The 111,653-nt window shown below is 42.6% G+C and overlaps 2 protein-coding genes across 3 annotated transcripts; both read right to left on the minus strand.

Annotated features, from left to right (window-relative positions):
• Positions 1-2,992: 2,992 nt before the first annotated feature.
• Positions 2,993-61,753, minus strand: Slc9a4 (solute carrier family 9 member A4). Of its 2 annotated transcripts, none has more exons than XM_078028738.1 (12): positions 60,919-61,753; positions 54,149-54,612; positions 35,548-35,807; positions 34,036-34,253; positions 30,857-31,059; positions 30,209-30,295; positions 26,983-27,101; positions 24,979-25,140; positions 18,792-18,888; positions 13,824-13,955; positions 13,065-13,152; positions 2,993-9,490 (listed from the first exon to the last, which is right to left on the minus strand). In XM_078028738.1, the coding sequence occupies exons 1-12, from the start codon at positions 61,172-61,174 to the stop codon at positions 9,135-9,137; spliced, it is 2,442 nt and encodes an 813-aa protein (XP_077884864.1). In that variant the 5' UTR covers positions 61,175-61,753; the 3' UTR covers positions 2,993-9,134. The 2 variants fall into 2 exon arrangements, with proteins under 2 accessions (XP_077884864.1, XP_005338548.2); XM_005338491.3 differs by having other exon boundaries at positions 26,983-27,053; positions 60,919-61,751.
• Positions 61,754-79,017: 17,264 nt separating this feature from the next.
• Positions 79,018-107,694, minus strand: Il18rap (interleukin 18 receptor accessory protein). Its single transcript, XM_078029800.1, is given in 10 exon segments — positions 79,018-79,739; positions 80,340-80,513; positions 83,266-83,403; positions 85,731-85,882; positions 87,370-87,493; positions 88,902-88,967; positions 93,697-93,847; positions 106,482-106,665; positions 106,760-107,081; positions 107,533-107,694. Coding segments are annotated over 10 exon segments (1,794 nt in total). The 5' UTR covers positions 107,603-107,694; the 3' UTR covers positions 79,018-79,326.
• Between the last annotated feature and the right edge of the window lie 3,959 nt (positions 107,695-111,653).

Consider the following 111,653-nt stretch of genomic DNA (forward strand, 5'->3'; position numbering starts at 1 on the left):
TTCCTTCATTAATCAATGAGTTCATTTATTGAGTCGAATATGATCTTTTGACAAATGTTCACTGTGTCTTTGAGAGTCATGATTTTGTTTTTATGTTCCATATCTTTCCACGGGATCTAGGCAGTCTGACTCCTACAGCCCATCCCTGATTCTTTGCCTGGCCATACGTTAGTCAGGTTGCTGAATCTTCTCACAGGCCCATCTGTGCACTACCTGGTAAAATCTGTTATAGCAAAGAACCCCTCTAACTGAGCCGAACCTCCTATCCTTGATACCTCATCACCTTTGATGCCTCTTGGATCTCATCCTGTGCTATCCCCCAGGTGGTGTCTGGCCACCAGGTCTGTGTTCAGCAGGAATCCCCCTGACCTCTGAAGCGCCTCTCAGTGATTTGCCATCCACTGACACCCTCCCTGCTCTGGGCTAGTCATTGTCACCTGCCCAGGCTATATTCTGAGTTGAGCCCAATCTCTCTCTCTCCTCCCTCTAACAGCCCACTACAGTGGCCTCTATTCCGACCAGTGTGGTCCTGAGCAAAGTCTTACTTGTCATGTGTTAACCAGTGTCACTGAACAATTTTTTTTTTCTTTCACACCCCTCTGACCACAGACTATCTCAAACCATCACTACGGTTAGAACTGAAATTCACCGTGCACCAAACTCCATGCTAAACTGTGCCCGCTGCTTGGAAGAATTGAACCAGTGGCCCAAGTTTTATAAAGCCACAGTAGCATTCAAACTCAGGTCTCCCTGACTCTGTACTTCAGCTCTCCGTCACTTGTCCTTCCTCCTCAAACTCTTTCCTAATGGGCTTGGTCAGTATCACACAACTCACAGGGGATAGCCCCCGTGCCCCGATCTTTACCTTCCGACTCTGAATTCTTATATCTCACTCTTCTGAAGGAGGAGGCTGCATCATCCCTTGGTGAGATGCACATCTTACTCTAATGCTGGAAGGAAGTTAGACACCTGCAAGTATGGACCCTGAAACAAGAACCCAAGATTTAACCACTGAGCTAAGAGACTCACATCTAAGGACTTCCTGGGACACGTTTTATTCTTTCGAGACAGTTTTCCAGGGCTTTCTTTATAAACGGCATTTGAAGAGTTATAATCTACATGAGAACACAGGGAAATACACACTAAGACTTCCAAAGAATGTCTCAAATGCGGAATCATATTCTGATGTATGAACGTTTCCTGAACTCTTCTGAATACCAGGAAAGGCTTGGTGTTAACTACAATTTACCTTTTCTTCTCTAACAAATTCATCTCGCCGCCTCAAGTCACTGTGGAACTAACCCTCTTGGGAGTTGCACCCAAATAACTTATTTTATGCTCATTCTTCCTGGAAGAATTTAATTACCCAGTAGACCGGGGATGTGGTTTACCTTTCAAACTTTCAATTTCTTTCTTTTAATATTTATCCAGGGAGCTGCCTGAAACTCCACGTGTTGTGGAGTGAAACTGCAGAAATCCCAGCTGCATGGTCTGCATTCAGCACTTGGACTTCAGCTCCAGGGCTGTGGGTGCGGTGCAGCAAGCATTGTTTGCTAAGCCCTGTGTTCCTGGGCTGCTGGTTTTCACCACTGGGTTCCGTGGTGGTTCTGTGACTCTCCCACAGGTGGGCGTGTTCCTGGGCGAGGACGTATCCTTTTGTTACCACCCCCCCTTTAAGAAGATTTCTTTTTGGAAAACAAAACACCGATTCTCCTTTTCTCTTTCTGAATAGCTGTTTAACTTGTGCCTTTGGGACTTCACCCACATCCTCCCTCCCCTCGGTGCACTCAGCCCCCTTAGAGATGGCATAGTCAGATAACAGAGCTGCCTCCCGATCCAGGCCCAGGGCAAGTTCAAATTCAAAACAAGGGCAGCCTTTCTGAGGGAAACAGGACACCAGCAGCGAAACCAGCGTCAGTTTCACCTGCTCTTAGTTACCCAGAAACTCCGGTAAGGAAACAAAATACATGAACCACGGTGAGGCCTGCCTTCCTTTGAGGCTGACCCAGGGCCACGTTGCTGGGGACCCCCTTATTAAAAGTCACAAACTGACTTGATTTCTAACAGTTTTCCATGGCCCAGAGGTAGAATCCAGTGGGAATAAAAATATGGAAACATTAAAAATCAATGGAAGGATATCTCCCGTTCTCCATTCTCTACACTTAATTATAGATGGAGGCTCCTAAATGAATGATTGGCCAGGGCCACCATTAGCTTCAGAGAGACCCCCAACATGAGGTAAAAGCATCAGGAACTTCAGGGGGGGGGCAGTATTAGCATTAGAAAAACAAAGTCTAAAATAGTACCCAATTTAGTGATGTTTAGAGTTCAAATGGTGGTGCCAAGACTATGGATGTGTATTTTCTTAAGTTACTCAGTGTTTTCTTTAGCGTAGCCATGAAGGTACTCCTACAGCCTAGTGGATAGTATGGATGGCCTTGGAGTCCACAGATCTAATGGGTATTGCCATTTAATAGTTGTGTGTCCTTGTTTAAAACCTAGTTCTGAGAGTGGAATTTCTTCATCTGTAAAATGGGTATGATAGTCATAGTAACTATTTCTTAAGATTGTTATGAGAATTACATTTTTAAAGCACATAAAGGGACTTCTTAGTAAAGTGCTGAGAACATTGAAGGACATGGGTTTGGACTGAGCTCCCTCCCACATTAGGCACATGAGACCCAGCCCAAGTGGATTCAGTGACTCATTCTGACACTCCATGTCACCAAGCCGAAACTCAGTTGTTTATCTCACTTCTGGAGAAATCAAGAAAGAGCTGATAGCCAGGTCCCCCGAAAGGCTGGTTTAGCTGGCACAGTAAGCGACCCCCTCTGCTTTCACTTCTATAAGGAAAGTAACTTTGAAATGACCGATCCTCTTTCCTCGGCTCTTTTCTGTCCACAAAGCCACCTCCCCTGCTTAGCTTATTGAACATTTGTTCTATTTTATAGAGTGAAGTGCTGCTGAATACAGAATCACAAATAGAAGCCAATTAAGATCTTCAAATTTGCTTTAATTTTTTTGAGTGTATGTTTTCAATTAGTGATATAGCGCTTACCAGGAACATAAACTCTTTAAAAAAAAAAAAAATAGCACACAAATGCTTCCGGAGGCAAAGCGTTCTCTGTCCCCTCCCACCCTTCCTGTGGGAGTGCTGGTTTACATTTCCACCGTAGGTACCTAACACACTTTGGTGCTCTAGAACGTCCTAGAGTTTGGAGCTTGTCAGGTCAGGGGTTCATTTGGGAACTCAGGAAAAGTTTCTTTGAAAGAGACAGCTGAATGAAATTCAAAAAGAAACTCAATTTCAAAATCAGACCCCCAATATTTGCTGGGTTCTCAACAAAATAAAAATTAATGACTCACAATGTCAATCTTGCTCATGATCTAATAAGCCATATTTTTCAGATTTTCAGAATGACGGCATTCATAGAATTAATTTATTCATAGAATTAATTTATTCCTTTTAAGGCAAAGTTCTCTTTGAGCACAATGGAGCTTGCCTGTTTCTTCCTCCTGGAGAAGAAGAACTCACAAGTAAGAACACTCTCACCATGTGGACCCAAGTCGCTTCTTAAATTCCCAGTTCTACTCAGGGAAGAGGTGCAGGTTGGAAAGTGTCCACCAAGACAGATCTGGTGTCCAAGGTCTTCCTGGGAACGGAGAGAGACATTGTTCCTCAACACCCCGCCTTCCCAATCTGTCTCCTGTCCTTTAAGATGTGATGATTCTGGCGTCTTCAAGTATAAAGCATTTTGAATAGTGGCTGGCATTAGAAAGGACTTGATACGTGTTGTCTATGACTATGTTATTCAAAACTTATTTCAAAGTGTGTCCTAGTGAACACCTTGGCTTGAGGACCATCCATCCCGATTTAAGATCTGCAAGTCTGTGTCTGGAAATGGGCAGTATGGACCCTCTTGGTGTAGTTACAAGGTTTTAGTTATTTTGTGGAATACATGCTAACTTGGAAAAGGTTATGAAAAAGGCAAAGGAAAGTTTGATTTCTAACCAGCCATACTTACTGGAGCACCCCTGGCTTAGCAGCTCATTAGAGTCTCAGAAAGAAAATGCATTTATCAAGCCAATTACTGTGCACAGATGAAAGAGCACAGCCCTTGCTAATTACAGGAGGGACAAGCATTTTTCAGGCATCTCTTTTATTCCCTTTCACTTCTGGCCCCATTAGCAATTAGCAGTGACTGGTGTCCTCCATGGCAGCGGTCTGTCTGCACTGCTGGGTTTCTTCAGGAGGATTTAGAAATAAGATATTTGACAGAGTTTACTCTCAGGAAAGCAAATTGAAAACTACAAGAAATCAACTGGTTTATTTGTGGATAAAATATATTTGCATCAAACTCAGACAACACCAACACACTCACTGACTTTAAGAATTTACCTTGCTTAATTTCTGAGCATTGTAAAGTATACTAGAAACTATTTTTTTTCTATATTGAAAACATTTAAGCACTCATCTCTCTAGTCGATATTTTTAAATCGAGAGAGTCACTTGTTTTGGAGGGGAGTTCTCTTATAGAAAAGAAATTTGAGCTAAGGAATTAAACCCCATTGACATTTTTTCCAAAAAAGAGAAAATTCCCCTTGTGGCCACTGACTATCCATATGATACGTAGATGAAGGGCCTATAAATTCATAGTCTTTTGAAAATAAATCAAGATTAGAATTTTACCCCAGGATAACTGTCTCCCAAACAGGAAAATGCAATAATTTTGAGGTCATGACACAAAAATAAGCAAGATGAGATGAGATTGTGCTTGATTGGAAAATGTGAACTCGTATTCAGATCTTGTCTCTGGTTTTGCTCTTGCTTGATGGGTTCTGGGTGAGGCATGTTCAGATAAAGTTGCATTCTTGTCTTTCATTGCTCTCTATTTCTGTGACATTCTTCCCTTAGTCCCCTTGAGTATCCTCTATTCTTTCAATCAAATTATTTCTCAGATTTCAGTTACTTACAACTCTTCTTTACTTTTTGGGGGGTTGGAGGGGTACTAGGGATTGTTTTTTTTTTTGAAACAGGGTCTTGCAGAGTTTCAAGGCTGACCTTGAACATGCAATCCTCTGGCCTCAGCCTCCCAAGCCACTGGGATAACAGGTATGTGCCACCGCCCTGGGCTATGTACAATTCCGCATGCCATGGAATCAGTAGCTCTTTTGCTTACACAGTTACAACCAAAGTGATCAAACTCTTGCTTTGAAATAAACACTAATCTAAAAAAAAAAATTACAGATCATCTCATTTAATCCTCTAATCATTCCAGGAGGTAGATATAATCATTATTACCTTATTTTATCGACTGGCACATTTCAGCTTAGAGATGATACTTACTTTGCCCAATGGCAGCGAGTACCTGAGGAGGTGGGGAAGAAGTGTTCCAGGACTGCCCTGTCGGCTGAAGCCAACGAGCTCAGCTGAGGACTGGAGCTCCTCCTATGCACCTGCCTTGGTTGTCACCTCAGATCAGAGGGTCATTATCACAGAATTCAGGTGGCGATTCCATCCCTAGCTCTCAGGACCCTTAAGAAGACAGATTTGAAGTAGACACTTTCAGGAGAGAGGGGCAGAAGCACGTCTGGACTCTCACCCTCCACCTGCCGCAGCAGATTCCCTTCAGTGGTCAAAGTTTTCCCTCTAGCAGGTGGATTTGCGACAGGAGGAGTGCCCAAGGCACCACATCAGATTTGAGGAGGATGAATAAGAACATTTAGTGGATCCCTAACATCAGAAAAAGTGGAAAACCTTCAAGGTGAAGTCTGCTGTTCGAGATCAACAAAAAGCAATGGCACTTTGCCCCGCTTTAGAACCCAGTGAAACCCAAGACCTGGCAGGCTAACGCTATGAGTAGGTTTGGGAAAGTTACAAGCCAAACCAAACAAAAACTCATCGAGGGACATGATTTTGGGTGTTGGGCACCTGATCTTTCGAGATTGGAAATAGAAGGGCAATATTTTTGCAGCCACTTGCCGGGAATGTGGACTGTATGGGGGTGGGGTGGGGGCAGAAACCAGCAATTTCACTCCCTCCCTCCATGAGGTGAGAAGGGAATAAGAACGGGTCTTGCTCAACACACAAGAGGAAGTCCCTTTGCTGCACTGCCCTGGATCTGTTGGGAAAAGGCACCACGTGAAACCAAGTGCCTTCCTCGGGCACCTGTCATCAGCAGTGTGGAGAGAGATGAGATCAAACTACTCTGAAACAGTGATGAACTGTCCAGACAAGGAGACCGTTTTCCCTGGGGTCTCCGAGCCTGACCGAGCCATCAGCACCCCTGGGGCCCACACATTGACGCAGAAGCTTCAGAGCTACTTCCCAGGATGGGACAGTTGAGGCAGCCAGCCAGGCTGGGGATAGAAACAGCCCCAGGGAAGGAGCTCATGGTGGATTCTGTTGTTCAAACGCAGTCTGGTTACTTGATCGCTGATTTAGAGCCTACAGTGACCAGAGGATCCAGATAACGGCTGCTGCCCCAGACCACTTCTTGGGAACGTTAGCCAGGTGCCAGGTCCCAGCCAACCCCTTAAAGAAGGAGGTAGACAGACGAAGAATGCGACCATGGATGACTGTTTCCTTTTCCACGTTTCCTTTTACCTTTCATGGTACAGTGGTCTTCCTGCCCTCAATTCCAGAGTCTCAGGCACCTGCATTCCACTGTGCTCCAAACACATGGTGTGGACAATTACAGAAACAAGCGATTCATAGGTTTCGGATAACTATTTTTTTTTTTACAATCCATTATTATAATTGTTCTGTTTATCATTATTGTTCATTTCTTACTTGGCCTACTTTATAGATTAAACTATCCTCTCTCTATATGTACAGAACTAAACAGTCCGTATAGAATGGGGCACTGTCTGCCTTATCAAGGGAGGAACTATTCTACAGAATAAAAGCAAGGCAAGTGTGCATTTCGCGTGTAGAGGTCTTCCTTATCTTGCTACTCTCCAGACTACTTATACACCAAACGTAAGTTTCTCCCTAAGTCTTTGTCTACCAGCCTGGATGGTCTGCCTTTCTCTTCAGTCTCAGTTTGCCTCCTGCCTATGGAAGGTGATTCTTGGCTCCTCAAGGGAGTTTTTCCAAAAGCTTTTACCGATTAAATCTCCCACCACGCCTCTTCTTAATGGCACCTATATCTGAGAGAAATTCAAGAGAGTTTGATGCATTCACTAATCCTTGGGCCTCACTGGTTGCTCTGGGAAATGGGCCCTTAAATTTCTGTTGTCATGCGAGTGGATCCAGTATGAGGGCAGAGACGCGCTCCCCCTCCAAAGAATCAGCTCTACATGCAGCTTTGCAAAGGAGAATCTGATGACTCTTCTCTGCCTCTAGCTCCATCTGTAGTTTCAGGATAATGACTCACTGTTTTTCCTCTCATGAAGAATAAGCTTTTTTTTTTTTCTTTTAAGTTTTCTTGTTGCTTTGATTGCTTGTTTGTTTAAAGAAAAAGAAAAGCACAAAGATCCCTGAGTTTTATTCGTCCTTCTATCCCTTTGGACTGATGACTATCATTTGATAGTGTGCATTTTTGATTCAAATCAGCACATTTTGATAACGGAGAAGCAGCATCCTATTTCAGATTCAGAGGAGAGACAAACAGGCTTAATTGCTATTTCTACCACCGCAGCAGGAACCCGGGGGAATCAATCACAAAAGTAAGTCTGGGGTGGAGCCTCGTGTCCTTGGTTGAGAACAGGGGTCCCCAGGTCATCTTGGACGGCAACACCTTTCCCTTTCCAGGGAAAGCAGACCTTGAACTGCCAACATGTAGCATCTCAGAGCCTCATTTTCCACCCTTCCCAGTTCTGCAGGGTGATCATGAGCACCCCGTGTAGTCATCTACCATGTTGGAGACACCCATAACTGGTAAGAGAAAAAAACGCCAAGAAATAGAAGTCACAACTGATGATAAATGGATGTCGTTAACATGAAGAAACTATGCTCCCTGGACCACTGAGCCATGGGCCACCATGATAAGTATTATTCGTGTCTCTGTACAAACACGATTCACAGATGATGTACATTCTATTGACATATACAAAGGAACAGAGGGCACCTAGGGGTTAGGGGCCCAAAGAAGGTCTAGGGGTCTGGGAGCATTTAATCCTACAGATGCGTAGGATTAAATCAGTTGGCAAAAACAGTAATGGTGGGAGGACATTGAGTTTCCTGTCACACACTGGTCATTTGGCACATTATTCAACACTTTAAAGTGCTTCCTAAATACCAGTGGCCAAACAGAAAAGACGGAAGGAGAAAGGAAGAGGAAGCAAGGAGGAAAGACAAAGTAGTCTGGTAAAAGTGGTGAGCTGAAGTAAGAGACTCAAGGTCAAGGTCAAGTTAAATTGAAGAACAATTCCAAACTCTAGAGCAAAATATCACACCCCACCAATGTATTCCTAATAAATACCCATTGTTCACGTCATTGTTATTAAACTGTTTGCAGCCATTGCGTTTCTAATCTTTGTTTTAAATCATTATTCTAATTATAAAATAGACATATCCATTATTCAAAGGTTAATGTGCATATCCTATACCTATCACTATTACCGAGTAAGTACATCAACACTATAACAAATTTTACCTCTCCTTTGAAATGTAATTATTGTATATTGAATATCAAAATCAAAACAGAATCCCTTCACGTGGGAGAAAGGACAGCTCATTATGGGACCTTGGTCAAGGTGTCCTTATCTGTGAACTCAGGGATTGAGCCAGGAGGCTTCAAAGGCCCCTTTAGTTCTACCTTGATTATAAGGTACACATGCATATAGTTAATTAGATTACTGACCAATCACACTGACATCTCAATATAGAGCATAGATCAAGTAGTCTTCATAGGATGTCCTTAGGAAATTCTTAGAGACCAGTTCCTGGGGTAATGGATTTCTATCACTCTCAACGAATTCATCTGCAACGGACATTGGCCAAAGATATGGCTCAGCTTTCAGGTTTGCTCCCAGTCCTATAAAAAAAAATCTTCTGCTTCCTATAGACATGTGTCCAATAGCTTAAAAAAAAACAAACTCATTAGCTGTCTCCTGAAATCTGAAAACCCCTTCACAGTAAAGGCAAGATGGCCTTGAACATCACAGAAGTGACCTTGTGGACTGTAGAACTATTTTCTTTGGAGCAAAGGACTTTGGGACTCATGGTGTCCCCTGTTGTGTCCCTGCTCAGCTGTCCATCTGGCTCCAGCAGCTGAGGCCGCACCCTCCACCTCCTCTCCAGATTCATATTCCTCATCCACGGCATGGAACAGAGGCCTGGGCCTGACGGCGGCCCTCCTGCCTCTGCCAGCGAGCTCTTCATGGCTGCCGTTCCCTTCGTGACCGAAGTGCAATGCCGTCCCTCCTCTGGGTAAATTCCTCATCGGGATCGTTTCTTGTGTCCGTCGCCTTTCCTGGAGCATCCCTGTCCGAGAAGGTGCGCTGAAAGTGATGGGTGGGAATTCTGAGCCACTCCCATCGTCATCTATGAAAATGGAACAAGGAGGAGGTAGAAGACTTGATCAGAGTTAAGACCTCGCATCCAGGTGACAAAAACTCAGGGCAACCCCACCGGCACTCCTTATTGAAAAACAGCAGAAGAAAATCTCCAGGCATGGTGGCGCGTGCCTGTAATCCCAGCAGCTCGTGAGGCTGAGGCAGGAGGATTGCAAGCTCAAAGCCAGCCTCAGCTGTTTAGTGAAGCCCTAAGCAACTCAGTGAGACCCTGTCTCTAAATAAAAATAAATAAAATTCATAAAAATTTTAAAGGTGGGCCTGGGATTGTGGCTCAGCGCTCAGCGCTCACTTGCTTGCCTAGCAAGTGCGAGGCCCTCAGCACCATATAAAAATAAATAAATAAAATGAAGGTATTAAAAAATTAAAAAAAAAATAAAGGCTGGGGATATATGGCTTGGTGGTTGGGTGCCCCTGGGTTCAATCCCCAGGAGCCTCCCCAAAATAAATAATATATATACACATAACAAAAAATGTACCGTTTTAATCGTTTAGAATAACCATTTTAGCGTACGGCACAACAGCATCGAGAGTCATCATTATTTTGCGTAATCGTCACCACCACTCATCTCCAGAGGTCTTTCACATTCCCGGGTCACAGGTTCCTAGGAGTTTTCAGCAGCCTCAGGACACGCCCGGGGTTTCAAGGTGAGACCTCTCTTCTTAGAAATCCCAGTGAGCCCCAAGGCCAATGGAACTCAGAAGAGTGAGTGGAGCCCCCCACGTCAGCTTGGAGCTGCAGACGTCAGAGCAAGGGATGCCCTGATGCTAGAGGGCACGGGAAGGGCTAGGAAGGGGAGTATTCCCTGAGTCTCCAGCTCGCTGCTGCAGGGACGGCCTCCTAGGGAGCAGTCAGGGCTGAGGTCTCCCTAGCGGGCCTCAGGTTGTCCCCGACCTCCTCCTGCTGCAGAAAGACGGCACGTGTGGAGAGAAGAGGGGGTCCCAGTGGTCAGCCATGCCTCGCTGCCCACTGAGCATGACCTCCGCCTCCCTTGATTGTCATGGTAATTATTAAAAACTTATGAAGCCTAATTGATAAAATTCAAGTCTGCTCCGTAGTCGTCTCTGCTACTAAGAGTCATGTGATACTGATGTCCATCGCATAAGAAATAACTGTAAGGCCTTTTTTATTTTCTATTTAAACAAATTACAAAAATAGCACTGGGTTATTTGCACCATGAAGTTATTTTAAAGTCAATCTATTAAACGCTGTATATTTGGTGCTCTTTTGGTTTTTATGGGTTTGTTTTTGTTTTTTGTTTTTTGTTTTGTTTTTTTTCTACTCTTTGTTTGTGGGATAGCCCTTTGATAATATCAAATAATACTAGGTACTAGAGTGTAGTCTGGGAATAGAAAACCAGATTAGTAAAACAGAATTGAGTGTCCAAAGCTCTCTGCAGGGCTCACGACTTCGGTAAAACAAAGGCCACATGTTATCTTGGAGGAAACGTGGTGCTGAGATTGAAGCAATCTGAAGTATCTCTCTACCTTAGTCCTCACACAAAGTCAATTTCAAATGATTGAACCTTAAATGGTAAAAAATAAGCTATTAATGTTCTCAATGGGAAACAAATGCAGGAATCATTTCCTAGTTTTGTGTATCTGTTTTTTAGAGAGTTCTTCAACTTCATTTAACCCCATCAATCCCCAAGTTTTATAATTCTGTGACTAATTTTATAATTCAACACAATTTGCAAAGGTGCATTCAAATAGATTGAAGATCATAATAGAAAGCATAGATATGTTATTTATTAATTGACATTCTGATTTTAAAATTCTTATTATCGTATAACTGTGTGACATATTTTTAATGATACTAAGTTTTTATGGGGATTCTAAAATCTGGGACAATGGGACAAAAATGGGTTAAAAAAATCAGCAACCAAAGGGGGGAAAATGGACAAAGGCAGACACAGAAAATTTCCCCAAAGAAAGGCAGTCCTCTCCAAAAATATGGAAGATACTTAACCTCGCTAAAGATCAGAGATTCATGTGAAAATTAAATATACCGTATAAAACTTACCCTTTCAGATTTATAGATTGCTCACAAATTTGACACAGCTCAGTGATGATAAAGGTGTTTTGAAAAGACCATTCTCACAGACTGTTGTGATTAGTGAAATAATCGTTTGGGATGATTGTTTAGGTAATGTATGTAATGTACAATTGTAATTGTAATGTGTCAATCAAAAATAAAATAACACAAAAAAATTTAAATGTATTTGATTTTTGACCTCAAAATTTTACTTACAGCAAGGAACTATTGGTTATGTATGTAAAAGTCAATCACAAGTGATATAAAGAGCTTATAATATATCAATGTTTATTAGTTATTAAAAATTAGAAATATCTTAACTGGTTACTAATTAGAAATTAACTGAATAAGCTGTAATGCTTCTAAAAACTATTATTTAGTTATTAAAATGAGTACTAGATTCATAGCTATTGACATGGAAATCTGTCTCCAACACTGTTGAATAAACCAACAATTTATGACATATCAAAGCATGACTAATATTTGATTTTATGTATAATGTGATGCTGTGTTCTTGTAAATTTTTTTAAAATCAGATACGGTTGAGCTAGGGGTCAGGGTGGCATAGAGAGAATAATGGAAGAATGCCAACCACATTGGTTATGGCACTTATATCTGGGTGTTAGGGTTTCAAGTGCTTTCCTCACTATGCATTTTCTATACTGCTTGACTTTTATTTTACAAGAAGCATCTCTTTAAATTAGAGAATTTATCACTTTAAATAATAATTGCATTTACTTCTTAAAGATGTATTCTACAATCCTGCAAACTTAGTTTACTTGAATTTTCAATATGATTTTTCTCTTTCTACATTTTTTATTGATACATTATAGTTGTACATAATGAATGGGATTTGTTGTTACAGATTCATGTACCAATATGATTTTAAGGCTTAATATTTTAGGAAAATCAACATATGTAATAGAGCATATGGTATATATCGTATGTCACCTTTTACTAATAGAAAATCATTTTATTCACATTTTAAGTAGCAACTTGGCTTTTGTTAGAATAATAAGTAGCTTCAATAATTCTAAGAATTCCACTTAAGGGAAATCTTTAATCAGTAAATTTTAAGTTATTTCAGTAAAAATTAAGCAACTTTGGAGAATTCTGCTCATATTTAAACTGTGGGTGAGGCCCACAACTTCAGTAAAATGCATCTTTTAGGTTTCTTTAAAACAGAGGTCAACTACCCTGGGTCTGTATCTGGTCTGCTGTCTCTTTCTGTGGGAACCATGAGCTATAAATCATCGCCAAATTTTTAAATGGCTGGGAAAAAAATGAAACGAAGATAATTGTTCATAAAAAAATTAAAAATGAAGTTAAATTAAAATCTCAGTATCCATAAACAAATTATGAATTTTATCTATAAAGCAAGTTTTCTTCTTTTTCTTGTCACATAAGTACCCTCATAATATTCATGATTTTGCTTCCTGTTCTGCAAATCCCACCGTATTTACCAACTGACTCTCTACAGGAAAAGAAAGTGGCCATGCATGCAGGTTACCTGAGGACTCGGGAGCTCTTGTGTCCCTCTCTGGTGGCTGCAGGTTGCTGTAAGGAACAGAGAGGTAGCGGATGTTTTTGGTGCCAGCCTGTGGGTAACAAGTAGAAATAAAAAGTGGAATGAGCTTTTGCAATTAAGACCTTCCTAGAGCCAATAAAGCAGAGGACAGACCCACCCTGCAGCACCTGGGTTCCATGACTGGCTTTCCGTCACTTTTGTTTGAAGATAGCAGAGTACTTCCATCTTCTCTATGTAGTTTTTTTCCTTTTTATCCTATAACTGACCACTGTGAACCTCTGCATCTTATTCCCATCAACCCCACTGAGATTAGGATCCATGTTAGGGTCTATTTTAGTCTCAATTCCACCCAGAAATCCTAGAAAGATTGTCTGATGTGGTCTTAGGTGCAGTGGGGATGTGAAGATTAGGCCCCAGGGTCTCAGCAAGAACAAACTCTTCCCTGTGTCCTCCTGGGAGGGCCAGAGGCTCTGGTCCCAAGAGGACCCCTGGCATGCTCAGTATCTGGCCTCTGTGGGGCCTGAGTCTAGACCCTCAGCACAGGGTCCATGTGGCAGTCACTGACTCCTGTGGAGGGCAGTTCACTCCCATAAACCTCATGGGCAGGTGCCTCCGGTCACCTGGACCGAAAGCAGAGGTGGCTTGGTGTCCCTCCCTGGCAGCAAGGTTAGTTTCAGTATCAACGGTGGCTCAACCCAGGAGCTGATTAACATCTGCAGACTAAGGAAGGTCCCCACGCACCGGCTTGGCCCAGGGCAGGCTGTGGCCTTTCCTCATGCTTTCTCTCAAGGTGTTCTGACGTTGGATGAGAATCTCTTTAGCCTGCTTCTCGCTTGTTTGGGGTTTGAGGTTGTATTTGTTGTAGGATGGGGTCTGCAAGAGAGAATGGAAAATCCAACAGGTAAGAACTTCTCCAGTGCAACTTCCGGCCCCAGGAGGCCATGGACACATCACACACCTGAGACAGGTAGAGCAGGTAGGCACAGAGAAGCTTGGCCGAGAATTGCTTCCCTTGCAGGTAAGCAAGCCTGGGCCCTGAGAAAAATCTGTAACCTGTGGTTACTGTCTTGGGGGCAGAGCTTAGACTGCATCCAAGCCTTTCTCAGCTGTTCTAACCTGAGGTACCCTCAGACCTGGCTGCCCCAGGCATGCTTTCTCTCTCTCAGGTTGTGTGGGCATGTGTGTGCATATTTTAATTTTATTTTATCTTATTGTGCTGGGCCAGTGGTTCATAGGCATTTGAATTTCATAGATAAAAAAGATATCAGTACTACTTTAGAAATTTCTAGAAGGTTGCTATTTTTAAAAAGTTTTGCCAATTATGGAAAAATACCCCCCCAAGATCAAATAATTTCTACCAATCACTATTATCATAAATTCAGGAAGGAATAGATCTTTTAACCAAAATCAGTAAGAAAGACATACTCTAAGATAAAGAACAGGGCTGGAGTTGTGGCTGAGAGGGAGAGCGCTCGCCTCGCATGCGTGAGGCACTGGGTTTGATCCTCAGCACCACATAAAAGTAAAATAAAGATATTGTGTTCACCTATAACTAAAAAAAATAAACATTTAAAACAACCACAACAAAAAAGAGCACAGTCCTTCAAATTCAGTCAATTTATCTTCATGATAAATTTCTTCTTTGTTTCTTACCCAAGACCAGGAAATATTTGTCAGGGATCGGAGGCCAACATTGGTGCTTAAACAGATGTTTGCAATACTCACAGCTGAGACTCCTTTTCTCCCTTGCTGCTACCTTGAGGTTCATCAGTGCATGCCCACTTTTGGGGGGGTAGTTGGTGACATACTGTGTGCACTGATAAACCACAAAGTCCTGCTGCATGATAGAATGGGGACTGCAAGTGTTATCTCTAGAGGAATAATCAATTCAATTGCAATAGAGCAGACACTCTCTCATCCAGGGGACACGGAAGGCATAGCCTTTTACCAATGAATTGGAAGCCGGATATGGTAGGGCACGCCTGTAATCCCAGCAGCTAGGGAGGATAAGGCAGTAGGCCTGCAAGTTCAAAGCCAGTCTCAGCAATTTAGCAAGGCCCTAAGCAACTTGGCAAAATGCTATCTCATAATTTAAAAAAAAAAAAAAAGGTGTGGCTGGGGATGTGGCTCAGTGGTTAGCACCCCTGGGTTCAATCTCTTGTATCAAAATGTAAATAAGGATTAGGATCCTGGGCTTTAGAAGGCTTCCAGTCTCTGGAGGAATCAAGTTGACGAGGATATAATGCTGTGTGCCTGTGTAAGTGACCCATGGTTGGGATCACCTGGGATTCATAGAGTACAGGCCACAGGTGCTTGATGAGGCTTGGATGTGACAGGTTCATGGCTCTAGGGCTCTAGGGCATGCATTGAAAGATGAGAGAGTGTTATCCTAGGAGGAAGTTCCAGAAAGAAAGAACACAGGGCCTATGTATGACAAGGGCCATGAACAGACTTGGAGGGAGAAGTAGAGGGGCTACTGGAAAAGAGAAGGAAATGGTTTGTGACCCTGAGAACCAAGTGCATCACTCCAAGGGTAGTGAGAGACGAGACTGCAGGGGTGACAGGGGTGGGACAGGCCACCAAGAGCCTCTCAAGGAGCGGAGACTTGATCCTGCAGACCTTGCGTCCTTTAGGTGGGGTGTACCCACTCCAGGGTACCACCAGGTGATACCCGGGGTGCAGAAAGAAAATACGGATGCCTCCATTTCTGTTGGTTTTTATCTAAAACGTACAAAAGGGATTAAGTCTCACTGGAACTTAATGCATGGGTTTATAGTGGGCCCTCAATTCATCCAGACGGGGATAGTCAAGTTTCCTGCCAAAACAGAAAATAGTGTCCCTAGTGGGGAGAGTTTGGCGACAGTGTCCCCGTGCACGCGTTCTATTGGTTTTCAGTTTCTTATTTGTGTGTTAGTGGATATGCAGCTGGTTGAGTAGACTTGTGGTTTTAATTATCTCTTAACTGGACGAAACCTCACAAAATAGATGATTATCTGTAAGGATTTCCACAGGGCCAGGTACAAACTGAAGGCCAAGGGAACAAGGGGAAAAGTTGACTTTGCTCCTCTCCCTATAGACGCTCTTTATCAGCCACTTTGGATAAGCTAACTAATCTAACAAGAATTTGGCCAAAATATTGAATTGTGATGACAATTGAAAATATGGATTCTTAGCCATCACCTTTAAGAACAGACCTGAACCTAAGAGCATTTTATACACTGAAATATAAAACATAATGATATGGACCCTAACAGAAAAAAGTATTCAAACATTCAGACTCCAAAACATTGAGACAAAGTTCTATAATTTTCCATCCATGCTAAAGTCATACAAACTTGAATTCAGCATCCATGTACTTGTATATATCTTTGTGTGTATACATATGTTCCTACTAGGAATTCCTATGCCCAGACCTAGGAGGAAGCTGCACTTCAACATTTGAACATTGCTCTTCTATTCTGCCTCACCCACCATGAGCCTTGTCTATTTGGTCTTCTGCAGGGATCACAGAATTTCTATGCATATAATATACATGCCAGTTTTTTCCTTCTTCTTCCTCCATTTCTGCCCTCTTGTGAAGCTGATGGTAACTGGTTAAAATCCTAAATTTCCCATTAAACCTTGAGTCCTAAATGAGAGAAAGAGCTCTGTCTTATTCAGTTCAGTGTTCCTAATGCCTGGCCCATTACAGATGTGTCTAAACTTTATCTGCCGTACAGAACAGAGATTGAACAAATGGCTGTGATCCTTTAAAAAAAAAATATGCAGAAACTCTGAAAGTAACCTGACCCCATAGGCCACCCCAGGAACTGCAGATCAACTTTTGATCTGTCCTTAAGTCCAAGGAGGTGCTTCTCTCAGATATTTGGAAGAAGTGTTTTTCAAATTCCATTCCCTTGCATTCCTGAGAGCTTCCTGGGTGGTGGTCCCACTGGGAATTTCCAGAGATCCCTCCACTTCCCTGCTCAGGTAGATTCCATCCTGAACGTGCTAGAGAGACAGACTTCAAACAGGTGTCGGCTGGAGATACAGCCCAGGTCAACCGTGTCTGACGATCACCTAGAGCGAACTCCTGCATTCGTTCTGAAGCTGCCCCCAAATGACTCCTAATTCCCAGGACAGACTCTTCCAAGACCTGGACAGTGAGGAGCACTCCCATCACCAGGCCTGGACCTGTCACCCAGCCTGGAGGACCTCAGAGGGCTGCTACCTATTCTTTATATCCCTCCGCAAAAATGTAGATTTCTTACTAGACAAAGTACAGTTGTCCTGGGTTGCATTTCTACAATGATTTTCCCTTCAAAAGAACAAACTAATAATAATAATGATAATAATAATAATAATAATAATGATAATAAAACCATGTAGAAGAGAAGACTCTCGTGACCCTGGTAAAGCTGGAGTCAGAAAGTAAAGACAAGAAGGAGTGGGATTGGTGAGCCTCACTCACCAAAGTACTGAAAGAGAAGGCCCAAAGCAATCTCCTAGCTGTCACCTCCCTGTTGATCAATTATGTTTTCCTCATTGGATTCCCATGGTGCTCATGTCTAAATCCTGTAAGTGAAAAGCAGTCAGTGCACTCAAATTGGGGGGGGGGGGGGGATAAGGAAGAAAGATGCCACTTCAATTAAAAGGGAGAACTCCGGAGGCCAGATGGAAGAGGAAATTTTAAAAAAGAAGGAAGGGGTCTGTCTGGGATCCTGCCCCAAGTGAAGAGGATGGGTTGGAATTCAGGGTCCCCACTTCCATTTCTCCATCGATTCATCAACGTGCGGGGGAAGCTGGGCACCAGGTATCTGGTGGTGCTTCTATACACCCTTTGGCTCTCACTAGGAGGAAGTTCTTATCTATTGATCTAAGGCAGGACGCGATTGTCTTACTGCAACAGTTTCACTTGGAAAGATCTGAAGGCAGTGGAATTCAAGCAGCTCTCTTGATGGAGACCTATATTCCGTTCCTCAGCTGGGGTGCAGCCTTTCGCTGACACAGCCCCTCGTCATGGAAACGGGAGGCCAGAAGACCTTCACTTTTACTGGCTTGTAAGTCTGAGGTCACGGAAAGAGCATGGGGCAGGAGGTCAGAAGACCTTAGCTCCGAACTTGGATTGGTTTGGGGACCTTTCATAAGTCAGACCATCAACTTCACTCATTTTTGTGCCTTCTACTTGAAAATGAAGAGCTTTGATTTTATGATTTTTTTTTTATTCAATGAAGATTATCATCTATAAAGAAAGACGAAGGCCCTCAGAGTGGACATATGTGGTTATTACGATCCTACCCAAGAATCAGGATGGGCGATTAAGTCTTCAAATTCTGAAGATAAAGTAAAATAACTCTTAAATGGATGATGTCAGCATCCCTGTCATTTAATTCAGCCAAAAGTTCTTAGGACTGCCTCATTCATTGCCCTCAGAAATACTGCTTCTCTGCCCTTGGAGGACAGGGAGACCTGCTGGTTCTGGAAAACTCCAGGCTGCAAGGCTGGGGCAGCCTGACCCCTAGAGACAGCAACTGGGTTTGCATTTCTTTTCATGCTGCAGGTGCCAACTCTGTAGCAGAAACGTGACAATTAACTCTCTGTTCTCCAGACTGAGCAGAGAGAACTTGTTCTAAGTGGCTGCCTTAGAGAGGACATGCGAACAAGAGCGGGTTCCTGAAGGCATGGTTCCCAGGACAGGCAACAGCAACGAGGCAGAGGACTCATACACACCCTTTGTCGAACTTGGTACATGTTGCGAGTCAGGATGTCCCTCATGGACTCCACATCTTCAGGGGAAAGTCTTTTGATTCCTTGTATCCTCTGGGCCCTGGAAACACCATCAGAGAAAGAGGAACATTATTATTCTCCCACCTTGGCAAGAGATACCACATAAACACCAGGGCGCCCCATACAATTGATGGCCCTGAGTTTCAGAACCCCCTTTTACATAAGTTTTTCTATTGGTATTAATCAGTTGATTTGAAATGTCAGAATATATGTCTTGAAGCTTCAAAAAAGAATTCCTCCGCGCTCTTATGTGAGTTTAAGGTGACAACCGGGTAATTTTTCCCCTGCCACTCTGTTACGAATTAACATGTTTGCAACACACAATAAAAATCAGTTAATAGAAAATGATACCGTAAAATGCAATCCAAATGTTTTATAAAATGACTCAAAGTTTGAACCTTTGTTAGTTCTGTATTTAATCTCATTATGGACAGGGTGACAAACATTTCACAGACCCACACCATCCACATGACACATTCTGAGTAGCGCTGACCTGAGAAATATTAAAGCTGCATCGATACATTTGTCTTAGAATCGGACCTTCAGGGATTTTTATCTTGGTTAATGAATACTTCAAGAAACTAGAATCCCATTTAACAAAGGGAATCAAACTCTTCACACCATGAAGGTCAGTCTGCTTTGGGACACTGGGCACTATGAATCCCCGAAAGAGTTTAAAATCCAGGTTATGCCCAGGTTAGCAGTCAATGAGCAACTGTCCTCTGGGGATTTGAAGTCACAACCTTGCTATGGGAAGAATCCTCATGTGACAAGTGTATTTGATTACAATCTACTGGCACTAATTTTTCCAAAACTTTTTATTACATGAGTAGTATGTATTGACTGAAGGAAGGAAGCAAGCAAGCAAAAGAAAGTACGAGCTAGGACTTCCTTTTAATATCACCACCTTCCTTCCTATCTTTCTATGAACCCTAATTGTTACTTGGCTCCATGTTTGCTACTGCTAGCTGCCGCTATAGTAAATACGTAAGGGCACCGATGGCTTTAATATCTGCTTTCATATGTTTCTAGGTTAATTGATCACAGAGATGAGTAATTATTAGTTCCAATCCAGGCCATAGTTAGGCATTTTTTCCCCAAAACATTAGTATCAATGTGGTCATAAATTGTAAGGATATTTAAAAAGTAACATGCAATTGGAAGGAGATTTTAAAGGACTTGGATACCAGACATGACCTCATGCCAGGATTTTATTTAGCCATCCTATCTGTACATTGACTAATGCCCTTTCAAAGAATCATTGAAATCAGAGGTTCCCTATCCTAAGATAGGGAGAAATCTAAAGCTGCAAATGTCACCTCTGTTGATATTCCGTTACCAGCCTTGGTGATCTAAACATTATTATCAGGGCATTTGAACCCTACTGTGTAAATGTCCTTCAAATAAAATTCATCTTGAATTAGGTACACTCACACACCCTCATAATCTGAACACATTCCTTCATTATGGTGGGTGTAACCTATGGCTCAACAGAAACACCAGTTAGCCAAACAGTTCCGTTTTCTATGTTCATAATAAAACAGGCAGATAGGGAAAAAAAAAACAACGATAAAGGAAATGGTAAAGTGGAACTTGATACAGCAATAGAGTCATGCTGGCATTTTGCCCGCTGTGTAATTGGCCACTTTGGGAAGGAGCAGACTTGATTAAGCTCATTCAGGCCGTGGGCTGGGATGAGTAGTCAGGGTGTCTCCAAAGGCAGGTCCTCTCCTGGACTCCACAGTGAGAAGCCGCAGTGGCCAGTGCAGGTGTGGCTAACGTGAGTGGGGTGCTGCCTGGAGGTCTTTTTTGTTTTTCTCTATGACACTTTGTTAATAAAATTATTCCTGAGATGTTCACCTCACAAGCACAGGAAAGACATGATCCTTAGAAAAACTGAGGGAACAAAGATGTCTGGGTCAAAAGATTCAAGTGACAAACTCTAAGACTCTTGACCCTGGAAAATTCACTTATTGTCCATAAAGGAAATACCCATCACCTTAAGTAAAAGTTCTGCGGTAATCTCATGGTTCCTAAAATCAAACTAGGAAAACCTCCATCCAGATGTATTTGAATGCAAGTTTCACTTTCGTGTGTGTGTGTGTGTGTGTGTGTGTGTGTGTGTGTGTGTGTGTGTCTGTCTGTCTGTCTGTCTGTCACCGGGGATTGAACCAAGGACCTCATGCATTCTGAACCAAGTGCTCTACCACTAAGTTACCTCCCCAGCCCAACTAACTCTTTTTTTTTTTTCTCAAATGCCATTGTAATATAAAAGGTAGCTTTAATTCAACTGGAATCTAGAAGATTTTATGTCCATTCCCCAATATGAATTCCCAAAGATCAAATATGATATCCTGATTTGTTTAGAAAAATACATGAACTTTTGATAGTGTAGCCCTGAATTCCATGGGAAGAGTGTGGCTGGAAGCCAACCCACACACCATCAGCTACTCTGTGCACCAGGGTACCTTCAGGTTTTTGGGGTTTTTTTTTTGAGTCATTTTATTGAGACCACCCGGATGACTAGTGTTTAGAATAAACGAAGCGTGGATGAGCAGATGACTTCACTCCCTGTAACATCACGTTCAATTCTGGGAGTGAAATATCACATCAGAATCTACATCCCAGAATTGCCACAAGAATTCAGAAATGGTGCACTCCTTTCAAAGTGGGATCAGTTAAAAAGTTCTTCAACTACAGTGGAACTATTTTATGCTTTAAAAATAGATGACATGTTAAAGTTACTTGGGAGTTTTAAAATATAATACGTTGAGGCCGTAGAGCTGCAGTCCTGTTATGGCAATACATTTATAAATATTTTAATGCCCCTATGATATTAATCAAGATATTTCTAAAGCTTCGACATTTTTAATCATTTTGAGCTTCTATCCTCTAAGAATTTCAAATAGCTTATCACTCATGAGTAAAATAATAATGAAATAATAATGAGAGTATGCATTCTGCCTATTCCATAGAGTAGGTTTGATATTTGAACAGCGGAGCGGCAATGGGGTTTCCCAGATTCAGTGTCATCTGAAGTGTCCTGTGGACAACCCCGGTGGTAACATTCTCCTGAAGGTCACAGAATTTCAAAATCTGAACCTTTTGTAGAACAATTGCTTAAACTTCTAAAGAAAAAAATATATGAGCATTTTGTTGTTATCATCTCATACAGATTACTAAAAAGCGAGCTGAGTACACACTTCTTTTCCTATTATTGTTTGAAGGTTTGTTTATGAAGAAATTAGCTGCTTTGATCTCAGGAGAGGAGTTCCTTTTCGCTTGATGTCCTACAGATTTCTGATGAGATCAAATAAATGCAATTTAAATCTAAACCTGTATTAGATATCAGCTTAAAAAAAAATCCCCTCTCTCACCTCAGTGAATTAGCTAGTTGGGGATAGAGTAGCAGAAGAACATTTCTTACCTGTAAGACTCCCTGACTAATCTGGAATCAATATCTGAAGAATTAATTGAATCGGGGGAATGGGATTGGGAGGCGACTCTAAAGAAAGTTGGTTTAAAATCCCCTTGAAGGTGGGGTGGGGCAGTTGCTTATGGCCAACATCATACGGAGACTCAAAATACATTTTAGCACATGACAGACTGATTCTCATTTGAGATAAGTGCCCCTACATTCCTAGACCAAGTGCTCACATAAATGGAGAGCAAAGCCATAGAGGAAGTTGCTAATGATCTAACTGCCTGGAGCTGTCCAGCCCTCCCCTACCCCTGCATTAACTCCAGTTCATCCTTCAGTGAGCAGGTCACATGCCAGGAGTCCAGCTCGCTCACCTCTCCTCTCACGTACTAGCAGAGCTCCCTATCATTTATGGTTGCACATTGCACAGTTTTTGGAAAAAATAAATGTCATGACCCTGCTAGAGGATGGTGTCCACAAGAGCAGGGTCTCAGTCTGCTTTTACCATGCAAGGTACACAATAGGTGCTTAATAAGCAGCACTGGAGCTAAGGTACCAAGTGTAAGGGGGAACTAATCATTAAGTGAGGTCTGAATGCAATATTGTAGAAAATGCAGGAAAAAAAAATCTTTAATGAATCAAGTATCAACATTTTCAATGAAAACAGGATCAGCATTCCTGATTTTTTTCCTGTTGCCTCCGGCTCCACTCAGGCCCAGTCCAGCTTTGCCAGTAAATATTTGTCAGCACTTTCCCCTTTGAGTATCAGAAGCTTCCTTAAAGCCGTGCAATGAGAAGCACCCACAAAAACAAACAAGCCACAGAAACCATCTCACTCAGGCAGAAAGCTTTCTGTTTATACTGCCATCCTCAGGGAATCTAGTTTAGATTTTTCTCAGGCCATGGTATGAAGGAAATGGTGTTTCTGATTCATTAGCAGGTAAGGGAGGAAGGTGTTGTCTGAGAAATCACACTCAAGCCTCAGTGACAGTGTTGTGGCTAGCTATTTTTAGCTTTCCCCTCCACTTGCTTTTCTAATGTGAGAATGTCGGTGACCTCATGATCAAGTGTTTTTTTACCTGCTGGAGACAGGATAGAGGGGTTAGGGTCCCTTTCCCTAAATATACAAAGTGATCAATTTTTCCAATTCATCGGTCATTCCTTGGAAGAAAACTGAACATCTTCAGGAGGTGAATTAATTCTGTGACACTGAAGGAACTCTCGTTAAAATATCAGAGAGGTAAAGCAGATTTTTAAAATGTCTAGCCAGCGCTTGGGACCGTGGGTTAGCACATGGTCCAAGAGAAAGACCTTGTTTCAAAAAAATCATCCTGTGATGATGGATTTATACGCAGGTAGCACCTCTGCCCACACCGCCTCCACCTCAGCTACCCACGGTCCTTTTTCACCAGGAAGCCAGCCTGTGACCTGCTCCTGCTCCAAGCTGGTCTCACAATCTCACACGGACCTTGGCCTTAGGCACAACTGCCAATGCAGCTTTCTCTTTAGACAGCCAACTGACCAGCACACCTCTTTGCGACCACCACTCAACCCTTTATGGCTTGGATGAATGTCACCCGAAGGCCAGGGTGTTGACAAAAGGAGAGTCCTGAGGACTTCTTTCAAAAGGTCTAGTTGGAGGTTTATAGGTGGTTATTGAGGGTGTAGCCTCAAAGGGGTTTGTGAGACCCCAGTTTCTTCTTTTCTCTGTTCATTGGTTTGCGATGTGAGCGCTCGCTTTCACGTGCACCCTTGCTGTGGTGTGCCACTGTCACCAGAGGCCCAAAGGAATGCAGCCACCAGACCTGGAACTGATTTATGGGAAGGAGAAGAAACACAGTGGTAAGAAGGGCAGATTCAGATGAACGGGGTTTAAAGAATAGAGACTGGTAGTCAAGAGAGAAAAAGAGAAAATCTTATACCACCCATTTCCATTCTATAAATATACTTGCTCCCTCCCAAAGGAAGATATTGTATAAGAAGGCATTTTTAAAAAAATATTCATTTTTCAATTATAGTTGGACACAACACCTTTATTTTATGTATTTATTTTTATGTGGTGCTGAGGGTCGAACCCAGGGCCTAGCACATGCAGGAGAGGGCTCTACCACTGAGCCACAGCCCCAACCCCTAAGGAGGCAATTTTGCTAGAAAGTAATTTTTCTCGAAAAACAAAGTGAAATATATCGACCCTGGACTAAGCCACAACATGCCAAGATTTCAATCTTGGTTTTGTATGATTCGTCCTCACTGCTGTGGTTTGGATCAGTGTCCCAAAAGACCATGTATTAAAGGCTTCATCTACAGACTATGGCGCTATTAAGAGGTTGGCAACCTCTAAGAAGTGAGGTGTTCAGGCCTTTGGGGTCATGGCTTTGAAGGAGATCCTAGAACCCCAACTACTACCTCTTCCTCTCTTTTAAGTCTCTGCCATGAGGTAAACCATTTGGCCATATACTGCTGCCATAATGGGCCATTTCACCACAGGCTCAAAAGGAATTTAGTCCATCATTCATGGACTGAAACCTCCAAAACCTTTTCTCTTTATAAGCAAATTATCACAGGCATTTGTTACAGTAACAGAAAGCTGACTAACACACTCATCTTTTTGCCTCTTCCCTCCAGTATTACCTCTAAAGAGAACCATGAGTTAGTGCTCCCTGGAATTTGGACAATGAAAGTCTGGATCAAAAAACAGATATGTCTTACTGATTGGATATGGAAAAAGCTGTAGAACTCAGAATCCCAGTCTCGACCATCTCAATAGCTTGTTTCATTTCCAGCTTCTTGTACAAAGAAACGATGCTTGATTTTGGCTGGTTCTTTCGGATTAGGATTTTCCGTAAATATCTATGATCAAACTTTTTGAACCTAAAAACGAAAAACAACATTTTGGAAATCTTTAATCTCTATGTGTGGTCTGAGTACAAATTTTTCTTAAACTACTATTTAACTTCATTCTGAAAAAACATCAATGACTGAAATTCATAGCATTTGAACACTTTTTTGTTTTTTCATTCATAGTACTTCTGCATTTTTTATATAAAGAAAGAATGGCCGACTGCCCTGAATACATTGAAAAAATCAACTAAACAAAAAGAAAAGGACAAGCCATAATCAGGGCAAAAAGTATGCATAAGAGGAGAGGGAGAGGCCCAGCCCAGCTGAGCGTCAATTGTAAGAGAAGAAATGAGGGAGCTGAGGCTTTTGAACAAGTGTTCCATTCTAATAGCTCCTAAGAGCAGCTGCTGTGCCTACAGTAATACTGCCCTATTCAGCCAGAACCCAGGAAGGGTAAATGTCCCTGTACTTATAGCAGTTTTGCCCCATTATGTCGCAGATAATTTTGGATCTTGACAATTAAGGGAGAGAAAAAAAAAATCCCACATATGTCCAAACAGTCTGAACGACGGAGACTCTGGAATGGCTAGAGACTGCTGGCCGCTGACTATTGTTAATCACCTCTGTCCAGCCCACTCTGAGTGCCTGTGGTGCCTTTGGAGTGGCCCATTGGTTTGGAGTTGAAATTTTCAACATTTCCCATCAATTCCCATTCAGAGAGTAGTTTTTCTGCTGCTTTATGTTTTTTTTAGAGGGGAGCATATCTGCCCCCGCTGCTGGCTTATTGTCTGGGGATTGTTTCCTGATCTGGGGGGCATCCGTCAAGTCCCTTCCAGGTGTGGCCATCTGACTCCTAAACTTGGGGATCGGTTTGGCTCAGACCACGGCTACTCTGGCTCCAACTGGGTCACCACCCTGACCATACGGTTTTCTGCCCTTTTTCATAAAAGGCCATAGTTCCTGTTAATTCTTCAGTCCACTGTGATCAGCTCCCCGTGAAAGGAAAGTGACCACGACACTCAGAGCGACCTTCACCCCCACTTTCACGACTTGTCTGGCGTTCTTCTGGCTAAGCCCACCTTGACCGTGTACCATTCAACTCCAGGGGCTGCTGTGGCCCACCCCGCCGGCCTCTGTGTCTCTTGATAGGCTCAGCGGTTCCTTCCCACATCCTAGCTCGCTCCTGCTTCCCTTCCAGCCTCCTTGGCCACCTCCTTTCTTTTCCTTACCAACCCCAGATGATCAGGAGTCCTCAGTCTGTCTTCCGTCAGCATCCCCTCTTTATATGCTTAAAATAACCTCACCCATGCTCACGGCTTTAGCTACCAGTGACCCACAACTTACAGCCCTAATCTCTAGCCGCGCTATTTCTTCTTCTGACTAAATCTCCAGAAAAAAAGAATGAGATCGTAAGTGTGAGGTCTGGCAGAGGAGAGGGAATTTGGCGGTTTTTAAGAATCATTATGTAGGAAGGACCCTGAAAGATCTTCCATTGAGATGTCCACCACCATGGAGGAATCTCTGCCCCAGGATCCCTAAATGGTTCACCAAACTCCCTTCCTACAGCCTCCTGAAGCCAGTCATTCCGTGCTTCAGCTGCTTTTATCCTGGGGGATCTTGTCCTTGTTTTAAACTTAAACATGACTTTTCTAATTTCCACTCATAGGTAGTGGTACTCGTTCTCTCTGATGCAACCTCAACCAGGTTTACAGCCTCTTCCACTAGAAGGCTGTAGGCATGACATGTCTGGGATTTCCAAGGGCTTCTTGCATGGTATGGCTCCCGGGACCTTTAGCTTCCTGGTCCTCTTTGAAAGTCCCCAGGAACGCCACGAGCATGCTTTGTTAGGTGCAGAAACCCTGAGTGCCTTACTTGTCTCTCACTTGGTAGTGGCTCCAGTGCCCACACACATCTTCAATTCCAGCCTTCAAGTGATCCATCAGCTGCCAAAACCAAGACAGAGGAAGATCACTCCTGGTGAAGGGCAAACTCTAAAAGACACACGGGGAAGGCTGATACACAGTGGAAACTGGAGGAGGCTTGAATTTCCAGAAGCCTACCCCCTTTCTTCCTCTCTATTCATGTAACTAAAGTATGCCGTGCCTTTCGTATTATGTCAAACTAGTGTCATGATTGAAAGACTCTCCAGATAAGCTCCTTGATAAGTCACGTAGTGCGCAATGAAAACAGGCATTTGCTGGCATTGGCTTTGAACATTTACCTAGAATGATCTGGGAAGTTTTTCGTTACTGAAAACATACGGATGCAAAGTCTAATAATTAACTGTTACTTTTAATTCCACTGCCAAAACAAGAACATGCCGGTATCCAATTTATGTAGTTTCTCAAAACACAGTTCTTCCGATAAACTATTGTGATAACATATAATGAGACAACTTACCTTATATTTCCCATTTTTTTTTAATCTATGTATTTACACTTCAACATTCGAGGCAATTATACTACATTCACTTCATCCACAACTGTTTACAGAATTTAGGAGAAATGCAAGCTTAAAATAATTACAAATTAATCTCTAAATAATTTAAATTATGAATCACTGGAGTCCATACTAATTTCTGACTTTTTCCTTTTGAAAAGAAAATTAAGATTCCAAATTATTCTTTAAATACTTAATTGACAGATTGCCTGTGGATAATTATAATTGTTTTTGAGAAAAAGAGTAAAAACTGGTAAAGAAATGATATATCCAGGCTGTACAGATTTAGTTTGTATTGCCTTGTTTCTCAAAGTAATGCATCCAAATAGATAGAGACAAAAAAAGTATACAATTATGTTATGGCACTACATATTTCAAAACACCCTCTATCCCTTTAAATATTTTCAAATGATCTTGAAAAATTTGGCTGCATTTCCTGAAATTTAAATTACTCTAGTTCCTCAAGTATCTTTTGCTATGAAACTCAAGGCTGATTTAGGAAGATTTCATTTCTTTCTCCCCCATTAAAATTGTGAACTGTCAAAGACAGAATTGGAGTAGTTATTTGGCTCAATTATCCCCTGAAAGCTTGCATTTTCTGAACAGCAAATATACCAAGTGCCCCCAATCACTGCTGGGCACATCCATTGCCCCATGGGGCACAACAATCAAAAAAAATGATTTCAGAATATTCTTTCATAAACCAGCTGAAGTCTGACTCTGTATGTGTGCGTCTTCCCTACATTAATTCTCAATTCCATTCCTGGGAGCCATACAGAATGTTATTCTATGTGTATTGTGTTGAACTCAAACAGGTAGAAATCAGACTGAACTTCATATTCACCTTTGCCTGGGCGGCGTTCCCTCAAAAACTGCCACCAGGCCACATTTGTAATCTTTGTTCTTTCACCATTAAAAGTTAAAAAAAAAAAAGAAAGAAAAAGGACCCCATATTCCCGTGGAACAATGATTTTAGAAGTAAGACAATTTTGAACATTAGTCGCTATAATAGTTCTTCTGAGGAATCGAATTGACTCATCAAGTCCCCAATTATCCAACTAAAAACAAATCTAGATATTGTCGTGATTCTGTAGATATGATTGAAGTTCGTAACCAGTTGTCTTTAAGCAAGGGAGACAACTGGAGATGATTTCAGTGGCTGGATTCGGTCAGTTGAGAGGTCTTCACAGCACAGTTGAGGCTTCCCAAGTGAGAAAGTGTGCGGTGGATGAAAGCTTTAAGTCATGCCACAAAGTTTTAGCCTCGCCTTCTTGGTCTGTCCTGTGGATTTTGGACTTGCTAACCTCTTTCTACAAGAGTATAAACCAATTCCTTGAGCAAATCTCTTTATATTTCTTCTACTGGGTCTGCTTTTCTGTTGGACCTTGAGGAAACACCGCCATCTTGAAATAAAAGGGACAGAGAAGGGGGTAGAATGAAAGAAGATGGTTGGACCCCACAATTCTACAAGCAAGAAACTGGCCAATAAAACCACTCAGCTTGGAAGGCATGCTACCTTTTACATACAGGGAGTATGGCTCAGAGGGTACAGTGAGAGCACTAGAGGGTAAAAGAAAGAATCTCAGGACATTATTTCCAGGCCTGGAAACCAAATGGAATTTTCCCAGAAGGACTTTGCAATTCTCTTGGGATCCATGACTTCGTTTTCATTTCCATTTCCCCACTTATCGAAAGGGAGTGTCAATACCTGTTATCCAGCAACTGTCCTTGCAGTATAATTAGGAAACAGATAACTAGTTTCCTGACTTTTATAGGATGAGAAGTGAAACTGTGCCTTACAATGGATGCGACCAAGAGTCCCTGATGTAGATGATCGAGATGATGATATCTGGGACATTTGAACTGATGAAATTTAGATGAGATATGGACTTGGAGTTGATGCTGTAGTGGATTTAGATTTCCATGATACTAGGATAGATTGAATATATTTTGCAGGTGGAACAAATATAAATCTTGGAGAGACAAGAGAGCAGAGTGTGGTGGGCAGAATAATGGTCTCCCAAAGAAGTTTACATCCTAATCTTTGAGACCTGTGAATATGTTGGTTTATATGCAAAGGAGAACTCAGATAACCAATGGACTTAAGGTAACTAGCCCACTGACTTTAAGACAGAGAGAACATCTAGGATCATCCATGTGGGCCCAACGCAATCACAATGGTCCTTCGGTGTGGAAGAGGAAGGCAGAAGAGCCACAGTGGTGTGACATGAGAGAGACCTGTCAGTCATTCCTGGCTTTCTGGATGGAAGGGACCCAGCCAAGGAACACGGGCAGCCTCTAGAAGCTGGAGGATACAGGAAAACAGATTCTTACCTAGAGCTTCCAGAAAGGTATCAATAATAGTTCTTCTAAGGAATCGAATTGACTAATCAATGGGCCACACCTTGATTGTGACCCATTTCAATGCCTACCTCCAGAACTCCAACATAACACATCTGTGGTGTTTAAAGCCATAAACTTTTGTTAATTCCCTACAGCAGCAAAACTAGGAAACTAGCATGATCACTTTTAGTGGAGGTAGGGAGGAAAGAGGCTACAAGTCTAGTGACATGTACCCAAGTCTCTAGAACATTCTCATAGGTGTCAAATGGGCAACATCTTATGAACTCATTAATTATGATAAAAAAAGATAACTTACACGGATATGAAGCTCTTCGTTGATGGATTCTTTTTTATTGGTCTTTCTGACATCCAGGTATCTGACCAGAGGGCCAATTGTGATGCCCTAGATCATAAACAATGAAATAAAGGGTTGTGCTGAGATGAAAATCACCACTACAGAGAACATACTTATTATGAAAATTATTACAATGACTAATTGGTACATGTTTGTTTCTAGCTTTTCTTGAATATATGCTTCTATGTTTACTTTTGTTCTTAATTCTTTTAAGGGCTGTAATAAAAATCATACTATCTGTATTTTTATAAAGAACTTGATTTCATCCCTGAAAATAACATTTCATTAGTTTGTTAAGAGCTAATGCGCAACTGAAAGAAAAACTTTTGCTATCTGGTAATAATTGGAGTCTCATTTTTGAGATGTATAGTAGCATAGTTATTCACTTGTGATCCCAGGATATTTTATCAATGTGTTGCTTTCATCAAAAAGCATCACATTTTAGAAGTTAGTGACCGATCATGAAGATGACCTAGACATTTTTGGGAATTTTGTTTGAGTATGGAACAGAAATCTAATCAGATGAGTTTCCTGTGTTTGCCTTTTTAGAATTAGATACACAGTCCTGAAGAGATCTATTTACATGAAACATTGAGGAAATCCACCAACCTGAATGAATGCAGTGAAATATATAACTACCAGTGTAGCCGTGACAAATAATTTCTTCCTGGGAAAAAGAGACAGAGGAAGCAGAAATGCGAGTGAAAAACTTCCAGCTCCTCGAACACCACTGTAGAAAATGATGCACTGGTCCTTGATGGAGAAGGGGAAAGTCCGAAACTGGTTACTGACATAGAAGAGGGCAAACACGCCTAGAAAGGGGGAGACACAGATTAGAGCAGGGGCCGCCAATGGGTGGAGATCAAAGGCTGGAGGGCTGAAGCTGAGGTCTCCCTGCCTGCCCTCCAGCAAGGCCACCCGATTCCAGCACACCCAGGAGCGCCCTTCCCAAAGAGAACCCTCTGACGGCCCTTCCCTTGCTGGCTGGGGAGACCACAGTGCCTCAGCTTGCAAGTCTTCGCTGGTGGCTTCCTGCCATGTGTAGTTTGCACATGTGTGTTTAAAATAACAGAACCTTGCTGGGCAGAGTGGTGCACACTGGTAATCCCAGTGGCTCAGCAGGCTGAGAAAGGAGGATCGCAAGTTCAAAGGCAACCTTTGCAAAAGCGAGGTGCTACACAACACATTGGAGACCCAATCTCTAGATTAATACAAAACAGGGCTGGGGATGTGGCTCAGTGATCAAGCGCCCCTGTGTTCAATCCTTGGTCACCCCCAAAATAAAATAATAAAATAATAGAATCTCGATTTTTGTGTGTGTCTAAGGGGATATTTTTAAGCTATATTCATAATGATTTCTCTGCCTTTCAAAATTAGTTAAAGCAAGGATATTATTTGGAAAAAAAAATGTTGATCTCATATTCTCACTGGCTTCCCAAAAGAGGTCTGGGATTTCAGGGTGAGGAGAGTTCTCTGCTTTCTAGTAACTGTGACCTCCAAAGCTGAGCCAATGTTTTCTGGTTGGCTCTGCTCATTTTGGGGTTCAATGCAACAAGTGAGGGGGCTCCCAAGGGCTTGGGCTGGGAACTCTTTTGCCAGAATTTCTTAAGCTGAAGTTGGAAGTTAGGGCAACGGGTCTGGACATAAAAAGTGTTTTCTACGACACTAATTCTGCCTCCCAACGTGTCCCACAGGACTGAGCCACCTCCAATGTGCTGGTTCCTGGTGGAAAAGGTTCCTTCCCCGAAAGCTGTCGCTAATGGAAGAAGAGGTTTTATTTCAGTGGAATGAATCTCCCCACATACTCATGGACCTCCAACCACACAGGCTTTACAGCCTCTGTTAACAGGGTTAATATAAAAGACAGAAGAATTCAAAGGTTTCCTTTTGTTTTGTTTGCACTGGCTTCTCTATATGCCAGTCAGGTGAACTTGAGCAAGGTTATTCGTCATTTCAAGCCCAGAATCTTCATCTGCATAATAGAGATGGGAGCCATCCCTTGGTTCTGGGCCCCCCACAGAGACCAAACTCCCTGGATACTCAAGTCCCTCATATAAAATGGAATGGCACTCGGATGGAAACGAGGCACACTCTCCTGGATACTTGGAATCATCTCTCGATCATTTATAATGCCTAATAAAACATCAGTGCTATATCAATAGATGTTATGCTATATTTTTTAGGGATTAGGAAAAAAAGTCTGCACATGTTGGGTACAGGAAGGTTTTTCTTTTTCTACTGTGATTGATCTGTGATTGGTTGAATCCATGGATGCAGAACGCAAGGATACAGAGAGCCAAGTAGATTTACCTCAGAAGTCGGGCAAAACCATTAAATAAACGTAATATCCATAAATCACATAAAATGAGGCCTTGCATTTCCAAGCCTTCAAGAGTCTTATAAACTCTCATCATCATTATTATTAGCAATAACGAGTCAGGATGGAAAGAGAATGAGCAGTGAGTGGGAGAACTGGATTCTGACGCCTGCTCCGTCCATCACTGGAATGCGGTCAATCGGCCCCTCCATCAATGGCGGCCCCATCACTTCTCTCAATTGTAAGATCATGGAGTTGGGCTAGATGGTCACTAAGGGTAAGCAAGGTTGATATAGCCACAACATTAATCTTCTTGTTGGTTGGGATGAAGCTCTCTAATGTTATTTCTTTTGATATTAGTTCCACTTCCCTGAAGATTTATACAATATTGGAACTTGAAAGACATCTAAAATTTTGGGTGGTGGAGGAAGATCTTTGAATAGATAAATGTCTGCCAAGTTCAAATGACTTGTGAATAACCATGATGGGATCTGATTTCAGATTTGAATGTATACCAACGTTTCTTTAATTGTTTTTCCACCAGGGACCCAGTAGGCATACATATTCCACTGTCCTTATGAATATTTTAATATTTCTGCCTTCTTATTATTCTTTCCTAGATCCTAAAAGCCATCCTAAATTAATTTGAAATTGATACATTCAATGTAAGTTCTCAACCACTTCTCCTAATTTCTCTGAGTAATTGATTTTAAAAGATTAGTCGAAGTCATTAGAAAATATAATGTTTCTAATCAAATAGAAACACATATATTGTAGCTCAGTGCCTAATGTATTTTTTTTTCTGGTTCCTGAAACATAAATGTTCAAGATAAATCAGCAATCATTGAATCTCAATTTCAAAAATTATGCACGCTTTACAAGGGGGAGATCATTTAATTTATAGTTGTCCTTACTAATTCATATTGAGTTCTTTTTAAAATAAGAATTCACTTCCTGGCCCTTTCTTTGCTAGATACCCATGCACTAAACCCTCAAACTAACTGTGCTATTTAGAGGGATATGTAAGTGTATTTGCCTTACACAATTTTGAAGTTCTCACTTATCCTGTAACAAATGTGTAAATACCCACAGTTTGTAATCTATATCTGATTTAAGGTGCAAGAGGGTAAAAATTGGCAAAGAAGTGAAGTGCAAGGGATACATTTACTGAGCTATATTTAAATGTGTAGATGTAAAAGTTCAGTCTTCAATGAAAAGAGAAAATATTCTCTGCTTCCTCCCAGCTTCAGTGCAGAACCTTATCTTCCAGCCACTCATAACTTTGAGCCGATGGAGGGAACCAACCTAAAACATTCTTGGTCACTACCAGGTGCCAACCCTCCTCTAACAATAAAACCAGGTAGCACCAACTCACTGCTTATGGTTTTATATGGCAGAAGGGAATAAAGAGAACTAAAAAAGAAAAACCCACAAGCTGGGTAGGAGTCTTTGGGGCCCTGCTCTTTCTTACTGATGGCTCGCCAGATCTGGCAGAAAACCAGAGTGAAGCAGATGAAGGCCCAGTTCCACTCATGGTTCTTCCCAATGGTGGACACGCCCATGAAGATGAAGATCAAGGTCTCGCTGACGCTGCTCAGCATCTTCATGAAATACTTGATGGTCGTGTAGGACGTCTGGGACACGTTTTCTTCCACATACTTCTTCATTGTCACGGCGCAGGCTGTGATTCTACAAAGGGAGCAGAGTCTCACAGAGACGCAACAAGTTTTACTTCTCCACAAAATATCCTCCCCACTGGCAAAGCTACAGATCCTTGAAGCAAGTCTGTACCCAGAAAAGGCAACCCCTCTGCTCCCTTTCTCTGCCTATCCATCTTGCACACATCTTCTCTCTCTCTCCCCTCTGGAACGGGGAGGTGGGGGGCAATACAAGGGAAAGTGAATGTGGTAGAGAAAGTGGGTACGGCGTGGCTTTCACAGAACAAAATGGAGGGAAACTCATGCCAGAGAACAAGAAGCAGAAGGGTTCTCCCTTCCTACCCTCCTTGAGAGCTTTGTCGGTCCCAACCTTCATTGTCTGCTTTACTCTGCCTTAAACCAAAATAAATCCCACTTAAGTTGGATAGACAGAATAACTCGGGGAGGCCCTGATTTCTTACACTCAAGCAAATGGCTTACAATCATTTCATGACAAATCTTTCCTTTCGAATGCTTCTGTTCTGCAGCCATTTAGAGAGTCTGGGGAAATGAAGGAACTTTGCCTTGTCTTGATGGGTTTTGTCATTTTGAGAGTGGGGAAAGGATAAATACTTAGCACCTACACTGTGATCTTTATAGGTCTCCCTACACAATAGAATTAAATAGCTCTGCCGGAAGAGTTAGAGAGGAGGACAAAGTCATAGAGAAAAACACATGATCAATTAGAGTGAGCCAAATTGAGAAGACTCAGTCTCAGAAAAACATATCAAGTTTACAAGGAACACGAGGACAAACATCTCAAACATGTCTTCATCAGAACAAAGAAATCTGTATTTCCAGTCCTCTCCCATCTGCATGGTGTCATTCCAGGCTGAAGTGTCATGGAGCTCTGATGTGATTTGAAGGGCACCACAGAGAGCAGAGCCCAGGAATGGGAACTCTTTGTGGCATGGCTCCCTTCTACTTTATAACTAATTTTTCAAAGAAAATCTTTAAAACTACAAAGATGGATTTTAACCTTGAACTCTCCCCTAGCTTTTCTCTGCACCAGCTTTTCTGTGAGTCCTAAATTGGTATGATAATTGCTCTCCTCAACTAAATGGAGGGAACAAATGCAAATGTCGGAGAGAATGTTTGTTTGGCAAAAGACCTGAATCAGATCTCACAAAGTTTTTTTTTTTTTTTTTTTTTTAATATCCTACATCTTGCAAGACCTTTGGGGAGTAATATCCAAAGTCACGCCTTTCCCCGATGCTTGGTTCACCCTCTGTGGTCCTAAACTTTCTCTGTTGGACTAGGAGACTCAGGACTTGGATTGTACTCACGCCAGGATGCCAGAGAGATAGAGTGTTTCTGCAGCTAAGTAAGACAGATAGCTGAACATGAAGACGATGAGCGGCTCGATTGCAGAGATATTCTGAGTGAAACGTGTGATAAACGCAGAAATAAATCCAAAAATGACGCCAAAAAATACTCCCCCACACCCCACAATGATGAATCGGGCACATCCAGCCAAAATGTCGACAGGTTCTATGTCTTCGAATTTATGCATCTTTGTGAAGGCGATTAATATATTGTATAGGACCTAGACAAAAAGAAAAATGAAACAAAGATGATAAACAGGAATTAGAAAATTTCCACACACCTTTTCTCAACTTTGTGGTTAGTTAGATCATATACAACAATAAATTCCACAACAAATACTAACATGGCTACCTAACTTTTAAATATATTCCAAGTAGTTTAAATGCATTCACACTCACAAAGAGAAAGCATAATACTGGTCGCTTGTGACCAAGCACATGCTTGAAATCGATACACTAGCTGGGTATGGTGGTACACGCCTGTAATCCCAGTGGCCAGGGAGGCTGAGGCAAGAGGATCGCAAGTTCAAAGCCAGCCTCAGCAACTGAGTGAGGACTGAAGTAACTCAGGGACATCCTGTCTCAAAATTGAAAAAAAAAAATTAAAAAGTGCTAGAAATGTGGAACACTGATTAGGTGCCTCTGGGTTCAACCCCTAGTATCCAAAAAATAAATATGCTAATTACCCGGATTTGATCATTCTGCACTGTATACATAGATCAGATTATTTTCATGTCTGCTCTTTAAACATTTCTCCTTTAAAGTGAGCACTAGGTTGAGCTCTCTTAAGAGATGGAGCAGAAGGAACACGGAAGGATCAAGTTCTCTTGGGATCCTCCCGAGACAGTCATGTGGAGGGAAAGGATTTCTGGTGGAGCCTGGCTTTGCCATGATTCCTGAAAGGGATCCCTTTGCAACCCTGCAGCTTCAGGTTCGTGTGATAATCTGCCAACAGAAAGCCCCAGAATGGCCCAGGTAGAGCATGTCTGTGCCCTTGGGGTCCGAAGTAGTAGTTCTCCCTGTGTAGTCATGGCTCGTTCCCCTGCCTGCGGCTAGCTCCTCCTGAGGGCCCCGTAGCCCAGGCTTCCACTGCATCAGGGATGGCTGAGCTGGGACCCTGCCTGCCTTCCAGAAGATGCTCTTCCACTTGCCCAGCAACTCTAGACCAGCTCCAGTCTGCTAACCCACCTCCTCTGCCTTCTAGCGTCCAGATACACACCTTTCCCAGTAGGATCTGAATCCCATCCTGGTGTCTTGTTCCTGGGATGCCCTCCCTTAGCCCTTGGGACCATAGTTCCCATACATCTATTAATTATGAACTTATCATAGTTAATACATTTTACATAAAGATTTTCTCTCCAATCTACTGTGTGGTTTCTCTTTCCCAACTGAACCAACCTACTACACTCTTCATATACAGATGGTCCCTGACTTAGGATGATTTGACTTACAATTTTTTTTTCAACTTTATGGTGGTGTGAAAGAGATATGCATTCAGTTGAAGCTGTACTATGAATTTGGAACTTTTCCCAGGCTCATGATCCGCAGATATACTCTCTCATGAGGCTGGGCAGCAGCAATGCAGCTCCCAGTTAGCTGTGTTGCTCAGCTGAGATGCTTAGGGGGTTAGGTGTTTTAAGTGCATTTTCAATTTGTGAATTTTCTACTTAACAGTGGGTTTATCGGAACCTGGCCCTATTGAGTAGTGTCCATATGTCATCTCCATGACTTCTCCAAACCACTGTGGTCTACGTGAGACACACTCTTAATCTCCCTATTGTGGCTCTACTTATTTTCACATTTATTTTGTAATTACAGGGATGTACTTATCACTTTGCAGCCCAGAACTTAGACCAAGCTTCTGTAAAGTGGCAGCAGACATTCAGGTAATGAGACCTATAAAACAGATGAAGCAAGATAGCTGCAGAAAACAAAGATCTTTGAGAATATCAGTCCCTGGGAATCCTGCTAAACCACAGCATACACACATTTGCCATCATCTGCACGTAGCAGGACAAATGAAAAAAAAAAATCAGAGCAGGGGACAGAAGATAAATCTCAAGGAAACAGTCACTGTAAGTATATTCTGAATCACAGAAGGACCACTGGGACTCTCTGGGAACGACTGGGTCTATTTCCCATTCATCCTCTCCCTGTCTGAGCCCATTTTCTGCTGCATAAGAGAATATCACAGACTGGGTAATTGATAAACAATAGACATTTATTTGGCTAACGATTCTGGAGGCTGGTAAGTCCAAGAGCATGGTGCCAGCATCTGGTGAGGGGCCTTTCTGATTCATAGAACATGATAGAAAGGGAAGGCAAGCACACCTGAGCCAGACAGAGAAGGCAAGAGGAACCTGAATTTATCACAAACCCACTCTGGAGATAACCCAACCTGTGATACTGACATTAGTCTAGTTAACTCATTTACTCACCTCATAAAGGTTCACCCTCTCAACACTCTCACAAGGCAATTAAATTTCAAAGTGAGTCTTGCAGGGGACACCCACACCTGCCTTCACACTTGGCTCTCCTCTTATTTCTGGATGTGGTTTCTCTCCTCTGCACCCTACCAAGGTTCCCCAGGCCGGAGCCTACTGTTCCAGTTCCGTCTTCCTTATTAAGACCCTCCATTCTTCAGCATGACTGGCAGCTTTGGGGTTTGGGAATTACCAGAAATGCATGCCATTTTGTGCAGACATTGATCCCTGGGTGGCAGAATCTGGCCCCTTGGTCTGTAGTCTGTAGGCAGCTGCAGTCATTCCCTCCAAAGCCTACTTCCAAGACTTGCCCCACCCTGCAAGGCCTGCGCTATACCTGGTGTCTCCCCTTATGATAAGAAATGGCTAATTTCCCACAGAGAGAGACAGACAGTAAATGATGCCTCATCTGCAAAGCTGTCTTTAGGTTGGTTTCTTGTTGTGTGCATAATCATAAACTATCGGAATACACTGAAAACAAAGCCCCAGTGCATCTCATTTGCTCTCTCCTCTAAGCAGGGCCTTGCATTTATTAGAGGGGTTTCCTCTACTGAGAAAGTAGAAGCAACTGATGAGTAGGAATGGACATCCTAGCTTTTGGGGGGACCTGGAGTCACCATGCATACTATTTGTACATTTTCTACAGAGATCAAAAATCCTAGAACATCACTCTTGGCTTTGGAATGTTGGCAAAGAGGGTCAATCCTCAAAGGAGCTCAAGAGCTACAAACTGTCCTTTAGAGTGCCCCGTTGCCAGTGGACTTTGCTGCCAGGGACACAAGAAGGGTGCACAATGACCCTAGAATCACAAGTTCACATGCCCTTCGCCATGTAGCTTCGGACCCTGATTTCTGGGTATTTTCCCAACGCTCTAAGAATAAAGTGCTGCAAGCTAGGTGCTTGGAGGAGTGGGAGTTTATTCTCTCAGTGCTCTGGAGACTGGATATCCTGGCTATCAAGATGGGCCAGGGTCACGCTCCCTGGGAAAGTGTGAAGGGGGGATTCCTCCTTGTCCCCTCCTTGTTCCTAGTGGTTTTAGGCGATCCTCAGTGTTCCTTGTCTTATGGACACATGGCTCCAGGCTCTGTCACCTCTTCATATGGCTTCCTCTGTGTCTCCTCGGTGCACCTGGTCATTTCAACAGGACACCCGTCATTAGATTAGGGTCCACCTTGGTCCAATGTGAGCTCGTCTTAACTAATCACGGTGCAAATACACTGTTTTCAAATAAGGTCATGTTCTAGGTGTCACGGTGGACTTGAATTTGTATGTTTGTCAGAGAAGTATACCTGATACAGTTTCCGTAACCAAAATGTCCTCAAAAATGAAATTAACTTGTATTATAGACTAGCATTCTTGATTTATAAATCTCTTAGAGCACCAATAATTTATTTAGAATCTTATAAGGTCCTAAGCGGTGGTGTATCCCCTCCAAATGGATCAGTGTTTGACTTTTAATGCCATAAGCAGCCAGTGGCTGATAAGCTTGGTTAGATAAGGAATATGGACAGATTGTAAAAAAAAAAAAAAAAAAAAAAAAAAACTTGCTTCCTTTCCCAAAAAGAAGTTTCTAGTGCATTTTCTGGGAGAAGGAGAAAATGGAAGAATCAGAAAGCTTAGTGCAAATTTGCCTGAGCAAGGATCCCCCCACACACATACACACAAACACACACACACACACACAATGCATATTGTGATGTGTATCTCTTAATATGAAATGAAGAAAGGAGTTACTTTGAAGTTACTTTGAAAAAGGAATATTTGTAGAAATCTTAAACCAGATTTGCTTAGGTATACACACAAAAGTGAAGAAATTTTAAGAAACAAAAATGCTAAAGAAACCTCCATGCATGGCTCACAATCCCTTCCAGATAAATGAGTATTATAAATTTGTCCTTTCTAATCCTACCTGCCTGCCTACCATCTACCTATGTTGGCATCCACCATCCACCTCTCCGTCTGTGGCATCGAGAGTGTTTCGTATCTCTGACTGCAGGGAATGAAAGGTCCAGCCACCTGCTGTATTTCAATTCTTGTGTTCTGTTCTCAGCTAAGGAGTGTGGCAGGGGCACTAAAATATGTCCTTTGTCAGAAGGCAGGTCTCCTACGGTAGGTGTCCCTGGCCTGAGGACTCTGGGATGAGCTTGGTAAACTCTGTCAATGTCCCTCCTTCCCTTTCTCCTTCCGCTGTGGTCACTCTGAAAGGGATTCTCAGAGTTCTCCCCACCCTTGGGTTCCTCCTTCTTGGGAGGTACTGCACATCTAAAACCCTCTGAGTGTCTGATCTATGCATAACCTGGACAATATGCATGGATTTATTGTCCATCTGTGGATCAATAGTGTTTTACAAAACTGTTATTATATTGGTCTATGTTATTTAAACAAATGAAGCTGTGTTTTCAGGAAAAGCTAATCCAAGTATTTGAAATTTGTGATTTATGGTTTCAAAATAAATGTAAAATAAACTTCATGGTTGTACCCTGATGCAGTGAGTTTATTTAGATCCATTCCACTTTCTGCCCGACCTTGGAGGAATCCATGTGTGGGTCTTAGGAGCCCTGGGTTTTTCATTTCTGGAGTTGAACTCCCAAAGAAATGAAGCCAAGATGAGAAGCCAGACCTGGTTTCACAAGCCCAGATCAGGAAGGTTTGAATGAGGTTAAGTGAGGTTTATTTGACTCTCAAATCCAGAGGAAACTCGGGAAACATGACCGAGATACAAAGATTTGAATATTACTACCACAAATAAAAACTCTTTACATAGCTTGCCAGATCACAAACAGCTACTGAATCCATTGCAGTGGCCTGGGAAAGCCAATCAGTACAGCCCTGAACTTTACCCTGGTGTATCCTGAAGGAGGATGTCAGGGGACATTCAGAAGGGTACACAATTAGGAAGACAATCCATAGGACTATGTGCAAAACAATTCTTACCTTTCAGATTAGTAGGTTCTAGGTATCACTACAGGAAAAATAGTGTCTTTGAATTCATTTTAAATCACAATAGTGTGCGTGTGTGTATGTGTGTGTGTGTGTGTGTGTGTGTGTGTGTGTGTGAGAGAGAGAGAGAGAGAGAGAGAGAGAGAGAGAGAAGTCAAGGTTAAATCTGTTTTTGACACAAGGAGTACAGGTTAGAGTTAGAGTTGCCTCCTTTCTCATTGTCTCAGGGAATGGTCCTTTTACAAGATGTAATTGCAAATCTCCCCGATTATGACACTACCCACTCCGATACCACTGTGCATGTTCTGTTTAACCCAGAAAAACTCACGTGACGCCTGACAACAGCCCACCAACCAAGGCTCAGGAGAGATGGAGGGTCAATTCCAAGTATGCTAGACATTTTTCTTGTCAACCTCATGGAGGAATAATTTACATATAATAAACTGCATCTAAAAATGAATGAATTCTGGCCATAAAACCAAGGCTGTGATCAAGATATAGAATATTTGCACAAACCCAGAGAGGATCCTCATTCCTCTTTTGAAGTCTATTTCCAGGTTGTTTTATTTCCTTCACTCTGACCCTAACCTCAGGAAACTTCTGATCTATTATAGATGAATTTGCATTTTAATTGAAGTAAATAATATGGTATGAACTCTGTGGTGTCTGATTTCATTAGCTTAGTTTAATCTTTCTGGAAATTATTCCTGTTATTGCAGGTATCAGTGGTCTTTTTCTTTGTATTCCTCTCGTTTTCTAATACATGGTTATAATAAATTTCAGCCACCCCATCACCTGGTAATGAGTATTTGTTTTCCCTTACCTCAGTTTTTGGTTATTTGAATATTGCTACTGTGAATTTCACAATTCTTTTGTGCAGATATATGCCTTTATTTCTGTTGGATAAATACTTGGGAGTAGAATAGTTACGTAATACGGTTGACATAGGCTAAACTTTTAAAGAGACTTCCAAATAGTTTTCCAAAGCCATTGTATCATTTTGTCTTCCCAACTAGAAATGCATCCCAGTCTTTTTCTTTTCTTTCTTTCTTTCTTTCTTTTTTTTTTTTTTTTAAGAAGGTGTCATGCTAAGTTGCTGAATTTGGCTTTGAACTTCAAATCTTCCTGCCTCAGCCAACGAATCACCAGGCCAAGGAATCACCAGGATGACAGATATGAGCCACCACACCCAGCTGATAACTGCCTTCTTTTGTGATACACATGTTTAAATATTTGGCAGTTTTTAATGAAGTTGTTTTAGAGAATAAGTTCTTTGTTCTTTAGCTTGTCTTCTGGTTTTATACTTAAAAGTGCATGTTAAAGATCAAAACTTACTCCTTTGATAAAATCCAGGTTATTATGTTACTTCCTTTTTTTGTTTGCTTGTTTATGATTTTCCTGTTTTGACAATTCCATGATTAGATAGATTTTGGTTCTATGTTTTCTTCAGGAGATTTATAATTTTATCTTTACATTTAGGCTATGACACACTTTGTGTTGATTTTTAAATATGATTTGAGGTAGGAGGTGATTTTCATGATTTTCTACATGAATATTCAGATATTTCAGTAGCAATTGTTGAAAAGACTCCTCTTCTATTGAACTGCCTCAGTTATTTGACAAAAGTCAATTGACCATGTATATGTAAGTCTATTTCCAGGTTGTTTTAATTTGTTTTATAATTTACATGTCTATTCTTCAATCAACATTGTGAATTTTGTAGTATAATTATTGTGACATTGTAATATGCCTTCAAATATATTTTCAAGTTTTGTTCTTCTTTAAAAAAATGCTTCATGTATTCTTGGTCATTTGAGCTGCCAAACAGAACTTAGAATCAGCTTTATGAATTTTAAATAAGCCGGGCATGGTGGCACAGGCCTGTAATCCCAGCAACTTAGGAGGCTGAGGCAGGAGGATCACAAGTTCATAGCCAGCCTTAGTAACTTACTGTGGCCCTAAGCAACTCAGCAAGATCCTGTCTCTAAATAAAATATCAAAAAGGGCTTAATGGTTAAGTGTCCCGAGTTCAATCCCCAGTACCAAAACAAACAAACAAAAACAAACAAATAAAAAATCTATTTAAAAACTTTCATGGGAAATTTGTTGGAATTTAAATCTTAAAATTTACCAACTTGTTGGAAGAAAACTGACAACAATCCTGAGCCCTTTATTCATGAACATGTCATTTTTCAAGTCTTTTTATTCACATCAGCAATGTTCTATAATATTCACTGAAAAAGTCTCGCACACCCTTCTTGAACGTACTTCTAAGTATTTTGGGTTTTGCAAAACATTCAAGTGAAATTTTAATAGTTTCTTTGGCCACTAGTGGAATGGTTTGCTATTACCTGAATGCTGTTGGTGTTTGTGCTTTAACCTTCTACCCCATTTAACAGTTTGGATCTTACGTGTCCCTCCAAGGCTCGTGGGTTACAGGCCTATTCCCCGCTGTGGCACTACTGGGAACTAGTGGCAGGCAGTGAGATGAGTGGGGTGTGCTCTTGAAGGGGATAATGGAACACAGCCCTTTCCTCCCTTTGTTCCCGGAACGCCAGGAGGTGAAGAGGTTCCCTCTGCCATGTGTTTCCGCCATGATGAATTGCTTCACCTCGGGCCCAAAGCTGTGGTGCCAGGTGACCATGGACTGAAATCTCTAAAATCACAAACTTAAATAAATTGTTGTTCGCTTCACATTGATCATCTCAAATATTTTGTCACAGAGACAGAAAGCTAATACATCGTGACCTTGGTAAGTTCTCTAATAAGTATTCTATTCTAGCAGTTGTTTCACAGGTTCTTGAATGTTCCCTGCATAAACTATCATGCCATCCCTATATAGAATGTACACTGCTCCTTAGTGGCATTCATACTTACATTTATGCTTTTTTCTTTTGACTAATAAAAGTTTTGAGAGTAAATATTGCTTTGATCTTGATTTGAGGAAAAAAGCGCTTGATAGGTAATTCCTAGATTTTCCCCTATGTTTAGTAGGATACTAGCTACAGACTGTTCATAAATTTCCTACATAAGGTTGAAGAAGCTACTTAGTCTCCTTACCTTGTCATGAGTTTTCATCACTAATGGGTGTTGAATTTTGTCAAATAGTTCTCCACATTTATTAATACAGTCATTTATCTTATAGGATGAATTGAATTCCTAGATTCTTCCCCTATGTTTAAGAAACTTGTATTTCTGAAATATGTCTTTCATGACCATGATTTATTTTTCTTTAAATATGTTGCTGAATTTTATTTTTTCTAGTATTTTATTAGGAAATATAATGGATCTTGGTCTATAGGTTTGATTTTTTTTTTTGAAATGTCTGCCTTTTTTTGTTTGTTTCTTTCTTTCTTTACCTTCGTAAAGTTGGGCTCATTACGCAGTTGGAAATTGATCCCCCCTGTACTATACATGAATGAGTGTAGGAAGAATAAATATTATTTCTTCTTTAAGATATAGATAAGTTTGCCATATTTTAAAATGCTTATTTCGTTATTAGGATGATGAGTTATTACCCTCTTTACTATTCCCTTCCTTTAATTTACTTTGGTTTCACTTTGCTCTTCTTCTTGTTTCTTCAGACAGAAACTCAAGTCCATTGGTTTTTGGTCTTTAGACTCTTAAATAAAAGGCTTTTAAGAAGATAAATTTCTCCTCAAAGCATTTCTTTGACTGCACCCCACAAGTTTTGATATGTTGTGTTTTATTATTATTTAGTTAAAAATATTAACTAAATTCCTTTGTAATTTCTTTCTTAAACCGTAAAGTATTTGGAGGTACTTTATTGGAATTTTCCCAAAATATCTTAAATGTTATTTCTTTAATTTCGCTATCTTTAATTTCATTCTATTGTGGACAAAGAACATACTTTGTGGTATCAAGCTTTCTAAATTTATTGAGTCTGTATTTATAACTAAATATCTGGACATTTTTTGCTGTGCAGACAACATGAGGAAATATATTCATCGACCTTATGCCAGCAATTAGATAAGGAATCTAACTAATGTTGGATCCTGTGAGGAGGGGCAATGGCAGATTCAGCTCTGTCGTGGGGCATGTCTTGACCCCGTGACAGCTAAAGGAAGTCTACTACTGATTACTGAATTACCTGGCAAGACAGCACAATGACAGGACATTCTCCACTCCTAAAAGAAGGAAAAAGACCTGCTGCCCCAGGAGAGGAGAGTTAAGTGTGCTGTTACCAACGGTCCTGGGTTTGGCCTCCCTCAACATTCATTGCTAATGGACTCAGAGAGTAAAGTAAAGGCCACGTTGGTGGACTGATGACCGATAATGTGATGAGGAGGAAAACATACTGCAAGTGGCAGAATGTCCCTGACCTAGGGCCCAGCCAACAAGTTCCTTTAATGAACGTCTTTTCACTTTAAAAACCGTGAAAACCCTTCAGAGCTTGAAGAAAGCTAGGGTGGGGGTTCGCCCTATGGCAGCTCTAAGAACCACCCCCCCACCAAGGACTCCCAAATATACACCTCCATTTCATCTTTCTCCCAAGCTCTAGACTTGTATTTCTATAATGCTCCAACAATTATTTCAAAGGCCCATTGATACCTCAAATTTAGTAGTTCAAAGCCAACCTAAGACGAGTCATCCCCTACCAATACCTGTTCCTCATCCGGACTCTGTTCAAGCAAGTGCCTGAGCCTAGTGTCCCTCCTCTATGCAATCGTCCCCTTTCCCCATTCCCACATCAATTTGAAGCAAATACTCAAGTGACGGTCTTTTACCATCTGGGGTCAGTAGATGACCTCTATGATACAAAAAGTAACTTAAAAGCCAATCTCAAAGCTCAGTTACTTTTAACTACAAAGTCAAACATCAGTTGTGACCAGTCACGGAAGACAAGCTTAGTGATTTTCTTTTATTTTAGGAGTTTTCTCTGACTTAGTGAAAAAATCAGTGTCTGAGAGAAAGTAGTTGCTCAGTAATATTTTTGGATGGATGAATGGATAAATGGATGGATGGATAGATGGATGGATGGATGGATGGATGGACAGATGGATGGATGATTAGGACTCAGGAGACCTCTGGCCCCAACAAGCATAACTCAACTCCAACATTAGAATACAGGAGTTGGAGCTGAGGATGTAGCCCAGGGGTAGCCCAGAGGTAGTAGCATGTGTGAGACCCTGGGTTTGGGTGCCAGCACCTCAAAAATAAGTAAAATCAATCAACACATAAGGCAGTTGGATTTCGTGGTACCTCAATCCTTTCCCATGGTTCTAGTCTACTTTTTACTCCTGTGGTATGGACTGAAGAGTCACCTAAAGTCTCACACGCTGCAGGCTCGGTCCCGTGTTGATGTTGAAAGGTGGTGGAATCTCTAAGACACAGGAACGAGTGGAAGGCTCTATCCTCAGGACGGATTCATGCTATTTGAGCAGGAGGGTTTTTCTCACTCTCACTGGAAGTCCCTCCAAAGCCAGGTTGTGACCAGGGGACCTGGCTCCTCCCCTGAATCTCTTTGGCTTCCTCCCTTGAACGTGCACCCTCTGACCTTGGCAGCTTCCCTCTCCGCTTCTTTGCCACACGGTGACCTAGCCAGGAAGCCCTCACCAGATGGCATCATGCCTTTTAAACTTTCAGCCCCCGAATCATGAGCCAAAATGAACCTCTTTTATTTTTTTTGTAAAGTAACGAGACTCAGGTATTTCATTATAACAACACAAAATGGACAAAGACACCAGTAACCACCGCTGGTCCTGGTGGTAAGAAGTGAAATACGAATGAGCACAGCTTCTTACCTCACCCATCTCTTGGATCTAATGCTCCAGAGCAGGCCTGTACAACAGGTTCTGCTGGGTGTTGTCCCTTTACGCAATCATTGAGGAAGCCACAGGGAAGCTATTTGCCAACCAACCCCTCCCAACAGTCAACTCATAGGACTTTTCACATGATGCTGGGCATAGTTTTTCCATCTCGCAGCCCAACATACCCAACAAGACTTTGAGAATGCACACACGCCTGTTGGTGGTGGGGCATGTATCAAAAACCACAGGACCAGGAAACTCTCCAGGCTGTGTTTAGAACACTAGGCTTTCCTCCCAAGTCAGGGATTTCCATGAATGTATTATATAACCTCCTAGGAAACCTCTGTGGCTGGGAAGGGTTCTAGGCAGATACAGAAGAATAGGCAGGCACATGGTCAGAGGCTAAGAAAAGTCGGAAGCTCATAGCTCGTGGCTGCTCAAAGGCACAGGGCAAAGCCTGTTTGTTTTTGCATCCCTGGCTTTTAGCACAGTTGGTGAGAAGTGCATAGTTTTTAGAGCAGGGACAGGGCAGCTCCCCTGTGCCCTTCTGCAAATTTGTCCTGATTATTCCCTGAAGAGAGAAATAGCATTGCTTTTCTCCCCCCGACCCCACCCCACGTGTCACTTTTCCAAATCCGTTTGCATGGCTGCTCAAGCCCACCTCCTGCCACAGGAAAGACAACTTGACAACCAGAGAAGTTCTTTATTCTTGTACTTGTGAACTGAAGTGAGTTCTAATCACCCCTAAGCGGCTCACAGCTTAGCCTGGTGAAAAACCAATTTGTACAATTCCCCCCCTCCACTATTCTCTTACTTCAGGCGGAAGGAAGAAAATGAACCGAATGAGTGTTTATGAATCCAATTTGAGGTCTTGCAAGGAAGCACTCCCTGCAGGGCCCCTCTCCAGCCCTGCTCTGGCACACCTCTCACTGGTTTTAGGCTGTGGGTTAGAGCCAGACATGCAGATGGAAAAGGTGTCACTTCAATACAGAAGGACAGGAGTCAGACGTGCCTCCTTTTTACTGGTGACCCACTGCACCCCCAAACATGCCTGGCTTCCCCTCACTGCTCCCAGGTCCTTGTGCACCCCCCAACCTGGTCCAAGCTTCATCTCAAGCTGTTTGCTGCCTCTCTCTCTCTCTCTCTCTCTCTCTCTCTCTCTCACACACACACACACACACACACACACACACACACCTGGGGGTCTCATTTGATAGCCTCTGCAAAACTGCATGCTGAGGTTGGATTAGTTAATTTACACATGATGAAACTGAAGCATAGAATGATAGAGTCTCCTGCTGGAAATCATGCCATACCCTGACACACGGAGCTCCCGACCTTCTTAGTCGGAGGACCTGTCTACAGGTGCTCCTTGATTTACAGTGGGATCACATCTCCATCAAGTCATCCGAAGGTGAGAACGTCCCGAGTCCAAAATGCGTTTAGTACACATGACCTGCCACACATCCTAGTGTCACAACACGGTGCACTGTAGGGTGTCTGCTGCTCCCCGGCCTGATGGGGGTGACTGGGAGCTGCCGCTCCCTGCCACTGCCCAGCAGCATGAGCAAAGACCCAAATCAGAATTGGAGGTAGGACTGCTACTGAACGCAGATTGCTTTCACACCATGGGAAAGCTAAAGAGTCCAAACATTGTAAGTTGGGGACCCTTGCCAAGTTATTCTCACCTCTCACCTTCCACCCTGATGCTTCCGAATCTGAATAAAATAAAAGGAAATAAAAGAAGAATAAGGAACAGTTGCCTACTGTCCCTTCTCGATTCTGTTCAAGTTTGCACACAGCTCTGCAGGGAAGTTTCAGCCTGCAAAGTCCAGGCAGACAGACAACACCCGGCAGCATCACTTAGGGTATGGAGAGCTCTGCAGCTCAGAAGCCCTTGGGCAGGTGAACGCCACGTAACACCAAACACAGGGTGCCTGTGCCACAAGTTATTTTGAATGTTTGATCTGTATGGATTCATTTTAATCTTCGTACAATCCTATCTCTGGTTCACAGAAAGAAAATGGAGACTCACAGAGGTTAAGTGACTCCTACTAAAGTCAAACAACTTGCAGTAGAAGCAGGACATGAACAGAGGCACACAGGCTCCTGCCCATACTCTTGGTTATGCTTTACTGCCTTGTGAATGGCGGGTAATGGAGTTAGGAACCCATTTGAGACAGAAAATACAAACCATGAAATTTGCCCTTTGATGAAGGCAGGGCTTTGTGTCATCCCCAGGGATGTGTCAGATGCACGGTTCACTTTGATTCTCCCCGTGTCCCGGACAGCACAGGTGAAGGACAGCTGCATCGGACTGTGGGGAAGAGGGACGCGATGAAGGGACTCTTCACTGACAACTACACCAGTGTCCTTCCACCCCCTGGAGGGTGGGCTCAGGAAACAGTGTGGAAACTTGGTGGTGGACATGGGTCTGAGGAAAACATTTTCAGTGTGCTCACAGCTTCCCAGAAAGATGCAGATTCAAAAGAAGCATCAGAGAAGGTGGGCTGCAGCCTGTGGAGGCTGGCAGCCCAGGCAGAGCAGCAGACTGGCCCCAGCAGCACCCTCACCCATCCAGCAGCACCATCACGGCCTCCATCCATCAATTCTCTCTTCCTTCTGCAGGACGGCCATTGGCTCCCCGAGTTCTGGATTCTGGGCCCTGTGATGCAGATACTGGGAGGGAACAGCTGAACGACCAATCAGAGAGCCAGCAGGCAGCCCATTAGGAAAGGCTGATAAACAGATCCGGAAAGGGAGGGGAAAGGAATTCTAGCAAGAGGGAGAGGGCGGTTTAAGACCTAATGCTAGCCACAGGTATGCATCGTAAATTCAGGGCCAAGTGCAAATTAAATGAGAAGTAAAACATTCTTACTGACAGCCGCAGCAGAAGGGAACTGCTGGCTGGTGAAGCAGAAAGAGGCTGTATTTCCACTTCTTATTTAGATATTGAGATGCAGATGCTAAATTCTACTCAGTTAATAAATAACTGCCCTCTCTGAGAGTCTGTGTCTTCCCAAGAAAAATGGTAATAGAAATTCAAGCACCTGGAGATCCCAGAACTCAGCTGGCAACCCCACACCCTAACTCTAAGCAACCCTATCTCTAACCCAGCTCTAACCCTCAACCTGACCAAGAAAACCAAGTATCTCCATGAGAACCTCGAACTCAGGTCCCGGGGGACAATGTCCATGACGACTCCCTAATACCCTTTCACACAGCGGTGACGAGAATCCACGCTTCATTCAGTTGTCCTGGGGCTTGAAGAAAGAAAAACTCCACAAAGCAGGGACCATCCCAGGTCTAGCCCTCAGGCAGGCCATGAGCTCAATTCCTTCTATCTCAAGGCTCCTAGAGAACGGAATATAGAGGCAGCAGATCTCATACAGAGTCATCTCTAGAGGAAGGAGTGAAGGCAAGAGGAAGAGGGAAATGGGAGGGGAGAGAGAAGGTGTCAAGGAAAGAGCAGAGATGCTCCCCAGCCAGACCCCCTGAGCTCCAGGCTCAGCCTCACCCCATCCAGGCCTCTCGGATGAGGCGGAATAGAGGAGGTGGACTGAGAGAATTCCGTTGTAACACCTTCGGCAAGTTGATCCAGAAGAACCAGGGAGGGACACACATACAAGAACAACCTGCCCTTCTATCGATGAGGTGGTGCCATGTTTGAAATCAGCTGCCTAGCTACAGTGAACCAGCCACCGTAGAGTGTCCTTGAGGTGCGGTGACATCAGAGTGACCATCAGCATTCAGTGAGGGCCGACCCGAGACTGGACACCCACTGTACCAAAAGCTGAATCTGAATTTCCAAGGACTCTACGAACCAAAGAGTATCATCATCTTGATTTTACTGCAAAAGGGGGCACAGAAAGATCAGAATCTTGTCCAGAGCCACACATTGGAACTGCAGAGCCCGCCCCTTCTGTTTTTGAGAAGTGGACAAGCTTCCCTGACGGGACGTGGGCCCAGTCTTCACATTGATGATGCATGGGTTCTCTCCTGTCCCCTCCCAGCTCCAAGAGTGGGGAGTTCAGAAGGTAAGAAGGAAGAGAGGTGGGCACAGGCACAGCTGGCCTCCTGGCGTGTCCTTGCTCAGCGTATTTCAATTTCCTTTGCCTCATTTTCTTCATCTTTAAAATGAGGGTATTTACTCCTGCTTCATAATATGATCTAAAAACTTAATGACAAATGCTAAAATGAACCACTCGGGGCCTGCGTATGGTAGCACACCTGTTTTCCTTCTAGAATTTGGGCCCTGAGATTCATCTGGGGATGTGGGTGATCCTTCTATTTCAGCAATCTTAGAAATATCCTTTGTCTTTCAAATATGTTTTTTATTCATCATAGAACTGGGGGATTGAAGCCAGGGCCCCGACTAAGCTCGTTAAGCACTCTGCACCTGAGCTACATCTCCAGTCCTGAAACCCCCTATATTTTTAACATGAGAATTGCATATAGTCAAATTGTACCACATGATGTTTTAATGTACATAGTATAATGTGATGGTCTTTACAGTCTAGCTAATTAAGGCATCCACCTCCACATCATTACACTCTTTCTGCCCTTCCTTCTCCTTCCTTTCCTCTCTCCTTCTCTCCCTCTCTCCTTCCCCTCCTTCCTTTAATGCACATAGTCAAGTCTCCTGAAATCTGCTCTCTTTGCAAATTTCCAGTATACAATATAGTATTGGCCGTCATTTTAAAGCTATGTGGGTTTTGTCTCTGTCCCCTTTGCCTACCATTGAGGGTGTGTTCTGGTGAATTAGAATCAGAACCTGCAATTTCAGCCAGAGGAAGAAATAGTGGAATAAAAGACCTGGCCAATCAGACTCATTGATGCTTGGCCCACTCTAGAAGGCAGCCCTTAGGGGATAAAGATCTGGAGAGCTGTCACATATAAGCCACAATCACTGGCCACCTTCGGGATGACTCAGACTTCCTGCTGAAAGAGCACAGTACTGATTGCTGGCCTTGGGCAGGCTCACTGCTCAATGAAAGGGTGAGTTCAAGGCCCTTAGCTCAAAATACCATTGGATGGCCGAAAGTACCAGTTGCTTCAAGCTGCTTTCTAAATCTGGACCTAGGGCCTCTCTGGTTTCACTTAGAGACCCAGCAGCGCCCAGCACACACTTAATACCCACTGTGCTGTGGCTGCCCACAGAGTGACATGCGGGCAGCCTCACCAGAGCCAAACCTACAGCAGCCTCGTCTGGCAAAGGTCACAGCAGTGCCCTCTGCCGATACTCCGGTCACTCAAAAATCCCCATTTTATTTTGAAAATCTCATTCTTTAGACATGTCTGGGCCAGAGCCATTAAACTTTGACAAATGCTGCTGGCCATGAATTGACAACCTGAACCCAGACGGTGGAGGTAAAAGCCAGAGAAAAACTCAGGGTCAAGTCTGATTCTCAAACTCCAGGGCAGCTGAGTCAAGCGCTCGCCTTGGTAATTAATGAAGACTATTTCTTGGCAAGAACTCCTGCAGATCATATGATTGTGCTCCGGATGGAGAAACAGTGTGTTCTGTGAAAATCAAGGAGGTGGCAGTCAATACACTGCCTATGAAGTGCAAGCTGATAAAGGCTTTCTGGAAATTCTTGGCAGCTGTGGTGTAAGGCATAAAATTAAGTTCAATGTCACGTGCTACCTTGGTATTTGGGAAAATCAGGAGGCCCTCAAACAGCCCAACTGCAAGCCCTCCCCCTCCTCCCAACACACACAGCCCGGTGGATAATGTCCCCCAGTGATAAAAGCCTTTTTACCAAGGAGTCCAGGCACAGTTCCTGCTCATCTCCAACGAGCAGGATTCAGTTCCCTGGCAGTCAGCAAAACCATCCAAATAACCCAGTCATCTGTGAAGAACCAGGCTTACCCCATCCTCCTGCCTGCCCACCCCAGCCCTTGCTGCTTGCTTCTCGTTGAGGGCAGCCCTGTGGGGCCCTGATGGTGTGTCGTGTCCTCCCGCTCTGGGCTCTGAGCATGTGTGACTCATCAACCACCATCAATCTCATCTGCCCAGTGTCGGGTGTCATGCATTTGGCCATCTCCATAACCCTCGGCTGAGAATCTCTCATTTACCAATGAGGTGAGTGGGAGGTGAGTCAAACAACCACATGTTTCAAAATTTTAAATGCATACACTGCTCAACCTGGGAATTTCCTTTCTAAGAGACTATCCTATAAACAGTCTCAGTGAAGCAAAAAGAGAAATATGCAGAAACAAGAATATTCATTGCCACATTGTATATAAGAGCAAAAAGTTGAAAATAACCGAAATAACAATTCACTGAGGAAATTAAATTATCGTAAACATAATCTGTGACATACTTCCCAACAGCTGAAAAGACATAGTAAGAATTTCAAGACTTCTTCTATCTAAGCAATACATCTAATAAAATCTGCCCGGTCTTTGTTAAAATATGAATCCCCAACTAAAGGCTGGGAGGGAGAGGACAAGATGGATAAAAGTAGTAGCTCTTTGCATGGCGAGTGAGAGAGGGCGAGTGGAACCTTTGGTGATTTATGCTACACCGCTTTATTTTTTGTTGTAGCTATTTGCTTTTCATTTTTTTTTTGCAGTTCTTTTGAGATGAGGTCTTGCTAATTGCCCAGGATGGTCTCAAACGCTCAGGTTCACAGATCCTCCTGCCTCTGTGTCACATCAAGCTAGGACCACAGGGGCATGGCACTCCACCCAGCTGTGCTCCCCAGTTTTGTACAGTTTGACTCTTCATTGATAAAATTAATTCTAGTTTGACTTATGTGCTGGTATAGAGACTTGAAAGTAAGTTGCACCTGATAAAAAAAAAACTTGCACCTGATCCAGCTTGCAGCGATTATGAAGAAACTGAACATGGAGAACCACCTACAGTGGGATATTCCAGCCCCTCAGCCCACTGACATCTCCTGAGCCTTAGTGCTAATGTTAATCTAGAGGCTTCCTCAGAAGAAATCTCTCATTCCCATTTTCCATGTACCATGGTAATTGGGCGATGATACACAAAGCCCACCCATTTTTATAAATCTTCTCCATTCTCTCCCCATCTTATCTTTGACGTCACTTCATCTCATGCAGCATGTTTTTTTTTTTTTAAAGCATGCAAAGGGAAGGAATGGAAGCGAGATGTGATAAATGAAAAATAACTCTCTCTCTCTATAATCCAGGCCACCCTTTTCGCCCGTGTGAAGACCCAGTGCCAGTGTGCAGTCAGGTGCAGGGCGCAGATCCTAAGGAAGGCCACTGGATTGGGGCCAATGCTGTGCGCACCGGGGTCTGCCCATTCCTGGCAGAGGCCCAGACTCAGGCCTCCTCTTTCGCCCTGAGGACAGCCTCCTGCCCGAGCCCCACTGACCCCCTCGGACGTCTCACCACGCTGATGCCGTCGTTGAGAAGGGCCTCCCCGAAGATGATCATGTAGAGCTGCTCGTTGACCCGCGCCTCCTCGAACACGGCCAGCACGGCCGCGGGGTCCACGGCGGACAGGAGGCTGCCGAAGAGCAGGGTCTCCAGCAGGCTGAGGTCGCCGAGGCCCAAGGCCCCGACCCGGCACACCAGGTAGAGCGACAGGCCGATGCCCAGCGCGTTGACCAGGGCCCCCAGGCCGGCCCACCACAGGATGGAGCCGATGTTCTCCAAGAAGGGCCGCGTGGGCATGAAGTAGCCGCTCTCCAGCACGATGGGCGGGAGCAGGTAGAGGAAGTAGATGCTGGAGTCCATGACCGGGGGCGACTTGTGGTCGGTGCCGAAGATGATGCCGCCCACCAGGGCGCCCACGAGGATGAGCAGGCAGCTTTCAGGCATGAGGCCCGGCAGCCGGCGGCAAAGGTGGAAACCTGCGGAAGCGCAGAGGAGCGCGTTTGGAGATTGCTCATGCAACGGGGAAAGCCAAGCGGACAGCACCTGGGGCCAGCTGGCTGGCTTCTCCAGCCTCTGTTTCCCATCCGTGGCCCGGACTGGGAGTGCGGCCAGGGCGGCGACTTTGGGTTTCTGCAGCGCTGGGAATCAGACCCAGGGCCCTTGCACCTGCTAGGCCAGCCCCCCACCACTGAGCTGTGTTCCTCGCTCAGGATGCCCAGACTGTGCACTCACAGATGCAATTTCTGCCTCTGGCTCATGCAAAATCAGACCTACTCCCCTGGACTGTTTTCAGCTTTTCCCATCTCACTTCATTCCCCTCTGCACTCAACAAACAGGCAGCCATTAAAAGTTGCTGATTTTTGTCTCCTCTATTCAGCCAGTGACATGGCTTCCTGATCGGACGCTGAAGAGGGAAATCGGGTCACGTTCTCATAAATCCCTCCTCATCACCTCTGACCCTTCATGCCACCAGCCCTGAATTCCTCCAGTCCCTCTATGGAGGGAGAAGTTCACCTTCTCCTCTCCATTTCCATAGCCGCTGTCTTTATTGAAGACATCCTGATTCCTCATCTTAAATATTGCATCTTTCTTCTCACCTCCTGCTGTACTTTTAACCTTGAATGTCCCCCAGTGTCCTGAGTGTTTTGGTCCCCAGGGAGGTGATACTATGAGATGATAAAACCTTTAAGAGGTAGGGCCTAGTGGGGGGGGGGCTCCAGGTCAATGGGAACATGCTCTCAAAAGGGATTGTGAGACCCTGCCCCTTACTCCTCTCTCTTTTGTTTCCCAGTGAGCAAGTCTGCACTGCTGCATACTTTCACCACAAGTCCAAAAGCAAAGGAGCCAATTCCTCATGGGCTGGAACCTCCAAAACCCTGAGGCAAAATAAACCTTTCCTCTTTATAAGTGAATTATCTTAGGTATTTTGTCATAGTCAGAGAAAGGTGACAATTACAGCTCCATTCTCAACCTCAGTCCCCCAACTGATCCCACAGTCTCCAGCCAGATGAGTTTTTTACACCATATGTATCAGATTATCTCATTCCCCACCTGAAACCCAGAAGACGCAACAATAGACCAACAATATTGGTGGAGCGTCCCTCTGTGCTAAGTACTGTGAAGCAGAAAACTAAAGATGTAATGATGGACAACACAGCTCCCACTGAGGATGAAATCTTAGAAGTAAGACCCAGGTTAGAAGACAGAAGTAATGGTCTGTATTACGGGGCGTTATGGCACATGCCTGTAATACTGACGACTTGGGAGCTGAGGCAGGAGGAGCACAAGTTCAAGGTCAGTCTTAGCAATTTAATGAGAGTCTCAGCAACTTAACAAGACACTTAAAAGGACAGGGGATGTAAGTCAGTGGTCAAGTGCCCCTGGGTTAAATCCTCAGTACAAAGAGAAAAAAGAAGAAGAAAAAGAAGTAATAAGATGAATAAATGTACGATTAGCTGCATTTTGAACATAGCAACAAATATAGTAAAAGGTCAGAGGTCAGTGGGTATTCATGGGGACCTGTCCAAGTCTGCCTGCACACAGCTGACCCCACCTTTGTACGTTCCCCATGTCAGCCAACCAGATTCCTTTCCACTGTGCAGTCTCCTGTCTTCTTATCCTACTATCACTGCTTGAATTATCCTTTTCTTGGTCTGTTGGGGTCCTGCTCAGACTTTGAGGCTAAGCTTCCTCCTGAAGAAATAATATATCTTTCTCTGAATTATCAAAAAAAATGATCTGTACTCTCCCTGTCTGATAGCCATGGTCGCTTTCTACATTTCTTTTTTTTGCACAACTTCTGTGCCCTACTCACCTGTACTCTCCTCAGACTCAGGCAGAATGATTTATCTCTCTCCAAGTGCCTAGCAAAGCGCCTTGTCTACACAGCTGGCCTATTTGCTGAAAGAATCTGTAGGTATACAAATGAATGAGTTCGCATCATCATGGATGCTGTGACGTGGGACAAGATGGAAGGGGCTGTGGGAGAAGGACCAGGATTTATGGCAGTGGATGGCAGAATGAGAGACATTTTAGGTGGAGAGGACTCCAGGGCAGAAGAGAGGCAGATATTTTCGACCTTCATCGAGGACTTCCACCTGACTGGAGCAAATTTTGAATCGTGAAGAATATTAGAAAAAGAGAAGGTCATTTTGTGCCTAATAATAGAGGGGCTTGAGTTCAAAATTAAGGGAGCGAGAATTCCTCCCAGGGGCCATCGGGAGCCAATAAAGGTCTCCTCAGGGATATTTTGGAGGATATGGGTCCCTCCTCTATGCAGACAGGGTGGTACAATGGGTATAACCCCATCAATGGACGTGACACCGACTCCCACCTCCATTGCATTAGCTTCAAGGCTAGCTTCGGGCTCCCTTTTAGAGTCATGGATTCTCTATTTCTCAATTACAACTTTATCAGCCTCTCTCTCTCTCTCTCTCTCTCTCCTTTCTTTATAGTTATTTTAATCAAACTCAACTTTTCTTAACATAAGAAGATGGAAAAGCCCAGAGTGTGATTCTCTAAGGTTCTGTGGGTTCCTAGGTTGGCCCTGCTTCCAGGAATCAAGTTTTCCAAAAGAGACCCAGCAGGCACCTGCCAAGCTGCACCTTCCTGTTGGACGCTGCCTACCCATAAGTCAGGCTTCCTAAAGGGACGCGTTATAGGCATCCCGTGTTCTAAAATGCTTCCCGCCTTTCATGAGGGACAACAGTTAGTCACCTTGAAATCCATCACGAATCTATAATCCTATCCTTACAAATGGTTCAAGGAAGATTCTTCAGTGATGTTTCCAAAAGTTGTAGTAAAATAAAAGACAAAGTCTGAGGTGATTTTGTTGTTGTTGTTATTTTTGTTTTTGTTGTTATCTTTGTTCTGGAATATCCTTGTTTACAAATGCATAATTGGTTATTTGAAAAGGAATTGGAGAGCATTTTGTGTTTTTCTTCTGGAATGTCCACCAGTCAGTTGTAGGTTAACCTGTCCTCCTCCTTAAATCAAAGGCCCTTGAGCAATGACCAAGAATGCAACGCAAATAACAAGAAATGTTGGTAAGGAGGTGAGAAAAGGGGGACACTCAGACATTGCTGATGGGTCTTCAAATTGGTGCAACCACTCTGGAAAGCAGTATAGAAAGTCCTCAAGAACCTAGGAATGGAACCCTATTTGTCCCAGCTATCCCACTCTTTGGTATGTATCCAAAGGAGTTAAAATAAGCATACTACAGTGAGCTGGCCACATCGATATTTATAGCAGCTCAATTCACAATAGCTAAGCTATTTATTTATATGGAACCAACCTAGGTGCCCTTCAACAGATGAATGGATAAAGAAAATGGGGGTGTATATACACAATGGAGTATTACTCAGCCATTAAGAAGAATGACTTTATAGTATTTGCCAGTAAAAGAACAGATCTGGAGACTATCAAGCTAAGTGAAATAAGCCAATCCCCCGGAACCAAACATGGAGCATTTTCTTTGATATATGGAAGCTAACTCACAATAAGGGGATGGGAAGGGAAGAATAGAGGTTCAGTAGATTAGACAAAGGAGAATGGAGGGAAGGGAGGGAGAGAGGAACAGGGAAGACAATAGAATGAATCTGACATAACTTTCCTATGTACACACATGAAAACACCACCGTGAATCTCACCACGGTGTACATCCACAGGAATGGGGTCCTAATTAGAATAAGATATATTCCATGCTCACATAATTATATCAAAATGCATTACCCTGTCACAAAAAACTAAAAAGAACCCCAAAAACTTAAATGAGGGAGTAAGAACAATAATTTGGAGGCAAAGGAAGCAAAATTACTTGAAAATCTCTGGATAACATAGGTACGAAGGCTAAATGAACCCACATGTAAGTGGATGTAATTTTCCAGTTTGAGTCAAAGATGGAAAACCACTTATTTAATATTTTTTCACATATGGAAATATAACTCATAAAATATTTTAAATATAAAAATGGAGTCTTTTCAGAGACAAATTTTAAGCATTTCCTTCAAGTTTTGGTCTGCATGAATATGTGTATGAGCGTGTGAAAATCAAAGACATGTTATAAAGTTGAAATGATACTCTCAATAGAATGTCACATCTCACCTATGTCAATAAAAATAATACATAGGCTTTCCCCGTTATTAAATGTTCTTTTTAGTATTCTTACTTTTAGTTATAGGCCAACACAATATCGTTATTTTATTTTTATGTGGTCAAAGCCAGTGCCCCATGCATGCTAGGCGAGCACTCTACTTCTGGGCCACAACCCAAGCCCTATTAAGTGGACTTTGAAAAATAAAGGCCCTTGAGGTCAGGAACCATGGTCATTTCCATGCATTGCCTATATTCAGGTTTTATAATATAATCTCAAAAAGGTCATATGCATCCTTACATGTTAAAGTTTTACAAATCATCAGTATTATTACTATCATTGCCATTATTTTGCCTTTGGTAAGTGAACCATCTTACATAAAACTTCCAACCCAGTACTTGGCACATGGTATGCATTCAGTAAATATGCCTTTTCTTCTCACCCCCATATCCATATGGAACACAGAAATTATCTAGATTCTTGAAGACTAGAAGACATGAAATCATACTCGAATAAGCATGTTCAAGCTGACAAACTACTTAAGCAATTTTCTCTTTCTAAACTATGTTGAATGGCGTTAACATGAGAATAAGTGCATTTAGATCAGCAGTTCCACAGACAAGAGTGTCCTCTGAGTTCTCTTAAATTTTAACCATAGTGAGTCTGAGCCACACCTCGAAGGGACAAGCGAGGCTTTAGGTCAACATGAAACTAAGATGAAACGCACCCTTTCTGCATTGATTGATCTTCTGACGGACAAAGTGACCAACTAGTCAAGGACAGAACTAGTCTCCTGATTCCCGGACCAATGGCAACCATTGATAAAGGGAGGCTAAAGTGGGGGATGAGACGGACCGTGGAGGCCAAGAATCTTCAGCCTGTTTACAGAGGGAACACTCTATTATCTCCCAAGACCACCCTGAACATTTTCATTGTCAACATGGCTTTCATAAAGGTGTTAGACTCTTTGCTCAGAACTGAGGACGATATCCATGTGGAAAGCCATTTTTACTTGAACAGGTCTCTAAAATAACGTGAGACACCTAATGAATTGCAAGGGAGCTCTTTAAACTAACACTCCCCTTCCAATCTTCATGCTCTATTAGTTCAAAATGAGTAAAAGTCATAAAGAAGCTCCTAGTGAGCACACCTGTGCCCCAAGCCATCAGGAGGGAGTTAGATTAACAGATAAAAGCCCACCAAGTTTCAATGCAGACCACGTGTGGCTCAAACCCACATTTCAAATCCGTCTTAGAGACAATGTATATACATATAAATGGGCATCAAAATGTTCTAGAGACTCTATCTCAATCAGGCAATCTACCTACTCAAATAATGCAAAGTTTAGAGCTGAGACAAAGGAGATATTATGCTTAGGAATTGAGATGATCATATTGATTTTCCACTTTGGAATAAGCTAATGTTCTAAGGAACAGGGGAGTGCAATTAAGGATTAAATAGTAGAAAAGTGGAAAGTACCCCTTGCTTTTTTTTTTTTTTTTTGGTATACATACACACGCACACACGCACACACACAAATACCATGGCAGGAATTTATCCTGTCATTTAAAAAAAAATCACTTTATTTCACAAAGGAGGCCATTGGCTCCATTTGACTTAGATGTAAATCAATATTTTACCAACAGATATCATCTAATTTGGCCCGATATCCTATCTCTGAGGGACACAAGAGTTGCCTGTGATTGTCTTGCGCCTTGTTTCTGTCAAGTTCCAAGGAACACGCACCACTTGTAAAGAATAGACAATGGAAGCCATTAATGAATTCAACCATTTTGTGGTGGAGAATGAAGGAAGACTAGTTCACAGAAGAAACATTATGTGGTTCCCGAAATTTCCAACCTGCTTCACTCCAAGGTCTTAATTTTATGAAGCATATGGAGACTTTTACATGACAATGTCCCAACAGTGTCACCTGAAATGAGAAGAAACCAAAGGAACCCAGGACCTCACCGTCGTCTCTTAAATTTTAAAGCACAATCCTGAAGCACTGAGCAGCTTTGTTAAAAATAAATCAAGAACTTGCGACTTACCCTTGACTTGTGGGAAGAGAATTTTTGTTTAATCACAGTTAACATTTGAAGTCCGCTTAGCCCTCCATCTATCAGGCATATCCACATAAGGTTATCTCATGTGAGAAACAACTTCTAAAACCAGCTGTTTGAGGACTTACCTATTTTTGCAAGAGATGCCAGAAGTATCCAGAGGGTGACCTCATAAGGAATTTGCACATAATCATAATCCAGTTCGAAAACAGATATCCTTTCATCTGGCACCGAGCTGGAAGCAGCAAACCAAGCCTTAGGTGCATGCTGAGCAGGGGAATCTGCAGATTCATTCAAATCAGAAGATGCTTCAGAGCCTACAAGGGCCACGAGCAATAACCACCGGATGCAAGGACTAAAAGGCACGAATGTCTTGAGATCCATTCCGTGGGCTTCTGCTACACACCCTGGTGCAGATGTGTGCCACACATCTGCCTGCCGTGGAGAGGACTTCTAGGGAAGAGCTGTATTCATCTGGCTCAAGGTGACAGACACATAGTTCGTAGGTCCATCCAAGAGAGTCCCAGTATGTTGTTGAGGCTGTGTGTGGAAGATTTCTACTGTTTTTTTTTTTTTTTTTTTTAATGCTTCTATTTGGGCAATTCAGCTTCAGACGCAAACACAGTCATGCAAAGAACTCATGAAAGCCCCAGGAGCTACCTGTAGAACCTTCATTCAATCGTAACCTGAAGAGCAATTTATAAAGGGGGAAAAAAACCTCCTCTTCAGAGCCGTTGTTTCCTCCCTCCACGGCAGGCAGGTTTCATCTTGAGAGTGAAAATCGAAAAGGACACCACAGTGCTCATTCCATGTGCCACCAAAGTCCTTTTAATGAGGAAGGGAATCCTTGCCGCTCTGTGGCATCCCAGGAAGGAGCTACCTGTCCTGCCCCTGCTCCTGCTTTCCTCCCCTTGCTACTCTCTCACTGGTTCTGAATGGTCAGGGCAGGTAGTTCTTGAAACACACTTAATTATTTGCTCTGATTTGACTTTTGCAATGAAATGTTTGCTCTGAGTGTTCGCCACAGGTTACACTGCTGCCACCTAGTGGGCGCCCACGATGAGGCACCCTTGGCAAGTTCAGGTGTAAAGCAGAAATGTCCTGGGAAACGGGGTCTGACAGTCTCTATAAAAGAGGAAGGAAGAGAAGGAGTGGTGGCACTGGCTAGGATGACCTTGGCAGAGTGTACTACCAGACTTTGCGACGAAGACTTCCTAGGAGTGAAACTTCAGCTCTCCTGAAATTTACAAAGAGTTTCTCAGAGAAAAACAAACCAAATAACAGCTTCCACAGGTGCCTACAAATTCTCTTCCATCTTAAGGAATTCTCTTATTGGGGTCCATGTGTTGAAAAGTTGTGTCACAGAATGTTTGTGAAAGAATTGATTCTGGGGTGAATCTTAGGAATCCCTTTGTAGCTCTCTAACCTCTGGCCAAGTGAACTTGGCCAAGTGACTTCATTTGAAAAGAGAGAGGATAAGGCTGTTCATCTCACTGCGCAGCTACGGGCACTAAATGAGATGGTGTGGAGTTGGCACTTAATAAATGTCGGTTTTCACTATTTGACATCACATCTCTCCTTCTCATAGAAGATCAAATTGACAGGGTTGCAATAAAGAACAACACTGAACAGGAAAGGAGAATTATTATTCATCATTAACATCACTGCTTCTGCATCAAGCTGCACAGGGATTTCTGTTTTTTTCTAGTTTTTCTCATCCTTCCAGCCGATGAGCCCACTACTGCCTGTATTCAGCAAAGATCCTTAGGAAACTGAGGAAGGATTGGTTGTGATCCCAACACCAGGTCACAACTTCAAAATAAGATAGGAGAATAACGAGCTCACAAGTGGACGTTTTCTCTTTTCCTCGCTGTTAGACTCCATGTGGCTAAAATAAATCATCAGGTGTATTACAAGAAGGATATCATAATGAGTCCACTGTTTTTACTCAGAAGATATACACAAATGGCTTCGTAATAGAAAGCTTATTTATAATAGTTTTTTTTTTAATTTTGGTATTGGGATTCAACCCACAGAGGCTTCACCACTGAACCCCATTTTTTAATTTTATTTTTCAGTTTGAGATAGAGCCTCGCTAAGTTGCTGAGGCTGGCGTTGAACTTGTGATCCTCCTGCCTCTGCCTCCCAAGTTTCTGGCATTTAATAGGCATGCGCCACTCTGCCGACTTCAGCGTCTTATTTTTATTTGCATTTTTATTGTTTTTTTTCTTCTATAAAGAAATGAGGGGGAGAATTGTTAAATACAGAAGAGACTATTCAGTCTCTGCTAATTGTTCTCAGGACACACCACAGTATCTGTAAGATCTGCGTCTTGGCACAGGTGTGTGGCTCGGCACCTTCTCTCCCCACCCCTCAGTTCGGTGTGAGGCAAGCTCTTCTCTAGGTGGGCACATCCAAGATTGAGGACTCCCTCTAATACCCAGGATGGGGTACAGTTTCTACCCAGACGAGTCAGGCTGTCAGTACATGTTACCCAAACTGGCCCTGTCCCACCCCAGCCATGTGTCACTCAAGGTCTCTTGCAGGCAGGTGTGACTGAGAGATCCCTTCTTCCTTCCAGCCCTACTCATACAACTGAGCTTTAACCCCAGATGCAGAGGGCTAGGAATATGGGGCCCCAATTATTCTCATCCAGCTTGCTCAGGGAACTGACTTCCCTACCAGGAAGAACCAGCCAAGAAGACTAGGTAACCAGGGACCACTAGCCCTGCCCAGCACCTCACTCATAATGCAGAGCATCACTCTAAGAACGGCAGGTGGCTGACGCTGTTCTCAACTCCCAGGTGGAGAAACAGGGTCTGCAAAAGAGGGAAGCAAATCCTAGAACCGAGAGCCCTTCAGCTGTCTCTAAGGAGACAAAAGTTTTATTTGAGACTTTGTGTCGGGACCTTCAAACCTAGGGTCACTGTCCAAAACTATGGAGATTTGGGTTGTGAGCCAGCAGGAAGAGCTAGGAGCTCCATGATAGCTGGAGAAAGGGTAGACCATTAGGAACTTTAAGAAGAACCCTCCTGAGGTCAGAGCAAGCCTCAAAGACTGGCCTCCAAACTCAGCCTGGGAAAGGAATGGAACCGACTTCAACTGATCAGATCCTGGAGGAATTTATAGCCCAAGGCAGTGGTGAGAACAACAGGCTGAGCTGAGTAAAAATTGCAGACCCTTTGGCAGCTGAAAGGATGATCAGTGGGAAAAAAAATCAAATAAAAGGCTGTCACCCTGGAGAAGAGAAGGAAAGATATTATGAAAAATCCAGTTTGGTCTGGTGATATCAAGGCTGTAAATGGCATAGATTTTACTAAAATCAGGCAGCCAAGTCACTAAACAGTCAAACAAGCAAATACCAAGCTCTGGAGTTGGAGAAGAGGGAAGGAGTCCGTATCAAGAACTGCCCAACGTCCAAAGCTCATCCAAAATGTCCGGTTTTTAAAAACAACGAAAATGAGACTACACACTGCCCACAGATCATCATCTCCAAACAAACGAGTAGATTAAGAATAAAAGAACAGAAAAGATACCATGGAAACATTGTGGAAAGACCCGGGAATAACTTACAAATAACTAACAAAATAGTCTGAAATAGCCAATGTTTCTGGCGGGAGATTTAGGAAATGAAAAGGGTCTACCTGTGACAGAGGTGAATGGTGAGAACATAAGGTTAAGAGAGTAATTCCATCACATGGGCCCACTCTACTGACTCCTACGCGCTCTCCTTGTCAAAAAACAATTTACTTGCAGCCCTGCCTGGCCTCAGTGGACAGGACATGCCACATTCCTCAGCAAACTACCTGTTATCTGTAAAAAGCAAGGCAGGCAGAAAACTATGCTGATAAGAGGAACCCAAGTTAATTTTGTGTGACCCTTTCCACAGACCAGATTCCAGAAGATAAAGATAACTCCTCCTAAAGATAAAAATCTGTAAGAAGGTGTGGTTAAGAATCCAATTAGAGTGGGTGAGCACGGGCCCAAGTGGCACAGTTGTCACGGCAGTGTGACTTGAAAGTTTGATGTCAACCTACCCGTCAGTCAAAAGGTGGACCTGGGCGGGATTCTCTGGAAACTTCTCTGGGATTCCCAATAAAACTGAAGGGCAGGTGAGAAACTCATGTGACTCCATTTTTAAAAATAAATACATAACAGCAGCTTCTACCTCAAGGCCTGTCCTAAGGAAGGGGACGTGACCCTTGTCCTTGGAAAAACCCACAGAGCACTCCTAAGCACACACCCACCTGATGAGTTGTTTGTAAATAACAGGAGAGGTCTGCGGTGCCAGGTGTCCCTGACTCAGTCAGGCTGGGTGAGGACCCATAGCAACCCCCTAGCAACCCCCTAGCAGCCACCAATCAGCATGAGACAGGGAAATACCTGGGATGCCAGATGACCCCCAGTAGTTTATGGTGGTTGATGACAAGTTGGGAAACCATGTAGTTCAGCACGTACACCCCTCGTGGCCTAAACCAATGAGTTCAAAGAACCCCCCTCTTGTACTAGCCAATCACCCCTACCCAACTTGTTCCCGCCAGTGAATGTGCTAATCAAGGTGAAGAGTTGTTGTTTGACTTTCCCGTGGTGTGGAATGATTTGCTGTGTGATGTTGTGACACATAGAGGATCCCCCCAAACCTATAAAATCTCACTGAACAAAGGACCAGGACTCACTCCCTGGGACCGATGCGTCGGGAACGGCTGTGAGTCCAGGCTGGAGCTTGCAATAAAGACTCTTGTGTGACTGCATCGGATTCGGCTCCTGGAGGTCTATTGGGGTCCACGAGTCTGGCCTTACACAGGAAAGCTACACTGTCCCTCTCATCTCTGAGAGGACCCATCCCCTTCTTTAGAGTGTCCCCTTTTCCTTCTCCTGTCCCTTCAGTAGAACTCAGGCCTGTTCCTCGGAGTGACGTGCCTGAAGTCTTCCCGACTTGAATTGGAGTTTGGAGGGGGTCTTCCCACTGCCCCAGTGTCTGGGGAGGCCCCAGCTCTGTACCAAACCCAACAAGAAGAGAAAGCATCTATAAACCTGTACACACCACCTGAGATTGGTCCCAGGAAGGCCAGGTCGGATTAATATCCCAAAGTCATCGAATATATCCATCCATTAAAGGACAAAACCTCTTCAAGAGATTGAGGAAGAAAAATGTGTAAAATATCCACATATCCTCATTTTAAAAACACTCAAAGACTAAGAAGAGAAGGGAACTTCCTCAACACGAGAGCGTCACAGCCAGCATGCCTAGTGGCAAAAGACTAAATATATTTTGTTTAAGATCAGAAATAAGACAAAGACTCTCATCATTTCTATTCAACATTCGACTGGAGGTTCTCTTCGGGGGAACTAGGCCATAAAAATAAATAAAAGGCATTCAACCTGGAAGAGAAAAAGCAAAATGATTTCTATGAACAGACGATATACCTTTTACATAGAAAATCCTAAATAATTGACTCAAAATCTGTTAGAATTAATAAGTGAGCTCAGCAAGCTTGCAGGATAGGAGGTAAATTTATAAAAACAAATTACATCTTAAAGTCCCAAACAAAGCCAAATGGAAATTCAGGAAACAATGCCCTTTATAGGAGCATCCAAAGAGAAAATTCTTAGGAATACATTTAACAAAAGAAATGCCAACTTTGGATTCTGCAAAACAAAAACATGGCTGAAAGTAAAGAAGAACTAACTAAATACAAACAAATTCACGTTCATAGATCAGAAAACCTAATATTGGTATGTTGGCAGTACTCTTAAAATGATACGACATGATCACTACCAGAATCCTATTTGTGCTTTTTTTCTAGAATTTGACAAGCTGGTCCTGAAATTCATATGGAATATGCCGATAATAGCCAAAAAAAAAAAAAAAAAACTTGAACAAGAGAAAAATAAAATTGGAAGATATACTCTTCTCAATTTCAAACTATGCTACAAAGGCACAGTAACCAAAGCAGTTTGGTACTAGCAGAAGAATACACATATAGACCAATGGACAAAACCAAGAGTTCAGGAATAAGCCTTTACATTTATGGTCAATTGATTTCCAACAAATGCTCAAAGAAAATTCAGTGTGTAAAAAGTAGCCTTTTCAACAAATGGTCCTGGGAAACCTGATATCTGCTTGCAGAAGAATTAAGATTAAACAGTTAATTTTCATAGGATACTTAGAACAGTTTCTGATACTTAGGAAACACTAAGTAATAATTGCTTTTAAACCCTGGCAGAGTGCAGGGTTAAAGATGAGAAGGGCCTCCATTCACTCAGGAAGGATGGAGAATTTGCTGTCATGTATCCCGGGGATACCAGGAAGGAAAAGAGGTCTGCAGAAAGAGAGAGGCATGATTAAAGAACACATTTTATGTTCAGTAGGTTTTCCTGACTAGAACCATTTAGAGAGGGTCACGGCACTTGATAAGCAGAAGCTTCATAGTTTAATTGAAACCAAATTCATTTTGATATGTGTAAATGGTAATAAGATCAGAACGATAATTATCCATCAATCTAAGTCCCTAAAAAAGATCCATTCTCGGAGGCACCAGGTCATCATAATGGGCTGGACGTGTACCTGCCTGAATTCATCCACACAAAGAGGGATTTGAAACTGGAAGGGGGGGGGAGAAAAAACATAAAAACATTTTTTTTTCACATGCAAATCAGAGAACTAAAGGAATTATGTGGAACTTTAGGTCCACAGAGAGCTCTGCCAATACCTGCAGCTTTTGATGGAAATATTCAGACAAGTGTATTGACAGTGGAAACCTGCCCTGCTCTGATCTCTTTTGGGTGCCCATTCCAAGAATCCTTGTGGTCCTTGTTATCTGCTCTGGAAAACCTATCCATACTTGGAGTCCCAGGTTGAGGAAGGAATGCCCTGACTTCTCTCCAGTAGACTCCTTACTATTTAGGTCACCATATCCTGTCTATGCTCAGGGCTAAGAAGGATGCTCTGCCCTTCCTATCATCCAGGGCTTCGGCTGTGCACACTGGGAAGCAGAACTTCTGGGGTTTTCTCTGCAATCTCCCAGACACAACTTTTGTTTTGGAGAAACTCCAACAGAACAAAAGCAAACCTGACGCCACTTTCTGTACCCACACCCGGTGACTCAGAAAGTCACCTCTCTCCTAGAGCAGGTTTGGACAGAATGATCCACACACCTTTTCTACCTTCCTGTCTTGAGCGACTCGTATTGACTTTACCAGAAAGTTCCTTGTTCGGCACTTCTGAGTCTAACGTGTCTGTCTCTTGTCTCTGAGCTCTTTTTCCTTTATTTTCAGGGCTCAAATTTCCCTTCTTTTTTTAGGAGAAGGAAGGGAAAAGAGCAGTGATAGAGAATAGGCCAATGCTGTCCAGAAAGACGATTTGCTTTCCAAGCCCACAGCTAGCAATTAGACTTGAATGGCCTTGGACCAAGTTCTGGTATATCATGCTCCAAAATTGAAAGCCTGCATCCCAAGCCTGGAGAAAAGTCAACAGCTTTGACCCTGCTTTCAGGACACACAAGCTGAGCTCTGTCCCTGCCCCCCACAAAGTCAAACTTCCACTGCCCAGAGAGAAAACAGGCCCTATGGAGGGTATAATCAGCTCCTGGGGATCCCCCCCAGTTCAAAGAGGAGCAGACAGGTGTCATGGTGCGGTGGGCGTGGGGAGGGTGGGCGTGGGGAGGATGGGCGTGATGGTGAGCTTTGGAATGAGTCAGATCTTCAGGCCAGAGTCACAGACACATTCCTGCAATCCTAATGTGACCGTTTCCCTAAGGGAAATAGAGTCTTGCAAGAGGAAGAATCTTGAGGCTCTGTGATCTTTTCAAACTTTGGTTATGCTGTCTACCATGATGAAGATGATGATGATGACGATCAGTCTGAAGATTAAGTAACACAGCAGAAGGGAGAATGCTTGGTACCTAGTAGGTAGTAGGTGAGTGTTAGATTCATTTTATTTCAGGGATTGTAAACTCTATATAGGTAGATGTTTTATATCCCTTAGTCTCAACCATACTGTCTAATAAGGTACTTGTCACTAGTGTACCCTAAAGAAATGGGACAATTGAAGTAAAACAGCAGGTAATTAGAACCCAATTATAACCTCTGACTCCCAACAACCCACGTTATCACCCGTTTCTATTCAGAAAATAAGCCCTAAGGCCAGCTGAGCCCAGACTAAAGTGGCTGAGCTAGCAACTCTGCCTCCCTACTCCTTCCCCTCCTCTCCAGGGACCGACCCCTCCCACCCTCCCTCTCCCATCCCACCCATCGCCACCATCCCTTGCACTAAGAATGTCTAGTAGGTCTAGTCTCCTTCGTTTCTTTTTAAAATTATCCCTCCTTTTCTTTCTTTCCTTAGCAGAATTCCTTTTTTCTTAGGGTTACCATGGTCTTGGACATTGAGGATCACAGTTTCTCATTCACATGGGGGACCTCATGGGCTGGCATGGGTTAGAGGCTGCTTTTGCTATCCCAGAAGAGTAGATAGCCAGGCAGTTTAGATAAATGGTAAACACAAACTCGTGGGATGTGGGGAGGTATGTGGGCGCCTTGGTACCTTTCGTGTTGCTATAATAGAGCACCGTAGATAGACTGGATCATTTCTACTAAACTGAAGTGTATTGGCTCACAGAAAAGATGGGACATCTAAGACCTAGGTGCCAACATCTGGCAAGGCCCTCCTGGCTGCAGGAAAGCAGGATGAATCGCATCACGTGAGGAAGAGCTGAAGGACGAAGAGAGGGAGGAACAAGAGGAGACAACCCTGCTCCTGCCAGCACGAGCCTGTTCCCACCATGATGGCTATTTCCAAGGGCACAGCATGAACCCCTCTTACAGGCCCCACCTCCTGACACTGCCACAACGGTAACTAAATCTCAACATGAATTTTGGAGGGACAAACACTCAAACCATAGCAGTGGGTCAGAGGAGATTTAGGGTCTTCTCTACTGTGGCTTCAAGGACATAGGTGGTGGGTGTGAAAAAATCAGATGGTCTTTCTATTCTTTTTTTTTCCACAATTGTTCTGAAAGAACTATTTACATGCCAATGAACCTCATACTTTGGTATTAGTCACCCCAGGCTGCTATGACACATTACCACAGTCTGGCTGGCTTACAGAGCAGAAATTTGTTCTCTTACAGTTCTGGGGGCTGAAAATTCAAGATCAAGGTGGCAGACAATTAAGTTTCTGGTAAAGCCTCTCTCTCTCTCTCTCTCTCTCTCTCTCTCTCTCTCTGTATGAGAAAGAGAGAGAGAGAGAGAGCGAGCACACTCTAGTTCTCTAAAGTCCTTTCTTATAACTAACTAACTCTATTGGATCAGGATCACATGACTGCCTTTAACTTTACCTCCTAAAGAGCCTATTTCTAACTATAACCACATTTGGAGGCGAGAGCTCAACCCGTGGACACCATTCAGTCCCCAGAGGATACTTTTCACAAGTTGTGTTTCTGCCTAGCTCCTGACTTCTCGTGATGAAAGCTGGATGTGGCCACAAGAATTTGTTCTCTTTTCAGTCCCAACTGGCAGAAGAACGTGAAGGTTCTTGTGTAAGATATTAAGATAGAAAAGTGTATCTTTCACTACCCACAGGTAGCATGTGGACTTCGGAGACCTGTTGCTTGATTACAAGAGTTTCATGTCTCTTAATGATAAACCATTGGGGACTCACAGCCTTTAGCAAAGGGAGGAGGCTTCGCAATCGCTGGAAAAATTCCCCAGAGGTCCACTGAAAGGGACCACTGATGGCACAATGCTCTGAGATGGAGCAAGAATCTGCCTTGAAGCTCACGGGCTAGACAGTCCTTGACAGAGAGGCCAGGTGGGATGGGAAGTCCTTCCTCGTGGTGTAGCTATGCCTCGTGGAACAGTGGCACGGGCAGAGTGTGCAAGAGCTACACCTGCTCCTCCCTGCCCCACTCTAGAAACCACATATCATCGCTGCTTACCTTCTGGAAAAAGCAGTCACATGACCCAAACCAGCCATACAAGAGACTGGGGAAAGTGATCGTTCTGGGTATTTGGGGTCAAAATGACTTAAATGAACACAGCCTTGTCCGTACCACACCTCACCATTAGCTCTAATTAGACCCAAGTTTCAATTGCATAAGTCATCATCCAACTGTAGATGATGGCTGATCTTTAAATAGCTTCTAAAGGGAACTGTTCAGAGAAAGCCAAAGAGACCCTACAGGACGTAAGTGAGGCGATGGCAGAAGAAAAACACAGTTGTTTCCTGCGGATATGTAAGATCTGCCTGTTCAGTAACCCAATTATGAAAAAAAAAAAAAAATCCAAGGCATGAAGCAAACCAGGGTAGAAAGGTGAAAAATAGCCTGTGGGTTATATGTAACTTCCCAGATTCTGGCCAGAGATTTCCCTCGGAGTGATTAGCCTTAAAGGGCACAGGACACAGACAATTATGGGGGAGGAGGCATCAAATGTTAAATGGGGCTTTTCTCGTTGACTCTGAATTTTGACAGAGCACACAAACGTAAGGATTGAGAGTGGCAATTGCCCCTTTTTCTTCCAACAAAGATGATTGACAAAACCCCTGAGAGAAAATATGCTCTTGCTAAGTGCAGTTGACTGTTTTTACCTTTCTCAGCATGCCATATAAACGGAAAAATGTCACCTTTTGAGATGAACTTTTTTCACATAGCATAATGCCTTGAGATTCATCCCCCTGTTGCATGTCTCAAAGATGCATTCTTCTTCATTGCTGAGCGATATCCCATTGCTTGTCACACTCACCATTTGGTACCTGTTCTGAGTAAATGATTGTACCTTTGAGCCATTCATCCATCACAGTGACCGCAGCATTAGATTCTTGAATGGAAAGACCTGGCAGAGCCTTGCAGGAGGATCTTCCTGGTTCCAGCTATGAGTCATTTTTTTTCTGGCTCATTCTTCAGCATCCTGCATGTGTGAGAACCTCTTTTGGTGTTCTGTCTTGGATATGCACTCAAAGGAAGTGACCTCCTGGTCCTGGTTTGGGCCAGGCGACCACCTCCCTACATCTTCCTGACATGGGCCAAGTCCCATACTCACATAACAAACCAAATACCCCCAGGTCTCTCCCATATCCACTGAGTCCACCTGCCCCCAAAGCTCTGTTTCCCACAGCTCATTCACTGCTGTGCCCTCACTCAGACTGCACGTCCACCCACCAACCGTGGTTTGCCATCTTCCCATTGGTTTGCTTCTAGGGGTCCCAGCAACCGCAGATCAGCTCTGGCGCAGGCAGCCAAGAGAACTTCTCTGCCAGTCAGTGGGCAAAATGACCTTCCCTAACAATGTCCCAAACCCAGCCTTGGTGAGGACACCCTTTCCAATTCTGTCCTCCTGTTCTCCCCCAGCCTCAGCCCCGAGATACTCTTTGGAGTCCTATTTGCAGCTTTATAATTAATCTCTTATATCCAAATGAGTATTTCTTTATATTAAATATATATGAATTCTGTCTTCTGATTGGATACAAACTGAGACACATTGGTTGAAGGTCACTCAGTTGTTTCCAGGTATTGATGATCATCAGTAGAGCTACCATAAACATTTCTATATTGGTTTTGTATGAATATTCATGTTTCATTTCTCTGGGGTAAATACTAAGGAGTGGAATTTTGTGGACACCTAATAAGTAGGTAAAGACTTGCTAACCTGTGCCCACCCCATTTTGCATTTGCATTTGCTCCACATCTTCACTTGCATTTGATTTTGTAAGTTTGATTTCTTCTTCTCTCCACCCACTACCGTTCTACCTTTGGCCATTTCATTTGATATGAAGGGTTTCTTTGTTATTGTATTTTGGGTTTTTTTTTTTTTCATAATAAGGATTGAACCCAAGGGCACTGAGTCACTTAGCCACATCCCCAGCCCTTTAGAGATAGGGTCTTGCTAGGTTGCTTAGGACCTCACTAAGTTGCTAAGGCTGGCTTTGAACTTGTGATACTCCTGCCTCAGCCTCCTGAGCTTCTGGGATTACAGGCGTACACCACCGTGCCTGGCTGGTAAAGAGATTTTGTCATGGTGGCTTTAATTTCCATTTTCCTAATGGAGTGATATATTCCTTTTCAATGAAATATCTATTTGACATTTCACTGTTTTTGAGGGTAGTTTGTTTACTATTATCAAATTTAGAGATCCTTATAACTGAATACAAGTTATTTCTTTTTATTATCTTCCAAGTATTTTTTTATTATCAACTTAATTTTTTTGTAGTTGTAAAAGGACATCATAACTTTATTTTGCTTATTTTTATGTGGTGCTGAGGATCGATCCCAGTGCCTCACAAGTGCAAGGTAAGCGTTTTGCCACTGGGCGACAGCCCCAGCCCTTAATTATCAATTTAAAGCTCATTTTTAATCCTTCTTTTAACCTGGTTTTCCTCATAACAACAGCTACTTTTTTGAAATATAATTTATCACTTTTTTCTCTTATGGATCATGCTTTTGGTATCAAATCTAAAAACTCTTTGCCTAATTCCAGGTTATGTATTCTTCGAAAACTTTTATAGATTAACATTTCACATTGAGATTTGTAGTCCAATCCTGAGTACATTTTATTTTGTGTAAAGCATGAGGTTCCTCTTATTGTATGTATAAGCCCAATGGATTCAACACTACTTTTTTTAAAATTCTAAATTTTATTAAATTGTCATTGATCTTTGTCAAAAATCAACAGGTTATATTTATGGAGAATATTTTGAACTGTCTATTCAGTTCCATTGACTTACTTTTCCCAATACTGTATTATCTTGACTGCTTTAACTTTATAATGAGTCAAAAATTTGAGGAGTGTGACTTTTCCAACTTTATTTTCTTTTCCAAGTTGCTTTTATAATTCTAGTATCTTTTTACTTCCACATAAAGTTTTGAATACGTTTGCCTATATCTACAAAATGTCCTGCTGAGATGTGTCTTTGAATTTTGTTAAGAGCAGGCTATACATCTCCATCTATTTAATTTTTCTTTATAAGCATTTTGTAGTTTTTCAGCATAAAGAACATTTACAAGTTTTGTTAATTTTTACCTAAGTGTTTCTTCCTTCTTTCCTTCCTTCCTTTTTTTTTTGATTGAGCTATTATAAGTGGTAATACTTTTTAACTCTTAGTTATCAATTGTTCGTCACCAGAGACTGAAATATATTTGATTTTTACATGTTAAGGTTTTACTCTGAAAACTTACTAAACTCATCAGTTTTAGGAATTTGGGGAGGAGTAATCTTGGACTTTCTATATAGAAAATCAGGTTTCAGGAATAAGGACAATCTTATTTCTTTCTTTCCAAACTGCATGCATTTTATTTATTTTTTCTTGTCTTATTGCATTGATGAAGACTTTCAATACAAAGTTGCATATGATTCTGAGAGTGAATATTCTTGCCTTGTTCTCATTATTGTAAAGTATATCGTCGTTCACCATTAAGCTGTACTATTTGCTTCTGTTTGTTTTTAGAGCAATTTATCATGATGAGAAAGTTATCTTCTATGTTTAGATTGCTGAACAGTTTTATAATGAAAGAATGGTAAATTTTATCAAGTGCTATCTTGGAATTACTTTCTATGATCCTATGGTTTTTCTTTCGTGAACTGTTAACAAGGAGGATTGTATTGAAAGATTTTTAATTTTAAACCAACGTTCCATACCCAGGATAAACTCCACTTAGTTAGGGCGTATTTTTAGCTGCAGTTTTCTTGAATATTTTTGTCAGTGTTCATGAAGAATGATGATTTGTCGTTCTCTTATACTTTTGATGTTTGGTTTTGGTATTAGAAAAATGAGCTTCGAAAACTTTCTTTCCTTTTCGGTTTTCTGGAAGAAGTTTTATAGAAATTGTGGGTTTTTTTTTTCCTTTTCCTTTCTTTAAATGGTAGAATTAGGCAGTAAATCATTGAGGTCTAGAGATTTCTGTTTGGGAAACTTTAAAGTAGGAATTTCATTTCTGTAATAGTTTTGACTAATCTAGGTTATCTGTTTCAGCTTGGCTGAGTCTTCATAGCTTGTGAGAATTTTTATACCTTTGGGGAATTTGTTGATTTCATTTATACTCTGTCTGTACGGTATCTATAGTGGTTTTATCGTGCTTTTAACATGTGTGGAGTCTGAAGTGAGATTTCTTCTTTCACTCCTGATACTGATCCTTTGTGTCCACCCCCCGCCCCCCCGCCACCCCCCGGCCAAGATTTTTTTCTTTTCTTTTCTTTTTTAATCTTGATCCGTCTGGCTAGTGGTTATCATTTTTACTGATCTTTTCAAAAACCATCTTTTGGGTATTGGGAATGTAGCTCAGTGATAGAGTGCTAGCCTGGTGTATATAAGGGTCTAGGTTTAACCCTCTGTAATGTAAAAACAAACAAAAAATAGCTTTGATGCTATTGATTTTCTCTATTGTTTTCTGGTTTCAGTGGAATTAATTTCTACTCGTATCATTTCCTTTTTTTTACATTCTATGGTGGAAGTTTAGGTTATCAAGTTTGAGGTATTTTCCTTTTCTAATATAAGCCCATACTTAATAATATACATTCCCCCCTAAGCATGTTTTACATTCAGTCTCATCTGGCAAACTTTGATACATCATATTTTCATTTTTATTTGAAAGGTTTAATTGATTTCTCTTGAGACTTCCTCTTTTATCTGTGGATTGATTTGGAAATGCATTGTTCAGTTTCCTAGTGTTTTAAGATTTTCTTGTCATTTTCTGTTAATAATTTCTAATTTAACTCCTTTATGAATAGAATACATATTTTGTATAATTTCAAGTTTTTAACTCTTGTTATGTTTGTTTTACGGTTTAGGAGATGGCCTGTCTTAGCATCTTTTCTATGTGTTCATTAAAAGAAAGTATATTCTGCTGGTGTTGGGTAGGAGAGTTCTGTAATTGTCAAGTTGATCCAGGAAAACACCAATTAAGTGGTGGTGTTCTGCTCTTCTACATACCTGCTGAATTTTTGTTTACTAGTTTAATCAATATTTGAGAGAAGAATGTTGCATGAAGTCCCAATTATAACTGTGGAATTTCAACCCTGTCGATTTTTATTTCATGTATTTTGAAATACTGTTGTTAGGTGCCTATGGATTTTAAGATTTGTCTCTTTATAAAAATGTGATATCTAGATATCTTAACAACATACAGTTTCCCATCTTCCCTCCTTCATTTTGTAGCTATCTTATATACTACATCTACCTACATTAAATATCCTCCCAGAAAATATTAATGTTTTTTAACTTTCAACAGACCATATCATGTTTTCAGTGTTTCCCAACACCAACCTTTGTAGAACCATTTTTATTTTAGCAGACAATTGACCCAGTTGGAAAAGGCCCCTAAACTTCAAGCCTCCTCTGAGTACGGAGTCAGTTCAATTCTATTGCCTTTCGGCTCTGTTTGGACCCACCCCCTCTGCACACACCTTTCCATAGCTCATCTGGAGCTCAGAAAGTGGTCAATCAACATAACTCAATTCTGGAGGTTGATGATATTCCATTTAGGGTCACATGCACCTAGGTGCAGCTTGCTGATGAGCTAGGAGATCTTGAACAGCTTTCTGGGTTCACTATCCTGCACTTCTCTGTCTGTAGTCTCCACGGTGCTTTCTCATGGCGTAGATCTCCCCTCAGCTCTTGGGCCAGAGTGCTGGGGCTTCCTTACCCTGCTTTGGGATGCACAGTCAAATGGCACAGGGATAGACAGAAAACAAAATTCAATATAGTTTGCCACACCCTCTTGGGACCACAGCACCTTGTACCAAAGTGGTCCTTCTCCCTGCCTGAGAGATGTAGGCTCTTGAGGGCCCGTCTTCCTGTCTTGTGCTGGTCCTGTTGCTGCCACCACAGCGGGACCTAGCATCTGGGCAATGAAAGAACAGGGGGAGCGGGAGTGATACAAAGGAAGAAAGACCAGGAAACCCTGAGCAGTCTTCAAGCCAGGCCTAGAGGTCTTCTGCAGCTCTCTCCATCATCCTTAACACCCCCTGTGGGCTTCAGACTAAGTTAAGTCAGGAGATAGCAGGTAGAAATAAAACCATAAAACTTTGAATTCTTGTCTTCTTCAATCTGTTTGCTTCTATCGACTCTTTGGAATCCTCAAATTGTTTTTCCTATGCATTCTCCCGGGTTTTATGGCTAAAGCGAGAGGATCAGAGTGGCATGTATTTACTCCATCTTGCCCAAAATGACCACCCGGAAATAATATCAATGTTAAATATCAGTATTCACGGCCAACAGAGACCAGAAAGAAAGGCGGTGAAACTCACCTAAGGTATCACAGAGTCAGTAAGGAGTGACCTCGGCTGAGTTGGAGGTAGGGCCCTCACCCTCCTAACTGGGACACATTTTCAGAGTGAAAGAAAGAACTCTGGACAATTACCCTTGGATAACAGGAACCAGACCTGTGGCCTCTTATTTAGAAGATGTGGTGAGAAAATAATACTCTTTTCTGATTGTATTCCACTGAGTCCAGCTGCTGGATTATAGTCTGTTATGTGTAGAAAATATATTTTGGTTGTTTCCTTTGTTTTGGTTGGTTTGCATATAGGAAATATAAATAACCTTTTGTCCTAAATGCTGATTTTTTTTTCCTCTTCAGTATACTTACTAACCTAGAAAGAGTGCTTTGTATAAATATCAGAGTTAGGGATTTTTCTTTTTGTGTAGATACGAGTCTGAGGCTTTTTCTGTAACGCTGAAGACAGAACTCTGGACCATTGGGAACTTCGTCACAGGGGAATCTTTTCTTTTTCTTACTTTTTTTCATATTTTTTTAAAAAAACATAAATTTGGATGCACCAGCCAAAAAGAAAGCATTCTAAGTCTGAGGTCTCAGAGAGAGGATGGCACAGCAAGCCCCATGACAATGTGGGTTCCTCCCTGCTGAGACCCCACAATGATCCTTCCCACAAGAGACTTCCTCCAGGCATAATTTATACCCTTTTTCTCCTCTTTAACTTTATCACCGAAATTCCCAACAAGGATGTTGCTTGGTGCCAGAGCCACAGTGGTTTTTATGATGTGGGTGCCTCCGTAAAGAAAGATCAGAAAAGCATCTCACACAGGCACCAAGTGGCCAGATGACAAGGTCTTACCCGCTCTGCACTTGGACCCCATTCAGACCAGTGGATGTGACACACTCCATGTGAATCAGTCAGGAGCTGTTTGGCTTAATTATCCAAACGATGAATCATTCCCTCCATCAAGAAAGACAGCAGGAGATGGTTTTACGTCTGTATGTGACCAGAGCATTATTTTAACTGCAGGTTGAACTCTTGCAAAGAAAATGAACTTGCCTTGTCCATCAGGAAGAAGGACTTGGCCCTCAGCATATCACTTGGTTACCACGAGGTCAGGATATGCAGAAGGCTGCGGACCTCAGCAGTAACTCACCCTGAAGCTCTGTCTCAGCTCCATTCTCCTGACTTTCACATGGTGTGTCCGCTAATTTCCCAGGCTGGGTGTGACCGCGGACTCCTGTCCCTGCCTTTCTAGTTTGTACACAAGTGTTAGTGTACTCCTCATCTCCTCCCTGGGGAGTCATCTTGGCCCAGTTGATCCCTGCTTCCAGTGGCCCGGGGGACTGTCATAAACTTGAAGCTCAGTCTAAGGGTCTCTGGTCAATGAGACACAGAGGAACTCAAGTTAGCACCACTCTGTCCCCAAGCCTGTATCTTGACATAGATTGTGTCAGCCCAAAGGAAGGGACTCCTTCCTCCATAGTCAGTGTGATTTTTTTTTTCTTTCTGAAGTTGCAATAGTGGTATCTATTCTGTAGTAGCTAAACTTTGAATTTGGAATTTGGATCTTCTTGGGGGCCAGCGATATGCAGTCTGACCCTCTCCTGAGATGTGGGGAAACAGTAGTGAGTGTAGCTCCTGGGCCAGCCACAAGGTCACCAAGGGAACTGACCAATGTGCCACCGTGTGCTGTCCTACTCAGCTAGGCAGTTCAATGGATTCAGCACACTAAACACGTGTGTGACTTACGACACACTGAGTCTTTCAGAGTGTCATCCCATTGCAAACCTATATGCACCTGTAGTCCACGTGCCCAGAGGGGTCATTTCCCACCAGCTCCCAGCTCCCAGCAGAGGCGGACTATACCCCTGCCCACCCTGTGTCCCTTTAATCTCTTTATTTTCATTCCTGTGCTGCAGACTTGATGGGAGAACGTGGAACAGAAAAGGCTTTAGGCAGATATTAAATTACTCATGTCTAATAAATAAATATATTTATTTTATTGCAAATGACATGAATTCATAGGTCCACAGCAGCTAGGACAGTCCCTAGCCACAGAGCAGAAGCAGCAGCATCTGCTGATTCAGCTCAGAAGTGTTGGAAAACCTTGGGGGTGTGCATGACAAATCACTCTCCCCCTGTCCAGTCCAGAGGAGCAATGGCTCTAGTCCACAGACTCCGTCTCCCTCCAGTGCCTGTCCAGTGTGCTTGGGGCCGGCAGAAAGACACTCAACTTTCCATTAGTAAATCTCCGCTAACCTTCTGCCCATGCACATCTCTCCTCCCGAGGCTGGCGAGGAAGGGGTTTCTAGCTGGGTTTGCCATCCCTAGGCTGCAGCTCCTCCCAGTGGTTTCTGTTCTGTGGAATCTTTTCCAGTGTGGGGGGAAAAAATCCTTGAGCTAATTCTGAGCTGGTTCTATTTGAATCTTCTGGAGTTTTTAACAGGCATGTGGTAGCGCATTTGTGTCCAGAATCTGGAATTGGGACGAACTGATTTGAAGCCTTTCCAAGTGACTGTGGGTAAAACCCTGAGAGCTTTTTTCACAAGATGAGGTAGAGACTCTGGCTCTTGGAAGGAACGGAACTCAATTAAAATTAGTTTCAGCGTTTGATCATCCAAGGCAAGATTCACCGCTGCTTGGAGTTCAAAGACACTGGGTCCATTGACATAGTTGGGGCTCAAGATAAATATTCCTCTTCTGCTCTTCTTAATAATGCTCACGACGTCTTCCGCATACACTGGAAATAAAGAGTTCAATGATTTGCCATGGATGAAGTTAATCCTTGAGTCACAGTAGTAACCTTAGCCTCACAGATCCATCCAGGGAGCTCCTACAGAGAAGGGAGACATGGCCCACTCTGGCACTTTTATTACGTCATCTCTATTGGCTTCCAAAATATACTCTACTATCTAGTGACTCTCCACTGCATACCTCTCTCCTTGCACTCTGTTTGCCCAAACCGTCACTTCCTCTAGAAACAAAGCTTATGGGCTACCCGGAGTCTTGGGATGAGTGAGGCAGGATGCTGAAACATCTCCTGAGGTAGAGTTCCAGAAATCAGGAGGACCACGTGTTTGGAATGACAGAGATGACGTCCCACTAAGGATCCAGGGAAAGACATCTTTGTACTGGGTAGCCTCCCTAGCATCCTTCTGAAATTGGATTCTTTTGATGAGGGAGCCTGTCTCTGGAACACGTTCTTCTAGGTGGTTACCCAAGATGATCTAGGTCCATGAAACCAGCCAGAAGATATGTCCCAACAGAAAGAATGACAGAGAGTCGTATTGAAGTGCCCCTTTTCCCCTAAGGTGGTTCCCCCCCCCACCCCCAGACATACCTCCTCCGGGGACCACATCTCTCTCAAGCAAGCACAAAGTGTATCCATATTTGTTTTCCAGAACTTCAGGAAACAGATTCAAGGCCAAGTGCTCCTCACTCGGAGCTGAAGAGGCTTCACTCTCCAAAGAGCTCCGTTTTGCGTAGGATACGAAAGCATCGAATTCCTTTTTATCTGAGGAAGGGAAACAATGGAAAACATAAGCCGTTGACATTGTTTTACCATCAGGGTACCACAAACAGAGGCTTGGAGCAAACGGGAAATCCTTACAAAATGGATTTTAAGAAATACTACTAATCATAAGACCCAGCAGCTGCATCCATTTCAAAATCACACTGTTGAGTGGTATGGATTGTCCAGCCCAAATTGAATTCTAATTCCTGAAGCACTACTGGGCTGGGGGGCAGATCAAACGGCTGGGGCCTCCTGTGATTAAATCTCATGCACTCAGGAGGGCCGCTGAGCTTTCTCTGCCTCTGCACTGTCTCTGTCTCCTTAGGTACACATCAAAGAGAAGTCTGGTTCATCACAGCGTGATAATATCCAGTCAGGGAGACACTGCCAAGACCCAGCCCATTGCTTCCCTAGGAGAAAAAAATAGCCCCTTAGAGAGTTCATGTCACATTAACAGCCATGCACCCCCCCAGGGACACTTCAGTGACAAACTGCATGCACATAAAATTAAAGCTGAAGAACTCCCATCACCTGCAATGTCGTAGCCTCCACAGCATCATGGGGCAGAGCATTACTTGTGTGTCTGTGGCGGTGGTGGGGTACACAAACCTGCTGTCTTGCCTGATATGTCAAAGTGCAGCCCATACAGTAATGTACAGCAAGTCACACTCGGTACACAATCATGCCACTGGTTGATGTGTTAATGTACTATGCTTTTGTAGTTATTTTGGAGTGCTACTTCTACTTGTAAAAAACTGACTATAAAAAACCATGCCGTGTTACAGGAGCAGCAGACACACAGACCTGTTGTTTGCCTGGTCTCTTGATCACATTATTTTCTCTTGTGCTTGATTAATCTCATGTTGTTTTGTTCACCATGACCCTTGAAATCACAGGCTACGACAACACACACACACACACACACACACACACACACACACACACGCGCGCGCGCGCGCCATGTAACTGACACCTGAGGTGTGTGGTAGGATATATCCTCTACACTTATGTAAGCACATTCTACAATGATTGTACAATGACAAAATTGCCTAGGGATGCATTTGTGAATGTGAATCTGTCGTAAAATGATGCATGACTGTACTTTTATTTAAATCTTCATATGCAAAAAGAGGGTGCTATGACTCCTCATAGGCTGATATGGATTGCATGAGAAAATACATCTGATGTGCTTGGTGTCTGGTTTGTGTCCATTCCACTCTCTTCTAAATGGGAAAGTAAACTAATAGAACTTGTCTCAGGATATTTTAGAGGTCTCTTCTGCCTCTGTTGACTATGTTATTACAAATGCACATTGATTGCTGATACCTACTGAAGAACTGACTGAATGAAGTAGAAAATTCCAAAAGCTAACTCACCAGGCTTTGGAATGGGACACAACTGGTTTATATCCCAGCACTTCACAACTCCTGTCAAGCAGTATTGTTACAAAATAGTTGGTAGATCAAGCGGTTTGGCGGATACCTGCTCAATGTGAATCTAAGAGGCCTCAGAAAAGGAAAGGCCAAGAGTCAAGCGAGGGGAATGCCAAAGAGCCAAGGTCCAGGAAGCTAATCTGTCATGCACCTCGTGGTCCAGGTGGGAAGGAGGATGCTCTGAGGCGTAGCTGGCCAGTAAGCGCTACACAGTTTCAAGGTGTCATGCACCATAACTGTCTCTATTTCTTCTATATCCATGGTGAAACATCAGCACACCAGGATTTTCATATAATATGGAAACTAAATTTCATATTAATAAAATTATAGAGTGGAGTGTTAGCTGACCTCCTAGATCCTCCACAAATGTTATGTTTTATGAGTATGTTTTGAATATTCGGCATTAGCTTCCGAGTATTCATTTTGTTGAAAATATCATGTTGGCCAGCAGAGGGCGCTGCATCACTATGCTTGAAAAATTCCTCTCTGCCTCCAGATCTGATTAGTTAAAAAGTGGTCTTTGCAAACCAGAAAGAGAAAAAACACGCTGAAAAGTTTCACCGTTGAGTGACTCTTGCACACAAGCTCTTGAATCATAATCCAGGTAAAACTTTAGCAAAACAGTACGAAATGGCCTAAGGAAACAATTAAGCCATTGATTAAATAATTTGCTCCATTCAAAAAGATGATTTTTTAAAAATACATCTCAAAAACACTTTCAGCTTATAGATCTCTACATCTCTAAGTTCAATTTTGGACACAGACTTTATCTTTCCCTGCTTGGCTCATAAGATAATTAACGTAGCTAATACACATAACAGGCATGTATAACACTGCTCTGCCTTCTAGAAAAAAAAATTGCTAGCAGGTGCTGAGGTTTCCTATTTGTGAAGGTTTCACTGTAAATGCATGCTGTGCCTTCACAGGCTCTCCCAGCATCCTTTCTGATGGGTGCTACTGCTGTTCTATTTTATAGATGAAGAAACCGAGGCACAAAGATGTGATTTGCCACCTTGTCTTAGGTTGGTTAGCAGAGAGAGGATTATCAAGCCCCACAATAGCATCATCTACGAGACTCCGGGTGCAGCGAATGAAAAAACAAAACGTCTCTCCAGCCTTCCCTGGTGTGAGGCCACCAGATCTGGAAGAAGCCACGGAGTGTCCCTCATGCGCTGTACCGGCTGGCGGGAGGCATCTGAAATTGTTCCCTAAGATAACTCCGAGGGCACGGAGCCAATGGGTGGTGGTGGCACTTTTCTAAGGTCTTGGTCCAACTTGTTTCCCAGGGAATGTCAGGTGGCAGGTTGGGGCCAGCTTACCCCTGAGAGTCTCATCCTGGCTCCGGCAGCTCCGGCACAGCAACACCATTTCAATCCAGTACAGGTAGATGAGGGCGCCTGCTGCCAGTGTGCCCACCAGGGTCATGACGGTGCCCAGCAGGATGTACAGGAACAGCACTGGGGGGACAGGGGAGCTGTGAGCAGCAGCAGCAGCGCTCCCGGGCCAAGGCCACCCGCAGCCCACACCCAGCACCGCTTCCTGCCCCCAGAAACAGCATCTCCCCTGAACCTGGGACTGTCGAAAATCAAGTCCGGAGGGAGCCATCGACAGTAAACTCTAGAGAGCCCAGGGAATGGGCAGATCCTGATGGGGAGGCCCGGGGAGCTCCTCACAGCCGGTCCATCCACTTCTTCATTCACAAACTCCCACACAGCCACTGGCATCCTCCTGATTGCACACGGTCAAGCACACTCACATACTGTCATGTCAACAGAAATCTAAACTTCCTGAGACCAGGCACATCCCCAGTTCCTGACGCGGTCAATGGAGAGAAGCCATGATTAAACAGCACTCACCACCGGCTAGGAATGAACTTTGTCTTACAGCCTCTGAACTTGCTGGTACTAGTCATCAATTAACTGAATGAATGAAGGACATCAACTACACCTCTGGGCATCTTCTTAAAGAAATTTGAATCTCTTCCTTACCTGGAACTTCTTTTTTTTAAATTTGTTCTTTTAAAGATATATATATACATTATTAAAATATATATATACATTATTAAAATATATACACACACACACACACACACACACACACACACACACACACTACATGACCAGTGGGATTCTACCTTGTGTACAACCAGAAGAATGAGAAATTATATTCCATCTATATATGACGTATCAAAGCACATTCTATTCTAATTATAACTAATTAGACACAGATAAAAATTTTTTAAAAACCTCAGTAATAATTTCTTAAAGGTTAGTTGCAACATGAAATCTGAACCTATTATCAATTAATTCTTCATCCTCAGTTACATTAAAAAACATTGTTACATCTTTCACTCTTAATGGGTTTTACACCGTGACACTTTGTCACTTGGAAACTATTTCTTCACTGCTATTTGGTTCTTCTAAAACTTGATATATTTTATTGTAGAATATGTTTAAAGTCACATGTGTGAATATTACTACCAAACTCATCCAAAAAAATCTTAATTGTAAAGCTGTTGAGATCTAAGTGTCAGATATAAATTTTCCAAAATTCTAAGTTTGAAAGCATAATGTGTTATCCTAATGATTACAGTATACCCTATTGTTACAGGAATCTCCACCCCAGGAACCTCTTTTGTAATACATACGACCAAAAAAAAAATAAAACCTTACTGTATTAGTATTTTAATATAATGCAAGAAATTTGAATGATATATCATAAAAGGTATAAATAAAAACTTACCTACATTCCTCAAAGAAAGATACAAGTTAACAGCAGCATGTATTTTTACATACTATACAAACATGGAGTATAACTTGTTCTAATTAGGATCCCATTCTTGTGGTTGTACATGGTGTGAAGTTACACTGGATGTGTATTGTATATAATGATAGGAAAGTCACATCTGATTTGTTCCTACCTCCTCCCTTCCCTTCATTCCCCTTTGTCTAATCCAATGAACTTCTATTCTTCCCCTCCCCATGCTCGCTGGTTGTGGATTAGCATCAACATTTCAGAGAGAACATTCCTCCTTTGGTGTTTGGGGATTGGCTTATTTCACTTAACATGGTAGTCTCCAGTTCCATCCATTTACCAGCAAATGCCATAACTTAATTCTTATTTATGGGTGGATAATATTCCATTGTGTATATACACCACATTTTCTTTATCCGTTCATCTGTTGTAGGACACCTAGATTGATTCCAAAGTTATTGTGAATTGAGGTGTTATAAACATCAATGTGGCTGCATTGCTGTAGTATGCTGATTTAACCTGAAAGGTGTCTTGCACAACAATATTTTTCAGGGAAAAAAAAAAGGAAGCCATATCTCTCCCGGATAACAGGAAAATCCGAGAATGGAACCATTTTGCCGCTTCTTGCCTGGAATTTCTACTCTAGCTGCTTAAATGGCTACCACCTCTGATACACAAATATCATTCTGAACACTGAGAAAGATGACTATTCCCCTTCTCTGTTCTCCCTCCATCAGAACATGAATCCAGGACGTTCTCTGGAAGCCAAGCAAGGCAAGCAGAAAAGGAAATTCGGTCTTAGCACCTTGCCCACCACATAGGGCATACCCGGAATCAATGAATATTGCAGCTTACTAGTGTCCCGGCTTTGGCCAAGGCTATTAAATGGGTAACACAGCAAAGTGCTTAAAATAGAGTCTGGCATCTAAGAAATGTTCATTAGTATCCTATTATCACTGTTCGATAAGAAAATACCTACCCCCCCAAAGAAAAGCAGCTGCCTGTAGTGGGGTCTACCTTCTGGGCTTACCTCCTTTCTTTTCCCTCAGTCGGACAGTCCAGGTGACATTCCCAATCGAGTTCTGAGCAAAGCAAATGTACTTTCTACTAAGATCTCTCTGAGTGAGTTTTTCCAAGGAGAAAACACATTCAATAACTTCATCCTTGACAGTGGATTGTGTACTAGGAAACGAGGGGAAATTCCGTATCAGATCAGTGACACAAATCGACATACTGTGACAGCATGTGTGACTCTTGTCATCAATCAACAGTTTGGCTTTCAAGAGGAGGGGCGTGTCAATAATTGAAGATACCAGAAGAACAGGAGATGGACAGGGAAGGCCCATTCTTTGGGTGACTTACTGGTTCTGCTGTACATTTGCACTAGGATATAACTCATTGGGGCCCTCAACTGACCTTCCTTACTCCAAGAACTTCCCTTGAGGACAGATAATAACAATGATTTAAGGATAACATGAAAAGTAATACTATGAGCATCCTAACTTGGCCAGGGATAGACAGGCCCAGCAGGTAGATGAGGAGCCACAGGTCATACCGCTGATCCATGCCCTGCTGCCCCATCACGGAAGCTGTGAGTTTAGGCATTTATTCACAGTCTGGATTCTCTAAAATCACCAGTCTTCACTCTTGTCTTCACCTTATGAAGTCTTTTTGATGCCGATGGTGTTTGAGACTGCATTGCCGTGAGCCTCCTAAACCGCCTCTTCATCACTGAGCACTTCCTGCCTGCCGTAGCCCGTGATGAACACGTCACCTCCCCTGCGTCTGCCCCTGACAGTGACCTTGCAAAGGGAGGTTATCATCCACAGGTCACAGCTGCGGTGAGGGAGGCTCACAGGGGGTCAGGTGCACAGTGCCACTAGGCGGAAGACAGATTCAAATCCGAGGCAAATCAAGTTCTGTTTGACACACGCCACCCCTCAGGTTAAATGGCTTCAAATATCTTGTTTGCTGTTTTTGCCAAGCTCTGCATGATGGGGCTATTTCCTCTGGATACTTTCCCAATTGTTAATGATTCTGCAAATTTGGATCCCTGAACTCATGGCAAATTGAATGCATAGCACTGGTTGGATGTGCTACTTCTCCTCCAGCAACCTGACTCAGCATGTCTGTCTGCTGGTTACCTTGATGCTTAAGGCAGCCACATCAAACTGTTGCACTAAAGTAAGCTTTAAAACCACTTGAAGGTCTAGGGTGTTGCTCAGTGGTAGCATGCTTGTTCAGCATGCTAGATGGCCCTGGATTTGCTCTCCAGCACCAAAAGCAAACCCAGAACAAAAGCAAAACACTGTCACACACTCATGCATCACTAAATGACAAGCTGAGTTGATTCTATCACTGCAGGAGCATCGGAGTGTACTTAACACAAGCTAAGGTGGCTCTGATGTCACTCAATGGTACCAATCACATACGGATCTTTCACTGACCAAAATGTGGTTATGCATGACTGGTTCATCCTATGTCCCCACCAGAATCTGCAAGGCCTCAGGTCTAAAATGAGCATACAAATGCATTTCTGTGTTTTTGTTTTCTCCACTAGTTGGTAATAGTGTCTAGCCTACTAAATACAATCAGCTGTGCACATTTTAGCAATTTCTAAGGGTGAAAGCATCTAGTCTGGGTTGCAAAGACTTATCTCTTTTCCTTACCTTTTCTTCTCAGAATTTGGGGCTTCCCACTCCCGGTCGGCATCTTGGATGTACCACTTTATCACAGGTCTAAAGAGCTTTTCGAAGCCAAATCGTGCTTTGCAGCGAAGAGTTAAAGACTTTCCTGACAATAAACAAGTCCAAGAAAACAGGAAGGAAGAATATGAGAAAGCTTTGTCCCCTGATGGGGAGGAAGACATGGCCAGGAGACAATTTCTGCCCAATTGGCAGAAGAAAGCTTGTAGGCCAGAAATAACCAAATGCTGACACATCTCGTTAAGAAACACAATGGTCCTTGTGTATTCGTCTCTCATGGGCAACACTCATATCTCAAGAATGTTACTGTCTGTTCTCAACATGAAGATTAACACAGTCATGTGTGGTTTGAGCAAGACATCAGGGAAATGAGAGTTTTAGTGACCAGCATGGTCGTTGACACCACTATAGAATACAATGTGCATCAGTAAAGAATATTTTACTAATCAATGTTTGCATATTACATGACATTCATGAGGTTCCTATAGCATGTAATTTAAAGAAGAAATTATTTAGATACTCAGCTGTGTTTTATGAATAAGGTACCATGGATTGGCATTCTTATTATTAGACTATCCCCTTTCTACCTACCATCTCCAAAAGAAATATCCAGAAACGCTCTGCCTCAAACACTATCTAACCAGGAAATGTTCAGGGCCTCCAACTGAAAAGTAATTTTTGCATGTTAAAAGTTTTCCTACCAATAATGCTTTAAAGCTTACTCATGCCATATGTAACTTGACTACATATTTGAAATTAATCTTTTTCTTTCTTCTTTCTTTCATTCTCATGTTTCCTGTATTGCCGGCACTATTTCTGTCTTCAGGACATGCTGCTATGGCCACCCAGTGATCTTATACCATAGTATCTCTTTTTACATTTCTATAATAACAAATCTTATATTAGCATTTAAGAGAGCACATATTTTATTGAAAAAGAAACCATTTGGTGTTAAACGTATCCATTCTTTGGCTTTAGGAAAAGACATAAGTGTTATTGAACTTGACAAAACGAAAGGAGGCAAAACGGGGGATGTCAATTTCCCCTGTAGCCCGCAAATGACACCATTTTGTAATACGCTTGCATGGGGTTTGTAGTATTCCACTATATTCCTTGTAAAGACCAAATATCATATTTATAAGGGTAATGCCACTCAAGGTGGTATATTAATAAACAAAACCCACGTGTATAACCTCTTCTTCCTAGGAGAATCTAAAATCGATTGATCATGTCCAATGCACCATTCGTTTATCATCCGTTGCTCCATAATACTCAATAAAGCCCTGTCAAATCAATTTTATGATGCCTATTAGCAGATGTAGGGGCTGGATCTTAGGAGGATTTAGTAACTGTGCAGGGTCACAGAACTAGGCAGATCTGAGTTAGGATTCATACCCAATTCCGCTTCATCAAAACCCTAGTCTTCTTTTCCTAATCATTTAGACCTGCTCTAGAAGCCCAGTGTCATTCAAAGAAGAGAACACGGATGAGCTTACCAAGTTCTACTTCCAGTGTGTCCTGGACGGGATCCAGAATATCTGGCTTGAATTTAGTGTCTTCCACTAAAAGATGAATATAAAAATAAAAACGTAAAAATAAAAATCATGATTTGCATGGGGAATTCTGAAGGCCTGCTGGCTGAAGATTTGGGGTCCTTCGATGGGTCCTCAATGTTTTAGTGCCCCCTCTTCACATCGTATCCATAGTCCGTAAGTCTAGGAACTCAGGTTTCCGTGTGGAACTTGTGACCTTGGGATATGGGAGTCATGAAAGCATTAGTCCTTGACTAATCCACATCTGCCCGGGAGCATTTCCTTCCACCCCGATGCTGCTCACCCATTGCAGACCTGGAGCCCCATGCTGATCTCTACCACTAGATTCCCTTTTAATATCCTTTGCCTGAAAAACCCAATGGAAGGGAGAAACTGTGAAGCAGATCTGCGTTCACTCCCTCCCTCCTTCAATCCAGGGATTGTTGCAAAACAAAGGAGAGTCCGGCTCTTTGCTGGTCATGGTATTCTTCATCTTCCTGCCACAGAACTTCAAAGGTGGCCCCACTGTCAGCCTTCCTCCTGAAGGTGTCCTGTCTCCTGGTAAAGGGGACGTCATAGCCTTTGCTCTCCACATCACATTGATTCTCACAGGGCGTCTTCCTAATTTACGTCAACTTTGAATCTTTCACGTCTCCCTCTCCTTCTGTTTCTCTCTCGGCTTCTCCTCATCAGTGTTTGCCTACACCTAGTCTCTTTGACTTAAAGTAAGAAGAGGGAAGGAAAATACCACCCTCCTCTTATTCCTGCCGGATGCATTCTTCTTCCTTCCCAGGAAGGGAAGGAAAGGGCTTTGTGGGATGGTTTCCTTCCCACCCCATCTGCCATGGAGTCTCATTTCTTCTCTCATTGCTCCATTGGAGCTGCTTTGGTTGAGGTTCATCTAAGCCTATTGGGTGACATATGTACTCTACTGGTGGGCAGTACTGCCCGCGGCAGGCATCCCCCTTAGAACCCCGCTCTTCCTTGATATCATGTCTCTGTACTCTCTACTCACCCTCACCCTCAGTCTTTAGTCCCCTGTGTCCTTGTAGGTTCCCCTTCCTCTGTGCCTCTGCCGATTATCGCCTCTCTCCCCAGATCTCCTACTGTTCTTTCACTCTTCCTGCTCTCTTCAGGTAGTAGAGTCCACACTTAGGACTCTTCCTGACAAAAGATCTTGGCTCCCAAACTGGTGTCTCTGTTACCTTACCAGGTTCACTTCTTCTGCTGTTCTCTCTTCTCTTCCACTGACACTCCCTTGCCAGTCCTCCTCTGTGCCACTTGTTTACTTGTTAGCAATCCTCCAGGGTTCAGATCTAGGTCCTCCCTAGATCTCACCCTGTTCCTGGGTTTGAGACATCATGTGAAGTTGACCAGTCTCACCTCCACGCCTTCAGCCCTAACATCTCCAGGCTGGAGGGTCCAAATACCTATTTTTCATCATGACTTGGGTGACTCAGAGTCCTTTCAAGTTGATATTTAACTTCATCATCAGACTTTCTTCTTCTTCTGTCTTTTATACTTATTAAGTAATGTTATCATTAACCAATGTATCCTGATCAGAGAATTAAAATGTTCTTGATTTCCCTTTTTGATCTGCCTTCTGCATAAAATCATGTTCTATCCACATAAAATATGTTCCACATGAAATCATGTTCTTCCACACGAACACAGAAAAAATCATGTTCCATCATGTTCTATTGACTCACAAATTTAACCACTTTAATTACCTCTACGAAGTCTCTTCATAGAGAAACCAGAGGCATATATAAATATATTATATATATAATTTATTTTAATTTGTTATACATGATGGCAGAATGCAATTTATTTCATATTACACATATAGTGCACAATTTTTCAAGACACTGATTGAACACAGAATATTTTCACACCATTTGTGTCTTATATATGTACTTAGGGTGATGCTGTCTAACGCATTCCACCATCATTCCTACCTCCTTGCCCCCAACCTTTCCCTCTCTCCCCTTTGGCTTATTTAAAGTTCCTCCATTCCTCCCATGCTCCCCCACCCCCAGTCGCCATTATGTATCCGCGTACTCATATCGAAGAAAACATTTGGCTTTTGATATTTTGGGATTGGCTTGCTTCACTTAGTATTATATTCTCCAACTTCATCCATTTACCTGCAGATGCCATGATTTTCTTCTCTTTTCATGCTGCATAATGTTCCATTGTGTATGTATACCACAGTTTCCCTGTCCATTCATCAATTGAAGGGCATCTGGGTTGGTTCCATGATTTAGCTATTGTGAATTGTGTTGCTATCATCTTTGATGTGGCTGCGTCCCTGTGGTATGCTGTTTTTAAGTCCTTGGGGTATAAACTGAGGAGTGGGATAGCTGGGTCAAATGGTGGTTCCATTCCCAGTTTTCTAAGGAATCACAGGCATCTTTTAAGAACATGAATCAGCATTGCTGCTTTCTCTCCCGTGACCAACTTCAGGGGATTACAGAAAACACACCTAGCTGCCCAGCTTAAAGCTTGGCCCCCTGACCTTGGCTCTTCTTTTTCTCCTCTTTCTTCTCAATTGCCAAACCCTTTCAGATATGCCTTCTAAATGTTTCCGGAGTCCATCCACTTTTCTCCATCCCCACTGCCACTGCCAACGGGAGTCCCCTTCAGCAATTCCTTCCTTGCTCACTGCAGCCTCTGAACTTTCCTCTCTGCCTCCCATTCCTGTCCTCAAAAATCCACTTCCTACACAACAGGCATAGTGACCAATCCTGAATGCGTGTCCGCTCCTGGTACCCTCCCACTTACTCCCCCAATGGCTCTCCATTGTTTCTTGGATAAATTCCAGACTCATTAAAGCACTTCCAACCCTCATTAAAACACATCAAATGTGCTTCTCCCCCTGCTTGGAAGGGTGCCTCTCCCACTTCTGTTGGACTCGTTGGACCCCATTGTTCAGGTTTCATTTGGACTCTGCTCACCCAGGTTTGGGTGTGGTGAGCACCCCTGTATGCCTACTGCTCCCCTCCTCCCACTACCTTGTATTCTGGTCTCCTTCTTCCTATCCATCTGCCCCCCCCACGAAACAATACAATTTTCAGAAGTCAGAGAAAGCCTCCAAGTTCTCATTCTTGCATCCTTAGTTCCAAGACTGACACATATTAGAAGTATTTGTGTGGGAATGAGTGAAAATCAGAATGAATGAGTTAATGGAGAAGACAGGATGGATGAGAGAAAGTTTGATTAAGATAGATACCACACATATTGTAAGGTGTCCTTTGGAAAAGAGAAAAATAGATTATGCCATGGAGAATTTGGAAGAGTGATTTGAGGCCTGAGTGGAAACATTTATACATCACATGGAGGAGAGAGGGATTAAAGTAGGATCTTTACATGCCAACTTCTCTTCATTGTTGTTGTTGTTGTTGCTTTTTTACTATTTATTTATTTGTTTGTTTGTTTTTTGGTTCTGGGGATTGAAATCAGGGATGCTCACCCAGTGAGCCACCTCTCCAGCCCTTTTTATTTTGAGACGCAATTTTGCAAAGTTGCTGAGGCTGATCTTGAACTTTTGATCTTCCTGAATTACTGGAATTACAGGCCTGAGCCACTGCACCTGGCTCCACCTTCTCTTCTAAGGAGAAATTTGACACACAATAAAATGGTAGAGATCTGAAGTAGATGTAGGTGGAAGGCCAAGGATAGGCAAGAGTGTTTAAGGAGGTCCTGGTGAGCTCCACGTGTCTTTTATCTTACAGGGAAAGTAGAGGAAGTATAATGGATGGGTGTCTTTACTAAGAGCTGAGTCAATGGGTCTGAAGATCTTGGGTCCAAAGCATTAGTGACTGACTTGGTTATGCTTTAGGCACATAGGTCAATCTTTAAATGAATTATATCTTATAGCTTATTGGTGCTGAGTTTTGCAGATCTGTTAAGAATGACCTACGTGGAAATTTGGTGCAAAAATAGATAAGCCACAGAAGAACTCCAACAGGGCAATGAACATAAGATGAAGTATTGAACTTCATTATTAGTCAGGGAAGTATAAATCAGGAGAAAAAAACAAAACAAAAGGAAACATCACTTGATACCAACCAAAAAATTCTGATAAAACTAAATATTACTTGTGAATAATGAGAAGCTGTTCATTGCTGATGAGGGGGCGATAAATGATACCTTGGTGTAATTACACCAAGGTAATAAAATGGTTTATGACACAAAAACCATTTTATAACACAAAGCAATATCCTATTAACAGATGCATACATATGCAGCATAAGTACCAATGCAAAGGACATAAATTATAAGGTAGTGACCTCACAGGGACAAGAAAATCATGGCAGGGGATGAGGGTATAGACCTGAAGCTGTAGTTACAATGCTTTGTTTCTTTAAAGAAAAAGAAGAAGATTTTAAGGATGTGGAAAAACGGTCACACATGTTAAACTGGTAATAGACGTGCAGATATTGCTTAAAGCTTCTGTGTGTAACACATTCAGTGTGCTTTCAAATTTATTACCAAAGCAAATCAAGGATAAATGAATGGATAACCCAATTTGGGACATCTTGAGAATGGTTCAGAACTTGGCCTTCCTTAGGGGATGGGATCTGGGTTGATGGGAAAATTGATGCTTGCCCACACGCAAAGCCTTAATGTTTACAAGTGTATAACTATCTCTTTGGTTTTCCTAAAAGGAAAAAAAAATCAGCAAGGCAAATGAAGATAATTTGATTTAGTCCAGTAGAGTTTTGATCTCAACTCTTATAAGAAGAATCCCACTCACCAATGGTCAGCACTTGAACAACGTCTCTGAGGGTACTCAAGCTGGCAGGGTCTGGTGGGGTATAATCACACACGTATGTGCCCTGGTGATAGACGTAGGTGTCATCCACTAAAATTGAGCTGCTCTTTTCTGCAGAAAGGAGTTTTCCATTCTAAGGCAAAAGATAAAAAAATTAAATACCTTTCTTAAACCAGAGAATTTTTATTAATAACCATCGTGGCTATGAAAATCTTCATAAATTTGAACCAGAGATGAGGATGATCAGTCTGAAATAATGATATTCCACGGTGCATGAAGACATTGTGTTAAAAAAAATGTATTGTAAGGTTCTCATGTGAAACAAGAAGCATTTCCTAAGAACTTTATGTGTTCCTCTGAGGAACACAAACATGATCAACCCACAAAGGGTTTTTTAAACCTAGTATTATTTTCCCAGAGAATATTCTAGAAAACTTACAGGATTCTAAGGCATGTTATCTAAATGAATATTTTAAAAACATTTGTGTGTGTGTGTGTTTATGAATTGTGATCATTTTTTTTCTGTGAATAAGAGCAAAATATAAAGTTTTCTCTTTAAATTGACCTCTGATAGAAATGAACTACAGTAGAGGGGGTAGAGAGAGAAGATGGGAGGGGAGGGGAGGGGAAGGGGAGGGGGAATAGTAGAGGATAGGAAAGGCAGCAGAATACAACAGTCACTAATATGCCATTATGTAAAAATGTGGATGTGTAACCGATGTGATTCTGCAATCTGTATACGGGGTAAAAATGGGAGTTCATAACCCACTTGAATCAAAGTGTGAAATATGATATGTCAAGAACTATGTTATGTTTTGAACAACTGATAATAAAAAAATTTTAAAAAAGAATAAATTGACCTCTGATAAAACAATAAATTTTAGATTAAAGGTATTAAGTAAATGGATTTACATAAATATCACAAAGAATGACGGAAAACTGAGAGACAATTACTTTATTCTTAGTGGATCCATAGTAAAGTCAGAACTAAAATATAATTATCACTGTCTCTTCCCACTCGGTGATTCCCTCTGGCCCTTAGGACAAAGTTTACAACTCATCATGGTCTTATCTGGTCTCCTGCTGCTATTTCCCCCCAACCCACTTGCATCCACTATATAACCATGCTCTTCCCTGATTCCTGCACTTGAACCTCTCCCACCACATTTTACCACTGAGTGTGCTACAGCTCATTCTCAAGCAGTGGCTCCCTAGAGATAAATTTGCAAGAGCTTCCGTACCTAACATAACCTAATGGTGGTTCATGCCCACTGCTCTGGGGATATGAAGGGCCAGAGCAGTGGGCATGAACCACCATTTCCATGCATGGGCCATTTGTACTAAGTACATGATTACTTATACCCCTCTCTGAATTTGTTGAAAGCAGCCCTTGTGTTTAGATATATAGATAGTGGTGGACACAGACGAATGGACACAAGTTCCTTTTCTCAGCAAGTTCTCCGGCCCTGAGTGGTGATCCATTCTCTAGTACTGGGCACTGTGTACAGGGAGCATTTGGGTGGCCCTGCCCCAGCTCACAGGAGGCAGGGAAAAGAGCCTTCGAAGATATGAAGCAATCCATTGAATGTGTCATTTGGCAAACATCTGATGGATATGAGCAGCAAAGTCCAAATGGAAAAGGCCAATGAACGATGAACACCGATATGTTTGTTCTGTTTCTCTAGCACATGTCAAGTGGGACAGCAATTGTAAGCTTGTTGTAAAGGAGGTGGAAATAAATCCATGTGTACTTGAAACAAAGGTTTTCAAGTAGAAGAATCACATGTTGGGACAGTTTTAGTAAAAGCACTTGTAGTTAGGTATGGAAGCTCTTGCAAATTCAAGCAAAGACGATCATAATCACTTCTCTATCACCAGGGGCTGGGAAACGGTAGGGGTTCAATTAATACTTGTGGAGTTACTGAGTACTGCTGCACCAATATCCCTGCAGCCTCTGACTTCCATGCACAATGATGCTTCTATGATACATGGCCTTCCAATTTCCAACTCAGAGTCCTAGGAGCATACCTTTTATAACTAAAGTTGAAAGAAAAGAGACAAACACCACAAATGATAAAATATAAGATCCAGTTTTCTATAGATTATAAAAATTCCTTCTCAAGTATTATCACATATGATTTTCCAAATCACCCTCTGACTTGGTTTGCATCGATTCCATTTCTTCCATTTTATAAATGAGAAAACAGAGGTTCTGAAGTTTAAGTAAAAGTTACTAAGAAAGAGGCTGGTAAGTGAGAGAAATGAGAATAAACTAAAATTTTTCTGACTCTGAGTTTCATGTTTTCACTGATGTCTTTCCCTTCTATTTTGCCTGTTGACTGAGAGAATCAGGGGTTAACCCATGCCAAGCCTCTGATGTGGTTCCTGTGGCCCAAGACAAAATTTCCAGGAGGTTGGCAGGAAGTCTAAGAGGAGGGCCAGGCTGGTCAGAGTGGGGCAGCTACAGAGAGGAAGAAAATCCAGGGCAAGAGCTAGGGACAGACCAGGTTAGATATTTATCAGGTCATCTCAAGGATCAAGAACACTTCAAAAGCAAGGTTAAGAGCATGGAGGGAAATTCAGAGATGAAAGATAGAGAGCGGGGTGATAAAAAAAAAATTAGAGTCAATCACAGGAGAAAGTAATGGAAAGAACATGCAGAGCTAAGAATAGGACCTCAGCTGAGCCCTGGGCAGGGTGGTAATGCCAAAGTGGATCTATTATTTTTTGTAAAGGACCATCTTGCTCCATGTGTACCATGAAGACTTTGTGAGGTAGAATGCAAAGAAAATACCAAAGAAATTAGGAAAAAGGAAGTTATGCCAAGGATGACAGGAAATTCATCAAATAAGTCAGTGACAGGAGATCCTTGTAGGAGAGGTAGAGGCTGAGGTGGGGGTGCAGGGAATCCTTTGTTTTTCTCAGGCGTGAAACAGTCGTGAACAATCTATGGAAGGAGGAACAGCCATTCTACACTGTGAATCTGTGTAGACAGTGGCAAAAAGTCCTAGAAAGAACTGAGGCATGAAAAAAAAAATTAATGAAGACACCAAGAAGCACTGCAAAATGCCTGTAAGTCAGGCTCCAGTACCATCAAGTGCGACCACACATGCTGAGCATCAGGGAGCACCAGGCACATGGCTCTGCTCCCAGGAACTGGGCTGCCTGGAACTGGGCGACACTGCTGCGTTCCTACCAGGGCTCCCACCACCTGGTCTGGGAGGACTCCCAGGATCGACATTTCTCCTGTAATTCAGTACACACTTCCAGTTTCTGTGTTTTGCATGCTCCTCACCTTAGACTCACAGTGTCCATCTCTGGGTGCACCCCTTCTCTGCCACATCTCTCACTGAATCAACTTCTACTTCTCTAACTTGGTAAATACTGTGAATATACTTTGATGGATGTATTTAACCTTTGCTTTTATTCCATGAAAACATCTTTGGTATCTGCCTCCTTCATCTGATTCCCACTGCTATTTCTGTGGATCAGGATTCAAGTTCAAAAACATCCACAGGGTCCCAGTAAGGATACCATATGAGCAACCCACAGCCTTCTCTTTAGTCTAATCCTAATTATACAACAAAGAATTCTCTGGCACAGAGCTTCTCAGCGTTCACTAATACACCCTTGGTTTTTCTGTTTCTGTTGCCCATGCTGCTCTTTCTTGCTACGTGTATCTGCATGATCCTATGACAACAATATACTTACCTTCTAGGCTAATGTTTATCTTTTAATTGCAAAAATGACACATTATGGAAAACACTGATGGTGGTTCAGTTGTCAATCTCTAGCCAGGGTCTTGAGTGAATTATTAAATTGATGGCTTGTTGTTACTTACAAAAGGAAGTAAGTGGTGGTTAGTATAAGACAATTTGTATTCACTAACAGCGATCACATCAAAATCATCTCGTTTTCATTTATGATTAAATACTTAGACCAGAGGCTCAGACAGACAGAGTGGGCACACCATATTTTCATTGGAGTGTCTAATTTGGAAAATACTTTAACGATCTCCCTGTTAAACAAAATATACTTGTGGACTGAATGATAGGCTATCTGGTTGTAGATGGACACAATACCTTTATTTTATTTGTTTATTTTTATGTGGTGCTGAGGATCGAACCCAGGTCCTTACCTGTGCTAGGCAAGTACTCTACCACTGAGCCACAACCCCAGCCCTGATAGGCTATCTGGGTGCCATTCAGTTGCTCAAGCAATAATGCTCCATAATAGTGGATTCACGGACAAATCCAACTGGAGGGACCCCCTCCGGAACCAGCCGCTGAAAACTCTGTCCTGGCTTGAATGATCACATAGCATATTTGCATATTTCATCTGTGGCCCTTACAAATCTGAGAATGCTAGCTACTGTGTTGGAATTTAAAATAAGCATTCAATCTCCTTGACACATACAATGATGAAGTAAAACCAACAAATTAGCACATAACAGGATTAAAATGTGAAATCAAGACAAAGAGCTACAAATTCTACTCTATGATCATGAAATTGAGACTGCTTGGGTGAACTGCTTGATTGAATTTTTTTTTTTTTTTTTTTTGGTACTGGAAATTTAACCCAATGGCCAGCAATCACTGAAACACATCCCCAGCCCTTTTAAATTTTATTTACTTATTTATTTTGATATAGGATCTCCCTAAGTTTCTGAGGCTGGCTTTGAACTTGCAATCTTCCTACCTTGGCCTCCTGAGCAGCTGGGATTACAGGCATGCACAGCTACACCGGGCTTGATTACAATTCTTATGAAAAAGACCTGCTCACTGGGTCTTTCAGCCTTCTTATGGGCTACTGAAAGCCAGAAACAATTGTTGGCTGCATCAGTGTTCTGTTCAGAACAAGGAAAAAGCATCAATGTTCTGTTCAGAACAAGGAAAGAAAGAGTTCCTTTGATTTAGCATTGGTTAGATAGCTATTGAATTAATGTATGGAACTGTCCAGGATTGTGGAAGATGTTCACCATGAGACAACTGAATAAGTCAATGTATAAACTTTAGAAACAGCTTTCAAAACTATGAGCTAAATTATCTGTATTTCTTCCATACTGAGAAACACTTTTGTGTGTGTGTGTATGAGGCAGGGTGGGTACCAGGGATTGAGCTCCAGGGCACTCAGCCACTGAGCCACATCTCCAGCCCTATTTTGTATTTTATTTAGAGAGAGGAGCTCGCTGAGTTGCTTAGTGCCTTGCTTTTGCTGAGGCTGGCTTTGAACTCATGAGGCTCCTGTCTCAGCATCCTGAGCTGCTGGGATTCCAGGCCTGGGTCTAGCCAGTCTCTACACTCTCCAGTTCTCCATGGCACTAAGTCACACAGTGCCAGTTACCATGAAACACTTAATGCGCAAAGTAGACCAAAAGGAAATGAAAAGAAGAAGTGGCAAGTCATAAGTAAAATTTCCATGGAGCACAAGGCTCAGAAATTACCTGACAGCCACGTCACCACTGTGGCAAATGAATTTGGCATATGACAGGGATCGTCTTGGACCACAAATGGAAATGTTATTCAGGGCACAATGCTACTAATAGTAGGTCACAAAAGTATCCCCAAAACCCATATCTTGGTACACTAGGCCACCTCAGAAGAAATTCTCCCACTGTCTTGTGTTGTAATTTTGCATTGTGTCAAAGATTAAATGACATCATAAAAATGTTGTCTCGTTACATGTAATTATCATTTATAAACAGTCTATGCCCAAGGTATTTTCTCATTATATATCTAGAATTAGGAAAATATGGAGAAAAATTTCTTGAACAACTTCCTTTAATTCTGACTTATCAGTCATTAAATAATTAAGAAACTCCAAGCACAGGGACTCAGCCAGGCCCCAGAACTCTCCTTGAGCCTTGTCCAGGCTAGGGGGTAGCAACTGATCAGTTATTCCACCAAGCCTCAGTTATTCTGCTTGGGCTGACGTGGGCCCTGAGACAAGGTCAAGGCTACGTATAGAGCCTTTACTTCTGTGCACTCTGATGGGACAACCAGCAACCCCAGAGACCTCACCTGTCCCTGGAGCCTGTCACATAGCCCTACCAGCTACAGATTCCAAACAACAGTACCTCCCAGCCATGGGACCACCTGCCACCTTGCCTGATCAGAGACAATCACAAAGTCTTGACAGCAGCTCCTCTGACCAGAACCCAGGCAGCGGGGTCTCGTCAGACCATGGAGCCCAGCTAGTGGTCCTGCCCCACTGGATCATCCTGCTCCCGAGTCGACCTGTCTGAGTTGTCAGCCAGCCCATCCGAATCCCAAGACAGACTGAATAGTGAAGGTCGGTCAGTACCAAAGATCAAAAGCTGTGACTGTCTCTGCAAATGTAAAGTTCCCCCCAAAGCAACAGATCATGAAGAATCACGGAGATCTGACAACCCCAATAGCAGAAGAAACTGACAACGCTCTGATACCAGACCTTGAAGAAAAGGAGATATATGCAGTGACTATGAAAGAATCCAGAGTGATCCTCTTTAGCGTGACCTTGGTAACAAGGTCAGACAATGAAAAGAAATATGTATAGGAAATGAATGAAATTTCAAAAGCAGTTTGTGAAAAAAAAAATCAGAGTTTGAAAATTAAATGGAAACAATCAGAGATTCCTAATTAAAATGATATAAATAAAGAATATAATGATAACTAAAAAATAATTTAAAGAAAAAATTTAACAGCCATCTTGATCAAGCAGAAGGGAAAAGTAGGAGGCTCAAAGATATGGCATTTGACCTTCTCCATCAGAGAGGCAAAAGGAAAAAAAAAAAAAGAGGCAAAAAGGCTTCTGAGAATCAGAAATATCATCAGAGAATTAACTTTTGCACCAAAAAAAAAAAAAATCAAAGGAGAAGAAAGAAAAAGTCTTAGAAGATATACTTAAGAAAATAATGTCTCTGGGCTGGGGCTGTAACTCACTGGTAGACACTTGCCTCTCCAGTGTGAGACTGTGGGTTGGATCCTCAGCACCACATAAAAATAAATAAATAGATAGATAAAAAATATCGTGTCCATCTACAACTAAAAGAAAAGAAAAGAATGTCTAAAATTTTCCCAGATCTGAGAAACACAACAGTCAGTTATAGGAAGTTCAGAAGCCTCCAATCAAATTTAAATCAGGAGGAGTTCATTTAGAGATATCAAAATCAAATAAGGAAGATAAGGAAAGAAAACTAAAAGCAGCAAAAGATGAGACATATCACATTCGAGAGAGTACCAACGCAGCGATCAGAAGAATTATCTGCAGCAACCCTGCAGGTCAGGAAACAGTGAGATAAGATATTTAAAGTGCAATAAAACAAAAACACAACTCAAAACGAAACCTGCCAGCCAAGAATATGTTGCCTAGAAAAGCCATCTTTCAGAAATGAAAGAGAAATAATAACTTTTACAGTCAAAGAAAACCTAAGGGAGTTCATTGCCAACTGCTACAGGGAGTCAGTCCTGTAAGCTGAAGTGAAAGGCTGCTGGTTAATGAAAAACATGTGAAAGTAAAAAATCTCAATGGGAGGAAATACATGGTCATCTTCAGAATACCCTAATACTGTAAGGGTGGTACTTAAAGCAATTTTATTTCTACTGTCAAGGTTAAAAGCCAAAACTGCTAAAACAACTTTAGCTACAATGATTCATTAAGGGATACAAATTCCAAAGAATATATGAATTTTGATATCAAAAATCAGGAAAGGAAGATGTTAAGGAGCGAAACTATAGCTTTTGTTTGTGATTAAGGTTGTTATTAGCTTCAAATAATTTGTTAAAAAGTTAAAAATTTTTAGGGTGAGTTTGTGATATCCATAAAAACAAAAATGAGAAGTCACACACACTGTAAAAAATAAGGATTCTCAGCACCACACCACAGGAAACAGACAAAACATAAATAAGGAAGAGAGAAACAATAGGCCCACAAAATGTGAAAAATGAATTACAAAATGGCAGTAGTGTGTCCTTACCTATCAATGATTGCCTTAAATATAAATGGACTAAATTCTCCAAAAAACAGAGACGATTAATGAATGAGGAAAAATATGATCCAATAAATTTAAAGCCTGCTTTGTCTGATATCAGCATAGCAACCCCTGCTTTCTTTCTTTGGATTTCTATTTGGATGGAATTTATTTTTCCATTCCTTCTCTTTTGGTCTATGTGTCTCCTTCCTAGAAGTTAAGTCTCCTATAGGCAACATGGGTAGATTTCCAAATGCACGCGCATCAAAATCCAAATGCCACTTTTCCATAAACATAGAAAACCAACCCTTAAACTCATATAGAATCACCATAGACCCCAAATGGCCAAAACAATCTTGACCAAAAAGAACAAAGCTAGAGACGCATTCTTGGATTTCAAACATATTATAGAGGGATAATCATCAAAACAATAGGGCACTGGCCTAAACAACAGATAAATGGACCAATGGAACAGGATAGGAAGCCAAGAAATAAACCCACACGTTTATGGTGAAATGATTTTCAGAAAAGATGCCAAGAGCACACAATATAGAAAGGATAGTCTCTTCAATAAATGGTGCTGGGAAAACTGATTACCCACACGTAAAAGAATAAAATTGGATCTTTATCTAACGTCATAAAGAAAAATAAGCTCAAAATGGATATAAGACCTGTTGTTATGGAACTTCTAGGAAAAAAAATTAAAAAAAAAAAAACAGAGAAAGCTCCAGGACATTTGCTGAGTAACAGTGTTTAAGGAGATGACCCTAAAAGCACAAGCAAGAAAAACGAAACTAGACTGTGGGACTGTATCCAGCTAAAAAGCTTCAGCACAGCCAAGAAAACAGGAAACAACTCACAGAAAGGGAGACAATGTTTGCAAACCATACATCTGATAAGGGCGTAACATCCAAAATACAACAGGGGCTCTAACACCCCGACTGCAAGAACATAACTAACTGGACTGAAAAATGGGCAAGGAGTGAACAGACATTAGTATTAGTAGTAGTAGTAGTACTAGTGATAGTACCAGGAATTGAACCCAGGGGCACTGAACCACTGAGCAACATCCCCAACCTTTTTTTTTCTATTTTACTTATAGACAGGGTCTCACTGAGTTGCTTAGCGTCTTGCTTTTGCTGAGGCTGGGTTTGAACTCATGGTCCTCCTGCTTCAGCCTCCACAGTCACTGGGATTACAGGCGTCTGCCAAGGTGCCCAGCTCCTGAACGTACATTTCTGTTAAGAAGACTTATGTGGGGCTGGCGTGGTGGCTCATTGGTAGAGCGCTCGCCTAGCATGCATGAGGCACTGGGTTCCATCCTCGGCACCACATAAAAACAAACTAATGTGTCCACGTAAAACTAAAGATACATTAATAAGTAAATATTTTTAAAAAGAAGACATATGAATAACCAAAAATGTGTTTAGAATGCTCAGCCTCACTAATCATCAAACAAATGAAAATTAAAACCACCTTGAAGGCTGGGGATATAGCTCAGTTGGTAGAGTGCTTGCCTCACATGCACAAGGCCATGGGTTCAATCCCCAGCTTCGCCAAAACAAAACAAAACAAAAACCGCTTTGAAATATTACCTCACACCTATTAGGATGACTTTTATAAAACACACAGAAATGACAAGTTTGGGCAAGAATGAAGAGAAAAGAACCACTTTAGCATGGTTGGTGAGAATGTAAATCAACACAACTATTATGGAAAATGCTATAGAGATTCCTTAAAAAAAAAAAAAAAAAAGACAATGGAACCACCCTCTGATGCAGCGATCTCACTCCTGTATGTGCATCCAAAGGAATCGAAATCAGTTTGTGGAAGGGACATCATGCTTCCATGCTAATTGCAGCTCTATCCACAATTGCCAAGATGTGGAATCAACCCAGTTACAGACGAAGGCATGAAGAAATATGGTAGACAAACACCAAGAAATAGTATCCAGCCTTCTCAAAAAGAAACCCTGTAATTTGTGACATGGATGAACCAGAACACAACATGGTCAGTGACATAAGCCAGGCACAGAGAGACAAATAGTGCATGATCTCATGTATATGTGGAGTCTAAAAAAAAAAAAAAAAAAAGCTGAAATTATGGAAGTAGAGAGTTGAGAGGTTTTACAAGAGGCCTGTGGTGGGGAGGGAGTGGGGGAATGTTGGTCAAGATGGACAGGAGGAATGCATCTTGAGATCTCTGGCACAGCGGGGTGACTGTATTGTGCATTTCCAAATACCTAAGAGCCAAATTTCAAATGTTTGACCATGAAAAGTGGTAAGTAAGCAAGGGCGTGGCTATACCCATCAGCTTCATTTAATAATTCTGCATAATATACATATATCAAAACATCCCCTTCTGCCCCAGAAATATAGGAATTATTCATTAAAAATGATAAAATGGTTGGAAACGATGATTTGGAAAACACACGCTAGCCTGAATTTTTGTTGTTTATGAAGGTGTTCTGGAGCCCTCCAGAGAGACGTCCCCAAATCCACAGAGTTGTTTCCGTGATATACTCTGCACATCTGCCGGGCACCCCAGTGCAATTTCAGGGACTTCCACAATGTCATCTTTCTCTCCACTCAGCCAGGGTCTGCTTCATTTGTTCAGAGAAAGGGTTCTGAGGTGTGACCTGTGACGTCTGAGACTTGGGGTTCAGCATGAAGGAAAGGGCCACCAGGTGCTATTGCTGCTCAGTGTCCTCACTCCTCCTGGTGTGTGCCACAGCCTCAAGGTCCACTACTCCCAGACCACCATAGGCGTGTGAGTGTGTTTGAGCTTACACACCCATGTGCAACTCGTGAAACATAAACCGAACCAAGACCTGTTCAAATCTGTCACAGTTCTAACAACGGTCATCGTTTGCCTTTCACCAGGAAATACATGGTGAAAATTGCTGTCAAAACCCCAGAGAGCCGGGCATGGTAGTGGTGCATGCCTGTAATCCCAGTAGCTCGGGAGGCTGAGGTAGGAGGATCACAAGTTCAAGGCCAGCCTCAGCAACTCAGCGAGGTCCTAAGCAACTCAGCAAGACCCTGTTCTCAAAATAAAAAATAAAAGAGCTGGGGATGTGGCTCAGTGGTTCAGCACCCAGGGCCCGATTCCCAGTATCATCCCCTGCTAAAAAAAAAAAAAAATGGGCCAGAGAAGTGAAACAAAGCTTTCTTTTGCAAATGTCATCTGGTTTTAGGGTCTAGCTTGTGCAATGTGTGCAGAGAACTAGAAACTACAGCATGGCTTGTGCTCAACTGTAAGAGCAAGGGAGTTCACTCCAGGTGTACGATTGTGGACGTGCGAACACGTTTCCTTCAGACTGCGGCATCGCGACTGTTTCACTGGCTTGAGCCCAGCCCACCTTGTCAGCCAGTCATCCATCAAGGCAGGTTATGAACATTTGGAGCCCAGGGGAGTTTTGTTCTTGAGAGAGAAATGAAAATAATGAAGAGAACCGCCAGCTCTTCTTACCACCTCATGTTTGAAGTTATCACGTTCTTTAAATTAAAACTTCACTCCAGTCAGCACTCCTGGTCTCATTGTAAAATACCACAAGCCACATCGTCTGCCTTATTTCTGTAATGAATTTAGTAACACCTGTCCACACGTCATCACAGAGTCCCAAGAACCACGAGAGGGAAGGTCTCCTTTCACCATTGTAGCTGTGCCCCCAGGAGTCTCTCGTGAGTTTTGTGCTGGATAAAAATCACCAGGTAGATACAGAAGGTAGCTAACTTGCCTTCTTTGACTTCACCCAGAAAACATATTTAAAAACATACTTTATGTCACAAACGTATATATTGTAAAGCCAAATGAATGTTTTTGTGTGATTTCTAAAGTCTTGTTGTTGCAGGAGTCAACTTGGATCTATTCCCAGATCCCACCCCCACCCACCCCCAGGGGTGAAGTGTGATTGGAGTCTGTTACCTGAGATGCCTCAGCAGCATTTACCTATCTGTTAGCACTTGGAGAAACTATAAGCCAAAAAGTAAATGTCAAGTGTTCTGGTGATGGAAGTTTACTCACATAATTCAAAACTCAATATCATCACGAAACTTGACCTCGATCCTTTTTTTCTCTTAGCCCTCCCAGCCGGCTCTCATGGGTTTGTCCAAACAGTCCTCCTGGAGGCACCCTCTTAGGAAAAGGATTCCATTTTCTTGTTTCTTTTGCAAAAACCTTCAAGCCCTTGAAGGGTGCCCCTATTGCTGGCAATATCCGTTGCTTTCCAAAAAAAGCAGAATGACCTCACCTGTCTTCTACTTAGACACCTGTTAGAGTCTGCAAACAAGTCTGGATGGCGCCTGGCCAAATGCCAGAGGGAGTGGTTTGTGAAGTCACGCCAGCGAGCCATTAAGTGTGGAGATTCCTTATTGGTTGACTGCTGTATCTAGTTTTTGCTAATTAAGATAAGCGGTGTGGAATGTATAAATATCGCTCCTGTCCTGCAATACACGGCTCCCTCTCCTGCTGTATCAACGTACAGAAGTGGTTCGTCACCCCCCGGGTTATTTTTCTGCAGCCGGACTGCGGCAGACACCCTTAGGTCTATGTCTTACCCAAATGTGTGAAATACTTGCATGTTAGAAGTTTTCCTGGTGCTGATCAAAAGGTTGAGTCTGAGAATCCCAGTGTCGTGCTCTCTTCTACATAGGACCCAGACCCTTTTAGAATCGTCAGGTCTCTTGCTCAGGTACAAGGTCAGCATTGGGGTCCTTGTAGACCTCAGGTTCTCAAACCCACATTTCTATCAAGCACTTCAAGAGTTGTTACCAGAAAAACCATGCTCTTACACCAGTTCCACGGAATTCACTCTCACCTGGTACCAAGTCACCTCTGGACTCTGTGTTTCACTTTGGCAGCTGAGACTGGGACAATAAATGGAGTCCATCCTACCAAGAAGTAGATATTGCTTATGTGGCTTACGGTTCTCACAGGGTGAATTTGCCTGGGGCTTAATTTCCAAGACTGTCTTGACACAACATGCCACATCCTGGGGGCTCCTAGGAGATTAACAAGGACCTGTGAACATACATGTTTTATTTAGGTAGTAAGGATCTGATGATATTTGCAGATAGGAAAGCACCCGGGACATACCTGATCCTGGGTCCACAAACATATGAACCAGAATCATTCATCTCTGGGATCAAAAAGCGAAGCATAGTCTTGTCCTGAACGATATGCGGATATCTGTTAGTGATTTCCTCCAGTGGGTCTCCATTCTGGGGTTGTAGGTACCAGCGGACATCAGAGAGGTCTTTACTACCGCTGCAGGGAAAGTACTCAGGGTCTCTTGTTGGTGAGGGTTCACTTGTCGGGTACAAGTGGGATTTCTGCAGTTCTGGTAAATCACAAAATAAGACAAATTCCTCTTCACTCTCTGTGGAATATGTCCAAAGGAGTCTTTTGGTGGAACAATCTGACAATCACAATAAACAAAGCAACTCAGAAACACATTAGAAGATAAAAAGCTAACTTACATTTAAAAAAAAAAAAACGTGAAGTAACACAAGAATACATCCCTCTAGGTATCTATCTTCTTCACTGTGCCCATTTTGTAGGGAAAAAAAAAAAAAAAAGATGTTCATGTTCTAACTCCCTTCCCTTGGGCTTCAGTGTCGCCAGTAGACAGCTGGGGCCATCCATCATTCCTTTCAGCGACTCCCACCCAACACCCAGCTATGGTACCTGGGCTCCCCATCCGCGCTTGGAGTCCACTGAAAGCTGTTCCCCCTAATAACTCTCCCACTGCCGTTTGAAGAGCAGGAAGGAAACGCTGTGTGTAAACGTATCACACTGCTGATATCATCTGTCAACTTCGGGCTTTGACCACAAGACTCAGTGTCAGCATGAAAAGTGAAAACCCCTACCTGAAGTACTATATTCCGCGATCCTCTCTCCTGCGACAAGCCAAAGAAATGTCCAAGCCCAACAGAGCATGACTGTCCTGTGCCCCCGTCATCACACCAGGAGACCCACCCCGTTGGCAGTAAAGAGGACGAGGAGGGGCTGGTTTCCGAGTATCCTCTTCACTTCTGAAATGGGAAATGGAGAAATCGGAACCAGTGACCAAAATGCGAGTCACACAGGAAGCTTTGAAGGGCAGGTCCCACCCAGTGAGCCTCTGCATGCCCTTGGCTGTGTGGGGACTTTAGTGGTGAGAAGCAGCCTCTTCGTATGTATCGAGAGGAGGAGGAGGAAATGGCACCAGGTACCCCCCGGACCTGCTCACCATATAGTAGGTTCTTCTAATACCATTTTCCCCACGTGGAATTTTTTCTTTCTTTCTTTTAATGTTCTCATCTAGTGTGCACGTTTTTATGAATCATTTGGAAAAAAAAAAGTTAAGTTCATATTTTCCAGAAAAGATTGCCCACATTATATGAAAATGGCTGATTCTTCCAAGTGAAGGAAGCCAGAGATACAGCTTCTAAGTATAAAATTTTTTAAAAAAAATACTAGTTTACAATAACTGTCCTAGAAAAAGGAAAAGGGAAATTGTCATTGGTCATAGCATCAACCTAGTCTTCTTGCATGTAAGAGAGACTCAGAGCTGGGAGCTACCATGCTTTATCTGTCCCCTGTGCTGACAGGGTGGCCATGAGAAATTTCAAACACCTTATCAGTGACGAGGAGTAAGGATATGGAATAGGTAACGTTTGATTATTTATTTTGTTTTGAATGGAAAATAAAAGTATTGGTTATAGAATAGTCTATGTCTTCTAGAGCTCTGAATGTTGATCATTAACATAAAAATAGCCTGTGTCTTGTCTTTGGGATTATGGGAATAAGATGAGTTTCCCAAAATTTTGGCTAAAAATCCCCCCCAAAAAAAAACACTCCCGTAGAGTCTCAGCCTCTTTAAGGGAGGTGAGAGCCAGGGATAAATGGTACAGCCGCTGTCTTCAAGGGTCCATCACAGTGTGGAGGACAGAGTAAAAGAAACAACTATTCCGATGCTTGTTAACACGGTAAAGACTTTATTCAAGACTATTGCAATAGGGGAGAGAGATCAAGGCCCACTCCCAGTGCAAGGATAAGTGGGGAGTTATAGCCAAGGAGGAGGGTGCAGGTCAGTGGGTGGGAAGTTATCAAGAGAAATGCAAAGAACAGGGATCCCTACTAAACCCATATAACAGGATGTTGCTCAAGGCAGGTCAAAGATATCCAGGGTGGAGGTGAGGAACTTAATCAAATATCAAGGTTAATGCTCTCACCCAGGTGCATAGGTTGGGGGGGGGGATTACATAGCAGTGTACTTTGCTCAGACTGGCTGATCAGGCCAAAGATAGGACAGGTGCAGAGGTGGAGGCTTGGAGAAGAGAGCTCAGAAGATCCTGACCAAAGTTTGGTCAAGGAGAGAGTCTCTGTTGACACAAACACCCAAATCAACAATTTTAACAACATGCAATAAAGAAATAAAGTCCATTGCTAAAACGGAAAGAGAGGGAGAAAGAGAAAGAGAGAAGAAGAAGAGAGAAGAGAGAGGAAAAGAAAAGTCCATCAAATATCCTATGGTCACTCTAAAAGTTCCCTTTAAAAATTTTTCTCCCTAGCAGATGACATAATCAAAATCAATCATCAATCAATCCATCAATCTGAGGGAGAGGGAAGGCCGCGGGGATCGGCAGCCCTGGCAGAGGCAGATTGAGCTCCTGGAGGAATACCAGCCATTCAGAGCAGGCTGGGGCCAATGGAAAGGACAACTGACAAACCCCAAAGAAGAAAATCAGAGAATGAAAAACATCCCTGTCAGTGAGACAGACAAAAGGAGGAGCGACTAGACGTGAGTGTCAGAAACTACAGAGTCAGGGAGGAGAAGGACTGAGCAGGGGCCTCAGGTTGGGGCCAGAAGAATTGGACATTTATATCTGGCTGCTGACCTGGCTGTGTACCAAGAGCGAGGGTAGGACCCAGAGGGATGATTGTTAGTCATGGGGACTAGGTCCACTCTGGTCTTTATCCTCACTTGTGACTACTGGTGGCTTTTCTGATCAGAACTGCAATCCATAAATTAGGCAGGATGAGACACCACCTTGTAAGATGGAGTGGCCTCCCTGACCCTGCTTTCCTTTGCCCACAGAGCCTCAGGAAGAACGATCTTCTCCATCTCAATCACCAAACGCACGTTCCTGAAGAGCAAGACGGAGCTTCTCATTTCATGATAAAAACCCTTGCTGGCCCCCACTGCCCATGAGATTGAGAAGTGATTCCATGCACCACCCACATTCCCAGTAGGATATGTCTCTCACATGCCCTCGCTCTGATATTTTCCTCAAAGACACCTTCCCTGACCACATGGATGAGGAAACTCCTACTCCATCCCTTCCTTACCATGACCCAGCACACAGCCATCTCTCTGATTATTCTTTTACATTACTTTTGTCTTAGGACGCATTCTTGTCTAAAAATACTCATTCTTAAAAGCTGTGTGACAACAGGAACCGAGTACCTCTTTCCCTGTGGGTCTTGCACTCCCTGTCCAGGAACAGTTTGTACAAATAAGAGGAGCTCAGCCACCGTTTGTTCAGAATTCATTACACCGCAGCCTAATTGTGGTTCCCCTAGCCTTGTCTTCCCACTAGACTGGGAACGCTTTAAGAGCAAGGGTGCTGTTTCAGAAATCACATCCATGCTTACTGCAGAGTAGAAGCCAATTCCATTGATCAGACAAATGAAAAATGCTCCAGGTGGAGTCAAAACAGACGCATATCAATCTATTAGGACAACTCACTCTCTATATGAGCATAAGTCACTTAGAATTTCTGGATTTTCATTTTTTTATCTGCAAAATAAATCATTTGCACTGAATCAGTAGTTCCTCAACCTTAGAGCTAGCTAGAGAATTATAATTTCTGGGAGTTAACCGATAAATCCCTTTTTTCCTTAATTTCTCTGACATGTGAAACATGGGATTAAATGATTGCTAAAATCATCTCTTCCATTCTACAATTCCGTGTCTCAATGTCCAAGGCTGCAGCAAACTAATGGCCTGAATATCCAGCCCTTGGGAATTTCCATCCCACTTGAGATGACAGACACTCCCCACACGATGCATGCACCTGCTGGCCTCCAGTCTCGGGTTCCCTGGGTCAGTTCCAGGCTGCAGCTTTGCCTCTGGGACTGTGTTTCTCAGATTATTTTCATTGGAAGAACAACCTGGAAAACTTGTTACAAATGTGTCTTCATGGGCTCCCCCAAGGGCTGATTAAATGATTCTCAGGGAGAACAATGGATCTACTTTATAAACAAGTGTCTAGACTCTTGACCCACAAGTCATCTTTGGGAAACCCTTAGGAACAAGAACAGAGCCTGAGGAGATGGGCCAGCCCCTGAATCATAGTAATTGTTGCCATTTCTGGTGGTCACAGCACAGCACAGCACAAAACAGGTCCATTCTGAAATTTTCATTTAAATGGAATAACAACCTGCATGATGCGTTTTTCAATGTCTGCCCTTTCGTAAGACCATCTAATGTCGAAGTGCTGTCATTCATTTCTACCATCATCAAAACGTTTCTGGAAATCAGAGTATCATGCAAGCATTGGGTAATCCATTTGTTAAGAATTGGACAATCTAAACCAAGCAAGGCTGCACGCTCTGTTGATGGGAGTAAAATGACCAAGTGACACTGATCACATCGTTCATTTGCACTCTGGCCACCTGGGGGAAGATGGGTAGTGACTTTCTCATTTTACCAATGGACCACCTAGGTTGGCATTGCTAGGAGTAGTGGTCTCCATTACTAATGATAATCACATACCTGTTAGGTGTTAAGAGGGATTCAGATCCAGATGTCGAAGGTCTCGAAGCTCCTGGTTTTGTTACCATCACATGCTGTTCCTCACAAATGGAGACGAGAACCAAGAGAATGACTTTGGAAGCCTGCAGGCTATCTCCCCAGAGCGTTTTCCAGATGTGTTTTGAGAGCCCCGTTTCTTTTCGGGGAGAACGAAGCCTTCCCCTTCAGACAATCAAGGGTACCTTTTCA

This window comes from Ictidomys tridecemlineatus, chromosome 12, assembly GCF_052094955.1.
Source record: "Ictidomys tridecemlineatus isolate mIctTri1 chromosome 12, mIctTri1.hap1, whole genome shotgun sequence".
NCBI lineage: Eukaryota > Metazoa > Chordata > Mammalia > Rodentia > Sciuridae > Ictidomys > Ictidomys tridecemlineatus.

Excerpts from the sequence above, each read along its gene's own strand:
- Slc9a4 (XM_078028738.1), bottom strand. The coding sequence starts at position 61,174 with ATGGATCTCAAGACATTCGTGCCTTTTAGTCCTTGCATCCGGTGGTTA. Across the intron at positions 27,102-30,208 it reads ACGAAGAGCTTCATATCCGT|AGTTTGCCCTTCACCAGGAG; the intron begins GTAAGTTATCTT and ends TGTGTCTTTTAG. Across the intron at positions 25,141-26,982 it reads CACTACCAAGTGAGAGACAA|GTTCAAAAAGTTTGATCATA; the intron begins GTAAGGCACTCA and ends TTTCGTTTTTAG.